This window comes from Heteronotia binoei, chromosome 12 (assembly GCF_032191835.1).
Source record: "Heteronotia binoei isolate CCM8104 ecotype False Entrance Well chromosome 12, APGP_CSIRO_Hbin_v1, whole genome shotgun sequence".
NCBI classification, from domain to species: domain Eukaryota; kingdom Metazoa; phylum Chordata; class Lepidosauria; order Squamata; family Gekkonidae; genus Heteronotia; species Heteronotia binoei.
In genome coordinates this window covers 49,525,418-49,669,596 of record NC_083234.1, presented here as the reverse complement: position 1 = coordinate 49,669,596, position 144,179 = coordinate 49,525,418, and the positions used below count along the sequence as shown (strand labels likewise).

General features: G+C 43.3%; 2 protein-coding genes and 1 long non-coding RNA gene across 7 annotated transcripts; 2 read left to right on the top strand and 1 right to left on the bottom strand.

The window, feature by feature from the left end:
- The first annotated feature begins 35,173 nt into the window (after positions 1–35,173).
- Positions 35,174–39,894, top strand: LOC132580606 (uncharacterized). Its single transcript, XR_009556069.1, has 3 exons — positions 35,174–35,327; positions 38,196–38,357; positions 39,429–39,894. It is a non-coding gene; the product is annotated as an uncharacterized LOC132580606 (long non-coding RNA).
- A 2,673-nt stretch (positions 39,895–42,567) lies between these two features.
- MTHFD2 (methylenetetrahydrofolate dehydrogenase (NADP+ dependent) 2, methenyltetrahydrofolate cyclohydrolase) lies at positions 42,568–51,856 on the top strand. The gene is made up of 8 exons (XM_060251544.1): positions 42,568–42,880; positions 45,660–45,844; positions 47,227–47,349; positions 47,755–47,907; positions 48,002–48,109; positions 49,270–49,362; positions 49,714–49,839; positions 51,085–51,856. Exons 1-8 carry the CDS (start codon positions 42,750–42,752, stop codon positions 51,222–51,224), a joined length of 1,059 nt encoding a protein of 352 aa, XP_060107527.1. The 5' UTR covers positions 42,568–42,749; the 3' UTR covers positions 51,225–51,856.
- Positions 51,857–57,849: 5,993 nt separating this feature from the next.
- Positions 57,850–132,410, bottom strand: SLC4A5 (solute carrier family 4 member 5). Of its 5 annotated transcripts, XM_060251040.1 has the most exons (26): positions 132,320–132,410; positions 128,849–129,043; positions 115,647–115,776; positions 105,499–105,659; positions 104,233–104,385; positions 103,695–103,790; positions 99,771–99,826; positions 96,145–96,302; positions 95,284–95,371; positions 94,063–94,217; positions 92,930–93,085; positions 92,314–92,488; positions 90,638–90,771; positions 87,741–88,012; positions 79,744–79,805; positions 78,106–78,306; positions 77,156–77,269; positions 75,415–75,576; positions 74,850–75,028; positions 72,948–73,020; positions 72,165–72,233; positions 68,410–68,583; positions 66,922–67,086; positions 65,638–65,722; positions 63,823–63,890; positions 58,490–58,628 (listed from the first exon to the last, which is right to left on the bottom strand). In XM_060251040.1, the coding sequence occupies exons 1-25, from the start codon at positions 132,396–132,398 to the stop codon at positions 63,856–63,858; spliced, it is 3,327 nt and encodes a 1,108-aa protein (XP_060107023.1). In that variant the 5' UTR covers positions 132,399–132,410; the 3' UTR covers positions 58,490–58,628; positions 63,823–63,855. The 5 variants fall into 5 exon arrangements, with proteins under 5 accessions (XP_060107020.1, XP_060107021.1, XP_060107022.1 ...); XM_060251037.1 differs by lacking the exon at positions 65,638–65,722 and having other exon boundaries at positions 57,850–58,628; XM_060251038.1 differs by lacking the exons at positions 65,638–65,722; positions 77,156–77,269 and adding an exon at positions 76,251–76,364 and having other exon boundaries at positions 57,850–58,628.
- Between the last annotated feature and the right edge of the window lie 11,769 nt (positions 132,411–144,179).

Below are 144,179 nucleotides of genomic sequence, written 5' to 3'. Positions count from 1 at the left end.
CTCAAGGTACATACATTTACTTCCATCTTTAATGGAGCAAGAAATCTGAAGCTGGTTCTGCCTCCAGGCCCCATCTTGGTGTAAATACTCTGCCAGGCAAAGGAGACCCAGAGCACTTGCACTTATTTTATTTTTATTTATGTTATTTATACTCTGCCTTTCTCACTGAGACTCACAGTGTAAGTCAAATACAATCCAAAGCATGGGCTATCCAATAAAACAGTGCAATAGTGGGTTTGTGGGTTTTTTGTGTTTTTTTTGCAGAAATCTGGAACCAAGCAGAAATCTGGAACAGGGCTGGAACAACATGAAATGAAGCACAGGCATTTAAATACAACACATTACAACAATGAAGAAATTACATAGTAGGAGCATACTTAACAATAACAGACAAAGCAGAGTAATATTGTCAGAGGAAATTGTAAATGTGTGTGCAGGGAAGAGGCTTTTTATAGGCTTTTAAAAAGTATTGAAGGATGAAGCAAGGTTTTATTTTAAGGCCTCAGAATATGAGATCCATGAAAGGAAGTAAGAGCCAAGGAGATTCTGCTGCTATCTTGCTTATTCTGCAGAGCTGACCCCTGTAAGTAAAGAAGTTAGTGCTTCTCTCTTTCAGCACTATGGCTTTAAGCTGAATTCCTGTGAAGAGATTTCCATTGGCGGGTCTCTCATGCCTTACCGCTTCTGCTGAGGTTACTCAGTGGAAGGTGGCCAGCTCTGGGTCATTAGGGGATCAAGCTATGTGGTCCAGATTGGCTGTAATATGTAAAGAAAAGCACTTTGTACTTGGTTAGAAGTCACCTCAATACAAGACTTTGACAATAATGGACCTTAAAAAAATTACTGTGAATAGGACTCAGTACCAGGGACTTCCAGTTGCTCACAACACATCAGGCAAACCTTTCTTGGACTTTTAAGGAGTCACAGTGTTCAACAAATCATCTAGCCCTCAGGTTATTATTCCTGTCTTTGTATCTGAATTAATGTATTTTTGTTACCTCTTATGTGTATAAGTGGGGAAATTGGTACAAGCACAAAAATGTCCCAAGCTGGAACTTGAGCCAGTCCTGTAAACATAACAGTTACTCCTAGATCTTAGTTCTTCTGATGCCAGGCTGCATCTAAATAAAATATCACTACAGGTGGGAATAAAACCTATGATTGTGCATCTGAAGGTGTGTCTAAAATGTGACAAACCAACCAGGATATTCATCCCAACCTGGATGCTTGGGGTAATACCTGTCTCTATGGTGGATCAGACCAATGGCTCATCCAGTCTAACACTCTATGTCACATAGTGGCCAAAACCCAGGTGCCATCAGGAAGACCACCAGTGGGACCAGAACTCCAGAAGCTCTCCCACTGTTGTTCCCTAAGTATCAAGAATAGGGAACATCACTGCCTCAAGACATAGTGTTCCACCTATATCTTGTGCCTAATAGCCACTGATAGACCTCTGCTCCATATGTTTATCCAATCCCCTCTTGAAGCTATTTATGCTTGTAGCCATCACCATTTCCTATGGCCAGTGAATTGTTAATTACTCTTTGGGTGAAGAAGTACATTTATCTGTTCGATGCCTACTGCTAATTAATTTAACTGAGTGCCTACAAGTTCTTGTATTGTAAGAAAGGGAGAAAAATGCTTCTTTCTCTGTCTTCTCTATACCATGCATAATTTTGTAAACTTCAATCATGTCATCCTTCAATCATTGTTTCTCCAAGCTAAAGAGCCTTAACCCCTTTAACCTTCCTTGATAGGGAAGGTGTTCCATACCCTTAATAATTTTAGTTGCCCTTTTCTGCACCTTTTCCAATGTTATAATATCCTTTTTGAGGTATGGTGACCAGAACTGTGCACAGTATTCCAAATGAGGCCACACCATAGATTTATACAGGGGCATTATGATACTGGCTGTATTGTTTTCAGTCCCCTTCCTAATAATCCCCAGCATAGCATTTGCCTTTTTTTATATTGCAGTTGTACACTGAGTTGACATCTTCAGTGAGTTACTCACCATGATTTCCTTGGTCAGTTACTGCCAGTTCAGATTCCATCAATATATATTTATAGTTAGGATTTTTGGATCCAATGTGCATTATTTTGCACTTGCCCATGTTGAACCTCATTTGCCACACTGATCTCCACTTGCCCAGCTTCAACAGATCCCTCTGGAGCTACATGCCCTTGAAGGCAGTGTAGTTGTGATTGGATTGGAACTATTCCTTGGAAGGTACACATGTTTTGGTGGTCTAGGTATGTAGGCAAGGGGCCTGGTTGATGAATTATGTTCTATGACTCAGCAACATCAGACTTTTGTTAACCATTACCTGCTATTTTATACTCCAGCACTGAAGTTGATTAAAGGTTACAAGCTTCTAAAGTCCAAAGTCTTCTGCAAGTTCAAGTACTCTTTCCTGATGGGGTGATGACTCTGGTACTGAAGGGGTGTGTATGCGGGTGTGAGTGATCGACTGCTGCTGCAGACACATGCTACAGTGAGACAGAAACACTTCACCAGCTGAACAAGTCATATATTCCCCACCAACAACCAGTGTTCCCTCTAAGCTGAGTTAGTGTGAGCTAGCTCACATTTTTTTAGCCTCCGGCTCACACATATTTGTCTCAGTTTAGGAAAAATGGCCCTAGAGCAAACTAATTTATGCGGTAGCTCACAACTTTCATGCCAGTAGCTCACCAAGTAGAATTTTTGCTCACAAGACTCCACAGCTTAGAGGGAACACTGCCAACAATTGACCTGCAAGAAGTGCAAACACCTATTCTTGCTAACTGTAGATATACTTTAGTTTCATGCATGCCAATATGTGGCAAGGGCAAACCCCACTTTAAAGTGTCTGACAAGCACTAGGAAATGAGGTGCTAGGAAATGTACCTTTATACAGAAGATGTCTACTTCATATAGATGGGAGTTAATTGTCTATGCATGATCAAGTGCCAGGTAAATGTTACATTTTCTCTGTCTTTTGATTTATATCCAATAAAACCCCTCCCTCCCTCCCTCCCTTTCTTCCTTCCTGTCCCAATTTCTCAATAAAATTTAATTGTGGCAACTTACAACCTCCAGTTTAAATGAAACATAAAAATATTATTAAAACAGCATCAAGTTTATAAATCTTATAATCTGAAAAATTAGAAACTATTAAAACAGAAAAAAAATGATTGGTGAATCAGCAGAGACACCAGGGATAAAATACTTCATGATAGACAGCATGACAGCATGTGATCAGATACACACATACATTGTGCATCATGCACGTATCCTTGTGAATGTTATATTTATGTATAAAATGTATATCCTTCCCTTTCTGCTTTAGAAGTACTCAGGGTGAATATACTGTTATCCATCAAACAGCCTGTGTTCACAAAGGAAGCCTCAGAAACCCAGCATAGAAGAACTGCCTCTCCTTTTACTTTCAGAGTTGCTAGCTCAGTTTTTAGGATGGAGCAAAATGCCCTAGGGAGCAATATCCTTATGTGCTTTCCCAGGCCTAACAACCTTTGAATGCCAATTAGAACAATGACCCCCATGCCAGCAATAAGGGACTTTTCACTTGGCAAAGATGCTCTGCAGCAAGCTTGGAAAGTTTAAAGCAATTGATGGAGGGTCTGAACAGGGTAAACATACAAAGCATCAAGATAGCAGAATTAACACATCTGGATGGAAGAATGAGATGGGGATGAAGAAGATCACACACTTAGCTGAGACAAGTAGTTATGACTCTATTAACCAGAGCCAGTGTGGTGTTATGATTAGATTATCAGATCAGGTCATGCAGGACTGGGGCTCAAATCTCTTTTGTGCCATGAAACTTTTTGGGGACTTTAACTGAGGCCCCACCCTCTTTGCATTATTAAACTATGCCTTGCCAGAGCCGAAGAGCACGAGCTAAAGAGCCCTTGGCCTGTGGCTCTTAGCCTGGGGGTTGTGTAAGGACCAGGAACCCAGATTCCTATTTTCCTTGTGTTCCCAATAAGGTAAGTAGACCCTCCAGAAGGAGAGCCACATAAAAAAACAGGATTTAAAAGGGGACTGTATATTTTAAAAAAGCTATCATGAAGGTAGAATGCCAGCAGGGGGGTGGGGGCTTTCCAGTGTTTTGCACTTAGTGTCACATGTATGACTATCTGTCCATAGGACAGAAATCTTGGGTGTGTGCTCGATGCAAGGAGCTCCTGGTCCTCAGGGAACGAGTTCGTACCCTTGAGGCTGAGGTGGCTGACCTGGAGAAGCAGAGACAGTCAGGCACTTGGAGAAGACTATCGGGGACGTATTAGATGAGCCTCATTCTGAACATGGCAGCCCCATTGCTTCCAGGGAGCATGAGGGTTGAGAGGGTACAGGGAACCATGCTGAGGATAAGGGGAATGCGCCCTCAGAAGGGACCTCTTCTTCAGTTGGTGAGCGGGTATCCTTTCACGCCAAGGAACCATCCCTGGGCGGGTGGGTGGGTCTTGGTAGTTGGTGATTCGGTCCTTAGGCAAGTAGACAGCTGGGTGGCAAAACCGTATACTGATCGTATGGTGACTTGCCTGCCTGGTGCGAAGGTAGCGGACATTATGTGTGTTGTAGATAGGCTGATAGTGCTGGGGAGGAGCTGGTGGTCATGGTGCATGTTGGCACCAACAATGTGGGAAAATGCAGTCATGAGGTCCTGGAGGAAAAATTTAGGCTGCTAGGCAGGAGACTTAAGGCCAGGACCTCCAAGGTAGCCTTCTCACATGCAGGGCTGGAGAGACAGGCACAAATTAGAAGTCTCAATGTGTGGATGAGACGATGGTGTAGGGAGGAAGGGTTTAAGTTTGTTAGACACTGGGATGCTTTCTGGAACAAGTGGGAGCTGTACAAAAGAGACGGTCTCCACTTGCCCCAGATGGAACCAGGCTGCTGGTGCTTAAAATCAAAAAGGTGCCAGAGCAGTTTTTAAACTATATCTTGGGGACAAGCCAACAGGAGATGAAATGCCTCTGGTTCAGCAGGACTCATCTCAAAGAGATGAAGGGTTAGCTGTTACTTTTCTACCCCATAATGGATCAGAGTTGTCCACTGAGATGGTGACAAAACAGCAGGAGGAAGGTTGTGGGCCTAACTTGCCTGGGAAATTATAGATGTTTGTATACAAATGCTAGAAGTGTTCAAAGTAAAATTGGTGAGTTGGAATGTTTAGTGTTGGGAGAAAACATAGACATTGTGGGAATTTCAGAAACTTGGTAGAATGAGGAGAATCAGTGGGTCACGGTGATTCCTGGATATAAGTTATATCGGAAGGATAGGGAGGGAAGGATTGGAGGTGGGGTGGCTCTGTATGTCAGAGAGGGTATACAGTCCAATAAGACTGAGGTCAGAGAATTAGATTCCCTTCTAGAAATGCTCGAAATAGAGGACCCAAAAGGAAATTTAACTATGGGAGTTTGTTATCGCCCACCAAATCAAAAGACAGAGGATGATTATAATATAATGGAAGGATTAAAGATAGTGGCTAAACGTAAAAACTGTGTCGTAATAGTTGATTTTAACTACCCGCAGATTGATTGGGTCAATATGTGTTCAAGTCGAGAGAAAGAGATTGAGTTTCTAGACACTCTCAATTACTGTGCTATGGAGCAGATGGTCACAGAACCTACCAGGGGTGGGGCGATCCTGGATTTGGTACTAAGTAATGCCCAAGACTTGGTGAGAGATGTAAAAGTGCACCGCTTGGGAGCAGTGGCCATAATATTATTGATTTCACCATTTGTATAAATAGGGAGTTGCCCAAAAAGGATATTATAGCATTAGAAAAAGTCCAGAAAAGGGCAACTAGAATGATTAAAGGGCTGGAACACTTTCCCTATGAAGAAAGGTTAAAACGCTTGGGGTTCTTTAGCTTGGACAAACATCGACTGCTGGTGACATGATAGAGGTTTATAAGATTATGGATGGGATGGAGAAAGTAAAGAAATACTTTTTCTCCCTTTCTCACAATACAAGAACTCGTGGGCATTCAATGAAATTGCTGAGAAGTCAGGTTAAAACAGATAAAAGGAAGTACATGTGGAATTCACTGCCACAGGAGGTGGTGGCAGCTACAAGCATAGTCAGCTTCAAGAGGGGATTGGATAAAAATATGGAGCAGAGGTCCATCAGTGGCTATTAGCCACAACATATTATTGGAACTGTCTGGGGCAGTGATGCTCTGTATTCTTGGTGCTTGGGTGGGGGGGGGAGTGGAAGGGCTTCTAGACCCACTTGTGAACCTCCTGATGGCACTTGATTTTTTTGTTTGTTTGTTTTGGCCACTGTGTGACACAAGGTGCAATCAGACGTACCATTAGTGGTGACACAGCTCCGTCTCGCTGACAGATTAAATGTGTTCATCCAGCCATCCACATCTGGCAATCGAGCGTCATCCAGGGTCATCCTGGCTTGCTGCGGATCAATGCTGCATTAATTTGACAGCGCAGAAAGTCCGGGCCTTTTTCAAAAAAGCGGCAGAAGATCGGCTTTTTCCTGTTTAGACAGCTCATGCGCGATATTGCCCCTTGGAATGTTTACCACCCCTCCCACCTTTAAAAAAAAAAAAAGCCCCAGCAGACATGCGCATTGCCAGATCATCCAGGAATCTGAGGTGACGCTTCTGCTTCTCCAACCAACACAGGATCAGAGGGGGGGGGGACGTTATCCCACTATTCAGAATCTTTTTTTCCCAATGTGGAGGATTTCCAGATATCATTGTCACTGCCAATTTCTAGGAAAGTAATTCCTGGCAGTTCCCTGGTTTGAATCGACAATGTTAATTCTGGAAACTTTTCCCCCTTCCCCCCTGGCTCTGAAGCAACATTTGATTTCCCACCTCCAAACAGTTGGGCGCATGTTCAATGGACCCCCCCCCCCCCCCGAAATCACCATCTGATCATGCATGCTCCAAGAAAAGAGCGTGATAGTATTGGATGTCTGATCGCTCAACAACAGAATGAGTCGCATTCTTGGATGCTCGTCTGAACAGCCCTGCATCGAATCAATACTCAGTGGTTCAAATTTGAGCGCTACACATCCGCTTTTAATGTGATGTGTGTCCGCACCCACAGAGTGTTGGACTGGATGGGCTATTGGCCTGATCCAACATGGCTTCTTTTATGTTCTTATGTTCTTATTACTGTCTCTCAGCCCAACCTACCTAGGGATGCCAGTCACTGTCCTGATGGGACCTGAGGACCCCCCAGAACTATGAGTCATCTCCAGACTAGAAAGATCAGTTCCGCTGGAGAAAATGGATGCTTTGGAGGGTGGATTACATGGTATTGTACCCCACTGAGGTCCCTGTCTCCCCAGGCTCCATTTCCAAATCTCCAGGAGTTTCCCAACCTGGATTTGGCAACTCTAGCCCTCATCCCCAACCAGTGGCAGCCCTAAACCTCATAGTGTTGTTGTGAAGAGATGGAAGAGAACCATGTGTGCTGCCCTCAGCTCTTTGGATGAAGGGGTGTGTGTGTGTGTGGCAAGCATGCATTATAGGAACATTTATTTTACCTAATTTATATTCTGCTCTACCTGCAGGCGGGCTCAGGGCGGTTTACAACATATAAAATAACATAGTTAAAACATATAAATTAAAACAGTTAAAATAAGAATTAAAACAGACAGCTGTTGGCCAGGAATACGTAGAGTCAGAGACTGGAGCCAATGAGAATTTTTTAAAGGGAAGGGAAAATGCACTATGTATAGGTAGATTTTTAAGTGGCTCACACAGAGACCTGTACATTCTATAGAACCATTTATTTTTTATTTTTGTAACAAGAGAAGTGATAATATTTATACTAAAGTGAAACAAATTTCAAATGTGATCTTAAAGAGATATTAACATGCAATTGAAAGAAAACATTTCAGTGAGGGAAATCCCACTGTAAAGAGGATATTTCTATATCCAAGCAAAGTAAATTCTTACTTTAAAAACTGTGGATAAATTTAATAAAACACCCCAAAATAGTAAATTTTTAAAAATTAAAAAAGTAATAAATAACTACTAATAATTCTTGTACTTGGAGATGAGAAATAAGGACCTTGTGATAGTGGAGAGAGAGAGAGAGAGAGAGGAATAGAGAGAGAGAATTCAAAAATGTAATCAGGAGTGATATGTATGATTAGACATACATTCTAGACATGGCAATTCAGTGTGAAATGGGAGGAGCTGTGGTTCAGTAACAGAACATCTGCTTTGCATGCAGAAGTTCTCAGGTCTGCCTAAGGTATCTCCATTAAACAATCAGGTAGTTAGTTCATATGAAAGAATTCAAGCCAAGACCCTGGAGAGCTGCTGCCCATCAGAGTAGAAGTACCAATCTTGGTAGGCTAACAGTCTGACTCAGTATGAGGAAATAAATATGTTCCTATAAACAGCTTTAAAAGAGGATTAGATAAATGGAGGATAAGTCTATCAATGGCTATTAGTCATGACAGTTGAGGGGAACTTCCACATTCAGAGGCACTAATCCTCTGAATCCCAGAGCCAGAGGCAACATCAGGGGAAGGCCTTGGCCTCCATGCCCCGTCCAGAGGAACTGGTTGGACACTGTGTGAGACAAGATGCTTAACTAGATGGACCATTGATCTCATCCAACAGGGCTCTTCTTATATGGCAGGTTCATGGTGTTCAGATATATATGTCAACTCCATATGGACCAACCCATTCACACTCCTTTCTCCAGAGGACAAATCATGTGAGTGAAACTTACATATCACCATACATGTTGTGTCCTAGGCTCAAATGGGAGAACTGTTACTTTTGGAGGGAACTGTTACTTTTGGAGGGAAGCTGAACAAGCCAAAGCTTGTACTCCACACCAGGGTTCCAGAGAAGGCCTAAGCGTGCCCAATCAGGGGAAGGATTGAAAAATAAGTAGCCAATCAACATCTAGGCTCATACTGTACCCTGATAGGCCCTTAGGGCCCTGTAAAATAGCCAATCCAGGTACATAGTTAAGGACCAATCAGAAGGGGGCAAGAATTGTATAAAGGAGCAGGAAGTTTGAATAGAGCTCAATCTGTGTGTGTGTTCCTGAAGTAAAGCTTGCTGAAATCACTCTCCGACTCTGGTCTCTTACTGCGTCAACCCCAGTACTTTACAATACATAAGTTCAAGAGAACATTCTAGGCAAAGGGAACAGACACAAGTCTGAGGCTCACTTCTGCAATCTGACATGCATAAAATGTATGTCCCAGGGCCATATAATAACCAGCCATTCATTTTATAGGACATGGAATATTTCTCATAAACAAGCATCTAGTAGATTCCAGTCCATTTTGGCATCTTAAGACAGACCCAATCCCCCCACCACAAAGGCTTCTGTCTTCTTGAATGGAGCAAGTCATTATAAACATATAGAACAGAGACCCATCAGTGGCTATTAGCCATAAGGTATAGATGGAACACTATGTTTGGGTCAGTGATATTCTTGGTTCTTGGGGGACAACAGTGGGAGGGCTTCTGAAGTTCTGGCCCTGCTGGTGGACTTCCAGTTAGCATCTGGGGTATGGCCACTGTGTGACACAGAGTGTTGAACTAGATGGGCCATTGACCTGATTCAACATGGTTTCTCTTGTGTTCTTAGTAGAGGAAGAAGAAACTCTGCTTTTGCTCAGTTGTGGGTGAGTGGAGAGGAAACAAGCCATACACACTCAGAGATGTGCTTGGGCAAGATCTTTGGCAATGGACATAAAAAACTTAGTTAATCCCGTGTCTTTTTCTAATAACTAAACAAAAGGAGAAATAAATAAGATCACACAAATAGGGGAGCATTGTGTGGAATGTTTTTTTTTTTTTTACTGAAGAGGATCCTTCAGGATTGATGTGCAATTGTCGTAGATGTGCTCACATTTGCCAGTGCCAACAATTTGCATCTGGGCTTTGAATGGAGACATGGGAGCTACAGAAGATGAAGGAAGAAGCTGCATAGCTGTTGGAGTGCGGGAGAGGGTTAATGGCTGAGGGATGGAATTCTAAGAAAGAAGAAATTATACCTGGGTGGGGAGGGGAACTGGCTGCAAAAAGAAATGATAAAATGTAGCAGAAGATATTCAGGAGTCACAGGGACAATTTCATGAGTAGTATGAATGTGTTGTGTCTTGCATTTCAGTCCCGAAATTACAACACAGCAGATGCTACGGAGGTGACCAGTGGAAGTCCACTGGTCCCCGGATGTAGCTCCGCAAATACGCTCTGCCAATCAAGATCTGTGGCGGGAAGTTTAACTGGCCAGGATTGGACCTGGCCAGACTGAGGGTTGTTCCGGGGTATGTATATAATCAGGACCCGGCCCATGTTGCCTCGCCTTGTGATGTACTCGCTAATAAAGCATGTTGCCTTCAACACGTCTCATCACTCAGTACATTACAGAATGCTAAACATCTCCTGGTTATTTCAGCAGTCTCTGTACTACCCCTCCCCACAGCAGAATTTATTTATTTTGCCCTGGGAAGGATTTTTTTTGTCAGGACCAATCAAAGTTTGGTGGGCCTCTCGCAAAGATGCTATCTAGTTGCTTTCCTGCTGCTCATTAGGTATACTGCTTAGCACAGTTGGTGGTTCTTCCCTCTCCCACTTTCTCCGTCCCTCCTTAGCCTTCTGCACAAAAGGTGCGGGTGTGTGTGTGTGTGTGCGGGGGGGGGGTGGAATCTTGGCAGCATGAATGGAGGAATGGATGCTGTTTGTTAGGACCTATGGATCTGCATTAGGTGCAAACCCATTACTATGACAAAGTTTATTTACGCCATACTTCTACTTCTACTTTCCAAAGCCAAGTCTCTGCCCTAGCAACTGCTTCAGGCATGAAACCAGGCGGGGGAGCATGTGGGAAAAGGTTACCACAGGCGTGGGCCTCCTCTCTTGTCACTTCTGCCTCTGATCTATCCAAACTGGCCTGCACAGGAATGGTTGGACTGTGAGGTAGTAACAAGACAAGAGGAGGTGCACACTTCTGTTCTTAGGACTGCAGATGCATCCATCCCAATCTGTACATGAAGCACTTCCCTCTGAGCCCGTCTTGGATTCTGGCGGGGAATCAGCATGGGAGGAAGGCACCTGGGGCAGCTCACTAACTCGAGTCAGCCTTGTCTATTGCTCCACTGCCTCTCAGCAAGCTCTTGTGAAGTTTTGAAGACAAACAAGTAAATAGAACAACTTAGGCTAGGGACAGATGCAGATTGTTGTCACCTCCGTTCATGTAGAGGGTTTGCAGATTTTTGAAACTTCAACTGCACTGAACAATGAGCTGTTTTTAGATTTGTTACTGACCAGTTCTGGATTATCAGCCTAAGCAATTGGGTTCTTATCAATAAGAATATTTACTGTACTTTGCTGACTAATCTAATTTGGATCCATGTTGTATGATTCCCCCCCCCCCCCATCTTAGTAATGTATATGAATATGTATACTCCATTTAAAAAAATTGTTTCATGGCTTAGCATGTCTGTATATAATGATGGCCAGTCTCATCTGCCAGTAGCTTCTCTCTTTGGTCTGCTGCACCTCTGTTCACTTGACCTTTTCTTCTCCCTTTTGCAAGGGCCTTAATAGGAACTCTCCTCCCAAATGTGTTTTAATAAAGAAGTTATCTGTAACATGATTGTTTGAAACTTAATTTAGAAATAATTTGTTAAAAATTGTGCTTCTTTTGGTTTGGAACAGCCCCACAGAATGCTGAGAGTGATGCCAAATTACACAGGAGCTGAGTAGGCAGAGTTATTCCAAAGCAATAGAGCATGAGGTAAATTAAATAGATCCATGCATTGAAAAAGGGCTTTGAAACAAATTACTAAAAAAGCACAATTAATGAATAGTGTGGGGTAACATATTTATTATACTGTTGAAAAGCTGTTCCTTTGCGACTTTTATTCTAAACCCGCTCTGAAGCACTGCAAGCACGAGGTGGGCAGCTGTGTTGGTCTGAAGCAATAGAACAAAGTGAGAGGCCAATGGCACCTTTAAGACCAACCGAGTTTTATTGAGAGTATAAGCTTCTGTGTGCAGGCACATTTCATCAGACAATGAAATGGAATACAGTGAATTGTGCTACCCAGGGCTTGAACTCAGCAGGAGCTCATAGGAGCACAGCTCCTGAACCCCCAGCCAGCGTCTGCATGCAGCGGGGAGTTCTCTCCCTGCTGCACACAGATCCCAGGGCATATGCAAATGAGATATGCTACTGAGCTCCTGCACCTTTTCCCCCTACAAAAAGACCCCTGGTGCTATATATAGGCAGCGGGTGGTGAGTTAACATGCAAAATAGTGAACATGTTTTTAACAGATTAAAAGAATGAGAAGTTTGGTCCAGTTATTATCTGCATGGGCTCAATGGCGGCAGGGGCAGTAGGGGGTGGGGGGACAGCAAAGGAAATAATATATCAGAATTGGAGAATTATGGTGAGGGTCTGTCATAAGGTTACTTAATTGTAAAGAGTAATAAATTTAGAATCTGTTATTGTGCTCCATCTCCTCTCAAGCATGGGTTAAGCTAACATCTTTCTCTTAGAAGTGTTTCTGTCCACCTGATTTCATTCTAACACGTAGCTAGTATTATCAGCATTATTCTGCACAATTCATTCAACAGCCCCTGGACAGAAAGCACCTCTGTCTTCCTCACACACTAACTGACTGACTTCAGTAAATAGCTAAACATTTCTCAGGACAAGGGCTGGTGGAGAGGAAGAACCAAGATGCGAGATCTGACAAAGCTCTGTCCCCTGTTGCTGGATCTGAGAGAAAGAGATAAGAGAGTCTAACTTTAGATGCTGGCTCAAACGCAGTGCCACCCAGTGGCCCTTCTGACAAGTGCCAAGTTACCACATGCCCCTAAATGCACCTCAGATATGATGTTAGGTCATATGAAACAGGTAGTCTTCTAGTGATACTCATGTATGACATAGAGTGGCATTCTGGGATGTCAACAAGTAAATAATATAATTGGCATGGGGGCATTGTACCTGAATGCTTTTGTTGTTGTTGTAAACATTTAGCTTTGATATGAATGAGACATTAGGCTTTCTTGCAGGGATTAGTCTCACGGTGACAGGCATATAGAGCATAGACTGACCCAAAGCTTATTTCAGAGTATAAAACCTGTTCATTCAAAAGTTGGAGCATGGGCATTGTGCATGAAAATGTGCAGTGCTAAAATGAGGCTTTGGGGCTGTGATTATTCTAGGTATTTTGTAAATAGATAATCTCCTGGAGTGATTTGGAATAGCACAAAATGGTGTGTGTGTGTGGGGAGGGGGAGAACGTACAAGTGGAATCTTCAGGTACCTCTAAAAAAACCCCAAAATGGGAGCCAGGGACTTTTGTCTCATTTTGTCTTACTGGCAAGTGCTTTCCTTTTATTGTAGTTTTATTGAAGTCTGTATGAACACTCGTAATGGTGCTGTGGGAGCAACAGGGCAGCCTTGATTTCTCTCTCTTTTTCCCATAGGACCAGGGCTGTCTGAAGAAAAAACCCCATCTCATTCTTGCCTAGGAATTTGTCAAGAGCAGCTTGGCAAGTAATAAATCACTACTTGGTGGGGAAGGGGAACGGGGGAGGGGTGGGCAAAGACATTGTGAGAAGGAGAGGTAGGGAGACAAGGGCATCTCTTGTTATTTGAGCCCCCCACCCCCAACAAAACATTAACTGGAGAGGTACTAACAAATATGTTGAGGAAGCCAATGAAGGAAATGGGGAGTAGGTCTTGGAAAGATTTCTCCCCCCCCAACCCCCACCACATTTTTGTTTGACAAACACTCACATCCTAAGGCCAGGAGAGCTGAGCTCTACATTGAAGGCTGCATGTGCTGCCTGAACAGTTAAGCTGTGCAGCAGCAGATGGGAAGGAGGAAAAGCATGGATGGAGGATCACATTAAGTTGGGAGGGCACCCTGCTGGGTGAAGATTTCCTCTGCCCCTCTTTGCATGCAGTCCAGAGGAATCCTGGTTGAGATCTCAAGGCAGCATTTCAGGGTCCATCTCTTTCAGCAACTTTCTGAAGCATCTCAGGAAAGTTTGAAAACTGAAGATAAGGAAATATGGCTGTAGCTGCCGCTAAGCAAAAGGAAGTAATAGAGTGATATTTAACAGAGTATAAAGACAAAAGAAGCCACTGATATGGAGGGTTCTAGATCCCCTTCTCTGGGTAGTGAGAGAGGCATGTCTAACACTCTCAGTAATTTGGTGGTGAGAAACTTGCTTTTCCAGTTGAAAGTTGAGCATCTCTTAGCTGAATTCCATGCAAGACCCCTGATGGTACTCACATAAAATGATACAGATACTGAAGATAGCTAGATGACAGAGGAGTTGCTTAAACAGCAGTCAAACCCTTGGTTCCTGGCCTCTGTAGAAGAAGAAGGCCAGCATCGATGCATAGTCTGTCCAAATGTGGAAGCATTCCAGATGCAATTTCAGTACTTGCTTCAGCAGAATTCTAAAAGTCTGAAATAATAACAGAGAGGAGTTGGCTGTAGCAGACTGACAGGGCAACTCTAAACAAAGATCGGCAATCTAAACAGAAGCAACCAAATTTGTTCAATTTCCTGTTGCAGTTTGAGCAGAAGTACATTTTTTTCTGTCATTTGTTTTTCTACTGTTGGGTGTCTTAACAAACACCTTCACTGTTTATCTTGCATATCAATTATGGTCCCTTGCTTGATGTGTTCTCTTCAGGGGCTCATTCCAAGTGTCCTTTTGTGATCTGTAACAGTATTACAGCAAATGTTGGTTGACCGAGTCTTTGTTAGGTTCAGAATGGTTGATTGATAGTAGACATTAATTTTTCAGAGATAGCTTCCCCCAATAGTTTTGCTAAATATCCATGGGAACTCTGAGGAGGTAATTCCTCCTAACAGAAGGGAAGGAGAAGGTGTATGTCTGTATGCCTGAAGGAACAGCAGCAGCTGTAACTTTTGATTTAAAATGATACTGATCCATGTAAATATGGCTCAAATAAAAACCTTGGTTGCCTAAAGAAATGGGCTGATTTCTAAAAGAAGCAAAACAAATAATTGCATGGGAACATTCATGTGGAGGATAGAGATAATTTGCAATAATTTCGATTGACACCTGGAGTGAGAGGAAGGATCCTTTTAAACCACAAGGATTTCCAACGGAGAGAGAGATTCTTTCCTCTGATTTACCATAGCAGGGGAAGCAAGCGCAAGCACTGAAGAATAATTGGATCTGGATTTTGAAGAATGAAGCAGGGTTCTTGGAATATTACAATTTTGTCCCTCCCATGTATTAAATATGTATCTGTTCTGAAAATGAATGCCCACTTAAGACATGCAAACATCCATTTGTCTCAGTGGAGGGAGCTTTTCTAGTTTTATTTTTAGCTGTTGCCATGCTCATATTTTACAACCAAATTTCACAGCTGGGATATATTAACTTCCTAGAACTGTTTCCATTGTCAGGTTTTTCTTTTCTTAATTTTTGAACTGTTACCCTACTTGGTGTCTAATCAGAAGAGCTACACATTCTGGTTTGTGTTATGGTGTGCTTTTCAGCTGGATGTACATTTTCCAAAGAATTGTACTTGACTTTACCATCTTTCACATTGTCACAATTGTCATACATTGTCACAATCACCATTGTTCCCAGATAACATTTTACCAGCTTGAGCTGAAATAGTAACTTTCTATAGCTGCTGTGGTTGAGGAGAAGGTAGCATCTGAACTCGGTTAGAATTGTCTATTTACATTCTGTTGATGATCTCCATTTTGGGGGATTTTCAGCATCAGTTTTAAATCATCATCAATAAACAGTATGGCCGTTTTCCCACTCACCTTTTAATGGCGCCACGACCATCCTGACGCCGGCGAATCTGCCTGGATTTCGCATCAGAAGCTCCGGCGCTCCCAGAAGCGCCGGCTACTTCCGTCGCTAAGCCAGCGCAAACGGAAATCGCAAAGATGCAGGAAAACGTTTGCGCTGGCTTAGCGACGGAAAGCGCCGGCGCTTCTGGGAGCGCCGGCGCTTCTGTTGCGAAATCCAGGCAGATTCGCCGGCGTCAGGATGGTCGTGGCGCCAGTAAAACGTGAGTGGGAAAACGGCCTATATTTAGTGACAGCAAATGACAGTAGGGTGGAGGGCTAATATCCTTTTTGGCGAGTAAACCCCACTGAGGGTGCATTCACACTACACTAAATAATGCATTTTGCAACTGGACTGTGAAGACACCCTGAGTATAACCAGACATACTTCTGAGTAAACCTGCTTAGAATGGCACCCAGAAAGAACAGGGTGCAACTGACTCATTGAGGTTTCTGGCTAACATGTGAGAAACCTTAAGGAAAAAAACTGAGCAGACTGGTTCAGTCTTTAAAGTAGGGATTATTCGATGGTTGTAAATAAGGTATTGGAAATTTAGAATTACTTTCCTCATAATAACAGTTTTCTGTCATGCTGAGCACCTTATATGTTCACTTTGATGATTGGCTTGCAACTCAAAACTAGCAAGCTGAATTTCAAGCGGTGTTATATCTGCACAGCAATGGCATTAAGTGTGAAGGATGGCTGGGGAGCACGTGTTGTTGCACACTCACAGTACTGGCCTGCTTGGATGATATATGCCTGGAATCATCATGGGCAGGTCATGCGTCATTTAAAATCAACTACTTTTGCGCCTGTGCAGTTGGTGGCATTAATCATACCCGTGCATGCCGGATCACAGCACAGTTCTCCAACAGCAGAGCACGAATCTGTTGCGTATTTAAAACCAGAAGAGTTAAGAGTACATGTGCAGCTTTTGCTCCTGCACAGTTGGTGGAATTCATCCAGCACATGGTCAGTGTTTGCTGGATCAAACTACAGGCACAGTGCAAGCACATGCTTGGCCAGGGGATCTGAGGCAGGGAGGGAGCAGAGAGCTGTTTGAAAATACAGACACAAACTACATAGCTTCATAGCAAGACCGAAACAACCCTTTTTTTTGTTGTATCGATTTTTTAAAATACAAAGATGACAGATGAAGAATGGGATACAGAGAAAGCAGCGTGATAATGTGTATGTGCAATTTTGAATGCTTGAAAAAACAACCTCTTTTTTAAAGGGGTGATTGAACTGCCATCTGAACCTAGCATCTGTGCTTTAGCAGTCTCACCACTCTAGAGGGACAGAGTCGGATTCATGAAAAAAGGACTGAAAGACATCAGTCTATCCAGATGTTACTGCCTAACTCCTAGTCTCCAATAGGACCTATGAATGCTCACAGGAAATTCACTTTGCACATACCCTGATGAAGTTTTTTCTTCACAATTACTATTGAGAACCGATGCAATGGCGCTCTGGGTAAGCAGTCTTCATCAGCTGCCTGGAAGTTGCAAACAAGCAGGAAGAAGTAGCCACATTCCAGTCAGGCAAACATTTACTGATGTGAAGCAACGTTTCTGGCAGAAACAGACTGAAGGTTTGGAAGGGCCAGGCAACAGACCAAGGTCAGAACTCCCAAATACAGGGAAGGTGTCTATTGACTCCATAGCTACTGAGATATGTGGGATAGAACTACTTGAATAGACAGCTATGGGAATGAGAAGGGCAATTAAGGTTGCCAACCTCCAGGTGGGGCCTGGAGAGCTCTCAAAATTGCAACTTATCTCCTGGTAAAAAATACCAGTTCCCCTGGAGAAAATGGCTGCTTTGGAGAATGGACAGTATGGCATTATGCCCCACTGAGATATCACCCCTTCACAAACTGCCCTTTCCAGGCACTGTGCCCAAATCTCCAGGAATTTCCTAACACAGAGTTGGCAAACCTAAAGGAGGCCCATAAGGGTTTTGAAGGAATATAGCCATTGACATGAACCTCTGGATGTTAAAAGAACTCAGGTACAAACATTTCATTGGTCTGTTGACATACAATGATGGTTTCTGTGGCACAGTCTAACCCAGCCATGAACTGCCTGGCAGTGACAGGGCTCACTTGGGTGGAACAGGGTGGGACCAGGGGCAAGGGTTGCCAAGTGAGGTCGATAAGCAGGCTGGAGACTTACCAGGAGGCTCCAGGAGAGGGGAGGGAGGTTCTGGGAGAGGAAACTCAGAAGTAAGTTCCAGGTGAGTTGCTGTCACATTTAAAGGGACTGTGTTCCTTTTAAATGCTTTTCATTCATTGGAAATAATGGGGGATGGGGACACCTTATTCCAGGGCTCATACAATTGGACCTCCTGGTCTAAACTTTTTGAAACTTGGGAGATTTGGGAGGATAGGCACTAGCAGCTATGCTGAAAATTTGGTGCCTCTACCACAAAAAACAGCCCCCACCAAGTCCCAGATATCCAAAAATCAATTATCCATTCTACCCAAGGGGACTGGTCTCCATTATCCATTCTACCCTAGGGAACTTCAAACTCTTACTGTTTCAAACTCTTAGTGTTGAACACTTCAAGCTCTTAGTGTTGGATCATTTGAAGTGCCTTGTTATGATTAAAAGCTTAGATAAAGCTCTGGTGAAAACGAGGTCAGAATATTCCAGGACCGCTCATTTAGCTATGATTTAGAATCTTGAAAATAATACTGCACACTGGAGAATCTGCCTTCCGTCTGAAGTCCATCTGCTTGCTGAATTCTTCAGTCTGTCTTGCTTGTTGTTCAGCCCATGGGAATTGTGGACATTCACCAAGAAGAAAGGAAGGATTTGCCTGTTAAAATGGTGAATTGTCCCTTTCTCATAGTTTTGGTTGTGTTTTGTATGAAGTAAATATTGTGATGTGATAGAAATAATTATTCTTTTTCAATTATTGTGAGTGTATATCTTTAAGAAACAGTCTATTGATGTTTTACACAGAAGTGCTGCTTTCTCTCCCTGTCCCAAACTGGGGATTGGCAACCCTACAAGGGTGCTCAGGACTGGCTCATCAACACAGCAGCTATGGCAATCTGCCCCGGGGAAGCTCAGAAGGTAGAGAGGCAGCAATGAGCAAACCTGGATGGGAGGACCATGGCTCTCTGGGCCCAGGTGGGTAAAAGCAGGGCATAGCTGGGGAGAGCAGGAACAGAGAAGAGGGTGAAGCTTAGCTCAAGGGCCAGGTATGGAGGGAGGAAGAGGAAATGGGAGGAGGCTAACTGGAGAAGAAGAAGCGACCTGCATAAGGAAATAGTGATTGGGCTTGAATGTGTGGAAAGTGTATATTAATGGCATAGGCATGCCCAGGACTTTGTAAATTGTGAACCTATTCTGTGCAAGTTGTATTTTGAAGAAATTGACTTTGTTCAATAGTAAATAGAATGTTATGTAAGACTGATACAAGCAACATTTTAACTGTAATACTGGAAGTGCATATACAGGGACTGTTACTTTGTAACACAGGAGTTGGTGTTTATTATACTGATTTCTTTACCCCTTGTTCCTTAAGTGATATTGCTGATCTCCAGGTGATGGCTGCAGATCTCCTGGGAGTTCAACTGATCTCCAGGCAACAGAAATCAGTTCCCCTGGAGAAAATGGCTGCTTTGGAAGCTGGACTCTGTGGCATTATACCCATTATACCCCATTGAAGTCCTTCCCTTTTCTAAACCCTGCTCTCCTCAGGTTCCACCCCCAAAATCTTCAGGTATTTCCCAACCTGGAGCAGGCAACCTTAGGCTCGTCACTTGCCCAAGGTCCTCAGGATGTATAGTGGAGGAGGGATGTTAACTTTGTGAATAAGAGTCACACTCTTTTTCAGGCAAAGGTGACACATTATAGGGATGCCAGCCTCCAGATGGGACCTTGGGACCCTCCAGAATTACAGTTGATCTCCAGACTACAGAGATCAGTTCCCCTGGAGAAAATGGATGCTTTGGAGGGCAGACACTATGGCATTATACCCCAGTGAGGCTCCTGTTCTCCCTACACCCCATCCCCAAATTTCCAGGAGTTTCCCAACCTGGACCTGCCAGCCCTAACCTCTGTCAGCAGCTAGGGGGGACCTGGCAACCCTAGCCCATCATGGCCTGGAGGGAGGACATAACCAGCCCAGGGGAGCTTTTCATTTAACTCAAACAGTTCTTGGGATGGGAGCATGAGCTTAACAGTGGATGGCAGCACTAGCTAGCAAACAGATGTTCCTTAAAAATGTTAAAGGGTGAAGGGCCATTAAGAGTGCCAAAGTGAGAGAGAGTGTGCCCTCTTTTCTCCTTTTTGAGGACTCTGAGTTTGATGTCGTCTCTTCCTGTTTCCAGTCCTGGCCAACACTGGAAACAGGAAGAGCCAACATCCCACCCTGAACCCTTAAAAGTTGGTGGAGTCCCTGATGTAGTCTTCAGGCTGTGGGGAAAAAAAATCCAGCTCTAGTTTAAATAGATGCCATTGGGACCTGATGCCACATAAGGGGGGACAGGGGAGCCTAGAATATAGTCAGAAAGTACTGCTTTTCGTAGTTTACACGCAGTGCCAAAACGCTTGGTGTCATCAGGGATACAATGACTTTGCACCACTCTCAGGAATTGCTGAAGTCTGGGGACAGATTGCACTGACAGATCAGAGAGTACCAAAGGGGCTGGAAGAGGAAAAGTGAAGGGGGCGCAGATGTTTGCTGCTCTCCCACACCACAAGCAAGCAACCCAAATCCCTGCCTTCACATCCCATGATGCCCTGGGAGGCACAAGACTCAGCTGAGGAGGGCAGGATTTAATTCTATGCATCATTAAGTAGTCCTCTCCCGGCAGTGTCCCCCTATACATCATCCATGCTGAGTACCCTGCACGCTGACATTACATTAGTGTCTGGAAATGAATTTCCTCTTTTATAGGGAAATTGAGAATCCACCAAGAAGAAAGAAGGGAAGGGGGAAAAAAACTTTAAAACCAATTATTGGAGCATTTATGAGTCTTGCTGCTCTCACTAGCCTCACGCTGCCCCCACATCTCTCCTTTGCCTTGATGCAAATGAGCGTTTTATAGTTAATAGATTAAGAAAAGAAGGAAACATTGATAGATTAGGAATTAGTGCAGTAGTTTTTAACTATTCCATCCCCTGCCATGCACACAGACCACACTGTACACTTCTCAAGCACTTTAAAGCTGCCAGAAATTTGAAGACATGTACAAGACCTGATAGAGGTTAGAGTTGGGAGGCATTCTTTGTCATGTTAAAATGGAGTAAACAAAGGAATTTTGTATATGTATGCTTCTTAGGGAAGTACAAACACATAGATGTGCTTGATTATGGCAAACAAAGTGCCTGCTTTCAGTCCTTGCTGGTTATGAACCATAAGAACATAAGAAGAGCCCTGCTGGATCAGAGCAGTGGCCAGTCTAGTCCAGTGTTATGTGTCATGCGGATACCAACCAATTGCCCCAGAAGGCCGGAAAACAGGGCATAGAGGCAAAGGTCTCCTCTGACTCTTACTACTAGTACTCAGAGATTTACTACCTCTGAATTTGGAGGTTCCTTTTGGTCATAGTGGCTAGTGACCATTGATGGAGCTGACTACCCCTCCCCCCAAGTAATTTATGTCCATGGCCATCACTACATCCATTGGCAAATGAATTTCACCATTTAATTTGATTTGAATTCAATAGCACCTTAGAAGCCGACAAGATTTCTGCGGTATGTGAGCTATTGAGAGTCCAAGTTCCTCTCGTCAAAAACTCATACCCCGGAAGTCTCATTGGTTTCTAAGGTGCTGCTGGATTCAAATCTAGCTGTTCTATTGCAGACCAATATGGTTGCCCTCTGAAACTGTTTAATTTGTCGTTTACAGCACTTCCTTTTTGTCTGTTCTGAATCAACTGCCTATCAGCTTCATTGGGTGCCCCAAGTTGTAGGACATCTACTCACCTTCTCATTATAAGTGCATTTTGATTCCTGATTACTGTGGATAGATTTCTCATTCCTTGTTGTACTCTACTTTTTTTTCTTCTGGGAAGGAAGAGGAGGAGATTGGATTTATACTTCTCCCTTCACTACCCAAAGAAGTCTCAGAGTGGTTTACAATCTCCTTTCCCTTTCCCTGACCACAACAGACACCCTGTGAGGTAGGTGGGGCTGAGAGAGCTCTAACAGAAACTACTCTTGAGATAACAGCTTCTGACAGAGTTTTGACTGACCCAAGGTCACTCAGCAGTTGCACATGGAGGAGTGGGGAATCAAACCTGATTCTCCCAGATAAGAGTCTATGCATGGCTCACATAACCACTACACCAAACTGGCTGTCTGTAATTCTGCTTCTGGGACCATCCTAGCTATGCAGGCTTTGACTGTTGTTGAGTTGTGGGATTCTGGAACAAAGGGTAAAGCCCGAGTCTAGTTTTCGCATATACACACACAAGACAATCCTCCATCAAGATATTTACATGCCAAGAAACCAAGGCACTAAAACCACAGAAGTGGAACTACAGAAACAAAAAAAACTCTGTTGCATTGTCAGGCTTGAGTCTGTGTTGTCCCAAATGCCTTGCCTTGTTAACAGAAAATGTTTGTTGCTATTTGACCAGAGGAAGAATTATAGCACAACCCCCTAAGGAGAGTTATGCCCTTCTAAACTCTCTGACTTCAATGGATTTAGGAGGAAATGCAACTCTTGCCAGGTCTCCCTTGGCCACTGGCAGGGGATGGGGGGTGGGTGGAATAGGGTTGCCAGCTCCAGGTTGGAAAACTCCTGGAGATTTGGGGATGGAGCCTGGGGAAGATAAGGACCTCAGTGAGATATAATGCCACAAAGTCCACCCTCCAAAGCAACCTTTTTCTGCAGGGGAAGTGATCTCTGTAGTCTGCAGATGAGCTGTAATTTCGGGTGAACCCCAGGTCCCACTGGCTGACATCCCAATGAGGCTGACATCCCAATGAGAATTTAAGATTGCACTGTTGTTCTATTAAGTTGTATTTGACCTCAGTCCTTGAAAAACTGGCTGGGTAAACTGTATAAGGAACTATATGGGACCTAAGGTCATGGGACCCCACCCAAGAGCTAAGGCCAATGATAATAAATTGGCAAGTTATCACTACAGGAAGATTAAATGGTGCAACTAATTTGAAATGGGGAGGGGGGAGGAAATTGGGACATTCACACCCCAAAGCTCCTCCCTTTGTACTGCCAGAGCTATAATTTACAGCTCAAGTCTGTTCCTTGGGCCTTACGTTAGAGTTTGTTTATTCAACAAGGCATGTAATGAAAAGCTGCCTTTTTGCCATCTCCCAGTCTCAGTCCTTCTGATCTTCCTGTCTAGGAGTGGCAGGAAGAAAAATACCCCAGAGAAATAATTCCTTCCTTTTCCCCACCCCAAAGTTCCAGGTGGGTTATTTTAGGTCAGACTTGGGTCATGTTGAGGAAACACCAACGGCCCATTTGTCTAAGAAGAAAGCTGATCCTTTTAGGCCTCATCCTCTCTCAGGTTTCTCTAGACAGAAAGCTTCTCACACAACCACCTCAGGCCATCAAACTCTGCTGTCTCCAGGATTTCAGAAATGAGGAGTTGGGCAGTTCTGTGCATTCCAGGATGACCACCAAAACACAGCTGGATCTGTGACAAAGTTAGAGTCCAATAGCACTTTTAAGACCAACAAAGTTTTATTCAGAATGTGAGACCTCAAGGGATCATGTCCAGTCAGAGGAAGAAGGAAAAGTTACAGGCATTCTGAAATTGAAGAAGAAAATACCTGGTGTGTTTTAATCATGGAAAGCTCTTCATTAGTAGAAGAATATATCAAACACACTGGGTTGGAGCTAATGGAAAAACCTGTAGAAGGAGCTGGTGGCGCAGATCCCCCCCCCCTTCTAATTTGTAAAAGAGTTTGTCCCAAAACTCCTTTCTGAAGGCAAGGAGAGTCTCACACACAGACAGAACACCACCCTGTGAGATACTTGAATGATAAAGGGAATGAGGAAAATTGTCTCCTCCATTTTCTGCTAATGCAAACCACCAGTGGAAGCAGAAGGCCATTGTTTTACTAAGTTCCTAAAATAACTGGAAAATCCCATAATGTGGTGTACTTTGCTTGTGAGTCTCTTCTAACCCTAGAGAGCTTTGTGGGTCAAACAACAGGCTGATTAAAGAACACAAAGGTGTGAAAGATCTGCTTCACTAATTTTCTCTGCAAACATTTATCCAGCCCATTTTGATTATGGGCTGGATAAATGTTTGCAGAGAATATGAGTTAGTTCAAAAGAACTCGCACAATGAGACCAAACCAATAGATCAATTCGCACTCTGTAGAGCTCTCTTCATAAAGAAGTTGTTTAGAGAAGAGACCATTGGAGACTTAGGGCTGAATGTTCACTTTATGTACAAAGTACAAAGCATGCAACAAACAGCAGATTCCCCTCCCATGATCCTGCCTCTCAGTTCTTCTAATGCGTCTTTATTCCAAACCACCAGCTGTTTTTTTTTTCCCTCTCCCACTCACCTATCCTGCAGAGAACTCTTATTTTATCAATATCTGAATTCTACCAGAAAATATTTCCCAGCAAAAGGTTCCTGGTAATTAGATGTCCAAGCTTACAACATTACCTCCTCCTCCCAGATTATCAGATGTTTGCACTGCATTAATTTATTTTTAAAACCACATTTGATATCCCCTGCAGGATAGAATTGTGATTTACAGAAGATATGTGATTGGTATAAATTTGTGAGTATTTGTCTGGTCTGAAAAGTCTGACCCAGAAGCCAGGGATGGCTTTGGCTGCCCCAGACACATTCCCCTCAACAGCACCCATTATTTAGGGGAAGCAAAGAGACAACTGCTTGCCTTTTATGACAATCTGATGAGCTGCACAAGGACACCCCCAGATCAAGCTCAGATTATCTTTTTCACTCAGCCCATCTGAGTTTTCACCCATTTGACTGGTATAGGGTTGCCAATCCCCAGGTGGGGGCAGGAGATCCCCTGGTTTGGAGGCCCTCCCCCTGCTTCAGAGTCATCAGAAAGCGGGGGTGGGAGGAGGGAAATGTCTGTTGGGCACTCCATTATCCCCTATGGAGACCAATTCCCATAGGATATAATGGAGAATTGATCCACGGGTATATGGGGCTCAGAGGGGGGCTGCTTTTTGAGATAGAGGCACCAAACATTCAGCATAGCATCCAGTGTCTCTCCCCAAAATACCCTCCAAGTTTCAAAAGGATTGGACCAGGGTGTCCAATTCTATGAGCCCCAAAAGAAGGTGCCCCTATCCTTCATTATTTCCAATTGAGGGAAAGCATTTAAAAGGTGTGCAGTCCCTTTAAATGTAATGGCTAGAACTCCCTTTGGAGTTCAATTATGCTTGTCACGACCTTGCTCCTGGCTCCACCCCCAGAGTCTCCAGATATTTATTGAATTGGACTTCGCAGCCCTAGACTGGTATCTTTGTACTTTCCCCTCTATGACTGAAAAATGTCAGCTTGACTTAGACATGATGGTTGGGAGGCAAAACCACTTTCCCATGAGAGTTTTCATTCTCACTGCATCTCATTTAAACTGGGCTGCTACCTGTGCAACACTTGGAAAACAATAGGATATTTACAATCTCAAACAATGTTAGTAACAAAAATAGTGGTTACTATTAATAACAATCTATTACTTAATTTGCTAAATGACAAAATTATCTTTAATTTTAACACTTCCCCATCAAAGCAGCTGTCCATCCTTAGGTATCACATTTGTGCCACAACTGTCTAGATTACCTGTCTCTCGCAAGCAAAGCACAAGTGACTTTTTGGTATGGGTAGCAGCCTACTTTAAACAAGGTGCTATGCAAATGCGAAGCCTGGTGAGGAAGTGCTGTTGTTGTACCACTGTAACATTTAAATCAAGCTTTAATAACAAGAAGTTAAAACTAATTTCCTCAATATACTAATTTTAATATGCTTCCACTTGTAATGTCTTCATTCTCCATTGAATTTAGATATAGTTTTCAGAGTCCATATCCCTCAAGAAAGGATCTTCTCTACCAAATTTCAAAACAGGGGTTTTACAGGCAATTAAATTCCTCACATGATCGAATGGTATGATGCAGATATCTGGCAACCCCAACTGGCAGGCAGCATTAAAAAGCAAACATCAGGAGATATTTAGCATTCCAAGGAAGGTAGGTAGAGTTCCAGAAACAGGGATGCCATGAATTTTGCATTGCGTATGTTTGGCAATCAAACTTAACATGAAAACCCAACAACAGTTTCTGGCAAAAGATTCATAGTAATCAGATGGCTCACATCTGATTGACACAAGAGCTACAAGCCAAGGCCTAATTCGGTGAAAAACAAATGATAATTTTAAAAACAACAACGGGTTTATAACTGGTTGATCCAAGAGGGCAGCCGTGTTGGTCTGAAGCAGTTGAACAAAGCAGGAGTCAAGTTTCACCTTTAAGATCAACCAAGTTTTATTGAGAACGTAAGCTTTTGTGTGCTCTCCAAGCATACTTCATCAGATGAGGGGATCAGTGACTGATTTATTTAAACTACTGCTTGCCCAACAGTGCAGCAGAGGGAACAGTGCGCAACCATGTTTGGTGCCACTGCTGCCAGTTTGAGCCAAATGGACCCTGAGTTGTTGCCAATGTCACTGGGGTTCTGCTCAGCTTGCTTCTGGCTACCAACAGCTATCAGGAGCAGCAGTCTACCTGGAACTTTCCCACTGAGTTGATGAGCCACACCCTGAATGCTTCTCCTCTATTTTGGGAAACAAATACCTCTTGATAGAGTTCACAAATATGTGCTCCCCCCCTGCCCCCGCAATATTAATGAGGCTAACAGCCCTTTAGTTTTGTTGAGGCTGTGAAATATCTATTTCTTTTTGTCTCAGTAGTGATGTTAATTGAGATTACTTGTCTTAAGCTAATAGAATAGTCATTTTGTGTTGTTGTGTTAATGAAATCAATGAAGCAGCACAATGTTGAACCTGTTTACAATTAGGAGAGATGATTTTTAGTTAAAGATGCTTCAATGAGAATGGATAGGTATAACATTACTAAAAGAAAAGGAGGGGAAAAAACCTTTTTTATATGCCTTGAACTCCTCTAATATTTAGAAGGAAGACTGGATGAGAAATAAAACTGAAGTGAAAGAAGAAATGATGCTAGGATGGATCCTACCTCTATCCTACCAGTTCACTGATCAAAGTTTATTTAGGAGAATATTTATACCCCACCTTTTCTTTTATCTGAAGTATGGAGCCTTCCTCTAGCCCAGTATGGTAATGGAACAATCCTAAGCAGATCAACTTAAAAGGCATTCCAATTTTATTCAACTGGACTTACTTCCAGGAAAATGTTATTGTCTTTAATCCTGGTTTAGCCCTGCCCCCAAGCTGACATTGTACACTAAAATCATAGAGTCATAGAGTTAGTCTCTCTGATTCTCTGATTCTAGTGTAGAATGTCAGTTTGGGGACAAAGCTAAATCAGGATTAAAGGTCTAGCGCGAAATTGGTCTTGGTCTTTCAGATGTCACAACAGGAAAAAATGGGGGTGGGGGTGTTTCTTGAGTAAAAGAATAAGTGGCAGTTACTTTCTTGTGAATACCAACAGATAATTCAGATAAGGGGGCATTATAGTTAATACATCTAGATGTGGGTTGGTGGGAAGTTTAATTTAATGGTTAAAAAGTATGTTGTAACCACTAGGGGGCAAGAGCATACTCTACTACTAACTTGCAGAGAACATGGGAAATTGTGGAAATACCCAAATTACCCGTAAACAAAATCTGTTGAAATGAGAGATGGAAGAAAAATTTCAGACACATTGCAAAAGTTGTGGCTACAATATCCTGGATAAAGTAAAACCAAACAAACATAGTTGTTTTTGTTGCTGTAATATATATGTGTATATATATATATATATATATATATATATATTTTCCCATGGTGATGTTTTATAAGTGTTATTCCAATAACATTTATTTAATAAAATATCCAGTCCTGATTTCCAGTTCTTTCCTTTTTCTCCCTCACAATACAAAATAAAGACAATAACATTTATTTAAAAACATATCTGCAAAACAAATATGTATTTCATTTTTAAAATGAACAATGTACCATCAGATTGGAGAAATAATTTCATTCTTTATAATATTTGTGTGGATGCTTTCTCAGTTCATTAAAGGGCAGCTCTTTTCTTCTTCAACCCCTTCTGCAGCCTTGCTTGCTTTTCCAATTTCAGTGAGCTGGGAGAAGGAACAAAACAGTTGTAGAAGTTTCGTGCGTGCGTGTGCGTGTAGAGAATCAGCAACTCAGTTTAAAATAATATATTTAAGACATACTTTTTTAGCTGCCCTCCATAAGAATTTATTTTGCTGTAAGATACACAGTCATAGTTCTTTGATGTCACTGCAGTCTATATATGGCATCAAGAGACATATAACTCAGGTAGATAATTTCTTATTTTATGCCTATTATAAATTTGGGCTTTAGCTGTCATAGGAATATATAGTGAATATACATAAGATCAGTGCCTGAATAACTCCTTACAGGATCAAGTCTTGGAGAAGACATGGAAAGGGAAGGTGATCTACTCAATCAGCCCTGCCTAGGTTTTTTGTCAACTGTCCCTTGAATCCTTGTCATTTGTAAGCCGCCTTGAGCCATAAACAAATGAAACTCTGGTTTTTGCCAATTATCTGGAGCTCTTCCTAGTAGTGATCTAGAATAAAGCATTCCTGACAAGTGTTTGTCCACCAGTGATGGGGAGCTTACTACCTCCCTAAGCAGATGATTCCATGGCTGACCTGCTCTTACTGTCATCATTTCCCCCCTAATATCCAGTTGGTTTCTTTACATCCATAATTTAAACCCATTATTCTGAATCCTATCTTTTCTGCCAACAGGAACAGCTCCCTGCTCTCCTCTAAGAGAGAACAATCATGTTCCTCCTCAACTTCCTCATCTCCTTCAGGCTTTCCTTGTAGGGCTTGGTCTCCAGAACCCTCATTATCCTCATCACTCTCTTCTGCACCTGCTCCATTTTGTCCACATCCTTTTTTAAGCAAAGCCCCGGCCCTTCCAGCTTGTTATACCCTCCTTAAGAGTCATCTTTTTGCAACAGTGTTAGACACCTTTTGCCTTGTATTGTGGTTGACCCTCAGGCCTACTCATTTATGCGCAACTGCAAGTTCCCTTGCAAAACTTAATGTTAAACAAAACTAAAATTGTCTGGTCAACACAACCTGGCATGGAAGCAAGCCACAAGCTCTTTCTGAAGACCACCTTTTTCTGGAAGCCAGACATGCTTCCTGGAAGGGAAAAACAACAACTGTTCATCAGTCCACACATGAAGTCCCTCTTGCTCCATCCGACTCACTACTCTCAATCTGACCTATGGTTGCCAGGCTGCCTACTTCTGCCACTGGCATTCACACTCCCCCCCCCCCCCACTGCTAAATGAATAAACAGTGGGAGCAAAAAAGGGAAGAGGGAATAGTGTCATGTGGGTAAGTAGCCAGAAGTGATGTCACTGTGTTGTGCGATGCTCTAGCAACCTCCCTGATCTCAAGATTGGGGAAATTTCTAGAGCATCCTGTCATGTGATAATGTCAGTTCTGAGTATTTGCCTGAAAATGACATTGCACCATCTGTTTCTGCTCCCTCCCCAGTGAAAGTCTGGCAACCCTAGTCTGATCTCTGGGATGCCATGGCCCCTCATGCCTCTTCTTTGTCTTTTCCTGACCCCTGCAAGCTAAGCGATGAGCTATTTATACACCCTCCCACACACACTTTGCATTTGATTTGATTTGATTAAATTAGTTGTACCTATAAGCTATGACTGTGTCACAACCAGTGCATCAAGCTGGGTCTTAATTACCCAGTGGCTTGAATAACCTTTGAAGTACACCACTTCTATCATCCAAGTGATCCATACTTTCTATCTCCTTTGGCAATGCGTTACATTCTGCAGAGGCAGCCAAAGTTTTGGCAAGGGTCTTGCAGCCTTCATGTTAATGGATATAAACAGCTGATCTATTTCTTGCTGATGCAGTATGCAAAGAGCCCATCAGTAGGGTCAGCAATATCAAAGAGCTCATGCTTTCTTCCTGACATCATCTCAGTAGCGACTGCAATGTATCCTTTCTGTGGCGTATTTCACATCTGCAATACACATTAAGCAAAATGATCAGCAATTGTCCTGTAACAATGATAGAAAATTATACCCCAGACTTTTACAGGGGGCACTCAGCTCCTCCCTCAGACCCTCCCACAACTCATTTGTTAGACAGAGACGTTCCTTGGTGCAAGCTGAATGTACAGTGAAAGTTTAAGGATATAATAGACATTTCCCTGGGTATATACTATACCTCTAATTGTGTGCCTGTAGAAGATATACATACATTTTTGCATCCTGGATTACACTCTTTCATTAATAAACAAAGTTTAAAGGTCATGTTTTTGGGTGGACAGCATGACCAAATTTGCATCTTTTATTTGCCACAATTGATTTATGACTTACTAGCTATCTTAGCCATGATCACTGTCTTTCAAGATACGCCCACCCAATTTTAGGCCCACCAAGTTTCAGGGCAGAAACCTTCCCTGGTGCATGCTGAATACATCCTGAAAGTCAGGTTACCAGCTGGTTAACAGATATTGATTTATAAGTCTACAAAATATATAAACATGTTATTTTATCTATATAGATTTTATGAAGCCTAGACAAGGTGAGAAAAAAAATGCATCCCAGGTTTTGTTGCTATAGTATTATCTGAAAACAAAAAGGCCATATCTTGTCTTTTGTCTCTTGTCTTTTGTTGTTTCTCTCCTGCCTGGCTGTTCATGGACTGTATTCCCTTTTGTTGCTGTTTCAGACATGAGCAGAATGAATGCTGCCACCTTGTGTATTAATGATATAAAAACAGATGGTACAGTTTGAAAATACAGCTGTTCTTGCATCCTTTATCAGAGAAAAATGGGAGTGCCCCCATGAAGTACAGTATAACTTGTCTTCCATGCTGAAATTTGGAACTACTGAACACTCAAGAGCGTTTTTAACAGACATAGGGAGCAATCCTAAGCAGAAGTAAGTACCACGTTATTTGGTGGGGCTTACCTCCAGGAAAGTGACTTCCCTCTATCTACCTAGTACCGCTTATACAGCTATTGCCTTAAGCAGAAGTTAGAATCAAAAATTATTTTTAAAGACCTTGGTATTAATTCTCTTATATTTGATTACTGCACCTATGAATTTTGGTCCTGAAGGGGTGACATGATCATTTGTATCCGATAGTGGCCATGACACCTGGGCTCACACATTTAGCAATTCCTTATTTTTAAGTAAAAGGGTGACTAAATTAGCCCTCAACTTGTTAAATATAGGGCACTCCATAATAATACGTTTGGTAGTTTCAATTTTATCATATGAGCACCTGCATGTTCTATTAGAGTACAATACTCTATTATATCTGCCCTCGAAAACTGCAGAGGGAAGAGAATTCATTCTTGCCAAAGTAAAAGCTCTTAGATTTGGGACTGAGGACAGTGACTTTAGTATTGCAGTCACAATCAGCTTGCCCAGCACTTCCACTGTGCTTTGCATTGAGAACATTAAAAAGAGGCAGTATGGTTAGTGGTCAGACCTGAGAGTCTCAGATTTGAATTTGGCCTGAAATTTTTCTGAGTGACCTTGGGCCAGTCATGCATACTGTCACATAATCTACCTTACGAAGTTGTTGTGAAGTCAAAATGGAGAAGAAAAGAATGATGTATACTGTGTTGCACCCCTATTGAAAAGATAGGTGGGGTATAAGTGAAGTGAATATATAAATAATATAAGCATCAGTGAGTGGCCCATGTCTGCAAGGAAGGGAATACAACCTCTGGACCTCTCTACTGCTCTCTTAATGGCATACGCCAATAGGAAACCAGATGCTAAAGCTGCTTTACCTTTACCTTTTTGTCTTCTTTCTGCTCTTCTCTTCTATACATCCTGGTAGGGTTGCTGGGTACCGCCTGATAACCAGCTGGAGATGGTGGAACTTCTGGCTGGGGGAGAGACTGGCACTCTTGGCACACTCACATCACTTCTGTCACAATCTGGAAATGAAATTATTGCATGATGCTGACTCTAGCATCCCCCTCAAATTCTATGGTTTAACCATGGAGTTTCGAGTGAATGCTAGAGCATCACTTGAAATGATGATGTCATTTCCAGGTCTGGCCAACACAGACTTCACTTAGCAATTTCCTCCTGCCTCCCAGCTGAGCAATGGTAGGCAAAGGCAGCAGGGTGGCGGGAGGTCTCCTGCTATATTGGGAGACCTAGTAACCCTCTTGTGCCTTCTCTTCCCAGGGCTGTGCAGGCAAATAGTGCTTGCCCAAAGTATTTTGAAGATCACAGGAACCTCTGAAGTGATTAAATTGGCTGGTTGCTACCAGCTGCAAAGAAGCACATTGTCAAAATGAGTTGCCCAGCAGTTGCATGAGCTTGATCTGGCACAGCCGTATTCTTTGTGAAACACTGGCATGATTCCCCTAATTGAATTACAAATGAGCAAACTAACCATGAAGCTGCACAACACTTGGTTCAAGGATGCTTTATTCAAGGATAGATTGGCTCTTTACCATACCAGGGAAGTTCCTGATGGACTGCTACCTTGGAGGGCCACTGTAGGCCAACAACAAGCTAACAGCTCCTACAACATTGCCGGCAGTGCAGGGCCACTTGACTCTGAGCAGACCAGCAGTGGTGACAAGCATATGCTCTCCCACAGCCACAGAAGACCACCTGGCTTTTTGTTAGGCCATTTAAATGTCCCAGTCTTCCCTTATGCTGGTTCATAATCTATAAGGGCTTTTGCAGCTCAAAAATTCAAAACAGCAAATCATAATTTCTTTGCAGAAATAGATGCCAAACAAAACTAAATGTGTGGATTCTCTTTTAAGGAAATAGGAAAACTTGGTTTCCAAATACTTTAAGACTTCTTGGTGTATTTCTAAACCCCCACAACCTCTCAGTGTACAGAGCATAATGGCACAGCAGCTCTAAGCACTGGACTTCATAACACCTCCAAATTCTGAATTAGGGATTTATTAAAGTAGCCTATTTGAAGAAAGCCATTAAGGCTGCAAGTGGAGCATGAGGCAGATTGTTGTGCAGAAGATGCCAGGCTCACCACTGCGGCTGGGTTAGTCTGCTGTAACAAAAGGCTCCCAGAGGTAGTGTCTCTGTTCTTGCTAACAGAACAGCTCCCCCTCCAAGGACTCCCACCCCCAATTTTTTTCTGGTAGTAAAACAAAAATTATGCAGCATATGCCCTTTGGACATGATGAATAAAACATTTCTAAAGGAGGTACTTTAAATAGTAAGTATTATTGCAACCAGTTACACTGCTGCAAAACTCCTATGTTCTTATTAGTGCTGACAGCATATTCTACTGCAACATTCTGGAGGATAATATTTGAAAAGTGCTTCCAAAAACTGCAGAATACAGAGCATTTGTCAGGCATTCAGTCTGTCTCTTCCAGCTTCTTTCTTTTCTCAGAGCCTTCCTGCATCAGCTGAAAATGAGCAAACAGGAGAAAGAGCTAAGAAGTTTATTTAATAAATGCATACCTTTGTCCATGAAGCTTCCAGTGAAAGTCTGGAATCAGCCACCCTGGATCTTTCAGATAGTGGCTAGAGAAATAACTTGGGTTATGTTAGTGTTTTCGAGGATATGTTATCTACCAAGAGGAAAATACAAATGAAATGAACATGATAGTTATTTTTTCTGCACTTACTATGATGTACACTTGTACAGCTTGCTTCTATTTATGTTTACTCAGAAGCAAACCCTGCTGGGTTGAATCTCAAATAATTGCATATGGCTGCGGTAATTGCTTTGTAGAAATGTGATTTACTAAAATCTAAATCTAGCAATATTCCTTCATTCTGTTCTTCTGAGCCTTTCCCTCTCCAAATAAATTTATTTTTCTCTGCGACAGTAAAGCATTCCTTGTTGACTACAGTGCTTATGATTTCAATATTTAACTTTTATTTTATTCTTCTTCCCAATGGACATAAAGTAAGCTATTCTTAGGATGCAGCAGCTCGCAGCTCCATCTAGGGGCTGTAACACAGCAATGAGACAGATGCTTTGCATAGGAAGGTCCCAAGCTCTATCTGCAGCAGTAAAATGAGGGTAAGGGCTATATTTGTAATTATTAGCTGAATAAAGTGAAGGCATTTATGAATGCCATAAACATATACAATAGTACAATTATAAGTCCTATGTTATGTTCTTAAGAAGAAGAAGAGATTGGATTTATACCATCCCCTTTACTACCCAAAGGAGTCTCAGAGTGGCTTTCCCTTCCCCTTCCCACAACAGACACCCTGTGAGGTAGGTGGAGCTGACAGAAACTGTTTTTGAGAGGATAAGCTCTGTGAGAACTTGTGACTGACTCAAGGTCGCATCAGCAGGTGCATGTGGGAGTGGGGAATCAAACCCAGTTCTCCCAGATAACAGTCCATGCAGTTAACCACTACACCAAACTGGCTCTATTAAATTACCAAAGTAACTTTGGAAGCCACACATATTAGACCATGGGAAAGTGTATTATTTCTCTGGCCTCAGAAGCAGTAGCTGGAAGAAAGGGGACTCAAATCAAAGGTGATCTCCTTCCAGAAGCTCTTAAAGCCAAACTGTCCTCCCTTTTGCTATCTACATTTTGGGAGTGTGGTTTCTCTCCCTCCCCCCCAACCTCCCTTGAGGTTGGAAAAGAGTACCTCACCAGAGAAGGGCTTTTTAAAAAATGGCAACCTGACCCTCAGGGGATTGACCAGGGTGTGAAAACTTCATGGGAGCATTGACAGGAAGAGTTCCCAACACTGGGTTGGGAAATTTCTGGAGATTTGGGAACAGAGCCTTGAAAGGGCACATTCTCAATGGTCTTAAAGGTGCTACTGGACTCCAACTTTATTCTGTTTCTTTAGACCAAGACGGCTGCCCACTTGGATCTATGATGCCAGAGTCCTCCCTCCAAAGCTGCCATTTCCTCCAGGGGAAATCTGCAATCTCTGTAGCTGAATGTTGTAGTTATGATGATATTGGATTTATATCCCACCCTATACTCTGAATCTCCTTTCAAGGACAACTCCTACAAAAGCTATGGCTGACCCAAGGCCATTCCAGCAGCTGCAAGTGGAGGAGTGGAGAATCAAACCCGGCTCTCCCAGAAAAGAGTCCATGCACTTAACCATTACACCAAACTGACTCCCTAAGTCCTATCTCTCATCCAGGACTCTGAATGAATCCTTGTGATTTTTAGCCTCAGCAAACCCAAATGATTGTCAGCCAATTAGAGTCCATGGAATGCCACTGGATGGGACTAAGTAAGCAAGCCTCAGTTTTAAAAAGAGAGAGAGAAAAGTGCCTTCCCTCAGATAGAGATCTGCAGCTCTGAATAAGATTGCTGGTTTAACCAGGATTTTAATTTGACTTTCAGGTAAGATCTGGGGAGAAAAGCTTATTTTTAGGTAATAAATAAGGAAAGGAAAGGTCCCCTGTGCAAGCATCAGTCATTTCCGATTCTGGGGTGATGTTGCTTTCGCAACATTTTCACAGCAGACTTTTTATGGGGTGGTTTGCCTTCCCCAGTCATCTACACTTTCCCCCCAGCAAGCTGGGTACTCATTTTACTGACCTTGGAAGGATGAAAGGCTGAGTCAACCTCGAGCCAGCTACCTGAAAACCCAGCTTCCGCTGGGGATTGAACTCAGGTCGCGAGCAGAGCTTAGGACTGCAGTACTGCAGCTTTAACACTCTGTGCCATGAGGCACCCTGGTAAAAACCAGGTGCATCAAATCTACCTGAGTGGTTCTTGAGAACCAGAGCCTGTGAGGTGAGAGGAAAACTACACTTTTGAGGGAACCTGCATTTGTGTAGGTCCAGTAAACCTCCTAACCTGAGGTAAACATACTGAGGAAAAACCTGAGGCAAAAATCTCACTTTAGTATTTATTTATTGTAGATTGGTTCAGTTAGATAGTTTTAAATGTCTTGGGGAAAGATTGCAGCTGCTAGGTCACAGTTGAGAGTCTTGTATTTTTTATTATTTAAACTGAAACTTTCCATACATAATACTCAACTGAAAACCTCACCTCCTATGAAGAAATGCATTTTTTGTCTCCAGAGGTTTGAAAATGAGCAAAACCTTCACTCTGAGTTTGCAAAGTCCCCCCCACCCCCCACCCCACCCTCTGGACAGAGAACAGGCTACAAACAGAGATACTAGAGAGACTTCAGGAAGGAAATTCTGGAGACTTCAGGAAAAGCTTCTCTGACCTGGCCAGTGGGTGGAGGAAAGAGGTGATAAAACTCAGGGGAGCAAAGAGGTAGCTCTTTTTTGTACTGGGTCCACCAGAGCAGACAGAACTTGTAACTGAGGTATGGAGGAGATGGCCATTAACCATGTATTGGCCTGAAAAGCTGGAAAAAAGCATCAAGGTAATTAAACTCTATAGAGATGTGTAACTTCCTCAGCTAAAGAGCCTGTCCTATATTTTAACACCTGATAGGGCATGTATAAAGAGAGGAACAGAGGAATTGCGTTTTACCCATTTCTTTTAAATCTCATGCTTGGTCTGGTGCTATGCTAAAAGTATGCTTGTGAACATTTTCTTTTTAATAAATATTTCATAACTTTTGGTGCTGTTAGTCTTCACACCATCTTGGACACACTTTTTTAAAAGGAGTGCCTGGGGGGAAGCAGTCAGTGGGCAAGTGCCTTTGGTGGCATGGTAGGATAAGGACAAACAAAGAACTTGATTGGTCAGGGATTGTGAATTTGGCATGTGCATGCACAGAGAGAGCAATGAAAGTTTTGGGTTTTTTTCCTAGGTCAACCAGAGTAAGGTCAGATCAGACTAGCCAGGATGGAGTTAGCAGAGAAAGTGAGAATACTTAAGATGACAAAGCAGGAGCTGCAAGAGGAATGCCAGAAGCAGCAGAGAACTGGACTGCTATAAGATAAAGGCTTTTCTGCTAAGCTGTGGCAAGTCAATGGGGCAGCTGTAATTGAGCACCCAAGCAAGCAGGACAAGGTCTGGCTCAAGGAGTTAGAGAAGTTGGCATTTGCAGGCAGAAAAGGAGATAAGAGATTCAGCAACTGAAGATGCAAAAGAAGCTGCAGAAGGAGGAGAGGGAGGCCTGCAGGTTTGAGAGGGAAGAAAAGCTGCAGGTGAGAAGGGAGAAGAAGCAGGAGAAGCTCTGGAAGGAGCAGGGGAAACATGACCTTGAGATGATGAATCTGCAGGCTGAGAAAAGCAGGAAAATAAAAGTTATCCCCAAAGATTTTGTTCCATTTGAGGGGGAAGACCCCTCAGTATATATTTCAACTTTTGAGAAAGCCGCTATGCAATGGGGGATTGCAGAGGCAGATTACATGTTCTCCCTTTATAGTGTCCTAACTGGGGAGCTAGCTGCTATCTACAATAACATGCCTAGGCTGGGTGGGAAGGCAATAACTTTTAAAGATTTCTGAGCCACAGCTTTTAAATGGGTGAAACTGGGGGCTGAGAGAGAAAAGTTCCAGTGGGTTTTGGGGACTGAGTCTTGAGCCTCTGTTTTTAGGAAGCATTTTGGAAAATTCCAGAGGTTGCAATTTCTGTGTGGGGGGGAGATTCTTCTAGACTCCAGCTGTAGTGACTCTCTTTCCCTAGTAAATCCAGGGTCTTACATTCTTCCTGACTTAAATTGTGGGATGATATGGGGTACAGCTTTCAGAAATCTTCCTAATGGAATTTATAATGAAATTTGAGATATATGCAAGACGAGAGGTGTTTTCCATAACATTTTCTCACTTCAGCGATCATCCTGCTGATCTAATAGGTGCTTAACCAAATTGCTGAAGGAAGAACCTTGGATATGAAAAAATGTCTGTGCCTGGGATGTCTGTTTTTTGGAATGTGTTCTCTTGGCAAGACATGGTTCTTCTCCTTCTCTACCACAAAGGCCTTTCTGTGCTAGGAAAATCAACAAAACATTTAAGCATTGTTCCATCTAGTCACCCACCAGGCAGATGGCTTTGCCTAGTTAATTCAGAAAAATAGTTAAATTCAAACATCATTCAAATCCCCAACATATCTACTTAATTCACTTATCCACCTAAATCAAAACAGGCTAACAGAATAAATAAACAAAATACAAAGAAAATCTTAATGACCTAACTCAGCACAATAGAATGAAATGTGGAGTGTGTACCAATTGTAAATATGATATACCAACCTAATCCTAAACTTGACTAATGAAAATATAGACTAATTCAACTAACAAGTAATTTTTTCAACACCATCAATCTCCAACATAACCCACAGGCTGAGTTAGAGAGAAGACTTTGCAAATATCCACTCTGATGGCTGACACCATGGTTGAGGAAGTGGTACGAAGACCTTGTTCTGGAAGGAAGGGGAAGAAAGGTGCCTTTCCTTGCTGGAAAACTCTGAAAAGTATCCTGGTAATCAGCCACAAGCAATCAGGTACACCTGAGAACACCTAGACTGACCCAATGAGAAGGCATCCTAGCACACTGCTACAGCAATAATGAAGTGACAGGGTAGAAACCCTACAAAATACCTTCTAACCAACATAGGGAAGAGATTCAGAGAAATATCCCAGAGAAATAGACTGTACTAAGCAAAGCCCAACAAAAGTCTTTATAAAAATGGTTTATTATATGAAAGGGGGGGGGGGGGAGAAAATTAAAGAGAGGGGGCTGTGCATTTTTAAAAGGCAGAGCAAAATACAGAGGAAAAAACTCACACAAGAACATGGCAACCTAATTCCAAAATAAAAACAATTCAGTTGAATTAGCTGAGCCCTGTATACTTTACCTAGGTTGTAGGTGGTTCTTCAGAGCACAGAATTCCTTGTAGTTACAAGATACTGGCGGGGGGGGGGGGGCTTAATGTCTATCCAGCCTTCTGTGGACCCCAGTTTCTACTGAAGACAAGGGGAAGTCCCAAAAGTCCAGACATTTAAGGTCAATGGAATTAAACCTAAGCCAGCCTCCTTTCTAAGATTTTCCAAATCCCAGGCAAAACCTCATCTCTGATGTCAGAAGCTACTGTTACCAATCAGAAGCCAATCAACCCCTTCAAAGAACTAGTAATGGCTTTGAAGTTATATGACAAATTGGTGGTCTGGCTCAGATTGGATTGTCCTTTGTCCAAAAGGATTTAAGTCTGGCAGGATAGTCCAATGTGGAATGGAAATGAATGGGTTATTCTAATGTAAATCTCAGGTGTCCAGGATCCCACATGCTCAAGATGGCACTCTTGCTTAGTAAGGTTTTAGGGTTGCAGTCATAGGAAGAGGTGAAATGTGGTTGGCTGAGCATGTCTCGGCCAGGAGAAGCTGAGCACATGCAGGTCCTGAACAGAGGCTACTGGCTCAATAGCAGGCTGCTGTGGAAGAAATTAGGTCTTTGTAGATACAATTGGTCTGGGGAATAACAGTACATTTTTCATTGGCTGCAAGGAAAATATTTATTCAAACATTAAGTGTGGCTTTCATTCCTTAAAATACTTTTGGTGTGTTCTTGCATTCAGATGCTGTGTAATAAAAGCTGCTGATACATCTGGTCCATGGAGTCAAATGCTGATTCCAGCATTAGACCTTGTGAAATCAACAAAGGAAACTTTGGCTTCTGCTGGTAATGGTCTGACGGTGATATCTGCAGCAGGAACTATTTTGTTCTGGATACTCTGTCTGCAGTTATTTCCAGCCTCTTCCTTGACAGAGTAACACTGAATGTCACCTCCTCCATAGTCTCTTCTTCTGTTGGATGCCTTCAATAGAATTTGGGCCCTTGTGCAACTGGTAGGAAAGAACCGGTTTTATAACTTAGATGGAGGGAAAATAGAAAGCCAACAAAAATGGAGGCTTGATAGTAACATTGGATTGCACTGGCTTAAGTAGGCAGAGGATTGCTGGATTGCACAGCACCATGGAATGATTTTAATTGTAACTGTATTTTATTGGTTTTAAATTGTAAATATAAACCTCTGAACTGACTGTTAGCCGTCCTGAGTCCATTTGCAGAGAGGCTGGGATAGAAATTTAAGGTAATAATAAATAAATTTTAATTGCCTCCTTTTAGCAATATTCAAGGATTTCTCAATTTGATGTATAGGAGACCTTTAATGGCACAGATGAGGGGAGTGATAGTTTGGCAACCATACTGACCTCTTATGAACTTGCTGGATATTTTTAACATCCTCCGAGCAAGAATGGGAGTGACCCAGAGGACTTGGCAAAGAACCCATTAACACGTAAGCATGGTCACATCCAACAATATATAAAATGCTGGTTGGTTCCCATAGGGTAACTGGTGTTAAAGAAGGTCAGTACTTGAGAATAAGATGGACTGCTTTGTACTGGATGCTTACATTTATCTTCAGCAAAACTTACATGAAATATCCGCTCAAAGATACATTTTTGTCATGACAAGGCACACAACTGTTATAGCTACAAAGAAAGGCCAGCTCTTTCAAGGTTGCTATCATATAATCAGATACATTTTGTGTGTGAAATTATCCCCCCAGTGAATGATACAAATACAGCTACAAATACAAGTTGATGGGGTGTGAACTGGCAGAGACTGACCAAGAGAGAGATCTTGGGGTCATGATAGATAACTCACTGAAAATGTCAAGACAGTGTGTGTTTGCAATAAAAAAGGCCAACACCATGCTGGTAATTATTAGGAAGGGAACTGAAAACAAATCAGCCAGTATCATAATGCCCCTGTATAAATCGATGGTGCGGTTTCATTTGGAGTACTGTGTGCAGTTCTGGTCGCTGCACCTCAAAAAGGATATTATAGCATTGGAGAAAGTCCAGAAAAGGGCAACTAGAATGATTAAAAGGCTGGAACACTTTCCCTATGAAGAAAGGTTGAAACGCTTGAGACTCTTTAGCTTGGAGAAATGTCGACTGCGGGGTGACATGATAGAGGTTTACAAGATAATGCATGGGATGGAGAAAGCAGAGAAAGAAGTAGTTTTCTCCCTTTCTCACAATACAAGAACTCATGGGCATTCGATGAAATTGCTGAGCAAACAGGTTAAAACGGATAAAAGGAAGTACTTCTTCACCCAAAGGGTGATTAACATGTGGAATTCACTGCCACAGGAGGTGGTGGCGGCCACAAGCATAGCCACCTTCATGAGGGGTTTAGATAAAAATATGGAGCAGAGGTCCATCAGTGGCTATTAGCCACAGTGTGGCTAATTATAAAATTAGCCAGTGTGGCTAATTATAAAATTTTTTTGCCACTGTGTGACACAGAGTGTTGGACTGGATGGGCCATTGGCCTGATCTAACATGGCTTCCCTTATGTTATGATACAACTTATTTCATTTAACACAAATCATGGTGTGCAGATTCTAAACTTTTTTTTTAGAAGCAAGCAATACTAAGGTCAGAGGCTCTGCCACAAAGAGTCTAGAATCACTTTGCAAGGAGTGTGTGTATTCTCTCAGAGAGCATTCCGCTAAGGCACACTTCTTTCTCTAATGGGTGTGCAGAAATCTCCTTGCTTAGGACTGTGTCTTTTGTCTCCATTGTTGACCTCTGCTATCTCAGGATAAGGCAGCATTTCTTCCCTTGTGTAAAATAAGAGATAGCCATGGACCACAGCTGAACATGCTGTCCTTGAATGAGTGAAAGTTGGATTCAAATCCTCACTAAGTAATGACGTTCATTGTGTGATCTTGCCCCCCTCCCTCTCAGCCTAGCCTGCCTCCAAGGGCTATTGCAAGGAAAACATGGGGCAAAGCACATAGGATGGCAAAATTAAAATGGGTTAAAATGCCCCAACATCAGCCTAGCTTCAACATTTTCTTCACTGTTTGAGGGAAGGGGTACTTCTGTCACACCCTAAAATACCATGGATGTTGGAAACACCTGTATTCTCATCCTCTGGGGCATGGTCCCCTGCAAAAGCTGTGACTCACCAGCTCAGGTTCAGACCTGATTGACACATAATGGTAAATGAGCTGATAGAAAAGACAACACCATAAGAACACCAGACGAGCCCTGCTGGATCAGACCAGCGGTCCATCTAGCCCAGCATCCTGCCTCCCAGTGGCCAATCATTTCCTCTGGAGGGCCAACAGGAAAGCAGAGAGGCTGAGGCCTTCCCCTGATGTTGCTTCCTGGCTTTGGGATTCAGAGGTTGGCGCATCTGAATGTGGAGGTTCCCCTCAGTCACCACAGCTAGTAGTCACTGACAGACCTTCATACAGTGGGTGATGATGGATTCCAGCACTGGTTGTTCCTCCTCATTAAACACACAGTGTAAACTAGCACCCTTTGTTGCTTGAGGAACTGCCTTTCTACTTGCAAGGGGATGTGAAGAAAAAACACACAGAAGACAACATTCCGTTGTAGAAACTGCAGCTCTCCTCTCCCTCCTCCTTGTTCCTCTCTACACGTGCGGATGAAACCTCAGTTGCAGGCACAATACAGAGAACGAAACTTCTAATTCCTTTTTCTACTGCAAGACCCAGCAGCAGCAGCAGCAGCACCACAAGCGCACAACCCCGCTGATGCTGCTACCAGCCTTACCCCCTTCCTCCCGCGCCTTCCTGACCCTTCTTTACCAATCAAAATGTAGGATGAGCATTCAGCCCCGCCCTCTCACGTCAATCTTTACCCACCACCCTCGCCTCGCCTTCCGGAAGGTGTTTGCGTCACTTGCTGCCGTTGGCCAATCCGAGCGGTACCGGTGCGTCACTCTCTCTTCTAGCCAATGGTGTCGCACCCGGCTTGAGAGACGGGCGGGGTGGCGGAGGTTTTTTAAGGCAGCGCGGAGCTTCACCTTGGCCAGAGACTTCCTTCCACCCAACACTCCGGTAATTGATGCTATGGCAACCACGGTTGCTCCCCGTTTGCTCCTTCGTCTTCTAGGTCAAGCCACCCCAGGAACTTCGTCGGGCCGAGGCTGTAGCTGTCATCTCCGGCAGGGGGCCCGCCGGCTTCACCTCACCGCGTCTAGGTATGGCAGGGAGGGGGAACGGGGAGTCTTCTGCACTTGTGACGAGTCCCAGTGGAGCCTCCTCCTTCGGGAGCAGTCTGGCCGATGAACTGCGCAGGAGGGCGTGGTGTAGGTGGGCGGCTCTATCCTCCCGGTGTTCGTTCTCTCTCTCTCTCTCTTCTCTCCGTGTGTCTGTGGGGAGTCTGGAGGGGCCAGCTGGGGGCTTTCGTATCTGTGGGGAGTCTGAGTTGTGTGGGGCTGGAGGGGCCAGCTGGGGGCTTTCGGGAGTCTTTTGGTGGCCGCGGCTTCGCCAATGTGGCGGGAGGACGGCATCTGTCCCCCGTGCTTCGCTCTGATGGGAATGAATGGGACAGACTCCCCCCAGCGGTTGTTTGCTTACCTGCAGGCTGATGAAATCGCCTCGCTCGCTTGCGTGGAGTAGCGTCTCTTGCCGCCTCCAGCCAACCCCAGGACGAGCCCTGGCTGCTTTTCAGCAGCGGTGCAGGGATGTTTCGGGGTGGTACGTGGGAAAACGGGCAGGGCTGGGCGTTTGCCCTGAGCTCTCTCTGACCGTGGTCTGCAAGACAAGCATCAACTAGGGGAGTGGAAGCCATGGGGTTCAAGCGCCTTCTTGGTTCGCTTTTGTTTGGGGGTTTAGTGGAAGTGAAGTGCATCGAAACCTAGTTCCTTGCATAACACTGGATTATCTAGATAGCCATTTCGGTCAAGCTTTGGAGTCTGAAGCCAGAATGGCTGTCCAGGTTGACCTTTGCTAGAATCGCATTGTGGGCTCTCTGGTTCTTCTTGCCTCCTTTGTATATCATTATTCATCCTGTTCTAATGGAATGTCTAAAATATTTGGGAGTAGGAGGCACTATATATTTTCCTACCTGGCAGGTGGTTCCTAGGAGGTGGCGATAGGGGATCACTGCTGTGACCTGCGGTTGTGCACTTATGCTGGGAGAATTCTGCAGGGGTGCCCTTTCCCTTGGTTTCCTTCATGCAGCCCTGGGAGAGGTCATCCAGGGGCTTGGCATCGCATCAGTATAGAGATGGCACCCAACTCCTATTTCCTTTTGCTCTAATCCTGGCAGTGATAGTTCTGGAGTCTGTAATAGGCTCGGGGAGGCTGCTGATTTGAAGGCCAGCCCAAATGATTTGGAGCTTACCGTGGGTGGGTGATTTCAGCTACTTTTTCTCTCAAAACTATTGGTTACTGCAAGCTACCTTGGGTGAGAAGAAGAAGAAAAATCTCGGAAGCTGTAAATTTGCTGCTGCTAAAATACCACCCCTCTGTCTAAATACAGTTATGGAATGGTATGCTTCTTACCAAGTAGTACATGCACTGTAGCCTTCTGCAGAAAGCTACTCAGACCTCCTTTAATTATCAAGAGCTTCTCTATCTTTTCTGTGCAAGTTTAGACTTTTGTGCAGCTTATGAGAAATATCTGCATATTTCATTAGCATACCACCAAAAGGCCTACAGATCCCTAGCATGTGCCATGTGGCACTGCTTTGCATGGGCTGTATCACATCTCCTTTTGAAAACAGTTTAGTGTATTGTTTTACAATGTCGCAAGTCAGTTGAACTTGTTTGTGAAAGGCTTTCATGGCCTTGAATTAGAAGCAAAGAGGCAGGGCTGAATGCAAGCAGCTAGTGTGGGAGGCATAGCAAGAGAACAGCCTGAGAAATGTTTCTTCCTTTATCTGTTCTTGCCTTCGTAACTTTATCGTTTGCGGACCTGCAGCATGCTAGAGTGTGTGATGACAGTGTGGTTCTGAAAACTAGTTGCAGTTCTCCTGTGCCAGGAACGGGTTTTAAGCTGCTGCTGCTGCATCTGCTTTCTGTGAAACAAAGTTTTGTTACATTTGGCTAAAGAAATACCTGAAAAAGCTTAAAGTATGGTGGTAGTTTTGATTTCATAGTATGAAGAACATGCAACTATTTAATGCAAGGCTGCATCTCCCTCCTCCCCCCTTTTTATTGCTTGATCCTGGTATGGTGTTGAACTGCATCTAATCTGTGAGTGTTTATTTTTTGCCAACTGAGTGCACTCTTTCAAAAGTAAACTAAACAAAAATCAACAAAGCTGAAATTTAATTGTTCAAGCAATAATGAACCTGGTAGATTTTAAGCAGTGGCAGTTGTGGCGAATAGTGTGAACCATTGCACTTGTGTGCTTTGCTGAGTGATGCTTTCTGTTATTTAAAGGCTGTTATGGGCAGTGAGAGAAGCAAGGTCTAATTGCTCTGGGGGCTTCTTCACACAATACAGAAGAGAGGTCCTTTGTGGTTTATCTGCAGATGGGCTGCGTCTTCACTGCAAAATTTAAAGGGTGTGTGTCTGAAAAAGCACAGCAGCAAGCCTGATCCTGAGAAACATGGTTGGCTAAGCTCTCAGGTGTGCATTTCTAGACATAAATATCCATCAAACAAAACAAACATGTGGTCTCTTTTCTGATTTATTTTGACTGTTAGCATGCTCTGCATCAATTCCAGAATTTGCATTAAGAATGGCCTCCTTGAACCAGTCCTGGTGCCTGAAGGTTCTTTGGCCCCTTGGGATACTTATTTAAGTATGCTAGCAATTGTTGAACAGAGTGTGCTCTGACTTCATATGTCCTTCACTTCTATGAGATGCTGCCTCTCATGAGACCTGATGCTTCTGTATTTGGTTTAATTCTGGGCAAGCTGGCCTGGAGATGTTCTTGAAGAGGTGCTAGTATGCCACTAAGGCAGCCAGACCAAGCTGTAACTTGGATTTGGGGACAGAAAGCTGTAAAAACTCTCTTTTGTGCAGGAATGAAGCTGTTGTCATTTCCGGGAGGAAGCTGGCACGGCAGATTAGACAAGAAGCCCGCCACGAAGTGGAGCAGTGGGTCGCAGCGGGCAATAGAAGGCCTCACCTCAGTGTAGTTCTTGTTGGTGAAAATCCTGCAAGCCACTCGTATGTTCTGAACAAGACCAAAGCAGCAGCTGATGTTGGTATGTCCTTTTGCTCTCCTGGGGGCATAAGCAGCATCTCAGCAGAATTATATTTTGGGGGAAAGGGCTCTTGGAAGTCACCACACCTCTCTTTGCCTTCTTTGTCTGCCAGCCTGAAGCAATTATAGCTTCCCCACCTGCCCCTTGCTAGACTTCTGCAGTCTAGGATGGGATATTGTACCCTGGAGCATCTGCTCTGTAGACACTTGGCCTTCAGTTGCCTGATGTGCTTCCTGAGGACTTGGAACAACATAGACCCTTCAGTCCAACTTGACCTTCCTCTAAAGCTTTGGCTGCCTCATCCCCAGCCTTCTTGCACGCATAATATCCTTGGTGCTTTCTGACTGCTTAGTATTTGTATGACTTGGATGTCAGTGATTCTTTTGCAGCCTGAAATAGGATGGGGAGGCTAAAAGCTTGAAAAGGAGGAAGCTTGGAAAGTACAGCAGATTTGGCCTTGAGTACTTTCTGCTGCTCTCCATAGCAGTAACAAGATCTAAATACTTGAAAAATCTTGGATTGCTGATCTTCTGTCAAAGCTGTTGACTGCTCAGGGGTGCCATCCTGGCTGCTACTGCACCATGCAGCAGTTGCCCTGCTGGTCAATGTTCAAATCCATTCAGAGATGTAACTTTTTCAAGATGAAAATGTAAAAGGATACGGTGACCGCTTAAGTCCAGAAAGACCCCAGGGCTTGGTATGCTTGGCAGGCACTGGAGGCTTCAGTTTCTGGAGTCATATTGCAGTTACTGGATCTTCACTGCCTTCAGTTCCTACAGCTTGATTTGGGAACTGTGGACCTTGCATATTCTAAGGAACGTGCAAAACATTTTTGTGCACAGCTGAGTGACTCCCAAATCTGTGGCTTCCCTTTGGTTAGTGCTAGTGATTTCATTGCACAGCTTTCAGGTTTACAAAATGCTCTTACTAATTAGAAGTGGAAAATGGAGGCCCCATGTCTGCTTAATTGCAATGTACATGAAAAACTAAATGAAATAGCTATTTGGTCCTAACAATCTGGTTTCTGTGTCCAACAAACTTTTAAGCATACATCTTTAAAAGATAGGAAACTCAAAGTTGGTTCACTTGGGCTTGGATCTGAAGCCTTGCTTCTGCTTGCACTGCACTCTTCTCCATGGTAGAGGTGGTCATCCATTGCAGAATGTGTTCCTTTGGTGCCAGGAGCTTCCGTTCATGCAAGGCTAGTATCCTTCAATGAGCCCAAAAGCACCTAATGGCCGAGAAAAGGACTTTACAGTCTGTCTTCAACAGCACCCAGCCCTCTCTCATTTTGCTAGTTAGTATTCCTTATGGCGTGCTCTTTGAAACTTGGTCATCAAATTTAAAATTTCCTTTTGACATTCTTGTCTTGCTTGTTGTAGGAATCAGTAGCGAAACAATCCTGAAACCAGCGTCCATCACAGAAGATGAATTGCTTGATTTAATTGTGAAGCTAAATGATGACACCAATGTAGATGGTCTACTAGTGCAGCTCCCTTTACCTGGTGAGTAAACTTTGGGAGGAGCTTTTCACATGGCTCCATTAGAACAGTTGGGTCTTTGAAATGTGTGCATTGAATCAGAAGGCTGTAATAAACCTAGCCTTGTGTGCAGCTAGCTGAGTGGCCCATCTGCTGCCTAGATCATGCTCTTGCATCCTGTGATGCACAGTAACTCTTCTATACAGTAGCCTGTATCACCCGTTTGCCAGTGCACAGTGTCAGTCTTGCTTTATGTTATCTGTGTTATCTGTGGGGGTTGTGTCTGAACGGCTGTCTATTTGATGAAGCATTTAGACATGTGGGTCAATATCTGCTTTCACTTCCAATCACCCATACTCTGCAAGTGTAGCTCTTGCTAGGACTACACATATGGAATCCTAACCACTAATTGTCTCTTCTCTCCCTTAGAACATATTGATGAACGAAAGGTCTGCAACGCTGTAAACCCTGAAAAAGACGTGGATGGTTTCCATGTAGTTAACGTGGGCCGGATGTGTCTGGACCAATACTCCATGCTGCCTGCAACACCTTGGGGCGTGTGGGAGATCATCAAGAGAACGGGTAGGAGTCTTGCACCAATCCTTTGTGTATCTAGGGGCAGGCACTTAAAAGCACAACAAAACCTCATTGTTTGTGTGTGTTTTCTGCATGGCAGGAATCCCGACCCTGGGCAAGAACGTTGTTGTTGCTGGCCGATCGAAGAATGTTGGCATGCCTATTGCGATGCTTCTGCATACCGATGGCAGGCACGAGCGTCCTGGAGGTAAGCTCCATCTCCAGACCTGGCTGGTTTACCAGACAGAAGGAAACTCAGATCACTTTGCTGCTCAAGAGTCAGATTTTCCTTGTTCAGTATCTGTATTGTGCCCAGGGGTGTGTATGCTGAGCCCCTCCATCTTCAGTAAAGATAGACAGTGGTCTGTGTGCTCTTTCCAGTACATCCGCTTACTCCCACCCCCCACTATATTTGGTCCCTTGCTTGTAATTCAAGGCAGCTTTGGCAACCCTTCATATTGTTTGGATGTGTATTAAAACTTTTTTTGTATTTTTGTATTATGTGCATGTGTGTGAGTGGGCGTGCACCTAGAAGTCATGGCAACCTCTGGTGACTGACCTCTACTGGGGGCATGAAGGATATTCAGAATGGTGGCTGAATAAAGCCTGCCCCTGCCTTCCCAGCTTCTGGTATTCCAAGGAGGTCTTCCATCCAAGCACTTGCCAGAGTCAACCCTGTTTAGCTTCTGAGATCTGATGAGATCTGCCTGGTCTATCCAGATCTGGACCTCCTGTTAGGTTTTTGTCATCCACAATATTATTGTCAATTTCCCTGATGGCTGGTACTGGAAAAGCCTGAAGTCAGTGCTCCTTCTTAGGACACTGGCTTGTTGTGTGGAAAGTTCAGAGGTGTGTGTGTACCAGTGCCGCTTTTATTCCTGAGTTTTCTCCTGAGGAAATCTCAGCATTAACATCTTTCATTCCTCAAAGTATATGTCCTTTGCGGTTAATTTTGTTGTGTATAGAGTGTAGCATTTCTCAAGGCAACATGACCAGACTTCTGCCCTTGAGTAACCAGCCCAGTCCTTGCAGTGGTGGAACTGTTCGTTGTCCTTTTTTTCAAAATTGACATGAGGGGAATGTTGACATATTGTCCTGGATCACCTTAGTGGCAAAAGCTAGAAATCATTAAAATACAATCTAAGAGGGGCGCATTCAGCAATAGGCCCGGCAGTAAACTGCTGGTGGAGAATGCTGCCTTAGGTGAAGTTTTTTGGGGGTTGGTGGGGGCTTCCCTCCCCTCCCTGTTGTCGCTCAGCTGCCAACTGCCTGAGCATCAGTTACTTGAGTCTTCAGATGCTCTTCCTTAACATGAGCTAAATTGTAAGGAAATTGAATGGTGTTCTCACTGGGAACTTCATTTTTCAGGGGATGCAACAGTAACCATCTCTCACCGCTACACCCCAAAGGAACAGCTCAAGCAGCATACAATTCTTGCTGACATTGTGGTTGCAGCTGCAGGTAAGAAGCTTGTACTTCAGGAAGAGGCCAGAAGTTGGGGACTCTTGTGGAATCCACCTTTCATTGAGGATGGAGAGTAATCCTGGAAGGGTTCCGATGCCCAGAGTTTTTGCCCATGGGACTTCACAGGCTTTTTCTAAACAGCAATTTGAAGCTCCTTCTGACATTGGGAAGGACCACTGGGATCTTTGGCCTTGTCAGGACCGATAGGACTTTGGGATGTCTTCAGTCAGAGATCTTCTGGGAACTAGCCTGGAGCTTTGTCCTTTGAAGCCATTAGAGTTGGTGGGTACCAGTAGTTTTCTTTTGTTTTATTAAATTAACTTTTGTTTTATTAAATCATTATTACAGGTATTCCTAACCTGATTACAGCAGACATGATCAAAGAAGGAGCTGCAGTGATTGATGTTGGCATAAACAGAGTTCAGGATCCTGTTACTGCCAAACCCAGGCTGGTTGGAGATGTGGATTTTGAAGGTATGGGATTAGGATTTACAGTATCCCAAGAATATCAGACTGACAATTTAGATTATAGGTAATTGTCATTTCAGGTATACTTTGAAGTAGTTGTGGCTGTGAAGGCAGCAAAGGATGCAAAATATATTGAGTCACTTAATATCTTGTAAAAAATGATCACAATCTTCCTTGTAACTTCATCCTTCAGTTTCTCTGTTGTATGAAGGCATCTGGTAGGCTGAGGATTTTGAATCCAAAGTTCTGTAGTCAGCATGGAGGCAGAGTGCTGCTTGTGACCTTGTTTCAGAATAGATGGCAGGATATCAAATTACTAGAAAGTCTTACCAGAAATACCTCCTGCAGTCAGCTGTTGATATTGGCTTACCATACTGTAAACACAAGTTTAGCTTGGCTACATTAGTGAGTCACACCTTAGCTTGGTTTTGGTAGCACAGTTCAGGATGCCTGCTTGGGATTCCTATTGTAGGTGACCATGTTGCTTGCACCTGCAGCAATCAAAACTGAAACCACAATCAGTAATTTGGTATTAGGTCCTTTCCTTTTGCTGATGTTGCCCCACAGAAAGAACTGCCCTGCTCAGACTGTAGTTGGTGGTAATACAAAGGTCTTAAGCATTTGGAGCAGAGTAGAAAGGGTTGCATTCATGTAAGGGCTGTGAAAGTATACCCATGTTTGGAGCTCGTGGGGTTAGTTAGGATTTTCCTGCATCTTTAGTGTGGTGGTGCAAGTGAGAGGCGTAGCATCTCAGACCTACTCGCTTTTGAAAAAAATTCTAGCACTTACAGTTTTAGCAAACAACTTGGAAACACATTTTTATTGTTATTGCATCTTGCTTCTGAACCAAAAATACTCCAAGTGGGTTAGACTCATAATCTGGGGGAAGTCTGGGCAAGATTTTCGGTGGTCAGACCAGGAAAGAGGCTTTATGCCCTACCTCTCTCATGCAGTTATTCTCTGCTACTGGACACTGAGCCTTAATCACTTGTCATATGAATTGTTCGGTCACCACTGTCTTTCACAGAAAATTCCACAAACACCAGAAACCTGCGAATCTGAACAAATTCTGCAAAACAATTAAAAGAATTTATTAATTAGAGCCACATCTCTGTAGCTGCTTTGGGGCATATTGTTGTCATTCTTTTTAGTCTGGACTCCTCCAATTTAGCTGACTGTGAATGGCCTACCTAGATAATTTGATGTTGATGTTTTCTTTAGCCTTGCTTTCTGTCCCTTTCCTTTTTCCAGGTGTAAAGCAAAAAGCCAGCTACATCACTCCAGTCCCTGGTGGGGTTGGCCCCATGACAGTAGCCATGCTGATGAAGAACACTATCATTGCTGCAAAGAAATTGCTGAGGCCCCAAGAGCTCGAAGCTCTGACCTCTTAATGGTGGACTTTTCACATTAAAACAGCAACATTCCAAATCTCCCAGACCACAGGCTGACAGCGGTGCAATATTTATTTGCTGGAATATTTATTTAAAGCAATTGTGTTTGATGGCAGAGAGCTTCCACCCTAAACCAATGCGTGGCAATTCCTACCATTAAGCTACTGTATTAAAATGCAGGAACCTGGTTGAGAATTATAAAATATAGAAGATGGGTGCTGCTCTCTCTGGAATCCAAGAGGGGGCCATAATTTATGGGCCAAGATGTGAATGTTCACATGACAGAAGAACATCTTAGTATTTACTCAGTACAGCTTTGATCAGCTACCCTGAGAGTGTCCCTTATTTGCTATGACTGCATAGCAGCTGTTCTGGAGTCAGATGTTACTGTTGTTTTCTACAAGGCCTTGATTTGTATTGCATTTTAATAGCTCTTGTAACAAAGGCATTTATAACTTGTTTGAATACTTTAATCTTACACATCTGTTAGGGCTGAAATATGCTTGAAAGCTAGCTAGCATGGCATTAATCAGGAGATTGGATGAGGTTCTCTAGGCCTGCTCAGGATTGCTTAGTGTTAATATGGATGGATATTACAGATTGTATTTGAATAAACAGAAGATTGTCTTTGAGAGTTTTATTGAGTATCAATGTGTGTTCCATTAAGGGAGAGTTTAACTTTGTTGGGAACCCTCTTCTTTGGGGGCTTTCATACTTCTCCCCACCCTTGCAAAAGGTGGTAAAGCAAATCTCACCAGGGACATTAGCTGAGTAAAGAGAGATTACAGGCATGGAATGCCAAGCTTTCACACTAGAAAGTGCTGTCCAGCTCTTCAGATACAATTCAAGGGCTTGAGTCAGACATGATAAGAAATGTGGCTTAGTGGAACCTAAGGTTCACCTTGCAGATCACCTGGCTTTGCTTGACAAATGTTGCTTTCATGATCACTAGCTTGTAGCTTGATGCCTACTTTTGTGTCTCATGTGGAGCCAAAGCTTTCAGTTGATAACCTGATTTCAAACCACAATTAAAGATCCTGGTTTGACAGAACTTTTTAGACAGTGGAGTGATCTGTTTTCAAAAAGTCACAGTAACCATAGTTTGCTCAAATAAGCCATGATGCCATATTCTGCCTGAACGGAGCCCCTATCTCGTTGCCAGTGTTACGTTGCACTTTGAAAAGCTGTCTGTATTAGTTAAGGTAGGTTGGAACCATCTGTATTAGCAGCAGCTGGCTGTGTTCATTCTGGAAGCTTAATGTTACTGAATAAGCATGACACAAGTAGAAGTCCAACAATTTATTATATTGTATAAATGTGTTACAGTAACATGGTAGGCTGTACTTCTGCAATGGAAATCAGTGTTGAATATATGAAAGTGGGTGTGTGGGCGTAGGACTGCAGTGGTGATTCAGTGGGACTCCAGTTACATGAAATGTGTCTGCAAACATTTTTTTGATTCACATCACCTAGAAACTATTGTAAAAGCAGACTTAAAAGCTCTAAAGGCTGCAACTGTACTGGTATAAAATAAGGTAAATATACAAGGCCGTATTCAAGTTGAAATAGTTATTACAATACAAAAATGAAGTGGTAGTTGACCAGGCATAACTGTCTCATTAATATGGTTGCTTCCAACAGTTACAATGTACACTCCAGATAAAACATGATAAACAGGAGAATAGATTCAAGTTTTTCTTGTTTAACTTCAATATTTACAAAGTTACAAGGAACCATCTGTTTTATATGAAAGTTCACACAGGTTTAATATGTAGAGGGTAGAAATCCTGCTTGAAGAAAGCAATGGCAAACCACCTCTACTTCTCACCTCTACTTCTCACTTACCTTGGAAACCCCTTGCTGGGGTTTGCCATGAATCAGCTGCAACTTTGATGGCGCTTGACGTACACACACACACACACAAGTTCTGCTTAGGAAAAATGTATGTTTTTAAAAAGTTTTATAGAATAATGAAGATGGCAGATTTATACCCTGCCCTTCCCTCTGAATCAGAGTCTCAGAGTGGCTTACAATCTCCTTTATCTTCCCCCACAACAGATACCCTGTGAGGTGGGTGGGGCTGAGAGAGCTCTCACAGCAGCTGCCCTTTTAAGGACAACTCCTAAGAGAGCTATGGCTAACCCAAAGCCATTCCAGCAGCTGCAAGTGGAGGCGTAGGGAATCAAACCCAGTTCTTCCAGATTAAGAGTCCGAGCACTTTACTACACCAAACTGGCTCTCCATATTCTAGGTATAGGGTTGGCTCTTGGCTCAGTTTTCCAAGGACAGAATGGAACCTTCCTGCTTTTCACTGATGTCCATGAAATATACTGCTTCTGGAGGAAACGGGACTTTGAGGAAGGACTTAAAGGTGTTTGCACTGGGAAGGAGGAATTGGTGAAAACTGCCAATTTATGGTCTGTAATCAAACTGTCTTATGGTAAAAAAAGCCCATGGAAGTTTTGTTCAAGTGGGACAGGGACAGAAGAAGTTATCTGATGGATCATAACAAAGTCCTAACTCAACATGTAATTTGCAACAGCACACAGTAATAGACCCCAACCAAGCTCACTGGCAAAACCAAGGTGAAGCTATCATCTGCTTTGTTTCCAGTGTTGATACTTGGAGACAAACTACTTTTTAACTACTACTAAACTCTGTTTTTAGTTATCCATTCTTCTGTGTTGTCTCAGAGCCATCTAAGGTAGTAAACCATCACTAGGTCCAAACATTTCCTATAAGTTCTACCTCTTAAATCCCTCTGAACTAGAGGCTGCATCAATACATTTTGAGAGGTAAGCAGCTGGTTCCTAATTACAACAGTATTAATCAAACAGTAACAAAAATCAGAAGACAAGGGCCAAAGGAAATTGGGAGCAGATGGCCCCAAAGCAGCATGGCCACTCCAACTGAAGTAAAAGGACTGAGTCTGTATCTGAGCATAGACCCTCTGAATTGGCTGCTGTGTGTGACAGCTAGAAAGAGACCAGTTGCTAGGAAATAGCAGTGCAGGGCTGCCTCATTATTCTGCACTTTATTTACTCTGCAGCTGTTCCTGTCATCTGTCATAGAAGGCTCCTCCAGAATGGAGGCAAGCCACCCAGATTAGTTTGCCTGTTCCTGTTAACTGCTGGCCACCTTCGGCTGGCAGACTCCTCTCCAACTGGCTGTGCTTGCTGAGGCAATCAGCAAATTGAGTGTTTTGTTTTTCATGTTTGAAGTAATAAGGCAGGTTTGTGAGTAGGAAGCAGTTCCAGAATGAGGATTTGCCATCTCACACTCTGCATCTGCCTCTCTAAGCGTATGGTGAGCTTGGAGAATACAAATTCTTCTGTAGAAGACAAAATGACAGGCAGGTAAAGCTGTCCTAACAGAAGATTTTAAACGAATCCTATAGGGAAAGGAATATCAGGGGGTTCTTGGTCCCTTCACCAGTGGGTTTAAAGAGATCTGAGTCTAGTAGCTCCTCAGAGGCTAACTAGATTTCCAGAATATAAGCTTTCAAGAGTCAGAGCTTGGTTTATCAGACATGAGTAGGATAAAAGGATCTTTGGCTCCCAAAAGCTCATACCTTGTTGGTTCTAATTGTTCTACCACAGACCAACATGGCAATCCTCTGAAACAATAGGTTTTTAAGTCATCTTGGTTGGCTTTCCAGATACAGTGCCAGTTTCTAAACTAAATTATGCAGTTGAAAAATATGGATGAAGCAAATTCAATTTAACTGTAAAAGTCCAGCTATCAACTGAGCCTCCTGCAGCATTTCCCAAGAGTGTACTGGTGTTTCTTTGCCTCCCCAATTCTTGGTCCTGACAGAGTCAAATGAAGCTCAATAATGGTCAGGCAGCACCAGCTCTTGAGAGGCTGGGAGGAGGAGGGATGGGAGAACAAAAAGGTAATTTGGCAGGTGCCCCTTGCTGGGAGCCTGGTTTCCTCTGCACTATTCCACACACTATCTGGGGTTTTTCTTCTCAGCCCACCAGCTTGCCTGCTTGGGGATCCTTGCATATCAAATTCAGTCATTTGTTCTCATTTTGCCCTCTTGTCTTGGTGGGGACCCCCACATACACTGCTACTCCCTTCTTGCTTCATGAAAAATAAAGAGGGGGGTTTAGCTCCAGAGCTTGCTTGCTTCATGTGATCCATACATTTTCTCCCAAGGCCCACTGTATCTTGAGATGGTCCTTTCTCCACCTTCACTTGGAGAGAGTGAAAGGCACAGTGTTGTTGGCTTCCCTCTTATTGCTCATGTCTAGGATTGCCAAAGTGGAGGTGGGGGGTGAGATAGGGTTACCAGGTCCAGGTTGGGAAACTCCTGGAGATTTGGGAATGGAGTCTGGGGAGAATTGGGACCTCTGCGGAGTACAATGTCATAGAATCCACCCTCAAAAACATTCATTTACTCTAAGGGGATCTCTGTATTCTGGAGATGAGCTGTAATTCTGGAAGATCCCCAGGTCCCACTTTGAGACTGGCATCCTATTTATATCCCATATCTGTTGTGTGTTCTTTTGAGTTTGTGTGTGCGTGCATGAGGGAATCTGACTGCTTGTAATTTAGAACTACACATTTGCCTGAAATATAGTCAATTGCAATGGGCTTCATTTTATGGAGTACAAACGTGTATGTAGCCCTGATCTGGGAGCAGGCAAATGCACTGTCAAGAAAAAACAGCTTTTTTCTTCAGGGAAACAAATCTCTGTAGTCTGGAAATCAGTTGCAATGCTGGGAGATCTCCAGGCCCTGCCTGGAGTTTGACAACTCTATGGTGGCTATTTTGTAGTGGCACCTATTACCTTTTCTCAAAAGTATAGAAAGTCCCACAGGCTCAATAAAAGAACCATTTACAGAACTTTTCACAGGTCTTAAACTATCAAGGTTAGAACCAACCTTAGTGTAAATGTCCCTTTTCTTCCCTTAAACCTCATTCTTGTATTTGTGTGCATGAGTGTGCGCGTGCACCTGGAAGTCATGGTGACTTCTGGTGACTGACCCCCACTGGGTAACTGGAGCATATTCAGAGAAGTGACTGAATAGAGCCTGCCCCTGCCTTCAGCTTGGGTATTCCAAGGAGGTCTCCCATCCAAGTTCTTGCCAAAGTCAAGCCTGCTTAGTTGCTGAGATCTGATGAGATTGGGCTTGCCTGGGCTATCCAGATCAGGACAACGTAGAGCTCATTGTTAGTACAAGGCAGAAACCTTGTGTCTGATCTTTTCTGTTGAAGGAAGAATTCTGTACTTTAATGAATGAAACAGCTTGGAAAAGGCATTTTTTAAAATCAGGATTTTTACAAATGCAGATATTAATTCAGAGGCACCTAGTGTTTGAACTAAGTATCTCTTCCTAGAATGACCCATGGGTCTCGGGTGCAAGGTGCCTGTTTTTCTGAGGTTTCTCCAATGCTCTTATAGAGAAGCTGCAGTTAAAGTTAAATGTAGGGTAGCACCACAAAATTCAGAATGACATGCCTATAGTTTACCATGACAAGAGGAGAATGATTAAATTCACTGTCTCAAATGAGATATTGAATAAGTAGGGTTGCCAAGTCTTACCTGGCTTTGGGTGGGGGATGATGACATCACCCAGAAGCTCTTCGGGGACAGGGCTCCCCAACCAGGGTGTTATGGGGTGGCTGGTTGGAGGTCCCAAAATCAGGGGGGGAACCCCCTTCCCCGGTGGCAACTTGGGAAGCCTACAAATAAACAAGGGGTCCCCACTATGGTGCCTGCCAAGTGTTTTAGAAAGTGGGCAGGGCCAGATGGGACTTTTGCCCAGGAAGGCTTCTGATTGGCTGTGCATGGATTTTTTTTAAATGTTGCTTTGGCAGCATTTGCCAGCACAGCACAAGGATCTTCACTGTGTGACTGAAGGTAAGCTATGGCATCCATTTTGCGTCTGGCTCTGCCTTCTGCTGCAGCCATTTTGTGGCAACCATTTTGTGTCAATTCCAATGGTGCTATCAGGCCTAGAAAGGTTGGGGACCCATGGAATAAACCACTTCAATAGAGAGTAAAAAGAGACAACATATTGGCATAACTTAAAATCATTTAGCTCTGAGAAAAGACCGAAGAACAATATTTTGATATATCAAAATGAAAAAAGAGACTTTGGCCTTTAAGTTAGGGTTCTTAGGGAAACATCTCACTTTTTCCTCCTACAGAACTGCTAGGATTTCTCACAAAATATTTCAGAGAAGAAGATTCCATGGGCAAAATATGCTCAGCCATGTTTATAGGCAGAAACTCTTCTTGCTTTGCTGCAACTGAATCCTATAATTTCTTGGCCTCTATCCAATGAGCATTTTCAGATACCTAAGACAGGGAAGCCTGCCATTAGGACATTTGAGATTCGTGGAGCTATGACACTATTTCTGACAGAGAGGTTCTCTTCTTACAGGACTGGAGGAGTTATAAATGGCCTATATACCAACTGAAGGAAAACTGCCAAATGGATCCATTGAGAGAAGTCTAATTTAAATCTACGAGACATCAGCTGAAGTCCTCCGGGGGACTGAGTCATGTAGATACTGCTCACTTCTCTGGCTTTCCATACAAAGTATACCATGATCTGTGACAAACTATTCCTCCAGATGTTTGGATTCAAGGAAGGAACAGTCCTCTGTATCACTTTCTCCTGCATTGGTCCTTAAGGGATCACTTTTAATACTGGATGACTGAAGAGTCAAGCTTTGTGCTTCTCATCCATCCATTGTACCCCACTTCTCAATGTCCAATCCTCCTGGGAAAACATAAGTTGAAATGTCCCCTTAAAAACTCAAGTTGCAGAACAGAGCAATGGCCAAAGTTATCATTGGAAAATGACTCTGCCAAGTCTAAAGTTAATGGGTATGCAGGTTAGGAGACAGGGCAGCAAGGTCCAGCTTCAAAAGAGCTGGTGTACAACCTGGTAGCTTCTCATCAGTTGTAACCCAACATGTTGGAGTCCAAAGCTTATGTGGTTTCTCTACCCAAAGAACCAGAGCTGCCTGCAGGCTAATGATTTCTTTTGTTCCTGCAGGCTGTGATGTCCTGAAGTACCAATTCCATATTGCTTGGGAGGATCTGAAGCTAGAGATGCAGGGTTCCATCATTGTTCCCAGCCCAACAGAATGGAATCCTACAAATTTTCAGTCATCAGTTCTTTAGTGGAGAACAAGGTCCTTGTGCCTAGATATCCCCCTTGGTTTTTCAGGTAGAAGAAAATAAACCCAATTTTGTATTTATAAAGGACCACTGGGACTATAGTGTGGTCTCATTGCCCATGTCCCGAGGATGCTTTTCTGTGTCAGTATCTTCATAATCTGACTCCATCTCTATCTTCACTTGGGGGACAGCACAGATGGGGTTTCTGGAGTAGTTAAATGCAGGAGATGACGGGCAGGAAATCTTCAGGTGAAGTGTAATACTGGAAGAAGAGCAGGTCATAGGAGGTTAGAAATACATATTGGAACTGGAATCCTACAGCTTAAGAACTGTTCAAAGTATATGAAATTCAGCCTCCCTATTCTCTCCCCATAGCTAGCACACAATGCTGCAGTGACAACAACAAACACCACATGTGCCAAAAAAGGACAGCATCTGCACCAGAGTCTAGATGCTAGACGTTCCTGCTAGTTTGCACATCCTCTCATCTGTTCCCATATCTACTCTTTCCTCTTGTACTAGATTTTTAGTCCCTTTAGTCAGCCTTCATAGAACTCTTCTTTTTCCCACCTCTAGCACAAAGTCCCTTCTGACCATAAGCACTGCTGGGGGTTCTCAGAGTCCTGTACCCTTTGCCCTTTCCTGCATTCTTTCTGTTACATTTTCTTGGGTACCAGAGCCTCAGTTAATAGCTTACTCTGTATTCTAATTGAACTATCTCATCTCTGAGCTTTCTGTCCAATAATTTTACTTTAGTCTCAGATATCTGCCTGGTGCTTAGGTGGCATAACAAAACAGCATGCTTCAGTGAGGATGAACAAGGTTGTAATGCCATCCAAACAGACAATTTCCCTTTCCTCACAATATCTGCCTTGAAAACATTCTTTGTTGCCTGAGTAGCTGGCAGATTCATGAACGATATTTTGTGTGAACACAACAACTCTGCTCAACTGTGGCAGAGGCCTCAACATGGCACATTCAAGGAAATAGGCACCTGGTAAGCTAAAGCATTAAGAAGCCCTGTGGCACAGAGTGGTAAACTGCAGTCCAAGCTCTGCTCACGATCTGAGTTTGATCCTGGCAGAAGCTGGCTTCAGGCCATAGGATTGCCAAGTCCCCTTCCTCCCAGAGCGGGGGATTTTCGCTCGTGTGTGATGCAATGATGTCACTTGCGAGTGATGTCATCGCACAGGTGACGGGACGCACAGCTGCTCTGGACGCTACGGTTTTCTCGGATACTTTAGCCATTTGGGAGGTAAAAACTATATGGTATCTTTTGTACCATAGAGTTTTCCCTCCTAAATGGCTAGAGAGTCCAGGAAAACCATAGAGTTTCCTCAGAAATGCTTAGAGTGGCCACTGCACACTATCACCTTCGCAATGATGCTGCTTCCTGGTGATGTCATCACGCTGGCACCATAGGGGGAGATTGCCCCCCACCAGCCCAATGTGGGTTGACGGATTGGGAACCTCCCTGGCGGAGGAACCCCCACCCGGGCCAGGAGCTTGGCGGCTGGCTCAAGGTTGGCTCAGCCTTCCATCCTTTCAAGGTTCGTAAAATGAGTACCCAGCTTACTGGGGTTAAAGTGTAGATGACTGGGAAAGGCAATGGCAAACCACCCCATAAAAAGTCTGCAGTGAAAATGTTGCAATGCAACGTCACTCCAGAGTTGGAAATGACTGGTGCTTGCACAGGGGACTACTTTTACCTTTAGCTAAAGCATTAAACATCCTAACTAAACATCCTAGCACAAAATAATTCAACATCAAAATCAGCATTGTACAAAGTGAATACAAAATAAGCATTGTATGAAGTGAATCTAGGCGTTTCTGGGAAAAGTCTATGGTTTTCCCAGACTCTCTAGCCATTTGGGAGGAAAAACCTTGTAGAAAAAGCCCAGCAGGAACTCATTTGCATATTATGCCACGCCCCTTCATGCCAAGCCAGTCGAAACTGTATTCCTGTGAGTTCCTGCTCAAAAAAAGCACTGCATTCAAACATATCTTTAAACAGGATTCATGGTGTCTGTGGTTTTCTCCCATGAGATATTTTCTGCTTTCTTCTCTCCCCACAATTAAGGCTGACAGCTACTTGGGCAAAAAAAATGTCCTGTCTCTTTAAAGAGGCTTAATGGGATGTTGTTTATCTCCATAACATAAAAAGCTTCAGCTGCTCTCTTCTACATATTAAGCCTTCATTATGGGACAAGACTTTCCGCCCTCCAGGCGTGTTATTTATCTGCTTATTTCATTGTAAAACATTTTTGTGCTGCCTTTTCTCCCAATTAGGATCCCCAAGTTGGCAAACATGAAAACACTTCAACACAAAAGACAGGATTTAAAATGATAAAATACTTCAATAAAAACACAACATACAACAGCAAAATCAAGGACAAGGGCCAATAATAGTTATTGGAGGGTATGGCAAAACAGAACAAAAAATTCACCCACTGGCAAGAGCCACTGATAGGGGAAGACAGATGGATCTCTCTGGAGAGGGAGTTTCAAAGTTTTTGGTGCCACAACCAAGAAAGCCCTTTCTCAGTTTGCCACACACCTAGCCTCGGATGGTAACAGCACTCAAAGCAGGTCCTCTGAAGATGACTGGACTGAATGAAAAGCTCATATTGGAGAAGATGGTCCATAAGATATGTTGGGTCCAAGCTGTATAGGGCTTTAAAGGTCAGTATCAGCAGAGCTTTTTTGTAGCAGGAACTCCTTTGCATATTAGGGCACACCCCTGATGTAGCCAATCCTCCAAGAACTTACAGTAGGCCCTGTAAGAAGAGCCATGTAAGCTATTGGAGGATTGGCTACATAAAGGGGTGTGGCCTAATATGCAAAGGAGTTCCTGCTACAAAAAAGCCCTGGGAATCAGTGTAACAAGCTGCAACGACTGGAGTGATATGGTCCTTACGACCCACTCCAGTCAAGACTCTGGCTGCAGCATTCTGTACCAACTATAGCTTCCAAACAATCTTCAAGGGCAGCCCCACAAAGAACATCCCTATCTGCAATAGATATACTTACTGGCAATTTGAACATTGCTTCTGTTCTCTGTCTTGCCCCAAGCATCAGGTGGATAATTTTTTTTTTAAAAAAGTGGTGCACACTGATTTATTTAAATGTAGTATACTTATTGCTTTATTATTAATTTTAAATAATTTTTAGAACAATCACAAAATCCTTTGTGGAAAGTAAGTGGTCACAATGGGTTAGGTGGAAGTTAGAGTCCATCACACCTTCCTGGAAAAAAAAATTCATCTGGAGAGAACACACTTTCCACAGAGGCATGACTGCTCAAATAATGATTGTTTGTATGCACCATAAATGGAAAAACAAACTAAACTCTGTTTTTAATCAATAAAAATAAGTTTAGAAAAAGTTTGCACATTTTAAAAATAATTTGAGAAAACAGCAAATCGCACAGCATGTTTTTGAATACGCAGCCCAGAAGAAATATTCCCTTTCTTTCTTGAATTTGACATCTAACATAAAAGATACACAAAGCCTCCTCAGATGGAGAAGAGCCATTCTGGCTCACATTGTACTGAATCTCAGGCACTATTGGCAAGAGCTGGGTGACTACACTGTGGGGTAGTGGTTACAGTGTTGGACGAGGGAGACCCCGTTCTACCATGAAAGCTTGCTGGGTGATCTTGGACCACTCACATACTCTCAGCCTAACTGACTTCACAGGGTTGTTGTGAAGATAAAACGGAGGAGATAGGAGAATATGTAAGATACTTTTTTGGGTGGGGGGAAAGAGAAGGCAGAATATAAATGAAGAACATTTTTTTTTACAAAAACCCTTATCTTCATACTGAAGCCTGTACAAACTTTTAGAAACTAGCTATAATATAACCTTATGCCTTATATCCCCTTTAGCATTTCTAATATTGTGTGTGCAATATGGTAAAGCCATTTCTTTTGTTACATACAATAAATCCCAGCATTTTTTTTTATTAATCTAAACAACAGGAAGGAGTGAAGCGACTTATAGTCATCTTGTTGGGATATTTAGTGGATAACCAGGCCTCAGAGGAAAACGGGCATGTCAGGTGAACTTTTGAAACATCACATAAACTGCTGGGTTCCCATGTTAGTTAAATTATTTTACTGCATCGATCAAACAGATATATTTGCTGCTAGACAGATTATATATAAAAAGATGACAGGTGGCTTCCTGCCTCTAAAGCTTACTCAGTATGCTAAGCAAAATCTATGCAGTTTTTTTTACTGAACTATTTTGATGGTAAATCAAACTGGGTTTAGACAAAGGCTACCCTATAGTATACAACATAATTGTGCCAGCTCATTGAATAACAAAATATACCATTTAAAAAAAGAAAGAAAGAAAGAAAAGAGGAACATTTGAATGCTGCCTTTATTGATCTGAAGGCCAACTTGATATAATAGACAGGGAAATTCCCCGGGACTAGCTAGCCCACACTGACATCAATGCTTGGTGGCTTTTTCTAATGGCAAGTTTGTACACCAACATATTTATTTGGATGGATTCCTTTTTAAAAAGAGAAGCAGTAATGCAAAGTAATGCTTTTCTCCAGGAAAGTTACTGGGGAGAGGTCAGGAATGCTTCCTGTTAGTGCCACCAGTTGTTGCTATCTTGTTGCTATCCTAAGCTCTACATCCCTTTCCCTTGCAAATAGCTGCTACTTGGGGGCCTTCTTCCCACCCTACCCCCTAGATCCAAAACCCTTGCCTGAGAGAGGCCTTGGACTTTCCGGAAGGCTCTCCTCTTCCAAGTAAGCTGTAAATGTGTCTGGGTGATATAACTGGAGCAGCCATGCTTCCTTCCCTGTGTCTCTGCCTGTCAAAAGGGTAAATGTAATAATAATAATAAATCTATTACTATTTTCAATGTTGTGTTTACACTTACAAGCTCATCTTCCTGCTGTTAGCTTATTTATTTGAAAGATTTCTAAAACACCTCTGAGCTTCTGCTCCCAAAGAAGTATACAAAATCTTCAGATAAGCCAAAATTACACTGAAAATTAAGATCACTGCTTAAAAAAAAAACCCCTCCTCAAATCAATCATAAAACATCTAAGGGGCTAATTTTCAAAAGCAGAATGTAGCATGAATTTTTTTCCCTTGTTTCCTGACTGCTGCAAGAGCCAAACAAGGGAAATATGAATCTATTTCAGAGAATGAATGGGTGGATGAATAAATAAACTCTTTAAAACACAGGAAACCTGGCCAAGAGCCCTTTGTTCATTTCCATGGGGCTCAGAGATCTCAAAAACAGGCAGACTCCAGAACACCTTCTTTCTTGTGGAGACCAGCAGACCACAAGGAACTGAAGCAGGGCTTCCTTCATAGATTTTATTGCTTGTAGAGATTCATAAGTCTTAAACACCTCTCCTATACCTGCACAAATCTGAGTTTGGATTTCCTTTTTAAAAAATATCAAGATTGTCAGATGCATCACTCACCTGCGATCCAGGTCTAAACTATTAGGAGAAGAATCAGAACGTAAAACTCCAACTGGAAGATCTCTTTCCTGGAGGGAGACACAGATGTCTGTCAATGTATTTCAGAGGACAAATGATGAATGAACAAACTCTTTAAAATGGAAGAGAGCTTGCCAAGAACACTATGTATATTTCATTGGGGTTTGAACAGATGGACCAAGGGTCAGGTCTGTCTGTCACCTACTCTACTGCCAGGAACCTATAATGGTACTGTGCCCCCAGGGCCGGCTCCACCACTAGGCAAACTAGGCAACTGTCTAGGGCGCTGGCCTTCTGTGGGCGCCAAACTGGGTGGCTCCCACGTGACTCAGTGAAGGAGGTCTCCCATCCAAATACTTGCCAGAGTTGGTCCTGCTCAGCTTCCAAGATGTGACAAGATCAGGCTTGCCTGGGTTATCCAGGTCAGGGAGAAACTTCAAGTTTTGTGCTTTTCATTTTTCTCACAATTCATCTCTTTTTGAAAATTGGTTATCATTGCGGGGGGGGGGGGAGGCGCCAGAAGTTAACCTTGCCTAGGGTGCCAGATAGTCTAGGGATAGCCCTATGTGCCCCCCCCCAAACTCTCACCTTTTTCTTGGTAAGGAGATTCTGATGACTCCACTGAATCAGAGCCTTCTTGCAGGTTAAAAAGCGAAGTGTACATGCTTAGTACAAAAGATGGGCATTACACATGAGTTGCCCCTATGCTGTTCTTCCTTGCTCATGAGAATACAGCTTCAATTCATCCCAAAGTAGCAAGTAACTTTCAAAAATGCCATTCCCAGAAGTTTCAAGGAAGCAGGGGGCAAGATTATGTACAGTAGTAGCCTATAGAGTTAGAATTCTCCCTAAAATCCTCCTAAGGATTTAAAGACCTAACTACATGTTGCATGTAAGCACATGGGAAAAGCAGCTCCAGATGAAGGGTTTAGAGTAGCTGTGAGAAGGGATACTTAATCCTTTCTGTGTCCATGGCTTCTCTGCTCCAAATCTCCTAGTTGCTTTTCCTCTATGAATGTATGCTTTGCCTACATGCATGTTTGCCAATGGCACTGGAGTTCTGCCCAGACAATGGAGATACCTCTGAGACAGTGTTCCTCTTTAAAGTTATTCTACAGCCAGAAGCAGAGCACTCAACACTGTCACCATCCAGGATGCAGTGCAAACTCCTATGAGCTAAGAGAATATATCTTTAGGCATCAAGTGTGAGATCCTGGATTACAATTATGATAAACTGAGGGTCAGTATATTGTCCACAGGCAGCAAAACCAGAGACACTTCAGAATATTGTGTGCCCATGCAACCCCCTAGGATGGTTTTGTATCTGCTGGATACCAGTACATCACCCATCTACAGGATCCATATGGCAAACTAGAGCAACCTCTTAAAGTGCTGTCACTTGTAACAGTGCAACCTGGTTCTTTGCCTGTTGGGAAACTGATGTGCAAATCTGACCTAGAAGAACAGGAAGTTGGTAGTATAAACAGGGAACATCCCAAAAGCTACTAAAGTGGTGTGTTTGTGTAAAGTGCTGCACTATATAAATCTGCTTGCTGCTGTCCACTGAAGCTGCAGCTTCTACTCAAAATATGCATCAGCCATGGGTTAGTTTGGTTAATCCCCCCAAAAAGGCATAACCCCCTAGGAACTGTGCCTAGGCATGCCCTACAGAGATAAAAGGGAGATGTGCAAGAAGCAAGTTTTGTCCTTGTGCAGTCCCCATTCAGTGCAGATTTTAGCGTGGTTTAGAGTTAGCTGTTAATTTAATATCTGATAGAACCTGAGCATATTACTTACTGGCAATGCAATGGATACTGTTTTGGGGTTCTGATGGGACAGGTTCCATTGGGATCGTTATAACAGAGGGAGTTGGGAACTTGGGCTAGGGAAAAAGTGGAAAGAGACAATGAACACCTCAGTTTGTACAGACATATCCAGGTTTCTCACAGACTGGCAGATGAAACACTTATGTTCAGGGGAAATACATAAAACCTGTTCTTTCATTTATTTAAAAAAAACATTATCCTCTCTTTCCCTGGAAACCGCAGACGTACACTGCACTTTTCATCCTTTCTGACCATCATCTCAAGTACTATTTCTTGGCAAAATAGCACATACAGTGGTTTTTGTGAGAACCTTAACAGGACATTAGTAGAAGGTCCCTTCCTTCTATACAAAAAGGATCACTAGAATGCATTGAAAGAGCATGTGGCAGTTGTGATAACTTTTTAGTGCAAGCTTCAAATTGTTTACTACATGGCCAACAAGAAATTGTGGCATTTATCCTGCTGTAACTTTGCAGTAATTTTACACACCAATTACAGATATGCTTTCATTTTCTTTGTCAGAAAGGCCCTTATTGCTAATGAGATGTGTTAACTTTTCAGATAAACACATTTCTAAAAATACGGTGTACTTAAAAATATGTATACCCTGGGAAACAGCACTGAGTTTGTGTGATCAGCTTTGTCTTTGTCTTTCATTGTTGTTTATCCTTAAAGTCAGGACATTCTTTGTTTTGGATTTCTTTTACCCACCTCCTTGCCCATCTCTTCAAGGTTTCTGTCTTAAGAAGAATAATGTGCTCAGAGAACTTCTGCATAAGTTGCATCAGTATTACAAGCATGCTGCACTGTGTGAAGTAGGAACATGAGAACCCCCTTTCCAAGGAGAAAAGGAGGATGTGTGCATGGAAATTCAGCCTACTCTGCAAACGGCATAATGGCTCCATCTCCAGGGTGTGTGGGGAATGAGCCCATGATGTTCTGCAGACTATGAGGCCACATACACACTGAACCAGCTGCGCAATGAGCTCTTGAATTTTGTATTGTTTAAACAGAACTATAAGAAAGAAAAACTGCTTGTTTGGAAAAAATGCCAAACTGACTATAGAAAGAGACTTCACAATCCTGCTATTCAGAAAAGAACAGCTCCATGAGTGAAATTGCCCTGTGTGTCCATGTGTGATTGCTGAACATATTGAACATATCGAAGGCCCAACTCTTGAAGAGCATAGCTGAATGTCCATGCAAGAGACAAATGGCAGCCACTTGGCACTGATCCTAAGTGTCATGAACAAACCTCATCACTGCTGTCCTCCTTGCCTTTGTTGCTTCTCTTTTTCTTCTTCTTCTTGTCCTCCTCCTTCTTCTTCTCCTTTTCAGGGATGATGTTATCAATCCAGGCCAGGTCATGTTGGGAAAAAACAAAGTCCAGCATCTTCCGGACTAAGATCAAGGCTAAAATCTAAATGGAGTAAAGATTAAAACCAATCAATTCTATCATCATTAGAACTGGGCCAGATCTGTTGGTGCTCAATCAAGGGCCTAAATGGTTTTGAATTAGATCAGGGCTACTCAACCTTTTTAAGGGTTTAAATGGTTTTGAATTAGATCAGGACTACTCAATCTTTTTGAGCCTGTGGGCACCTTTGGAATTCTGACACAGGGTGTTGGGCTCAAACACAAAATGGCTGCCACAGGAGGCATAGCCAATCATAATATGTATCAGGGAGATAAATTATGTGTAACTCCAATATAACAATAATCTTCAATGTTTCAGGCAGAAGTTCTTTTTAATAGGATATCTTTTGAAATCCTTGTGCTGTGATGGCAGTTGCTGCCACAGCAAGATTATTAAAAATTTGCACAGCCAATCAGAAACCCTGCTGGGCAGAAGCCCCATCTGGCCTCACCCACTTTCTAAAAATACTTGGTGAGTGACAGGTAAGATGCTGGCGGGTGCTGTGGCATCCATGGACACCATGTTAGGGATCCCTGAATTAGAACAACCTATATGTTGGTCAGTGATCAGTTTTAAGATACATTCATGAAGTGTGCAATAGTCACAGTTTCAAAAAATGATTATATGGTAGACCTAGGGTGGTGAGAAACAACACTAAGAAGAGACATTACGTCTCTTCAGAATAGGGAGTCTGAAATTTGATAGAGCTACAAACCCAAATCCAATGCCCTAACACCAAAAGGGGAAGATAATCCAAAATTGGAAGTAGAGGGTTATGCCTACTTGACATAGAAGCAGGGAAGGATATAGTCTGTTTAGTATCTCCTTGCTCAAAACTTTGCATACAGAAAACCTGAAGGGTTGGCAATTTCTGACTTAGGTGGGAACATTTTTTCTGATGAACTCTAGGGCAGGGAGATATTCTGCAGACCTGCCGCCTCCCGTCCTAGGGCAACTATAGAAATAGGCATTCTCTCCCAAAGTAAGACTGTGCTTTACTAGTGCTTTTGTTGTTGTTGTTTTAAAATAAACCAAATATGATGAAAGCCAATAAGCCACTGGGCTTATAAATGGAACCAGAGATTTTTTGTAGAAAAAGCCCAGCAGGAACTCATTTGCATATCAAGCCACACCCTCTGACACCACCATTTTTCACATAGGACTTTTTGTAGGAAAAGCCCAGCATGAACTGATTTGCATACTAGGCCACACCCCCTGACTCCAAGCCAGCCAGAACTGCATTCCTGTGAGTTCCCGCTCAAAAAAAGGCCATGGGTGGAATTATACATGCCATAGCCTTCTCCCAATGAGTGCATAACTGCGTACCATCACAGGAAAGATGATGGCTGCTACAGTGGATTTCAGGATCCAGAGAACAGCCAAGCAAGCAATCTGAACCATGGTGAACAGGTGGATCCGCCGTAAGGGCACATGCCGGAGGTAGACATAATCAGGTTGATGTTTGGCTGGCATCAGGAAAAGCTTGCATCGATCCCAAAACTGTTGAAGAAAAGCGCAGAATTAGAGCTGGATCCAGAGGAAAGTATGATGAGGACTAACACTATTTACTGCCAGCAGCACAGGAAATGCTGTACTGAGCATATGGTCATCACAGTCTTTGCTCTGTACGCTTACATTTGGGCAGCCTGCAGAAATCTGCTTCATCTGCTGAATCCTTTGCTTGGCTTCTGTATGATGTCAGAAACCCATGAACACACTCTTTAGAAACTTCAAAGCCAATCTTGCTCTGGGGACTTAAAGCAACAGCTGCATGCCTCCCATAGCTGCATTAGAGACACACAGCTATGTATCATTTAAGAAACATTTTATCTCCTCCTATTAAAAAAGGTCCATTAAACCATATATTCTAAGAAATCAGTCAGTTTTTTCTTCTTAAGAATAAATAAAAGCTTTCAGGGACAAGCCATCCATGAAGAGCTGAGACCAACCCAATTACCTAAGCAACCTAACCTGTTAACTAGGTCAGCAGTACTTTGGTGGAGCTATCAATGTAGCAGTGCTGTAAATCCCAAGAGCTTTAGCATGCAAGGTTCTGAAATTCTGTAGGACAAGGATTGCAAAGTGTTATGAGAAAGAGTTTGTATGGAGGAATCAAGACCCAAGCAACACAGGGCCTCCTCGATTGGGAAAATAGGGACCGTCTCTCCCCATATACCCAACAGAGAGCCTTGCACTGTACTAGGCTTCCCAACCCTCCCGCCCTGGCGGGGGACCCCAGGATTTCCAGCCTCTTCCCCCGCTCCCCAAAAAAACAGAAGTGGGGAGAGGGTGGGAAATGGCACCAAGGAGCGTGGTGAGCCGCCCCATCTCGGAGTGGGCGACGCCACTGAGCGGCTGCCGCCTCTTCTCCGCTTCACCGTGGCTGCTCCTCCGAGATGGACTCAGGCTGGGCCCATCTCAGAAAAGCAGCTGGGATGGGGCGGGGAGGGGGCAGCGGCGGCATCGCTCGCTCCACCTCTGAAGTGGAGTCGGGGGGGTGGGTGGGAGCGGGCCAGGAGCGTGGCAGGCCGCGAGTCTGGGTCCTTCTAGGACCCGGACTCGCGGCTCGCCGTGCTCCTGGCCTGCCTCCACCTTCCCCTCCCCTCCTCTGGTTTTGCCTTGGCTGCTCCGTGGCTGCTCCTCCGAGATGGGCTCAGGCTGGGCCCATCTCAGAGGAGCGGCTGTGGTGGGGCGGGAAAGAGGCGGCAGCAGCGGGCGGCGTCGCCCGCTCCGCCTCTGGGGTGGAATCGGAGAAGGGGAGGGTGGAGGGAAGGAGTTCAATTGTGCTTGTCACACCCTTGCTCCTAGCTCCACCCCAGTGTCTCCTGGCTCCACCCCCAAAGTCTCCTGGCTCCACCCCCAAAGTCCCCAGATATTTCTGGAATTGGACTTGGCAACCCTACGCTGTACTGACCAATATCTACTGGCTATCCCTGGACCAAAAGACATCCACATAGCCTCAACCAGGGCCAAGGCCTTCTCCGTCCTGGTCCCAGCCTGGTGGAACATGCTCCTGTCTGAGATCAGGGCCCTGTGGGACTTATTACAGTTTCACAGGGCCTGTAAAATGGAGCTGTTCTGCCAGGCTTTGGCTGAGGTGGTGGACACCCAAACATTGGCCTCCCTGCTGAAAGCTGCCCTATTATATCTGCCCATTCAGAGTGACTTTATTATTATTTTGCTGCGACTCTTGTTTTACCATCTATCCAGCTATTAAGCTTACAATGTAATGTATATCTCACTATCTTTTAACTGTTTTTAAAGCAGGGCTTTTTTTGAGCAGGAACGCACAGGAACACAAGTTCCAGCTGGCTTGGTGTCAGGGGGTGTGGCCTAATATGCAATTGAGTTCCTGCTGGGCTTTTCCTACAAAAAAGCCCTGCACGATACAATGGTGATGGCAGGGGTATGGCCTAATATGCAAATGAGTTCCTGCTGGGCCTTTTCTACAAAAAAAGCCCTGTTTTAAAGCATTTATTCTGTCATGCCCCTGCTGCCCCCTGGGGCGGTCTCTTGGCGGCAAGCCCTCCCCGCAGGCCTCAGCGCCAGCTAGGTCTCAGAATGGGAGCAAGTCAAGTTGCTTCACCCTTCTGACAGTCCTTTCCCCAGCTCAACAGTGGAGGCTCCCGTAATCTCTCTCTGTGTGCTGGCAGCCTCCCTGTCTCATTCGCCTCTCTTTCTCCCCGACCTCTCAGCCTGGCTTCCTTTTATTCTCCTTTGAGCCACTCCCCTTTCACCCCGCTCCCTCCCCGGGCTGGCCCTGCCCCTCTTCAAAAGCTCTGATGCCGGACCCTGGCGTCCTGGGGAGGTTCCCTTGTCTGGCCTTTGTGCTGGCCCTTGGGTGGGCAGGGCTGCAAGGTGCGGCGGCACCAGCTGCCACGGTTTAAGGCAAGTCTCGAGGGCTCATCGTGGGCTGGCCCCAGCTCTTCTCTGGTGGCCGGCCGGCTTCTTCCACGTTGGGTGGCCGCGGAGTCTGGCACGGCCGCTGCCCGGCCCTCCGAGCTCTTTGGATCATGTTGGGGTGAGTGGGGGTGCTGCGCTGGCTTGTGGCGGGGTCGACACGGGGCTCGCCCGTGGGGTGGCTGTGGGGGGAGCGACCCCGGTCGGGGGGGGCGGTCGGGGGGGATGACCCCCCCTCTGCCGAGTCCCGAGGCGGGACATATTTTTAATTGTTTTTGTAATTTTTGATGTTACCCACCCTGAGCCTGCTCATGGGAACGGTGAAATATAAATCAAATAAATAAATATGCAAATTGCAGGCCTGTATGACCTCAGTTTGCCTTAGGATTGTCAACTGCCTGGGTAAAAAGTATTGTCTGCCTTTAACAGAGGCTTAACAGAATGCTATTTACCAGATTATGCTACTTACCTCCACCTCATGAGAAGCTTTACTTGTGCATTTCCACACATTATGTCTCTATTAAAGAGACAGGACAACCCCCCCCCCAGTTGTTGGTAACCCTAGAGGGCTGTAACTCTTCAATCCTCATTTGTTTTCAGTTTTCAAAGCAACCTCTCTCTGTTATTACAATTTTAAAGGAGAAAAGATATATCCCTTAAAAACACAATTTTTTCTTTGTGAATACTAATGAGAAAGCAGGGAGTCTAGTATTGAATAGTGAAACTTAACGAAGTTTGAAAGGTTTCTGCGGATAGCTCTAAGTCAAACTGAGGCTGCACAAACCTGCAATTTGTGCTTTATAAACAGACACAGGTTTACATCTTTGTTAAGTCTGTTTGAGCCTACTGTGAGCCAATATTCTCATTTTTTATAATTAATCAGGAAAAAACAATAGGAAAAAATGACCTTTTGTTAACCTCTTTACAAATAGCAATCACCTCCTACAATAGGTGCTAAAGCTAAAAACTATTCCCTGCTTAGCTCTTGGGCAACCCATTCTATCAGGCTATATGGCCTGATTAAAGCAACAAAAGACAACATAATTCTAACTTCCCAGTTCTGAATCTGAAATTTCATTGTGAAGTGGAAACACTGACCACTGCCCAAGAATGGGAATGGGAAAATAAAATTGTGACCAAAAAATCAATGAAAAAATTGCTGACACAGTTAGTGTTCTTACCTGAATGCCATTGAGTGAGGCCACTCCCATGTAAAGAAAGACTCCATAAAGCACAGGCATTGGAATATACTATGGAGAGAGAAAAAGGGCAAGTGGCTCTACTTTGTTTGACTGTTTTGGCCAGGGGTGGGTTTAGGGAATTAGATAACCCAGCAGCAAGCTGAGCCAAGCAGTGGTGACAAAGGCAGCTTTACCCTTTGAAATAACTTTGATTGGCAATACAGAAGGAGGCAACAATCAAGTTTAACCAACCATCCTCAGTGAGGTAGTCCCTGAGGAATGTCCTGCATTCTTTGAATTTGTCTCACCTTGGCTACCTGTGGCTTTCTAGGGCAGCAGCCCATTGAGAAGTTTCCCAGCAAGTTAAATGGCCAATCTATCCCTGACTAGAGCTGTTGGCCAATTAAAAAACTGATTAACCATATGCCTTTTAAATAAATTAATTAAACAAACATCAACTCCGTTGTTTAAAATGTGGATTTTGAAATATCAACAACATTTTGAAAGCTGAAGACACTTGGTGGGATACGAAGGACTAAGTTTGGCAGGTTAAAGGCTTTCTGTTTCAAAAGTGGCTTGCCAAGGGGTGCACCAGGAAGAGTATAGGCAGCATTCTAGGAACACAGGCTCAAAGCCTCCTTGGGGTCATGGAACTAGGATTCTAGCTCTTTCATTCTAGTTTATAAGAGAAATTCAGGGGCTGACTCTGAATTAAAACTAGAACTCTTTGCTAAGCCTATATCTGTGATGATGGTAATGGTCCCTACAAAAAAGATACTTTACCTTTAGAATAGGAGCTAGGAAGACAGATATGCCAGTCAAAACAAAGACAATGATTCCTGTGACTCTCTGCTCCCTGTCAAATATAGTGAAATAAACATTAGGCATGAAGAATGTTCAGGGCTTTTTGCATGTTCCCATGACTACAATGGTCCAAGGCAACCACCATCTTGTATAGGATTCCTCGCTTACTCCGTACACAAAGAGATTTTTGTTTATGGGTTGGATTCATTGATCCATCAGCATAAGGTGATAATGGCTGTGGATCTTTCCCACCTTCTCCCCAATAGCCTGGGAAAGTTCCTTTCTGGGGTCATGGGACTCATGTGGAATAACAGCCACCCTTGAGTAGAGTAATATCAATCACTATTACCTGTCTCCAGCCAGAGATGACATAAAACTCACTCTGGGCATAATCAAATAATAATCAAATAATAATTGTGTCTTAATAAGTCATAATCAACTCTTGTGTCCCATTAAGTCACAACCAACTCATGGTAACAGTAGGATCATGGGATTTTCATGGCAAGAGTTGAGCAGAGATGGTTTGCCATTTCCATCCTCTGCATAGCAACCCCAGTCTTCCCTAGTAGTCTCCCATCCAAGTACTAACCGTAGTCTACTCTGCTTAGCTTGCCACCCTCTGATGAGATTAGGATGGTCTGGGCTACTCAGAGTGCTGGCATAACAAATAAAAATCAAAGCAGATGGACTGGCATATATCTGCCTCTGGTAATAATTAGGATGGGAGTGGGGATGGGGTTATCTTTTGCCTTGTGACATGTAATGCAGGCATGCATGACTTGAGGCCCACAAAGCAATATAAAAAGTATGATTTATCAAGCCGCCTGTGGTTCATCTTACATGGTTGGGTGGGTTGCAAGCAATATTCCCTCTAAGCTGTGGAGTCTTGTGAGCAAAAATTCACTGGCATTAAAATTGTGAACTACTGCATAAATTAGTTTGTTCTGGGGCCATTTTTCCTGAGCTAAGACAAAATTGTGTGAGCCAGAAGCTAAAAAAACTGAGCTAGCTCATGCTAACTCAGCTTAGAGCTTAGAACATTGGTTGCAGCGTATTAACACCTGCTGTGATAAAATCCATGTAATATAGTGGGAGGGTTCATGGGAAAGCTAGTGCTTCCTTTGGCAACTGCTTGTACCTCTATAAGCAGGGGTGGCCAAATTTGCTTAACATAAGAGCCACATAGAATGAATGTCATATGTTTGTGAGCCGCAAGATGCGAATGTCAGATGTGGAAGGAAGGAAATAGTTGGGGAGAAAGAGATGGAAAGAAAGCAATTTTAAATGCATTCTTCAAGCTGCCAGCTGGCTTGGCTTGGTGAAGTGATGTAAAGAGACAAATGCCTTCTCCAAACTGGCCAACAGGGCAGTGGGGGCTTTGAGAGCCACACAATGTGTGTGAAAGAGTCACATGTGGCTTCTGAGCACAGTTTGGCCACCCCTGCTCTATAGGAAGATCTTGCATTCTGGTATATTGGCCTTAGTGCAAGATCTGCCTTAGGAGCCCCATGGTGCAGAGTGGTAAAGCTGCAGTACTGCAGTTGGAGCCCTCTGCTCACGACCTGAATTCGATTCCAGTGGAAGCTGGGTTCAGGTAGCTGGCTCCAGGTTGACTCAGTCTTCCATCCTTCCAAGGTCGGTAAAATGAGTACCCAACTTGCTTGGGGGAAAGTGTAGATGACTGCAAAAGGCAATGGCAAACCACCCCGTAAAAAGTCTGCCGTGAAAATGTTCTGAAAGCAACGTTACCCCAGAGTCAAAAATGACTGGTGCTTGCACAGGGGACTACCTTTTACCTTTTTATATTGGCCTTACCATCTAAGCATTACTATATTCTTCATTTGGACAAGCCTTCAAAATTGGCTCCAAAAGAACTCTCACCTCACTCCCAGAAACTGAGGCTGTTCTCCCGGAGCACTGGTCTCTGTCTCCATCTTTAAGCTGTCGATGTGTGCAATCGAAATAACTGTGGCTGCTACGTACCATGGCAGTCCCATGAATGAGCACACTGCCATGAGGATGCCTACCCAAAACAGGTCCAGGTGATAACCAGCTGCTTTCTGAAACCAAAGAATGTATCAGTTGGCTAGAAGAAATGGCCAAAGGTGAAACACAGCAGAACTATTAAAGCTTGAGTTCTAAAAGGAACCTGTAACTCTGATGCAAAATTGTGCTGATGCATCCAGTTGCAATGTCAAATTATTATATGGAGAGTACATGTAGGTATGGTCATGTATGGATATGTACGTGGGCATAAGTGCTATGATAACATTAGGCTTCAAATATGGATCCCGTACTCTGCTCTCTCTAAGGCCACTCCATGAGTCCACGGCATAAGTGATCTTTGCACTCAACTTTCCTTTTTCAGTTTAAAGTTACATACCAGACAAACCTGGACAGATGCAATATTGGGGAATATCAAATTGCAAGGAAGAAAATGGCATACCCTCAGCTTGTGCTCTTTTCTGTTCACTATGACTGCTGTAATTTGCTGGTCCATGAAGATTAGGATGGTGACCAAAAGAGCAGGAAGTGCACTGGCCAAGTAGATCCACCAGGGGTTCTTACCAAACGGGAACACAAACCATCCTCGGTCTAAGCGAGTGGGCTGAAAACACATGTCGAGGACAGAATGTTATCCACAGCTCCATTGCGAACATAGGTCATGGAACTTAGAAAATAAAATCTGAGCGACAAATTTGCTGCTTATATGGATAAAAGTGTATGCCTGCCTTGTTTAGGAAGGTTAAGTTCATTTCTTTCTCATTTCAGATTCTGACTTCCAATGGAAGAAGGAAAAAATCCTGTAAAAGGACTGAAGCTGTGTTATAGGGCCCCAGCATCAACTGGGTTTCTCCTGATTCATGGACCATATTTGAAACCAGAACCAGCCTTGCTTTGCAGAGCAAATGGGCAGGGAACCTGTGCAGTCAAAGGGTCTTAGCAGTAAAGAGGGTGGGGGTGGAAGGTGTATTACAATAGGAAGAAATAATCAACAAAACTGAAATTATCTGATTATTTCAAATTATTAAATTCTGCTTCAGTTTTGGATGCTTCAGACTGTACATGCTGATTTGAGCTAGGGCAGGTGGCAGTGAATGACATTGCCTTTGGGTAGCAGTGTGCATGTGGCAGGCATTGGGCAGGCCAACTACTTACAGTGCAATGCTATGCAGAATTACTCCAACCTAAGCCGACTGAAGTCAGTGTTTAAAATGGAGTGCCTAACTCTGCACCACCAGTGAACTGGGTCCTGTTCGATGATTCTGTGATTAATTTTACCTTAAAATCTGTAGGCACTTGCAGTTTTGGAGTATTCAGTCCAACCAAAATATCGAGACCAACAAACATTAGGATGGACATGAAGATAGAGAAGTCACTAATAAGTTTACGGAGCTAGGAAGAATGAGAAAGAAAGAGCATACACCAGCGTGTGAGAGACAGAAAAAAAGAGGTAGTGTTAGAATATTACATGTGAAAAATAGCTAATCTGTCCAGAAGAAAGAACAGAGCAGGCATTTGCCAAAATTAGATTTTCAACACTCTTAGGGATGCAAATGAATCACGGTTGGGTTTGAGAGGTGCTCCACAGGATCATTGCAATATAGCAGCCATGGTAGTCTGTCATAGCCAAGATCATATTGAAATAAATGTTTTTGTCTCTAAGAGGTCTTATGTTTTATCTTGCTCCCCAGGACCCTCCAGATCACTCAGAGGCTGCTGCGACACAACTCTCAAATCAGCTACAGCCAAACATATTCCTTGGGATATTGCTGAGGAATTTAGATTGCACCTGTCAGATTGTGGAGTTCAGCCAACAGAGCACTGAGCCAAATCCAGATACATACTGGCCTGTATCCTTCCACTCCATACAGCAAAGTCTGAAGCCTTCCTTTAGCCTAAGGAGACTTCCTACAACTTCACTAGTTCTTCTTAAGTGGAAGAGGTCCGGAAATTGAGGGAAGGCTTTTTAGGTTGGAGGAAGGCTTCAAAATTGGCTTATAGTGGTAGGATAAAAGCCATTGGAGGCCTCTGGTTATTATCAGTGTAGTTGAGCCAGCCCTGGTTAATCCATAGGAAGGGAGTCACAAAATCTTGAGACAGAGAAAGTGTTGGAATAAGGCAAAGGAAAGGAACAGAGGGGCCATAGGAGGCAGCAGATTCAAAATCCACAAGGGCATCCGAACCTTAATTATACTGGGTACATGCAACTTGGGAGTATCCAATCCAAAGCAGGCATCTATTCCACAGAAGAACAAAATGGAGAAGACAATGGAAAAATCTGCAATCAAGGCCCTGACCTAAAAGTAGAGGGGATGGAAGGAAAAGACAGATTAAGTGGGGGTGCTGAGAGCATTTCTGTCACACAGGAATGTATGGCCACTGGGAAGGAAGCCCTTCCATGATGACTATCTTCTAACTTTTGAGAGTAGTTTTAGAGACATCAAGGTTTTTCCGGCAATCAGTCTATTCCATTATATTGTACCAGGGGTCATTTTGTAGCAGGAGCTCCTTCGCATATAAGGCCACACACCTCTGATGTAGCAAATCCTCCAAGAGCTTACAGGGCTCTTTTTTGTAAGCTCTTGGAGGATTGGCTGCATCAGGGATATGTGGCCTCATATGCAAAGGAGCTCCTGCTATGAAATGACCCTTGTGTAGTACTATGTTTTTGTCCCTCACTGGCTCAGACAAAATCTTTACCTGTTTCCTATGCACATGTACTTTCCCTCCAGAACTGGAAGCCTTTTATTATTATTATATTTAACTGGACTAGGTATTTACTCAATCTACCTACATATCACTGCAATCACCCAATACATTTTATCCAGATTCCTCGGGGGGGGGGGGGAGAGATGACATCACATAGATTTGTGAAGTAACTGGCTGAATGTATTTAATGAACATATATGGCTGAACCAACTGCTGGACTCTCTCTGAACACAGAGATTTCTTCTTCCACAGCATGTTCTTTGATCTGACTTGATCCCTGTCCTACAGATTTGACTGTAGGACTGGTGCTTAGCAGTGGTTGCCAAGTTCCTCAATGTACCTTTTGTGGAGGACTGACTTGCATTTTCTGACTAAAAACCACCACCTGTCATTTAGAGGTTCTGTTTTGGGTTTTTCCCCTTACCTTTGTAGGAAAGTAGCGACTGAACTTGAATTTTTTCAGGGTCAAAGTCATGGTATAGGTTCCAAAGAAAAGAATGAATGACATGAGGGCCAAGTCAGGGATGAATTTACAGGATTTCCCCACCAGACTTCCACCATACTTCAGACATTCCTTCTTGCTCAGCTGGGTCCAGTCCAGAGCTGTGACATTAATAGTGTTGTACTTGGAGTTAAAGAGTAGAAGGAAATAAAACGTATTATTAGTCTACTGAGCAATTATTCATCTTTATTGTCAAGGCAAATGCTGAGTCATAAAAAACTGAAGGGCCACTGAACTCTCACCTAAAAATGTGACAGATGGCTGACATAAACTTTTCAGTGACATTAACAGAACTTAATATTAACAAGTAGTTTTGCAGTTTGGGCATGGAGGGTGTTTTAAAAAGATTATCAAAATGTATATTCCCATTTTTCAACAAGTTTGACCATTATTTTTGAAGACTGTAGTTAATCTGAATGATTTAGCAATGATTTCATGCATGCTTTGCTTAGGTTTTGTTCATGATTCTTGAAATCACACTGCAAAGCTCCCATTTATAAGAGTAGCTTCAGGCTTCTAAACCAAACAATAACTATAGCTTCCATTCAGTCAATGGAGAAACATCCTCTAGGTTGAACTAATACTCAAATATGCTGAAGCAACAGTGGTCAAATAAATAAAATAAATATGCATGCATTTAGAGCATTGCTTCCCAACAGAGGTGTCACTAGGGTGGGTTGCACCCTGGGGTGTAACTGATTCAAGTCACCCCCCCCATTGGGCATCACCCCTTTTGGAGGGCTGCATCACCCCCTCCGCACACAACCCCGCCCACTTCACATGGCCCCTCCCTCATCCACCCTCTGGTCACATGACCAGCCCCCGTAATCCAAGATACCAGTTTTGCAGCATTTAAGTTTCCCCCACTCACCCACACGCTTTTAGCTGAGCCGGCGGCAGCGCGGCCCCGGTTTCAGAATCCCAGCCAGCCCACACACAGCAGCAGCATTCTAGTCCCAGGGCCAGCCCCTTCCTGTTGGGGGGGGGGGTCATGGGTCAGTGCCTGGGGCCAATGAGAATGCTCTGGGGGAGGGCCGATGGCCCCCTTGGCCCCGCCCTAGTGACGCCGCTGCTTCCCAACCTGTGGTTTGGGACCCAAAAGCGGGTTGTGACATCTCTGAAAGTGGGTCATGGGCCAGCCCTCCCTAATGGCTGCTCCTTCCCTTTGCATCATTCTTTCTCTCCTTTCCCTCGTCAATTTCTCACATTCTCGCTTTCCAGTTACTTTTGCAACAATGCAGGGTGGTGGAATCTCTCCAGCAGCTAGTAACTTTATAGTAGTAGCTGGAAGGAGAGGAAAATGGAATGCCACTTGCTTGGAGGCAGTTGTGCCATTTGTGTGATGTTTGTGGGTTTTTTCAACAACTGTTTGGCCACTGTACAAAATACAATGCTGGATTAGATGGCCAATAAGGTCATAGTGAACCTCAGGTGCTGAAAATCCTTGGGCTGGCCCTTGATGGGTCATCATAACAAGTAAATTTATACTTGTGGTTCACAGTACCAGAGAGAATGGGAACCACTGATTTAAAGAAGAGGGGGGGAAACCCAGCTACTTACCATAGAAAGGTTAGTGTTGTTTGGTGCCAGTGGGACTGAAGCATTGAACAATGTTGTATTCACTGCAGAAAAGGAGTTGGTTAAGATTTTAAAAAATATATATTAAAAAGGAAACATTTCATTCTAAATTGTACTGAAAACTCACTCCTTCCACCATTTTAAATGTTGCCATTTTATTGTCAGCAGAAAACCAGAATCTCTGTTCAGTTACTGCATTGTCTCTTCACAATGCATACGCATATTGCAGCATTTATAGAATTTTACCTAAACATTCACTGTATTGGAAGAAGCATGTTTGTACATGAAAACTTATATTGTGAATAAATCTTTGTAGGTCTTAAAAGTGACACTGGATTCCAACTTTGTTCTGCCATTTCAGACCAACATGGCTACCCACCTAACTATGGAATGTAATGTAAGGAAGTTGAGGATCATAGAATTAGAGAATCACTGATGGGTTAAAAATGAAAGGCCTGCCTGCATGAAAGAGGTTTAGATACTGGAATATAAGCCCTGGTTCTAACATTAGCAGAACCTTCTCCTTGATTCTTCATGTATGTGGCTTATTGACTGGACCATCCAGGATGTGATTTCAGAAGGCATTATCAGACAAACGCCCGAATAATGTGTCTGAATATAACAAAGTGTGTCTTCACTAATAGCGAAGGAATGCCAAGAGGTCCTATAGTCTCTTCGTCTGAAAGGCAATATTTCAGTTCAGATCAAGATGAGGGCCTGTAGCCTTTCCATCTGTGAAGAGGAAATAATGGCAGTGATCTTCATAGGTTTCTTATTTCTGTCCAGAATGCAACCAACACTATCTATGAAAATATTTGCCATTGGAGCTGAAGCCACCCACAAAATGTGGAATTCTAAATGAAACATTCTCCTGTGATGGAGACAGATGTTTCTGAACGAGGTGCTCTCTTGAAGCACTTCCTGCTCCAATGAGGTAGAATAAAACAAAGAATGGGGTCGGGGGGTTGCCTTGAGAAAGTGACGTTTTGTGAAAGTGGTAGTAGGAATCACCTACACAATGGTAAATGCTATATTGGGGATCACCATATGGAACAACAGGCAATCTTTTGTTGGGCAGACACATAACCACAAGATCAAGCCACCACGATTGGACACATTCCCCTCCCCCAGTTCTCATAACTGTTCACTGGACTTCATTCTTGAGCATATCACTGTGTCAAAACAATCACATTGCAGGTCATAAAAATCACAACATATACAAAATGTTGAATTAGAACAGGTCTGCTTTTATGACATGGTAGAAGGTGGCAACACCAAGTCTGGTATTGCATTTGCTTTATTGAAAATGAAGAACTCACAGGATTGTGTCTTGTACAAGCTTGATAAACTTTTTTTAAATTACAAAATTGTGTTAAACTTGGTTGCCTTCTTTAGTAATAATCTCTTGGGGTTTGGGAATGAAGACCATCATTTTTTGAACAAGCATCCCTGCAGCTCAGAAAACCTATGTTCAGTCATGTCATCTCTAGGAATCATTCTTCATCAATATTGGATTCACAGTACAAACAAAGAGTTCTCTCCTTTCCTGGCCATCTTTTCCAAGAAAAAAAATACAAAAATACTGTCTTTCAGTGGAAAAATATAAGCAGAATTTTTAAATAGCTGCATTGGTTATGATAAAATACTTAAAGCCCCTCTCTAGAATTCTATCACAGATGATCTTAAAATATGTACTTTTGCAAAGACAAGTTAAATCAAAGATCCCTGTTAAGTTGTGCTTTCCTCAAAATCTGCTTTCCCTTATTCATGTAAATATTTGAGGTCATAGAAATGCTTGCAGTCATGGGAAGAAGTCATGGGTTGTGACAAATGGAAATGGAACTAATGCTGTGTTTGCCTTAGCCTTCACTTTCCTACCACCTCTTCCACTATTGATCAAAGATAAGCTCAGTACAAACTTCTACTTCTTGCAGGCAACCTCATGCCAGTTGCCTTTGCTGCCTCAGCCAGTACTCTCTGCAGCCATCACCTCCAAGTCACCCAAGACAGTCACAGAACCTTTGAACCTGCCTGCTTGTTTCCTGCACTCCTTGACTAGTCAGACAGCCATATTACAGTCCACCTGCATTTCCTTCATTGGACTCTCCCACCTTGGACACCAGACCTGAAGGAATCAGGCATCTCGACTTGGCATACCTGCTTTCTCCTGGCTTTGTGAATTGCAAGTACTTAAAGCCATTCTTGATCAATTCTACAGAATGGCAAGGGCTGCAAAAGGAAAAATTGCGTTTTGGCAAACACAGGCCAAGGTCAGATGTACATAAACTGACGAGATGGGCATGGATGAAAGCCAGATGCATGTCGGATTTTATGTGGTTGTCCAAACATCAGCATCTGGCAATGGTCGTTGGCTCGTTCATGTCCCGAACTGCCATAACTGAGACACGGGCTTTTTTGATAGTACATTAAATCTGGAATGAGAATGTTTCCGATGACTCCCACGCGTACTTTCTATGTTTGAATGCTCCATTGTAGCCAACTCGTCGCAAGCGCACATCCGCTTCCCTGTGAGAGCCCACTCCAAATGATATCATTGCGCCAGCAATTGTTGACTCAGCCTTCCAACCTTCCGAGGTCAGTAAAATATGTACCCAGCTTGCTGGGGGGGAAAGTGTAATGACCGGGGAAGGCAATGGCAAACCACCCCGTAAAAGGTCTGCCATGAAAACTTTGTGAAAGCAGCGTCACCCCAGAGTTGCAAATGACTGGTGCTTGCACAGGGGACCTTTCCTAAATGGGGGGAGGCAGATCGGCCACTTTTGCCTTCTCCCTGCCAGGTGGAGAGATAGCAAAGAGAGTTGCCATGCTCCCCCCCCCCATTTAAACACCATGGCGGGGGGTTTAAATGGAGGGGGAGGAAGATCACCCACCTTTGCTGTCTCCCCGCCAGGCAGAGAGACAGCAAAGAGAGTTGCCGTGCTCCCCCCCATTTAAACATCACGGCGGGGTGTTTAAATGGGGGGGGGGGAGGAAGATGACCTACCTTTGCTGTCTCCTCGCCAGGCGGAGAGTCAGCAAAGAGAACTCCTAGGCTTCCCCCCGTTGGCCGGGTGTTTAAATGGGGGGGGGGGCAGATCGCCCACCTTTTATGGCACCTTTAATTAAAAAAAAGCAAGCACGATATCCCATGGTACTGCGCTTGCGCGAGTGTGGAATGCCATCTCAAAAAATGAGGTCCAGTTGAGACCTCTGATCAACCAACGATGGGACCAACACTGCTTAGAACTGAAGGATGGAGGGAAGTCTGATCAGGAAATTAGTTGTAAAAAAGCTGCGGGGTATAATAGTGACAGGTTAGGGATGGATTTAATGGTGAGTGTGACCACGGCCACACACAATCTCCCTTATTGGACTGACATGAATACTAACATGAGGAATTTTCTGCAGAAGGGTAAATCCTTCTATGACTTATATTAAGAAGAAACTGCTGCAGCATTTCATTAAGTTAGTGATTTCTGAAGTGGACAAATGTCTTCAATATCTTACCACGGCAGTGGTAAATGGATAGTTAACAAAGGAGAAGTGAATGCTAGTTACACTACAGTCAGAGTTTGGGGGCTATAAATTAAACATTCCACTACTGGAAAAAGGTAAAACAAAACTGAACAGATGTAACATTTGCTTCCGTTTGTTCCCAACATATTTATATAGAGTTATCTGAGAATGTTTCTCTCCACAACCTTCAGCTTTTCCAGAACCACAGATAGTTTTTGACTTCTTCTGTTTCAGCACCCAGCTTAAAGAACATTGTAGCATTGGCTGTATTTTGGATAGTTGAGTTTGAGATTTTTGTTTGATTGTTTGTTTTAAATGAGACAGCCCATTAAGATCTTTATGTGGGCTGTGTACACTGAAGTAGAGATCAAGGTAATAATTCTAAAAACAAAAAAGGTAAGAGTATCAAATATTAAATTATTTTTAATATTTATAAAATGATACTCACTTGAGATTGAAAGCAGCCAAATAGATGTGTGCAGCAGAGACAAATATGGTACAAATCAGTTACAGTAATCAAAAATCATAACTAGCAAAAAAAAAAATTAAGAGGACCAAAAGGATATTATAACATAGACTCTCAACAGAAAAAGGAGAGAGAGAAGTTTAAACTAGATACCATATTTGGCCACTGGAGCAGAAACATAAAATAGCATAATTAAAGTGTTTTTGTCCAGGCATCCAGTTTAGTTCAGGACAAGCAGAGGAAGGAAGCATCACAGGAACATACAGACGGTTGGGGAGTTACTGTATATCAAATGATCCCTACCTGCTAGTGAGCCACTCTCAGTGACCAGCAAATTGATATCAGGGTGGATCAAACTCCATTCTAGGATGCCCAGAATATAACACAGAACTGTGTTGTGTAGGCCAAATGTCCCACTTCCCTTTGATAATATAAGAACCAAATTCCACCCCATGCTTTCTAGGTGTTTGGAAACAGATCTGGGTTTGCCACAGCCATTGAGAGAGGAATGTGAGAATTACTAAGAAACCCCCAGTGTTTGCTATGTTGGATTGCAGTCCTTGTCAGCTTGTTTTGGACTGGGCACAACAGCTGTAAAAACTGATCTCTAGCACTGCAAGTACTCCAGAGCACACACAGAACTCTTGTGGAATGGGCTGTTCCATTTTTTTTTCAATGGAAGAAGCAAACAGAGGAATTTACTTGAAACTGTTTCCTCTGTTACTATGTAGTGGGAAGCCCTCTAGGTCAGGGATCATTAAGCACCACATACAAAAGATATCATTGGACTGGAGTACCTGGCTGATGTTGGGAAGACAGATGGCAAATCCCATGGGTAAACTAAGCACCTTCTTTGCATGAAAAAATGTGAACAGGCGGTACGGTGCACTGAACAACGTGTTGCATTTGGTGGTGAGAGGTGATGCCACGTCTAAATCTCAGTTATTCTAGGCCATGAAATTCACTAGGTGACCTTGGGCTTATCACTGTCTCTCAGCCTAACCTGCCTTTTGGGGTTGCAGTGAGAAAATAATTATAAGATTTGTAAAGAGCTTCATACATTGCTTGGTGCAACAAACTGGTGCTATAAACTGGTGGACAGAATGTCACTTGACTCTTGCGAGCTATAAACTACTGGCATGCTCTAGAAACATTTCATAGCCAGTGAAAGAATAAAGAACTTTTTTTAAGTTCTCAAGCGAGTAGTTTACCACTATCCAGTTGGGGTCCATAATACCAACCACATTCCACATAATACAGCAAATAACCTCAAACATATTAAAGTAAGGAAAGAATCAGATTTTGCCAGTGGGGGGAAATATTCTGATATATTCTGTAGCATGAGATATTCCTGTGACAGAAAAACTTTCATGTCAGAAGCTCCCACAGCAAGTGAAAAATGATCAGGTGGAAAAGCCCTGGTGGCCCCTTGTGGACTTTGTGTATGCCAAAGGTAGGTCCATTGGTGTAGCTGGCTTTTAAAAAGGGATCAGACAAATGCATGGCTGACCAGTGGTTATTACCCACAGCTCATGTTTACCCGTGCTCACAACACGGGTAAACATGCTGGGCAGAAGAAGCAATAGAGGAATACATTGGCCTCCATATGCAGGCGCATCTGGTTGGCTATTGTGTAGTGTCTCTGGCCTCCCACTGCAGCTTGATATGCATTCACATGTACACATGAATCAAATCCTTCCTCCATTAGGGTCAGTCAGTCCATTAGGGAGATGTCATCACATTGTGCAATACTGATTTCCACAGCCCCTGCCCCCCATGCTCCTGGGGGTGGTCAGAAACCCTACTGTTATGTGAAATAGAATGCTGGTCACAGTTCTCATCTAGATGTATCACTGGTCTGATTCAGTACAGTTGCTCTTATGCTTGTATGTTTTCCCCTATAGAACAAACAGCATATCAGTTGTCAGAGGGAAATGAAGTTGAGAAAACGGTGTGGGGAGACTGAGCTACCTGCCTTCATCCTGTACTGTAGTCTAATCTGAACTGTTCCCCACATGATAGTTTCACAAGAAATAAACTGGGGATCCATCCACAGCTCTTCCAGCATATTCTTTGGTTTGACCTTCCATCTCCTAAGCATTAGCATTCCCTGCTTAACTATTAGCATGAAGATCATCCTATTCCCTTTTCAATATCATGTACACAGTCTTTGGCTAATTTCAAGCAAGCATATACATTAAAAAGCAGTCAGTGTAACTGCTTTTGGTGGGTACAACAAGCTTGGATAATAGTCTTCTACAATACAGCCATTGAAAGGGAAGAGTACATCTTGGCTCTGGAAAAAGTAATTTGGTTTCATCTTCCACAACAGGGTATTAGCTTAGAATTAAACATTCTCTGTTTGCCATGGCAGAGTCAAATACTGTGTGAACAAAACTGTGTGAAGGAAATGACTTCCAGATTCCAGTAGGTAAATGGAGACATTTTTAGATTTTTGAAAATCCAGTATCAGTTAAAATAAAGATGGGAATCAGAAGAACTGAAGAAAGTCCTTTTAACCTTGCCAGTATTTGCAGGAGGATGGATGAGCCCATTCACAAGAAGGGTGAGATAAAAAATCCAATGAAATAAAATAAATAAATAAAATTAAAATTCTACTACACCTGTATTTCAGTCCTTAAGCAAATAAAGGGTACAGATTTTAGTGTGGGAGAGAGTGCATCTTAGCAGTAAGCCCTGCCTCAGACTCTGTATGCTGAATACACTTTGTGAATATATCCAAAGCATGTAGAAAATACAGGCTGGATCTCTCACTATAATGGCTGCCCAAGGAGAATGTGATGCTAAATGATTTTGTCTCTAAACTAGGGTTGCCAGCCAGGGTCTTTACTCCAGTGGGGAAAAAATGAGGGGTAGAGAGACATCATAACATTCTAGGAATTTCTTTCTGTCATAGTGTAAAACACCAAGATTTAGGAAATTCCTAGAGCATTTTGACATCATTTTTGGATACAACTGAAAGTCACATCTCTTCCCATCCCCCACCCCCCTTTTGCTCCTTTGTGAGTGAAGAGCAGAGGCCAGGAGCTAGGACTGGGAGACCAGCAATCTTTTATGTTTATCCATTGGGGTTCCTGGTTTTTTGGTTGGGGTGCCGTGAACCCAGCACCCAACCATCACATAGCAACTGTGGGAAGGGCATTTTTAAAGTTCCCAGGAGTTTGGGACTGCTTGGAACTACATTCATCTCTGTACCTGTATGCCCTCACAGTGACTCCAGTCTAAGCCCACGGATTGCAGTGGGTTTGAAGTAACACTGCATAGGATTGTGTGGGTTGCCAGGCCCAGGCCTCCATGGGAGTTCCCCTGCTTTTGGAGGCTTTAGCCCATCACTAGCCAGCTGGCCAGTGGGGGAAAATCCCACTCCCAAACAGTAATGATGTGATGGCATGCCTTCGAGGTGATGTCATCATGCTGGGGGACATCGTGTGGCGACACTCTGATTTTGAAGCAAAACCCCCCCCAACAAACCACACCACATAGATTTTTGCCCCAAAACCAGAAAGTCACATCCTGTCAACATGATGACATCACTTCTGGTGACATCATCACATCAGTCTCGCCCATCCCTAGAAAGTTTCCCCAAATCCCCCTGCCATGAGGAAAAGGGGACCTGGCAACCCTCAGATACTTGTAATTATCTTATTATATTACTTGATTATTTAATACTGGAAACCTTTACATTAAGCATGTATTAAAACTTATATTTGGATTCTGCTATATTATGTGCCTCCCTCATAGCCCTTCTCTACAGCAACATTGCCGCCATAGTCAGGAGCTCATTGCAACATCATGTGGCTGCTCCTTGCACTGGGATGTAAACCAAGCAACAATTTGGCTTTCATCTCAACCCAGACCCCTATTTGCAAAGATCCATCTGAAATCCAGTTGTTTAAACACACATGACATAAAACAGCTACACAAGAATGTGGCATGAGAAGTAGGTGGCAATGCAAAAAGCAGGATTTGTACTCACCTGGGTCTGGGGCAATGCATTCACACTTATACATGGTCACATAATCCGGTTTGAAATCTGAATTGATGGGATAGTAGCTAAAGGCTCCAATCATCTTCTTGATGGCATCATAGATGAAGATGAAGCTAATGAGAGTGGAAAACCCCTCCTCTGTGAAGCGTGTGATGTACTTTATAACAAAGCTGGCATCTGTAGCCACCAGAATAAGGCACTGGAGAGCAGAGTGCAAGCCGATCCAGAGGCGGAACTCCATGTAGTCTATGTCATTACCCCTGTAATTGGGAACCACCAAAAGTTCTAATAAGAATAATGCACTCCATGCACCTCAGAGACCAGCACTTGGCTGCCACTGGATGTCAGCTGGTTAGTGATATTTTAATTATACAAATGTTAAAATTTCCTACAAGAATCTTTCCCTTTCAGACCAAACCATTTCTAGATCTGATCTCTATCACATTTATGACAATGGCCGTTCATAGTAGCTTGATTCAAATGAAGCTCTTTTTCATTACTCCTTGATATTGCCTGTTTTAAATCTTTCCCTCATTGGCAAAAAGCACATGCTTTCCATTCAGCCATCACTGAAATTTTTCAGTTCATTCACAAGGAGTTATTTAGTCACTGCTGCTAGAGCAACGATTCTTGGAACTGAACTTCAAGCCCTCTTCAGCAGGGTCCACTCAACACAGCTGAACTTCCTCCTTCTCTTTTGTTTGGAAGTTGCACAACCAGATCCCATTTTGAACCAGACCTTGAATAAAGAAAGGAACTGGGAAAGCATGTTAGCTTTACAACACTACAACTAATCACTGTAGAGATGTTTTTTATTTTTTTTCTCTCTGCTTTGTTACCTTTTTGCCATTTTTAGAAGTTTTCTACTTTCTACCATATACAGTACATTTTTCACCTTTTTATAATAAATAGCTTACAATAAAATAGTGTAAAAGTCTGAGCAGAGGATACTGGTACTTCCTCCCCATCTTTTAGGCTACTACAGTTCATTAAAAGACTCTCTTTCTGTACCTATGGACTTCCCTTTATGATGGTACATATTGTGAATTGGTTATGTTTGTTTGAACTGTGGTGATGCACTTAAGAAACTGAATGGTGCTACTATTTGTTAGGCTGTTCCATGACATGAAAAAAAAATCTCTTTTATGCTGCTATATCTTATTAATTGGGACTTTTTGCCCACCCAGTCGGAATGAAGAGGCTGACACAGTATGTTGGATAAACAGGGCTGCTTTATTTAAACAACTTGAACAAACCAAACTGTAAGGCCTAACAAGACAAGCCTTGGGGTCAGCCCGTGGCCCCGCCTTGTCCTGAAAGGGCGAGCCACCCTGCCTCCAGCATGAGCCCAATATATTCCGGCTGGTGCTGAGCAGCCAGGCCCAAACTCCACCTCTACCTAGGCTGGCATCGATCCCACTGGAAAGATCCTCCCCGGTGAGGCTTTGTCGTGATCTGCACTCCCAGCATTGAGCCATAAAGCCCATTTTCAGTTCATACAGACCACCTGCACCGACAGGTGCCGAGCCATAGGTGCTCCCCAAAAACACTGTGGCCCATACCACATCCTGCCCAGCGACCAACTAACAACTCCTTCCAAACTTCCTAATGCCATAAAGCAGTACAAGGTAGGCAAAAAACAAATTCACATAGGCCAATTCAGTGAAAATGAAAAAATTCCTACCTGGCCCCTAATAAGGCGACAGGTTAATAAATAACCTGTATTGCCAAGGGATGGGCGGGCGGGCCGAGAGCCGAAAAAAGATCTGGGATGCACTGGGTGGGGGCGGGGCTTTTATAGCCCGACTCCACGCCCAGCAGCAGATTCCCAGATGGCCGGGACGTCACTCAGCCTTCCCTCCATCCGGGTAGGCAACAGCGTCCCCCCAGCCTATCGCTGGCGAAGCCAGCCGGCTGGGAGGGGCCAGTCTATGATGCTATATTTTATGAATTGATTGGTTCTGATTGGGGTATTTGAACTGTGTTGCTTATAGCCAGGCCTCATTTTGGGCAGGAGCTCACAGGAGCAGAACTCCAGAACCTCTACATTTATTGTGCCCTTTCTTTCTCCTCTTCCTCCAAAATACTTGCTTCTGGGCTCCATTGTTCAACCCCCTGAAGGATTTTGCTGTACTCTAAGATTTGACAAACTTTCTAATATTTCCCCCCACAAAAAATGTAAAAATAACCAAAACATATAAAGCAGACAGATGGAATCATCACCATGCCACTATGACCACAAAGGAGAAAGAAATTTAAAAAGTATGATGGGAGTAAGGTTTTCTTATTATGACAATCATAATTCAAGAAGCATTTTAAGGTAGATGCTGAGCTGATATGATTTAGTACACCTTTTGGTGATGTCAGGTACATAGCATATGCAAATGAGTCATGCACATGAGTTCCAGCACTTCTTTTTCTACAAAATGACCCCTGCTTATAGCCAATGCACTGAATAATTTTGAACAGACTGCACTGTGATATTTCATGCGCCATATTACCAGACAGAAACTCAGGATGGCCGCAGGGTTTTTCAATGTTGGCTTGTTCTAATCCATGCACTGTTTTCAAGATACTTATATACTTTATATATAACTTTATAGTCTTTTCTAATATATCCCCTTTGACTGTCAGAAGTTCTGAGAGCCCATCAGTTAGTTTCTTGAGTATTTTAGGATGTGATTCATCCAGCCCCACAGACTTAAAGGGATTGCAGGTAGCTAGTTAGCTATCTCCTCCTTCTCAATCTAGTGTAGGGGCCATTATTGGGGTGGATAATAGAAAAGAAACTATGCAATGATGTTTGGCATAAAAAATAAACAGCTAAAGCTTGGATCTGTTCATGTGATTTCTGTTCTTAAGTATGTAAAAAACCTTTCACTCACTTGCTGAAATCGTAGAGCAGCTTTTCAAAGATAAGGATGGGTCCAGTGCTGCTCAGGATAATGAGAGGCTGTCCAGCAAAGACACAGAACACCGAACCTGCCATTGCTGTACCGAGGAAGCTCTCCATGACTCCCTGGTGGGGGGAAATCACACTGATAAATGTCCTTAGATGTCATTTTTATTTATAAGGCACCACCCCAAAAATAATGAGAGTAATGTTACAAGGAAAGCTGGGAAGTCACATAGGTTGCTTAGGCAGTAAGCTCTGTCCTGTGAATCCCTAACCATATGAACACAGACCGAACACATTCACACCCACATATACCCTCTCTCACTCCCACAAGTTTTATTCTGTCTTAATCTGAAGTCCCAAAGAAAATGTGTTTGTCCTGCTATGTTGACTGCGTAATATTTCAGTTATCTCTACATCTTTTAAAAAAGTCACGTCTTTTGATAAGGTGCAGTTGCCATGTTACAGACTGTGGGGTTTGGGGGTGAAGACATTTTTAGAGCAGCACACTACTTTGTTGTCTTTGCATTCATTCCAAACACATTTTTCCTCCTCAGGTTGAACTCTGAAAAAAGTATGATGCTGCAAGTGTACAATGTTGATTGGTCCCTCCCACTCTACAATGTCACCAACTCCCCCATCCCCTGTCTAGTTTATCACTTTCAAAAGTATATCTTTTTAAAATGAAGGTTAATATGAGGAATTTAAGTACAAACATATAGATATCATATATTAAAGAGTCAGAGGGATGAAGCAAAACTATCTATAGACACAGTGGCTACAGTCCACTCCTTAGAACACTTTCCTGGAAGTAATCCAATTTCATACTGAGTAAAATGGGACTCATGTCTGAGTAGATCTGCTCGCATATTTAACATAAGAAGAGCATGACTTGATCAGACCAGTGGTCCTCTTACTTAGTTCAGTTGCCCTGTAGGGTCAACAAACATGGCACAGAGGCAAAGCCCCCCCCCAGATGTTGCCTCCTAGCACTGGGGCTCAGAGGTTTACTGCCTCTGGGTATGGGGGTTCTCATTACTCATCATGGCTGGTAACCTTTGATGAAACAGACGAATAACCTCTTAAAGCCAGCTATCCTTGTGTCCATCACTATGCCCATTGATGGTGAATACCACCATTTAATTGCTCATTGAACAAAATAGTGCTTCCTTTTGTCCATCCTGCATGTACTGCCCATCAAATACATAGGGTGCCCCTTAGATCTAGGCTTACGGAAGAGGAAGAAAAAAATCTCTCTATCCACTTCTCTCACCATGCATAATTTTATAAACCTCTACCATGTGTCCCTCCCTCTTAGTGGTCTTTTTTCTAAACTCAAAAGCCTCACGTCCTTAGTGTGTATATTGGTCATTCCAACTGCAAAGCCTGTCTCATACTAAGGTGATAAACCTGGAGGATGTTCCATTTGTTATTACATCTGTTTTCACCTCTACTGAAGGTCAAGCAGGAAGCATGCTATCTGGACTGGGAAACTCCAATTAAGTCTTAGTAGAACTCCCAAGCTACTAACTTAGCATAGCTGTTGATCCAGTGTAGACTGGAGCTCTACAATAACTTCCCTCTCAGATTCTGAGTCACAAACTCATCTCTAGTGATTAGGTATTACCATCTCTGTTTCAGCCCTCCGTTTTGACCCAAACTTACCTGGTAGTTTTCGGTAGCATCTCCTAGCAAACCACCAAATGTTATGGCATTTGTGATGCAGCCAAGGTAGATGAAGAGGATGGCAGAGATAGATTGGATATGAAAGGCCTCATAGAAATCACTGGGGAACCAAGGAAGCTTTCTCTTGATATCCAAATACAGGCCACCACAAAACCTGATAAAAATAACAGATGAGACTGTGCACACGACACACTAACGTAATACAAATGATGTGTCAACAAAATCCAATGTCTGTGGCTTGAATATATTATGCATCTCACACCACTTTAATTTATTCTGATAGCAATGGTGAGTTGCAAGGAGTTATACTGAGCACAGTAGTCTCAGGCCTCTTTAAGTTTTGCTTCTCTCTCTTTTTGGCATCATAGATTTTCCCCAAGCATTGCATACACATTTATTTGTACGCCTGGTGCATAGTTTTTCAGGGAGAGCATCTAACAATGTGGATAAGTTATTGGTAGGGAAATGCTTGGCTTGACACCCATCATGTCTGTGTCCCTGTTACTCTTTCTGCTGGACCTCCTCTCCTGCTTTCTGTGTTATTTCAGATCATCTGCCTTCCATACTGCTTGTTGTATAAAGAGAAATTGCTCACCTTCCAGTCCAAATAAGCTCCTCCCCGATTTCATGCACAGTTGGCATCTCTTCATCTTCACTGCCGCTGCCACCTCCCCCTCCACCACCTCCTCCTCCTGCTCCACCGGCCGTGCCGTTCATCTGCCCTGCTTCACTCAGTGAAAATACAGATTTTCTATACAAATAGCAGAGAGTGTTAATAAACCTAGATTGCTTCCACACAAGGGCCCTTTCATGCTGCTCTGGTATCACTCTTCTATAATAAGCCAGAAGTGGCATTAGAACTGTGGTTCTGCACCAGGCTTAATATAGTTCTCTATCCTGTTTACAATTCTTTAATGTCCTGTCTCCACACAGCAAGACCCTGAACTGAATTGTTGCCTTCTGGCTACTCACAATATGATAACTTTTTGAAATTGTGAGTCCATGTTCCCTTCCATATCATTATTGTAACCAGTTGTTTCATGAAACATTTCCCCTTTGTGAGCACATAAACACATGAAGCCGGCATCTACCGAATCATACCTTTTGGTCCATCAGGGTCAGTACTGTCTACTCAGACTAGCAGCAGCTCTTTGGTTTTTCACAGCACCTGCAACCTGATCCCTTTAAACTGCAGATGCTGGGGATTGAACCTGGGGCCTTCTGCATACTGAGCAGATGGTTTATCACTGAGCCACAATCTCTTCCCAGTCACGGGCTGTTTAGAAATTTAGGAAGGTATAGCTTATATTGCAGGGCATTTTAAATTGGAAGTGTTCTTTGGAGAAAGCAATGAGAGTTACAATGGATGAAACAAAAAATGTTTAACTGACTGCAGATCAGAATCTAAGAAGAGCTCTGCTGGATCAGATTAGTGGTTCATCTAGTTCCACATCCTGTTTCACACAGCAGCCAACCAGTTCTCTTGGAAGGACCAACAAACATGGTATAGTGGCCAAGGCCTTCCCCTCCCATTGCTTCTGAGCCACTGGTATTACAAGCCTTCTGCTTCTGAATATGGAAATTTTCCTTGGTCACTCTGGCTAAGAGTAGTTGATGGATATGTCCTCCATTAATTTTTCTAATCCCCTTGTAAAGCCATCTGTACTTTCTGGCTATGACTACCTTATATCAGGTAACCACAGGCATTATGAAATTGAGCTCCCTTACCTCTTATCCGCAGAGGGTAATTTCTTGGGTGGTTCTATCCTGATGTTTGGATCCCATTCTCCAGGTGGAAGAACAATGACCTCATCCAAAAACTCATCAATTCCTGCTATCAAGTCATCTCTGTCTCGAGCTTTGTAGGCAACATCACTGAACAGCTGTAAGTTTTTTTAAAAATGAAATTGTTTGGGCAGCTCAGGACAAAGAAGAAAAAGAAAAGTAAGGGACCAGCAAGTCTTCTACCCATTATCCCTGTTCATTGCCCTTCCATTCTGAATATGTATCAATAAAGGTAAATAATTCTAGAGGGATAGCTGTGTTAGTCTCGTGTAGCTCTGTGTTAGTCTCATGTGAAAATTATACACCTTAAAGGGAACACCTTAAAGACTAACACAGTTTGTTTCTGCACGAGCTTTTGAGAGTCAGAGCTCACTCCCATGGGTGGAGATAAATATACATCCAGCAGAAGAGGAGAAAATATTATACAGAGAGGGTGGTGTAAAACTAAATCTGATCAGAAGAGAATGTTCACCCAGAACAGGTATGAGATCTTTCCCACCACCAACAGCAGGGTAGAATAAACACTACATATGAAGCAGGATGAAATGAGATAGTGGAACAAATTAAGAAGCATAAGGGGAGGAGTATGTGAGTTAACACCTACAGTGAGTTGGTTTCAGAGGGCAGCCATGTTAGTCTGCAGAACAGCTAGATTTGAGTCCAGGAGCCCCTCAGAGACCAACAAGAGTTTCAGATATTGGGCAAAAGGAGCTTTGACTTGAAAGTTCATCCCACAAAAATTTTGTTGGTCTCTAAGGTGCTCCTGGACTCAAATCTAGCTGTTCTACAGTGAGTTAGGAATTCAAGGTCCTTGTTAAAGCCTGGTTGGGGGGTTATTGTCTTGATGAATGCTCATGCTAAAATAAATGTTAGCCTTTAAGGTGCTGCTGGACTCATCTGTAATTAAATGCAGAGGCTGAGATGTCCTGTGTGGGCAAATACAAATATTTAAGGAGAGGGGTGATGCAATCATAACCATGGGAAAGGACATGGATTAAAAGCAATCTAATAACATTTGCTTCACACCTTGTGCAAAGTCTGCCATCCTTCTGCACAGTATACAGAACAAACCTGCCCTTTACAACAATTAAGTCAATGCATGGTTAGCTTTTGACACCGAGGAAACATGTCAAGGAGGTATCAATGCATGTGAAATCTACTTACATCATCTACCATGAGTGTAGCAATGGCTCTACCAATTTCATTGTAAGATTTTGATTTTCCTGAAGGACCCAAAAGGATAAACAGGAATCTGGTGAAAGAAACAAGCTCATGAACTGAAGATCATTTGCAAGCATTTTACTTTGCAAGATTTTCACTGTATAAGCCCCAGATCAAAGGACCATGTTACTACAAACATTCCTCTACTTGTTCCTCACAGGGTGTCTGTTGTGGGGGGGGGGAGAAGATATAGGAGATTGTAAGCCACTCTGACTCTCAGAGAGAAGGGTGGGGTATAAATCTGTAGTCTTCTTCTTCTTCCTCTTATTCCAGGCCAATTCCAGGAACCTCAGATAATTCTTTTCCTTTCACTAGCTAACAACAAGAAAACTATATTATTAAGGCCCTGATCAGGATGGTGCAGATCTTGGAAGCTAAGAAGGGTGGGTCCTAGTTAGTACTTGAATAGGAGACCATCCAGGAATTTCAGTGTCACTACGCAAAGCCAGCCAATAGCAAACTACCCCTGTCATAGGACGAAACATCTTTGCTTAACCCCCATTTGGTTTTTTGTGGGGGGAAGTGAAAAAAACTCCAGAGCCCATGATAACAAGGCAAATTAAGAATGATACAAGTTTAACAAAACATTTTGTATGCCTCCCATGAGAATTTGTTGTAGATAATGTAGGAATGTACTATAAATAATATTTCTGAGAGAATCCTTGTGTGGGATGAGATTCAAATTGTGATGTTATGGGATAAAAATACAAGAAGTCAGTATTGAAGATGCTGTTCTTAGCCACCCACTCCCTTGTTCTTCCTTGGGGGGAAATGCACATCTGTGTTTTTAAACAATTCACTTACCTAGTTGGGACAGGCACTTCTGTCACCCCACCCAGCATGGTGGACTGAATGAGTCGCACAAATGCCACAAATGGCTTGTCCAGGAAGTCCACTTCTCCCACCAATACATTAGAGGCTTCAGCATCTTTGGGGATCTTCTTTATGAATTTATTTTTAAGCTGCAAATAAATAAAAAACGTTCCTTAGATGCTCAGAAATGCCTCACTTCTTTTGCTTCATCTCAGCAATGCCCTTTGAATAGCATTCACAAGGGGAGAAATGAATGTTCAGCAATCAGTAGCTCCTTCGATAGAAAGGAGACAACTGCTCTTCAGCAGCAGAATGTCTGGACCTCTTGAGGAATTTGGCAGTAGTCAGTTGCATGATATTGGTTTGGCTCCAGTGCCAAAATTTCCACTTGTGCTAGAGCTCATGTGAAAGCGGATATGCAAGGAAAAGATGTAGCACTGCTTGCACAAAGTCAGACATACTGCAACCTCACTTGCAATTCTGTTTGCACAAGACCCTGTCCAACCAATTAGTCCAAAGTCTAATAGGACTCTGGGGAGGAACATAGAAATGCTCTATACAAATAAATTTCAGGCACTATAATATATGGGGATAAAAGTGCTAGGTGTTGCACAAAATCCTGCACAAACAGAACTATACTCATTCAGCTTAATGTTTCCACTTGCACATCACTGGGTCCAAGCCAATTTTTCAGATGAAAATCTCAGGGAAATTCACAAGATAGTTCAGTTTCCTGTACACTTCTCCAAATTTAATTTTCATAGGTTTTACACTCCCAATATCACTTTTTCTCCAAACATCTCTCTAAACTTTCCAGCTCTTTGCATCTTTCATGCCCCCACAATATTTTCATATCCCAAACTATGCAGTCAATATGACCTCCCCTATTATGCCAATAAAGGTTATTGAACTTGATATGACCTCTCCTAGAATCTGTTATTCATTACTTCCATCTACTTTATTTTATGCACTTAGCCTTACGACATGTAAGCTAGGCATATTTAGACTCTTTTAATATTGCTGAAGGTTGTGAGTTTTTTTCATTTTTTCATCAAGCCCAGGAGAGTAGATTGTATGGAATTGCCAATGGTAACAAAACAACACTAAAATGATCTGGTGTTTGAAATGATGCCTCTACGTCCACTTTATTGATAGAGGACTCAATCCATGGGAAGTTCTCCTGTGTTCCTATCCAGTTCTCTTTCATTTCAGTGGAGAACTTCCAAGAAGGTTGTACTGCCCCAAGACTACATCAGGAACACTAGAATCTGACTGATCCACTCATTGCTTGCTTCCCAGAAGCCTACACAGATGTACAGCATATGTGGTGGAAAGTGTCGTCAAGTTGCAGCCAGTTTTTGGCAATCTAATAGGGCTTTTAAGGCAAGAGATGTTGAGAGGTGGTTTGCTGTTGCCTGCCTGTGTAGTGATGACCCCGGCCTTCCTTGGTGGCCTCCCAGTCAAATATTAACCAGGGCCAACCCTGCTTATCTTCTGACAGGATCAAGCTAACCTGGGCTACCCACATTAGGGCAATATTTCTATAGCATTCTCCCTCAGTGCTTCGCATCACATACATAATTTCAGTTATCCTTACAAGGATAACTTGTATGATTATTGTCACATCCATACTATAGAGAGGGGGACGTGAATTTGCAATGTGGTACTATGTGGTATCTTGCACAGGGACATCCAGTGAATTTATGGCTGAGGAAAGATTTGAATCAGGAACTTCTCACTCCTGGTTTTCACCACTGTGCTTCAACTGTTCTTAATAACTTTGAGGCCTTGATCCCATGGGAAGTTGTGTAATAAATCACATAGATCATAAACAAAAGTTAGGGTTCTGTGGCACCTTTAAGAACAACAAAGTTTTATTCAAGGTATGAGCTTTTGTGTGCAGGCACACTTCCTCAGATACATTGAAATTGAAGTTAACAATTCATATACATATAGGCAGATGCCACTAAACTGAGATTCTAAGCAATTAAGAAGGTACCTTTACATATCTGTCTCCTATTTTAACATATTTATTGCTACACTATTTCTCCCCCCGCCATTAAATCCAAACAAATGGTGACCTTAACCATATAAATGTATTATATTACTGTTTGGCCTTTGCATATGCCAAAACATTTTCATTAAGTTGTATGCTAATTTGCTGTTCACCTACGTAGAGGCATCTGTCTCTATATATGAACTGTTAACTTCCATTTCAATGTATCTGAGGAAGTGTGCATACACACAAAAGCTCATAACTTGAATAAAACACCGAACTCTGACTTTCTTCTGTTGCTTCAGACGAACGCAGTTGCCCACCTGGATAGATCACAAATGACATGTAACCAGATGAGAGGGAAGACAGAGCTTTTTGTTTTATTGGCTGTGTAGAAAAAGCCAATCTGTCACCTGGGGGGCGGGGTCAAGCACTCACTCTACTGCACAACTGTCCTCCTTGCATCTAGCCACTCAACTCTCATTTTGCCATCACTCCTCCTCCTGATCTTCCTAATCTTTTCTGCAGAGCAGAAACACCAGATGATGGAGGCTGGAAGACTTATTCGATAAATCTGTGCCTCTTTCTCTTGGCCCCATGGCCATTTCATTATTACAAGTCTAAAAAAGGTTCCATAAACCCCAGGCTGGGGTTTATCATAATCATATACTGGCAGGAGGAGAGGCATGTGAGTTAGGGGGATAGCTCCCCTCCTTTTAGCCACCCCCTTTCTTCTAATCTTTTAAATCCATACTGGAGGAAAAAAAGCCAATAAAGCTTTAGGAATAAGCAGAGACCAGGAGTTAACAGCAACCTCTAAGCTTCAAGGAAAACGCCGTGTTAAAGTCCCTTTGTAGTGACCCTACTAGGCTGATTAAGCCCTGGGTTCTTTGGGAACTAAATACTTTGCATACCTCAGTGTTAACCCTCCCCATGTCCACTTTTCCAAGCATTACACTTGGATTCAAATATGAGGTGAATGCTGCTTCCACATGGCGAGGATTCCCCCTGTTGCTTTCATCACTGCCACAAATGCACTGCAGACTGCTTTAGCAATGGAGCTCCCATACAGGACTTTCCTTCTTCTGTCCCTTGCATCTGCCAGTTCCCTGCATTTCCCCCCAACACAGTTATTTTTTGAGGGTTTTGAAGGAAAAAAACCCACTAGTTGCTATAGCATTAGGACACTATAGCAACTTGGTGTGTTTTTAAAGCCCTCACGAAGTCCTGCATTGACGTGGTGGGGAAAACAATGATCAGGAGGATTCAGTAGCAGGCAAATGGCACCAATGTGGATGGGGTCTTTGAAAAGGCACCCTCCCTCTCCACATGGCAGTACAACATCCTTGGAATGTGTGTGTCCTCAAAAAGATTGGAGCAAAGCAGCTTGGAAAGAGCAGACTAGGGGGATGGGGAAAGGACTACCAAAGCATGACATTGTATAGCTGCTCCATCCCAAAAAAGTTGCTCCAGTTTGGAAGACAAGTGGAGGAAAACTAGCAAACAGAAAACATGGATAAATATGACAGTTGGTTCAAATTCTTAACAACTTGAGAAGCCAGTTATGACACTTCAAAAGCAGAACTTGGGTCTCATAAAGGGACTGTCTGGGACTTCCTACCTGATCTGTGCTTGGAGTATCCGTGATGTCATTCATGCTTCTGCTTTGGGCATGGCCTAAAGGGGTAAAATATGTATATACATCCAATGTGAGAAGCTTTTTGTTTACTACAAGGATGGGGAAACTCAGGATCATGGGTGAAAAAAAGTCTCCATTCATCATTTCCATGTAACCCACACTACTTCTACTCCCTGAATGTCCCAATTAGTTTGAGAACACATTGCCATTGTATAGTGACTGTCCCACTAAGTGGGTCATGCCAACTACGTATGGGAAGTTTGTTCCCAGGAAACTTCTCTGCATAGAAGAGTACACCTGCTTTCCATTCCAGGTTGAGATGCTCAACCTAGAAAGCGGAACTTTAGAAATTTCAGGGCCCATCAGTTCAACCTTCATATCATACTCAAGTTTTTATTATTTAGGTATTAGTCACAGGGCTTTTTTTGTGGAAAATGCCCAGCAGGAACTCATTTGCATATTAGACAACACCCCTGATGCCAAGCAAGCCAAAACTGCATTCCTGTGGGTCCCTGCTAAAAAAAAGCTCTGATTAGTCACATTTCTATACTAAACTACTCAATCCGATTTACAATTTAAAACAGGGGTCTCAAACATGTAGCCCAGGGGCTGAATCAGGCCCCCAGAGGGCTCCTATCAGGCCCCCAAAGCAACTGGCTGCTTCCTTCTCCCTCTCTCTTGCTTCCTTCTGCATCACAACTTGCTTTGCCAGACTTGCTCAATCACACAGGAACTACAGAACAAAACCTCTGTTTTCTCCATTGGCTGAGGCTCCACCCTTGGGGAGGAGGCAAAGCTTGCTTTGCCAGGCTCTCTCAATCGCACAGCAGAGCTACTGAGCCAGGTCTCTCTTCCTTCTATTGGCTGAGGCCCCTTCCACTCCTGTTTCCCTGGGGAAGGAAGGAAAGAGCCAGAGCTTCCTTTGCCCAGTTCCCTGGATCACACAGGAGAGATACAAAGAAAGCACCATTAAGACCAACAGGTGCTAATGTATTCATCATGTTTTATTTTTAAATCTTTGTCTTTGTGTCCTTTATACAGTTTATATCTCTGCTACCTGGCATTACATGTTATATGACACACATGGCCTGGGCCAACAAGGTCTCATTTATGTCAGATTTGGCCCTGACAAATGAATGAGTTTTACACCCCTGATTTTAAAAAATCACATTAAAACCAACATTCACAGTTAAACCCAGCAGAATAATACAATGGGAAATTAATGTAACGCCCCCACCCTTGCTGAATAAGTTAGCCTCAAATGCCATCCTAAATAAGTAGGTTTTACATCATACAGAATTGGGTATGGAAAGCAGCTGAGCAGACCTCGATTGTGAAAGTCTTCCTTTAAGTGGATGCCACTAATAAAACACTTTTCATAAGCAGACAAAGAGAAGACAGGGAGCAAGGATTCCTTGGATAGTCTCAGGGAATGGGAAGGCATGTCCAGAGACTGTGGCATGGATTCTATCAATTAATTCCATGCATGCTAGATGATCTCTGTCACATTTCCTCTTCCATTAAAGCTTCTGTTTGTGCAAAGCCCCATTGAAAACCACTGATCTTGCACAAACAGAAATTTTAGCAGAAGAGGAAGTGGTTTCTTACTGGCACCTGCAAATTCATTCTTTAGTTTGCCATGTTTATGTGTGTGTGTCATTCAGCATGCTTTAAAGCAGGATATCCAGCAGTACACAGGTGCCCTTATCCAGAGTTCTCATTTTGCCCTGGAAACTAGAGAAGTCAGGGAACACCAGGAGTCTCTTCTGAAGAATGGGAGAAATGTCAGTGTTTTTCACCTCCAGGGCAAATGATCCATCCCTTCTTCCAGCTCCTCCATCACGTCAGAGAACTCAGGGGTGACTATGAATGATGACTGACTGATATGCCAAGCCAAACGTATGAACCTTCTAGTTTCTTGATAGCCTTTATTTCAGCTGAATTTGCCTCTATAATGTAATACCACTACCACCAGACATAGTCTGCAATTCTTTGTTAGCATTTTTATAAGATTGGTGCTCTTTCCTTCCATACAAGTGCATTTGTGAAAGAGCCCATTACAGTTATTTCCATTGACATGGAAACACCCATAATTTGCCTTGCTATGTTAATTAGGTTAGGTGCCATACTAGTTTAATTCCGCGTGCAACTAATTATCAAAAAGGCAACAGTGCAAAAGCAGCACCAGAGTGAATGGATTGTATGGATTTGATCAGCCCTTAAATCACCCTATATTTATTTACAGCCTGACTGTATTCAGTCTTGGTTGTTCCCACACTAGGACAGTTTTGTTCTGCTCAATCATTCCTTTCCAACTGCCAACCATGTGACATTTTATATAATGCTACAGTCTTCATAACAATCTGGCAATGTCCATTTGCACAGAAAAACTATAGTGGATGTTTACTCAGAAGTAAGTCCCATGCAGTAATGGGTTTTTCTGTTCTCTTTGCAATTTGCCTAGTTAGCTACTTTTGTGTGCTTTTGAACCTTTCCTTTATTAGCAGTTCTTGTTACCTTGGGAGAGGTGGTGATGTTTACATTTACATCTGTTGAAAAAGTCTCTGTAATTGTCCATTTACTTTCCCCTCTTCCCTTTCACAACTTACTGCCTCTTGTTTTTGAATTTAATTAACTGCTTCCTAGTTACCTGCAGCAACCTGAATCCTTTAAGATTATACATATACACACTGGTGGTTGTGAGGGTGAGGATGATTACTTTATCTTGAAGGCCCAAATGACTGCTCATTAATTTGCTTTATTATTATTGTTGTACTTCAGCTGGAATGAAAATGGTGACTAAGAAAATACATGAAAAAGAAATGAAGGAGCTATCACTGTGCCAGCCTCCAGGTAGTAGCTGGAGATCTTCTCAAATTACAGAATCCAGGCTACAGAGATCAGTTGGAAATGGCTGCTTTGGAAGATGGGCTCTATAGCATTATATACCATGAAGGTCCCTTTCCTCTCTCTCCAGGCTCTGTCCACTAAATCTCCAGGAATTTCCCAACCCAGAACTGGCAACCCTAAGAGAAACTAGTATTTAACATCCCGCTCCACACCAAACTCTAATTAAGGGAATAATAGATTAATTTAACAGGAAGAGGAACATTTAAGGGGACAATAACCATCAAAAGATTTGACAGTGGAGGCTGGAGAGGAAAGGGGAGGGACCTCAACAGGAATGTAATGCCGCCCATTCCACCCACTGAAGTTGCTGTTTTATTCTAGGGAAATGAATCTCTGGGCACACCATGAATAGGGTTTAGGGGACAGCATTAGGGTTGCCAGCTCTGAGTTGGGAAATACCTGAAGATTTTGGAGTGGAGGGCAGGGTTTGGGGAGGGGCTTCAGGGGGGTATAATGCTATAGAATCCATCTTCCAAAGTGGCTATTTTCTTCAGGGTAACTGATCACTGTTGCCTGGAGATCAGCAGAAGATCTCCAGCCAACACCTGGCTGGCAACTTACTGGCACCACAATTGTGTTTCAAGTTAAAAAAACCAGCAACATCAACACAGAATACAATGGTATGCAGTGAGTTGGTAATAATGTTGTCTAGATTTTCTATACACATGGATTGAATGAACAATATCTATTCTAAACTAAATAGCTTGTGTAGGAAGGCACACAACCCATATTTACCCCAACCTATTCTCATCGCATGAATTCAGTTCTGTGGACTGCCCTTGAGGCCCAGAGAGATCAAGGTGGGCCATGCAAACTCCTGTTGCAGTTCAGCATCAGACAGCATCACTTTCCCCATGAAATACAAGTCTGCATTAATGTTTAATAATGGGATGTGTGCCTTCGTCCAGTCATTGGGTTGCCATAATAAATTATTCCTTGCCTATTGATTTTTTTCTTCTAATTCTCTATGACAGGAAGAACTGGTATCAAACTCACGCAATCGTCCATAACTTGCACTCTGCCTCATCCTGAGGTCTTCAGTAGAGCGGTGAAAGGCGGCCCCAGCAGCAGGACTCCGGATAGGGCTGCGATCTGTGAACACATGAAGCTGCCTTTAGGGATGGGAATAAACTGGGGAAATGCCATGAGCTGTCACAAACTACAAGCCAGTTCAGTTAGTGAGGCTTGTGATGTGGTAGAACACCTCCCCTGGTGGCAAACTCACAGGGGATCTCCAGCTGACTCTCCTCTACCTGCGTCCAAGTTTGGTAAGGACTCAATTTACAAGGTCTGAGTTACAACCCCCATCCACCATTATTTCCTTTGGTGCAGTGTGTGCTTGTGTAACCATATTAACATGGTTCGGAGACTGTGGCTGCCAGCTGACTCTAACCTGAGAGTGTATTTATAAATTGCTTTTATCCATTGTGGGTGCTTTTCTTCTAAGGAAAGAAGACTGAAAACATTTCCAGCCATTATATAACAATATTGGTAACCTGGGAAGTCCCCATGACTCAGAGTGGTAGCAACTTACTCGTGCTTGACACAGATTTGCCAATATCTGCCAATGATCGGTGAATAGGTTTCTTGGTCTGGTGACGGTGCTTTCTCAAGAGCACGTAACTTATTTTTTCCCGTAGCTCTGGTTTCAACAAGCCATCTTCTATTTGTTTTTCAATGACATCATCTGAGAAAATTAAATTAGAATTCTTTTTTTAAAAATTAGAAATGCAACTGATATGTAAAACCAGTCTTACCCAATCATTTCTTAATACCCTCTCTAAAAAAAATATGTTCAGAATGCCACATTTCCTCCAGAGCACTGCACAAATGATGACTGTACAAGCAAAGAAGGCATGCTGCACTGTTCACTGAGTCAGATGTCTGTAGAGATGTCTTTAATGGTGGGAGGCAACTTTATGTAGGCCTAGAACTGAAAGCTGATTCATTCATGCATGTTCCTCACCTGGTGATTCTACAACACATGATGGAGCATTTTTACAATGTCAAACACAATGTTTAGAAGTGGTGTTAGTTCACACATCAGCTGTCAGTCATCAAACACAGAAAAATCCAGAGAAATGCATGTATATACTCAGCTCACCAGGCCATATTTGACACCAGCAGGAGGTGGGGGTGGGGCAAGGATATCAGGGGGCACTGGTGTGCAGTGAAGTTATTTCCAGGGAAAACTGGAACTGAACATCATCATTGTTCTAGGATTTACCATAGAGTTTCCAATGTTTCATAGAGTGACATGATATCATTTCCATTTCCCCCCCAGGAAGTGACATCATGGTGCACATAACTCCACTAATTTACTGAATTGGAGCTGGTAATGACTGTTGTAACTTAAGATATACATCCTTATAGGAACATAGAGGATTGGCATTTCCAGAGGATCCATGCTGGCTGGGATGGAGGAGCTGCAGGAAATAGGACCATCAAGGAAGCTAGGAGAATACTTTTACTTTAATGTGCCCCTCATATGATTGAACCCTAGCTTATATCAGAGCTTAAACTAATTATGCTTCAATCATTATGCAGAATATGTTTTCTGTCTGCCTTTTGGATAGCTAATATTTTGAAATTGCTATCCAGTGCTTTGTTTCCCACACATTATCACTGGATTATAAATTTGTATCTTTCATGCTGCAGCTTACATTCCAAACACTGTGACTATTGATTAAAATCCATTGTGTGCTCTCTAGCCCAGGGAGGCTGTTAGAATTCCTTTTATGCACCATATTTATTTCAGATCTGCTACTGTGGGGAAGATTCTGGTTGGATTCTGAAATACCTATGATTTGGGGCAAAGAGTAACCATCTAGGTCAAGCATCACTGTCCCTGTCTGCAGGCAAGTGCGTAGCTCAAACAGGCTATGTAAGGATAATGTTGACACGTGAGGCTTGCTCCATCTCTCCCCTCCTTCTTCCACCTTCTCTTCAAACTTAATCCACCTGGAAAAAAGAAAGAGAAAGCCATGAGTGGTGCCGAGCATAAATCTACAGATGGTAAAGGCACATATCAAACCTGTATTGGGGCGTAGGATGTTGAAATTCTGCCCAGGTGGTACTTCAGAAGCAGGTTGGCCTCTGTGTTTGCAGGAGGGAGATAACATTGCAAAACACACATACAACACCATATTTTTTTTACAGCAGCTGCTGCAGTAAGTTTTTTGTTTAATGTAAGGTTGTCAACATAGATCAATCACCTTGTTTTGAGCAAAGAGAGTTGTATCACTGTCATGCATAGCTAGTTCATGTTCCATTTTACTGTTTATAGAGAAGGCAAGAGGGAAAAATCCGAGGCTAGGGAGTTCATACCAGTGTCTTGTATATCCTACTATTTTGCTTAGTAAAGTTTTGAGCCTTTCCCCAAGTGAAGGAGCCTTCCTTCAACTTAAAGGGCTCTTCTGCTGAGAGGAGTAGTAAGATATCAGCTCTTGACTTTCTCAGGACTGAGAAAATGATTGAAAGGACTGAGAAAAATTTGCTGAGGCTAAGATTGCCAGCATTTGGTTGGCAACTGGTAGGAGGCTTATACAGGCAGTGGAAGGGCTCCAGGAGGGCAGAGAAGTGAAAATGACATCGTGCAATGCTGCAGCATGATTTTGTGCTGAAAACCAGAAGTGATAAAACTACTTTATGGTAGAGTAGCCAACTCTTGAACTGGGAAATTCCTGGAGATTTGGGGGTGGAGCCTGGGGAGTTGGGGAGGGACCTCAGTAGGGTATAATGCCATACAGCCAATCTTCCAAGCAGTCATTTTCTCCAGGGGCTGGATATCTATTGTAATTCCAGAAGATCTCCAGGCCCCACCTGGAATCTGGCAACCCTACATCACGGAGACATCACTTCCAATTTTTGGCCAGAAATAAAGTTGTTCCTTCACTTTCACCTTCAATTGCTGAATTCACCAGAGGTGGGCAGTGGGTTGCAGCTATGGGCAGGTAAGTGGTGGTAACCCTAGCTGAGGCAGTCCTTACTCTACCTTCCCTGGGTGTGCTTCAAGTCTTGTACTCTGAGAGGAGCAAGAGAGAGACTCAGGCCAGGGACTATGTACCATCAACTCCTATGAAGACAACCAAAGGACCAAGACTGTATTTTTTTGACCTTTTCAAATTTTAAAGTATAAACCTCCTTGAACACCCTGCTGGAAAGATGGCATGTAAGTGAATAGAGCTGAGTCCACTGTCCTGTGCTCCTTCAAGGAAAAGTTGGATTAAAATTTATTGATTAATTAGTTTTCCCAGTGTTACCCACCTGTACCATCTTTCCCTTTCCCAACTCATAGAATTCCTGATATTTTTACTTTCCCACCAGTATTAGAGCTTGCTTCCTGCTATGCTTTCTAGTTTGTGCTTTTAGGGTTTTATCAAACAGGCTTTACTGAATATTTTAGTACTTTATAAAGGATTTCTGTCCTTCAAGAAAACAAACAAATATATAAATGCAAACACACACAAGTTTCCCTCTCCTTCCACAGAATATGTGAGGATCAGGGTTCTACTAACCGGCATGCTGCTACTAAAATAAGATTCTGTAGCCTGTAAGATAGATAGCCTGATCAAAAAGTATCAGGATATTTTTTTGTTAATCATTTCCCACTTCAGATCTCTCAGGACTCAACAGCAAATTGGCCCAAGAAAATGACAGTTCCTTTTAGAGTTCTCACTACAACAGCACTGTCAACAGGTTATCATTTTGGAGTCGCCATCCCAGAGCTTAAAAATTCTGAGCAGCCTTTGCTCAGTCTGATAACAGAAAGAAACTCCTTCACTTTTCTCTCATAGTAACCCAATAACCCACTTCGCCTCAAGAAAGCGCCTTAACAGAGCACAAGCTGCCTCTTCCTCAGCCACGTCCTCACCTCACAGTTAACCCAGTTTCAAGAAACCAGAACACCACCTTTCTTTGCTCTTTTGCAGCCCCCCCCCCCAACTGTCCCCTTCTACTTATTTCACCAGAACTGCCACAGAATCCACTAACACCATTAGCAAAGGAAGGAAGACTTCCTTTCCTACCTTCTGCTCTGGCCCCAGAGGAATGTCTCTGGAACCCAAATGGGAAAAGAAGTGCAGAGCAGATCTACCCTTTTCCAGCCATGCAGCTGGAAACTCTCCCCCCTCACACCTGAGAGGCACCAACCACTCAGAGCATCTGTTGTGGTTTCTTCCCAACAATACCCGGCCCTCAACAACACCAGGGCTGCTCCAAGACAGCCCCAATTCCTGTACACACTTGGTACTTGTGCACAACTTCCCATATTCTTATCATACTGCAAATACTCAGTTCAGAACATGGAAGCCAGGGGTCCATGTCTGTTTCTGGACTACTCTCAGGCATATCTGCCTCAGGAAGCCTGGCAGATATAACTTACTAGCAGTTACCACTAACACAAGGCAGTCTCCCCAGAGTCTCTTGAAGCAATTTTGTTTGTGGCCAAGTAACTTCTGCTAACAACCCGAGTTCGATCCCAGAGGAAGCTGGTTCAGGTAGCCGACTCCAGGTTGACACAGCCTTCCATTCTTTTGAGGTCAGTAAAATGAGTACCCAGCTTGTTGCAAATCACCCCATAAAAAGTCTCCCATGAAAACGCTGTGAAAGCAACGTCACCCCAGAGTTGAAAAACGACTTGTGCTAGCACAGGGGACTACCTTTACCTTTAACTTCTCTGCTCCAGAGGTGGGACTTTTTTTTTGTCTGAGGGCTGTATCTGTGGTGTTTGGTTTCTCTATAAATGTACTTACTTATGGAAGTGGGTAAATGGTCTGCCCTAAGGCCAGAGACATGCAACAGGCAGGATGTCCTCAAAACCATCTTTAATGTGCAGAACAGTAAGGCAAAGAACAACTTTAGACTTAATAAGGGCTGGAGCGCTAACTACTGACAACCCGCTTCAAGTTTATTCCAGAAGATACACCCATTTATGAGTAGAGAGGGAGTTCCATTTAGGACCTACACCTGTTTCTTAAAGAGACAGGTTCCATATATTACAATATCTGAGCTTCCTTCTTCTGACAGCTCAGACTTGGACTCCAGCCAGTGGTAGATGGCTGGAGAGAGCCCTTAAAAGCCAGCAGAGACCCAGATGTGGCCTTCCCTTACATCAGCTGCTCTCAATAGCTCTTGGCCCCTTAACAAATTTACAGGGCTGTTGACCCACTAGCCAACAAAACAGCTTGAGGGCAGGCTTGTAAGCCCTCACAGGCTGCTTGTTGCCCCAGGCTACAATTTGCCCACATGTTCTTTGTAGGATCAATGACTATTGTTATAAACCATTAAACAAACCTAAGTCCTTGGGCATGCATGCCCAAAGGTGAAAATCCCTTTGTTTCAAAAGAGGTTTCTGTTTGACCTAGTCTGGCAGTATTGTAAGCATAATATGCTTGCTAATAATGGCAGAAGAACTGTGGTATTCACTGCCAGCAGCTGTAGTGATGGTTTGAAGAAAGTGGATAGAGAGTTTTCCTCCCAAATTGGCAGTCCAACCACACCATTTTGGTGCATGATTGTAGATTAAGAGATTGACTGATTGTTGAGAACAATCAGCTAGGGACAGTGTTCCCTCTAAGCTGAGTTAATGTGAGCTAGCTCACAGTTTTTTAGCCTCTGGCTCACGCATTTTTGTTTTAACTCAGAAAGAATGGCCCCAGAGCAAACTAATTTATGCAGTAGCCAAATCACTCCCTCACAAGTTTAATGCCAGTAGCTCACAAAGTAGGATTTTTGCTCACAAGACTCCACAGCTTAGAGGGAGCATTGCTAGATAGTGGTAGAGATTCCTCCGCTGTCCATTCCTACTCCTCCTAGTAGCAAGAGCACATTAGACAAGATCATTATGCGGCACAAGCTGGATGCTGCTGGCGCACATGGACAAGAGAGATACCAGAATTACTAAAAATCTATCTCATTAACTGCTTGACCTCATGGCACTGATCCCCTTTAGAAAATGGCATAAACACCCACAAATCCTTTAGTTCTTTAACTGAGCTTTTAAATAAATGCAATTTAAGTTGCTAGTTTGTCCTACTCCATAATAATAATTATAATAATAACCAAAATAATTAGTCAACATTTATAAAGCAAAATAATAAGCAAAATAATTAGCCAACATTTATAAGGAGAAAATTCTATGTGGATTTTATTTTTCAAAAACTTTACTAAGCTTATAATTCATTAGAGTTTATAATTCATAATTCTTACACTTCTTCTAATACTTTGATTAGAGGTTTAGGGATTTTTTTTTAAACGTTTTGTTTATAATAAAAGGGCAGGTCAACTCTTTCTCTGCTGATTGAAAATGAAGACTGAATTTCCATATAGCTTGTGGCAGAATCATGGGAGCTTCATGGAACTCCTTGTAGAACCTTCATTGTGTAATTGGAATACACCTGTGGGAACAGTCCAAGAGGACAAGGTCACCTGATTCTTTCTTGATACCATTTTATCTGGACCCGAGAGTTGAGGATGGGCTGGAAGAGTTGGAATGCCAGTTGGGGAGAATTTGGTAAAGAGCTGGGATCTCTGAAGCTACCCCCCCATCTTCAAAAGAAGGCAGAGAGAAGGAAGGAAGGTAGCAGAAACAGAGAAAAAAAGTGCATGTTCCAGCAGCTGCTGCCCAGGAGGCCGCCCAAAGAAAGGCTTTGAGTGACACGAGGTGGAGTGTAACAGGCAGACTGGGAAGTTAAAATGGCCCAGGAACAAGCCAAAATCTACCAGCTAGCACTTTGAGAACCATTCAGCTCAGGCATGGACAGTGACATCAGTCAGCATTGGGTGTTGGCTTACCCATTGTCACTTTTGCATCACTATATAACTATCGCTGGCTAGATCTGAGCTGAATGGCACCTTCAGGCTTTCAGAGCTTCTGGAGTTCGGTTCTTCTTGTTCCTGGCTGCCAGTCCCCTCCAGGAAATCACACTGAGAACTTGTCCCATAAGTCAAATGGTTTGTCTGTTCTGGGGAGCAGATGCTGTCAGTTCTAATGCCTCACCTATCCTGTATATAGGGTTGCTTTCCAGCCAGCAGCAGGTGGAAGACAGGGGGGTGGGGACATTGGCGTCATTACGGCAATGGCATGATACCATTTCTGGAGTGAACCTGGAAGTGATGTCATGCTGCTGTAGGATTCAGCTGAAATGGCAAATTTTTGCCTTATTTTCTTCCTGCTAGCCTGCCAAGCTGCAGCAAAGGTTGGGGCTTAAAGAAGGGGATCTCCTGCTAAGAGTGGGAAAATATATCTCTTTGCCTACTCATCTCTAATACATCTCTAATACTTTAATACAAACCAGCAACTTTCTCAGGTTCAAATTAGACTTTTAGCAAGTCACGTTTGGGGTTCCCAACTTGCATTTGTCACAGTCAAACAGGAAATGAGGAAAGTTTCCTTTTAAGGAACCACAGCCAATTCTGCTTAGGGGTGTGGCATAAGGGAGGAAGGGCTCCAAAATGGACTGGAGTCATTTGTGCTTGGGGAAATGGGGGGGGGGGGGGAGGTAGGCCCAAGTCCGGCCATTGCCTTACTTTAGTGGGATTGCAGAGAATGCAAGTCAGACCTGACTCATTAAAAATTGTAATGTTTAGTTTTAGCCTTAGTCTTGTTACAAGCTAAAACATCTGGAATTCATCCAGCCAGTATCTTCCTAGAGGTGCAAACATTTTTCGGAACAGCAGTTGATCCCTTCCCACTTCCAGGAGAGCCAGTTTGGTGTAGTGCTTAAGTGTGCGAGAACCATGCTTTGGTGGAGAGCCAGTTTGGTGTAGTGCTTAAGTGGGAGAACCATGTTTGATTCCCCACTCCTCCACTTGCTCCTGCTGGAATGGCCTTGGGTCAGCCATAGCTCTGGCAGAGGTTGTCCTTGAAAGGGCAGCTGCTGTGAGAGTCCTCTCAGCCCCACCCACCTCACAGGGTGTGTGTTGTGGGGGAGGAAGATAAAGGAGATTGTGAGCCACTCTGAGACTCTTTGGAGTGGAGGGCAGGATATAAATCCAATATCTACTTCTTCTTCTTCCTTGCCAGCCATCACACGTTGTTCTGACCCACTTGTGGGGCTGGGGTTTATGTGGGTGCACCCTGCCAATCCCCAGGTGGGGGCAGGGAATCCCCCGGTTTGGAGGCCCTCCCCCCGCTTCAGGGTCATCAGAAAGTGGGGGGAGGGGAGGGAAATGTCTGCTGGGAACTCTATTATTCCCTATGGAGATTTATTCCCATAGAAAATCATGGAGAATTGATCCGTGGGTATCTGGGGCTCTGGGGAGGCTGTTTTTTGGGGTAGAGGCACTGAATTTTCAGTATTGCATCTAGTGCCTCTCCCCAAAATACCCCCCAAGTTTCAAAAAGATTGGACCAGGGGGACCAATTCTATGAGCCCCAAAAGAAGGTGCCCCTATCCATTATTTCCTATGGAAGGAAGGAATTGAAAAGGTGTGCTGTCCCTTTAAATGTGATGTCCAGAACTCCCTTTGGAGTTCAATTATGCTTGTCACAGCCTTGATCTTGGCTCCACCCCTAATGTCTCCTGGCTCCACCCCCAAAGTCCCCAGATATTTCTTGAATTGGACTTGGCAACCCTAAGTAGCCTGCTGTCCATTTGGTCATCACATTCCTACACGGTCTTGCTTGCCAGAGTCCAGGTGCCTTGGTGGAGTCCAGTAGCTAGGCAGGCTGCTTCCTGATCAATACTGCCCAAATGCCACTGACAGTTTATGAAGGAGGAAAACATCTCAATATTTGCATAGCAATGAGGCCCATCCACAAGTGTCCTTATTGTGTTATATCTAAACCGGGTTGGGTTCAGGAAAACCAGCTCTACAAGTAAAGCTGCAGAAGCCTAGCATGGATTTATCTGTCACATTAAATCCCACCTTTCCAGTAAGGAGTTCAGGCACCATACGTGACTCTCCTCTCCTCCACTTTATCCTCATAAGAGTCCTGTGATGTAGGATGAGAGAGAGAGCGCAACATGCTGGAAATCATACAGGGAGGGCTCAACAGGGACCAGAACATTGATCTCTATACAGAAGCATTTTTCATAGGTTTTCATCTGTTCAAGTGAACACGCATGTATGGTACTTCAGATTTGCACTTGCTGTTCCTAACTTCAGCTTGTTCATCTGGTTTATGCGTATGCACACAGGTGATCCAGCAAATACACAAATGTTGGGACAAGGAACAACAGGTTGGGACAACAAGGGACAAACACTTTTCACACATTCAGTGACTATGTATAAAGTGTTTGTATCTAAGCTAGGGAGAGACACAAAGCAGGAAAATGCTGGTTTGTGGTTCTTGGCCAAATCACAAACCAAACCACAAATTGAGCCAAACCAGGAGGTTCATTTGCAAACTGAACCAGTTTGTGGTTTGTGGCTTTGCAAACCCCACTAAGAGGGGCCACAGTCTATTTAAAAAGGGTGTGCAGAAAGCTTAAAGGTAGTCCCCTGTGCAAGCACCAGTTGTTTTCGACTCTGGGGTGACATTGCTTTCACAATGTTTTCACAGCAGACTTTTTACAGAGTGGTTTGCCATTGCCTTCCCCAGTCATCTACACAGAATGGTAAAGCTGCAGTACAGCAGTCGGAGCCCTTTGCTCATGACCGGAGTTCGATCCCAGCAGAAGCTGGTTCAGGTAGCCGACTCCAGGTTGACTTAGCCTTCCATCCTTCCGAGGTCGGTAAAATGAGAACCCAGCTTGCTGGGGGGAAAGTGTAGATGACTGGGGAAGGCAATGGCAAACCACCCCGTAAAAAGTCTGCCATGAAAACGTTGTGAAAGCAATGTCACCCCAGAGTCGAAAACGACTGGTGTTTGCACAGGGGATTTTTTGCAGGGGACCTTTAACTTTTTGCAGAAAGCTTGGAAAACAGCTGAGCCACGGGGAGCAGCCTGTTCCCCACTGCTCAGCTGTTTTGGGCTGTCTTCTGCAGTCCCGGATCTCTTTAAACCCTTGCTTTCTGCTCTGTCCAGGAACTGCCACAAACTGCTATGAAATACTTTAAAAGTTTGTGGTAGACCTGTCATGAGCTTTGGTTCTCAAACCATGAACACAACAAAATTCATGATGAATTTTCTTTTGTGATTCAGTCTGTGCCCATCCCTAATCTGAACCTCATTTCTGGAAGAGACAGCAGAGTTTCCACTGTAAGGAATTCATGGCTGTCTTACCTTACACTGGCCATTATTTTCATACTTATATTCAGAGCCAGCGTTACCCGGTAGGCCAAGTAGGTAGCCACCTAGGGCGCCGCATGACCACAGGGATGGGTGGTGGGTGCCCTGCTGTCCCTTCCGTGCCACACTTGCCTGTTCTGCCACCTCTATGCTTGGAGAAGTTTGGAACCTCTAAGGCTTGCACAGGGCATCTTGTGGGTAGGCGGGAGTGCGGGCAGTGGGAGCATCACCTAGGGTGCAAAAACCCTGGTGCCAGCCCTGCTTACATTTTATTTCATTCTTGCAGACAATATAAATAAAAATCTTGAAGTCTCCTTGCAGAAGGAGGGCATCACTAACCAGTCTGAAAATAGCCACCACAACCCTAAACATTAAGAATCCTCAGGAGACTACAAACATGTCATATAGACTTGGTTCTTTACTTAAGTCTTAAAAAGCTTTATTTCAGCAAAGAAGTACTAAGTTAATGGCATGAAGAAGATGCCCTCTACTTCCCCTGAAAATTTCCCAGGATCTCCTAATGCCAGCTGAGTCACAAGGTCTCTGTGCAGTTCCTCCTTCCCAAACTGGCAACTTGGTTTGTTTTGACCCATTTAATGACCTTCTCACTGGTTTAATGTGTCACTTTCTGCTTTAGTAGCAAACACCAGGCTTATGAAATGAGGGCTGGATAGGGGGTGGTGGTGCCCCCTTACAAGAAAGGTGAAGGTGATTTGAAGAAGAGATTATTGCTCAAGGGGACACTCTCATCCCATATTTGAGTCTAGTAAAAATTTGCAAAACCTGTTTGACGAACAGCAAGAGTGAGGCGAAATGAATGTGTGCTGGTGAGCAACTTTTTCAGCATGATAGCTACATCAGGGTGTTTGCCTGCATTTGAGAGTTCTGAGTTGGATGCTGGTTCTTTCTGCACTGGAAACCAGAAAAGCTGACATCTAATATAGACAGGATTGCCAGGCAGGGGTTGAGAAATTCTTTGAGACTGTGTGGGGAGGGGGACTAGGGAGGGTGAAGTTTTGAGAGGTAAGGGAGGCTCAGCAGAGGTATGATGCCATTGAGTCCACGTTCCAGAGCTGCCATTTCTTCCAAGAGAACCGGTTTCTATAGCTTGGTGATCCATTGTAATACTGGGAGAACTCCAGGCCCCACCTGGATGCTGGCAAGCCCAAACATACAGCCCTCCAAGCAAGCAGGGGCCCTGATGTGGCCCTCTTGCCTATTCTGCTGCTTTTTAGTGAAACTCAGCCCCTGAGTTTTTAGTAGTTTTACAGTACTATTGGTTCATGGGCTGATGCTCTTAATAACTTTTTAAACAACTTCAGGGCCAAATTAAATGCTCCTGTAGGCCAGATGTGGGCCATAACTTGCACACATCTGGTGTAAACTCTGAGAAGTCAAGGCTCTTTCAAGTTAGTTTGTATCATGTGAAGAAGAAGTAGAAGAGCTGGTTTTTACCTTACTTTTCACTACCCGAAGGAGTCTCAGAGTGGCTTACAATCCCCTTCTCTCTTCCCACAACAGGCACCTTGTGAGGAAGGTGGGCTGAGAGAGTTCTGAGAGAACTGTGACTGGCCCAAGGTCACCCAGCTGGCTGCATGTGGAGGAGTGGGGAATCAAACCCAGTTCTCCAGATTGAAGTCTGCCTCTCTTAACCACTACAACATGCTGGATACAACAGGGCCTTTTCCCATCTTCTGTTTAAGAGTTGTGCTCTTTCAGAGAGGAAATGTGCTCATTATTGAAGAGAACCAGCTATTTAGACTCATCCTTACCTGGAGGACTCTTTCCACTCCATTTCTTCTCCATCATGCTGTAGTGTGTCCATCTCAGTGAACAGCGTGGGAGTGGGAAGGTCATCATCTTCACCCAAGATATAACGGAGTCGCTCAGCAGCAGGAGACACTGGGCCAAAGAGGGAAGGAATGTTAAGAAAAGGCAGCTACTTCTCAGAGCTCCCAATTTTCAATGCAACCCAGTCCAAAAAATATTGTCAATAATGGAACGAAGCTTCAAGCTGATGAAAAGCGAAGGATGTAGAAATGGGGAATAAGATATCTGCTCAAGTTTGATCTTTAGAGATCCTCCACTGACCCAAAGGGCAACTTTCAGTGGTTTTACTTTTAGGGGCACCACTGAAGCCGCATGTTCAGATGTCACAGGGGGTGCTTAGTTTTCATCAGGCAGAACTTGGGAGTGGCAAAAATGTCTTGGACAGCCCATGACCACAGTAAACAGTGCCTTGAAACTCTAAGCAGCTGCACGCTTCCCTTCCTTGTACACCCCTAAGTGCATGTCTGCATTACAAATATAAAAGTAGATTATTGGTCATAGCTCTCCCGCCCTCCTTGTTACTATGGGAGTTGCATTTTGATGAGGAAACATAGGATTTCTAATTAATTGAGATTTCAGCCTCCTCACTAAATTATAGTTCTCGGAGTTCTTCTGTGAAAGTTAAAGTGAATTCCCACTTGTTCGTATTTTTAGTGTACATAGTGCTCTTCGTATTATACCATTCCTTTCTTTTCCTTCTATTCGCCTCACTGACTCTCTCTCTGTAGCCTCCTCTATGCCCTTTAATATTTGTCACTGGGTAGCATACAGGTTTATAGCAAGCTGACAAGCAAGTGAAGTGAACACAAAGAATCAATCATAGATCTGGAGGTGATCAACAGACCATCTACTCCAGACTTCTGCTCTGACAGCAGATTGGACATTCATCCATTTACTACCACTCCATAGATCAGCTTCTGCAATTCAGATAAGAATGTGCCTCAAACAGAGAGTGGATGTCTTGCAGGTCAAATAGCTTGCTGTGATTCACCAAACTGCATAATGTCATACTTACAAATCACATGGGAGAAGCCTCCAAAGCACAATTGCATGGTCAATGGCCAATTTGAGCTATGCAAAAACTCCGTCCAGATCTCAGCCACTAACATGAGAATTAGTCAAATGCTGCGCATGGGTACAGATAATCTACCCAGCCATTCTTCTTCAACAAAGTTTCAAATAACCAAATAATCTGTGACTTCAAAATATAAATTACCCTTGAAACCCGGAAGACACATTGTGATCTCTTAAAATATGTACATTTTTCACTGTTGCACATCTTAGTATCAAAATGTCTGTGATATTTACAATTTCACGATTTTCAGCGAGTAGCAAAGTTTTCCCAGCACCTCAAATGAAAACACTGTTTGCGGGATAAGAAGCTCTGGAGGTAACAACTCATTAAAAAACAATATGCCCATTCAGAGCCCATCAGAGTGAAGTTTACTAGCAATTCATGCCAAACTTCCTCACACAATGAGGGCTTGAAATATAGAACAACTGGCAACAAGGAAGCTGTGTTACCAGTTCAAGAGGTCACTGCCTTAATGTTATTGTTCTGTGGAAATACCTCGGGGGGGATCAGCCTGATGAAATCAGGATGGGCCTCAATTTTATATGCAGTTAGGCTGGCCTTCTCTAAAGTCAGGACATCCTGTCACATAAGGGCCACCATTGGTGCCCTGCATAGCTAATGCCAGTTTCTCTGTTTGCCAGGTGGATCAGCTGGGGGAGGGGCAGTGGAAACTCAAGGACTCTGTGGGTCTGGAAGGCAGAGACTGGAATCAAGGGCTGTACCTACGTATCGAATATTACTGCTGTTTGTGTTATTGCAATCACTGGTTGCTGGATTTTCCTTCTTGGACAGCTACAAATGATCACTAATGATCTAGGCATTATGTTGCCCCTGGGCAAAGCTCCCAGCTCAGATCTGTGCACTAGTAGCACAGATCTGTGAGATAATGCTCCAAGCCCCCTGCACCATCAACCACTGGAAGTGAGCTGGACTCCTGTGGTGTACTCTGCTGCCCCAAATAGTTCCTTGGGTGGCCAAGACCTGTCCTTGCGTTCAGCTCAGCAGCATCTGACTGAGTTTGTTCATTCCCTTAGCCCAAGTGGCTCAAATGCATTCCTTGGAGCCATGTGAAGGAATTGGAAAGAGATGAAGAGGCTGTCTGGCTGCCCATTCACTTGCTAAGAACAAGCTTGCAGGATTTTCTTGTAAATCTCCATGTTCACATGGCTTTTAGATCTTTTGGCTGCCTGGCAGGGCAATGTTATTGCACTGTTTGGGATGTACATTCTTTGAGGTGCTACTGAACTCCTGCTTAAAGTTTGATTGGAATCCTAAACAAATAGTGGGCTCCAAATGCTGTTGTTGGAGGACAGCTGTTTTGGGTGGAAGACAAGTGCACCTCTAACCCACTAGCCTGCTGATTCATATCCCAGGATGAAATGTCTGCCAGTGACTGCAGTTATTTGCAAGGATGCTTGTTGTGGCTCATGTTCTGTTCGTTGTGCCTCCGGTTCTTCACTGTTCATTGGCTTGTGCATAAGCAAAAGCAGTGATCTCAAAATGAATGGAGGGGTTGTCTACTCTGACTTCTGGCCCCTTAGTGGAGCTTTCTGATTCATGGGAAGCTTCAAGGCGATCTTGCAATGGAGCAAGGGGGCAGTTTTTTGTTGGTCCAGAGGTAGAGCCCTGCACAAAACACATTAACTAAAACATACAGCCCTTCCCAACAGTAAAGTGGGGGTTGCCTCTTGCTTTTCTGACAACTGGCTTTCAAAAACACCTGCAAACAAATGGCTGTTATTTCTAGACAAATGGCAAACCTAAGAAGAGGAGTTTTGTCTTTATTCTCTCTCTGAAACAACGCTGCTGCTGAGGGTGGATCACAAGAGCAGAACCATCTCTTCTAGGATAGTTTGTTCATTGGATTTGGGGGGAGGGGGACCCGATTAAATGCTGGGCATGGGCTAGTTTCCAACACAGCCCTTTTAAGTGAAAAAAGAGATTAAGTAATCCAAGATTGGTCTCAATGCCTACAGACTATTTTAATGAAAGTTGGCTTTGGCTCCATTTTAGCATGTTAGCAACTAATCTATTTATAGAAATGTCTTTGTTTGGAACCCTGTTAGAACTGGAGGCCAAAAGGGAGGGCCACCTGAAACTCGAATGTGCTGGTTTCCTGCCACATACAACATAGCAGCCCCAGAAAGAATAGGATGTTCGCTGCATTATAGTTTATCCTGATTTCCTGACTAAGAGCATTAAAGTCACACCATCAGGCCTGTGGTGATGTCGTCAAGTATTTACTGGACTTCAAAGGCTTGGCAAATGTATTTCTGACTTAAAGATTCTATCACAGGAGTACCCAATTTGGGACAAATGGGATTTAGAGCTGAAATGATTTTTAACACCCCCTCCTCTTCGAAGAAAAACAAAGCGGGAGGCTTATAGCATCTAATGAAGTAGTAACAGCATTTCTGACTTTTGTTCCATTGGCAGCATACCAGTGTGCTGGCAGGATCACGGAACTAGTTTGGTACCCATGTTACAGGATTATTAAAAGGCTCACACTGGGTTGTTGTTCAAAGTGCAAGGGGCTCCGACCAGTGCAAAAGAAGCAGATCAAGATCTCTTACAACATTGTGGAGGGTTTGGAGGTAAAACATTTGGACCATGAGTGAGCCAAGGGACACACTTCAGCATTCTCTGTGACATGGCAAGGGATTCCAGGACAAACCTCTTGGCTTGGGTTCTGCTTTACTGGCAGCATAGCTCAAATTCTATCAGTCTGATGGTACTTATGGAAACCTTAGTCAACATGGGTTTTCTTCCACAGAATATGCATCTAGTAGCATACAGGGTAGGGTGCCCCATGCCCTAGGCAAAGTTGCTCCGCACACCCCCTCCATTGTGCTGAGCCCTGCCAGCCCTCCCCTCTGCCTGCCTACCTACACCACGTCCCCTTCCACTACCTCCCTCCTTTCTTGTATTATTTGCAGCACTGCAATGCGGTGCCACGCTCCAATCCCCATCCCCCCCGGTGCACTGAGAGGAGAATGCCAGCCTCCCCTGACTCGGGCATATGATCCAAGTTGGGTACCATGAAATGACATTACATATGGTTCTTATTGACGACATAGAATGGAGTCCCGAGACCCAACCTGGGTACTTTGTAATGTGTGAAATCAAAATAACAAAGTCTTGTAGCACCTTAAAGACTAATAGATTAATTTGGGCATATCTCCCAGTAAACCTAACAGTCTTCAAGGTGCCACAAGAATCTTTCTCAGTTCTTCAAATACAGTGCTTGCTGCTCATGGTTTTTGCAATTTCCTAGTGTTAAAAGTAATTGCATCATTCTTTTTTTTTTTTTAAACTGCTGATGGTTTAAAATAAAAATTTATCAGAAGGTTCATAACTGATTAATCCAATCAACTAATCAATATTATAATATCTTGTCCCTTTAATAGACACTTAATAGGATGTCATTTACTAAGTAATGTTAGAATCATAGAGTTGGAAGGGACCTCCAGGGTCATCTAGTCCAACCTCCTACACAATGCAGGAAACTCCCCCTAAATTCACAGGATCTTCATTGCTGTCAGATGGCCATCTAGCCTCCAAGGAAGGAGAGCCACCACCTCCCGAGGAAGCCTGTTCCACTGAGGAATTGCTTACCTCCCTGTTTCTACTAAACAGAGAGGATATATTTCTCCAGGCCTGTTAGCAATGCTGTTAATGAAACCTGGATAAATAAATAGGTTTCCACTGAACATCAAAGCTAGAAATAGATGCTGCCAAGCAGGCCTGTTTTAGAGAGAGTATTTCAGAAACAAACAGAAATATACAAAACTGCCTTGTTATGGATTCAGACCACTACTTGCCAAAGACCTTCACTGCTGGTCAGTAGTCCGAACTTAGGTCGACAGATCAGTGGTCTGACTCTATACACGTTTGTTTTATATATCTATACACTATTGGCCACCTTTGGCCATGATCTGTGGATAACTAAAGCTGTGTATTGGGGCCACGTTGAGGCTCAATGGATGTGTCTGCACACTTGGGGCACTCCCCAGGTATGCAGAAAAACCTTAAAAACCTGGATTAGGGTTGCCAGGTCTGTGTTGGAAAATATCTGGAGACTTTGGGGGTGGATCCAGGAGAGGTGGGGTTTGGGGAGGGGCCTTCGCATAGAGTCAGTGCTTCAAAGCAGTCATTTTCTCCAGAGGAACTGATCTCTGCCAGCTGGAGATCAGTTGTAAAAGTGGGAGCTCTCCAGGCCCCACCTGGAGGCTGGCAACTGTAAGTCCTGGATTTGGCACAATGTCCTGTGGATGGTCCCAAAGATTAAGGAGATTCCTGGGGCAGGGATTCTTTGTACATTCTCAGGGGATTCACACAGGCAGCTCCTTTCCTCTGTCATCCCTGCTTTAGCAGTTTGGTTGCACTAGATGGTGGCTGAGGTGGCTTCTGGGCCAAACTCAAACTGTCCATCACCAGCTGGGGGAGGAACGGTGGCTCAGTGGAAGAGTATCTGCTTAGGAAGCAGAAGGTCCCAGGTTCAATCCCTGGCATCTCCAAAAAAGGCTCCAGGCAAATAGGTGTGAAAAACCTCTGCTTGAGACCCTGGAGAGCCGCTGCCAGTCTGAGAAGACAATACTGACTTTGATGGACCAGGGGTCTGATTCAGTATAAGGCAGCTTCATATGTTCATATGTTCAACATGTTGCAAGTGACTAGCTGAGTCCCCATCCAAGTGGAAGGCACGTCATTTTATCAGCCGCAAATAAAACATACACAATATTGTTGTTTGGGACCCAGTAATGCTATGTGCATCACTTAGTTTGGACTGATTGTAACCACTACGGAGAAACCCATAGATAATTTGTTTTCCATGCATGATGAAGTAAAAATCAGCCTAAATCTTACAGATTCAGGTCACTGCACAGTTTTGGTTTCGGTAATTCTGCAAGCTAAATTTAAAAGTCCTCCTGGCCAGAATAATCATTCAGCTGCTATTTCACACTAAATAACATTTTTCATATTGTACAAATACCACTAAGGATGCATAACAATATGGTTATGTCACCTCTTTGACAATAACCTTTGGACAACTGATTTTTTTGGTCAAATTATCTTTTCTTCCCATAAACTAAATAGATTCTCCTATATAAAATGAGTTGGTTGGAACCAAATGTCTCCAGCAGGTTTGCAATGAAATGTCTGGTTTGAAGTAAAGGTAAGATGAGGGATCACAATGATTAAGTTTTTAATTATCTTTCAGTTAAATACCAAAGCCAGCCCCCCTCTTTCCTATCAGCTCCAGAAGTTTACCTTGTTAACCAGCATGTTCCTTGACTGGCTGTTAATATTTCAGCTGCTGCATGTTTGCAAAAAGAAAGAAAATAGCCGGCCATCGAAGAAAACAAAAAACAAAGGGGGACATTTAAATAGAAAAGAAGGGTTTTTCTTTCCCTTTCTTTCCCCCAGCTTAAAGCCTAAGCCGATCTGTCTACGCGCAGCCCATAATCTTGGCCCACGCAGCTTTGCTGGGATCCTTGAGGCACGGTCCTTTCTCTAGCCCCAGGAAGCTTCATCATTCAATACTGTGCGAATGGATGATCTTAGGGTCATTTTACAGGTCTTTCCTCTCAGTCAGGCCTGTTTGTATTGTGTCTCTGACTGGGATCACCCAGGCAAAACAAAGAGTCATTTGCTAAAGCAACACTGATAGGGCTTCATTGAACAGTGGAGGTCAAGAAACAACCCTAGGGAATTCTTAGTATGTGTTCACCTAAGGGACATTTCACTCTCTGTGGTCAAACAAGCACGGCTGCTAAAGCCTGGCTGTGTTTTCCAGATATAAAATGCACTGGGGGGTGGGGGGTGGGAGGGGAGATTGCTTACATTCCGTTACTAAGGCTGTTTCAATATGGTAATGATGCCCTGCTAAGCATTAATTGCTTCAAAATGTTCTTATTAAACTTTTGTCCTGCACTTCATCTAAGGAGCTCATGGCAGTATGCATTAGTGTCTCTTCCTGCATTTCACCCTCCCAACAACAACCCTGTGAAGTAGGTTAGGTGGAGAGAAAGTGACTGGCTCAAGGTCAACCAGCTAACTTTGTGGCAGAGTGGGGATCTAACCCTGGGTTTCCTAGTCCAGTAGTGGAATCATTACATCCTCATGCCTATCTTTTCCCATCTTTGTGCCACTAAAGAGCTTCCTTTACAAGTCAATAGTAATTATATTACTATAGTGCTATGATGATATGGCAATATAGCAACTGTCAATATTTTTTAAATCTTGTAAAAAGCTTTCTGGTATCAGTCACAAGGGGATACCAAGGAAAACGGAAAATATTCTGTTGCCTCTGCAAAATGCCTCTGCTGGTAGTGGTGGAAAGAGAGAAATGGTGGGCCTATGGTGATATTGAAGGAGAAAGGCACTGATGTGGGTGGGGAGGTCTAAAAATCCACATCCTTCCACCACATGGTGGACAAACCCATTTTAACTATGAGATCATATCAGAGAGTTTGAGAAAGATCATAGTAAGGCAGGAAAAAATCCAGAGGAGAGAGGAAAAGTTGAGTGAAATGTCCTTGAGGCAGCCAGTGTTCAAGGACCTGGAAGTTCTGATGAACTGTTCAGTTTTTTGATTTCCCTGGCTGCACTATTGGAGTCTCTCCCAGGCTATAAGGTATATTCGGAAAGAAAAGGAAAGGTCCCCTGTGCAAGCACCAGTCGTTTTCAACTCTGGGGTGATGCTGCTTTCAGAACGTTTTCACGGCAGACCTTTTTAAGGGGTGGTTTGCCATTCCCTTCCCCAGTCATTACACTTTCCCCCAGCAAGCTGGGTACTCATTTTACTGACCTTGGAAGAATGGAAGGCTGAGTCAATCTTGAGCCGGCTACCTGAACCAGCTTCCGCTGGAATCGAACTCAGGTCGTGAGCAGAGGGCTCCGACTGCAGTACTGCAGCTTTACCACTGCGCCACGGAGCTCTTTTATTTTTTATTATTACAAGTATATTAAGAAAGCAACAAATCAAGCCTTTTGATGCTTAGAAAGAAAGAAAAAAGCCATACTGCTAGTGTATCACCACACTGACTATTAAAGGCACGGATGACTTCTAAAATCCTCTGAGAAGCAACCAGGGCTGACCAGGCTTTGCTTCCAAGATCTAATGAGACTGGGCTAGTCTGATATACAATCAGAGCATTTTAGGAACTAATTACAATTACCTTGGGATAGTTTTTCTACTGGCAGGAATGATCCATTCACCAAGGCAATGTAAGTGTTCATGGGCAGAACTTAGATGAGTGATCTTTGACATCTTGGCAATGAGGGAAATTGCTGGGGCTAAGATCCAAGAGCTACAAGGCCTGATGTTATTATTGTGTAAATGGAGAAGTCTGGCAATTAAAACAGTAACTCCAGGGGAACTTGAAAGAGCAAAGTATTCCTAGGGGACAATTCAGCCAAAAATGTTGCCATCCTCTGACAAAAACATTCTCCCCGATTATCACAGCAAGATTTTTTTAAAATATTCCCAGAAAGATTTTATGTATCTTTCTCTAGCAGCTTTGTTTGCTGAAAGGAAATACCAGCCTCCAGGTGGGATCCAGGGATCCCCTAGAATTACAGCTCATCTCCAGACAAAAAGATCAGTTCCCTTCCCTCTTGGAAAAAATGGATGCTTTGGAGGATGGACTCTATGCCACTGTACCCCTGTATGCCACTGCGGTTCCTGTCCTCCCCAGGCTCCATCATGGTGACTCATCTTGATCTATCTTGCAAACAAAAATTATCCCCTTCCCCTCAAAAGACTGATTCCATATAATACCTTTTATGAGGATCAATCAGTTTTGTTTGATTTGGACCAATGCAACCACCTTTGCCATCTTTCCACATGGCTCCTGTCTGACTTCCATGTTTCACACCTCAGCTATCAGGATATACTCTTTCAGTCCCTTGTCTTAACTTGCTTCCCCCCTAAATTCATGTATTTATACATTCACTGCCTTTTCTGTCTGTTTTATTTGATGAATGAAGAAGGTTTCAATTTCCACCTCTCCCAAAAAAGCAACAGTGCATCAGTTAGCCCTTTGAGGTGTCACTGAAACCTCTCTCTTTTAATATTTACATGCACATATTTATAGGTAAAAGAAGAAGGGGATGGCAAAGGATGATGCAACAAACATAAATTTGAGCAAATTTAGGAGGATGGTGGAAGATAGAAGGGCCTGGCATGATGTGGTCCATGGGGTCGCAAAGACTCAACTGTGCAACTGAACAACAAATTTACATACCATACAATCTTTGCATTATTTTGTATTGGGAACAGGAGATACAAAGCTCCTTTAAAAAGGTTGTGTTTGGTAGACTGATTAGTACTTTTCAGTACGTCCCAGAGAACAACATCTCTAGGTGATGAAATTTCACACGATTTTGCTTTCTACCTCCTGCTTTAGCTCAGCGATTGGAACTTCTCAGCTGAAATCAACAAGACATCCTATGGGAAAAGAAATCTGCCCATCTTTTTCTACCACTTGCCTTTAAATATCAACACTCAAAGTGTTCTAGAAGTACATCCTTTCATTCATAAATAAGATTTTTTTTAACCTTCTGTCCTTAACTTCCAGTCCAATGAATGCTATAATGCTCTTTTAATTGATTAATATCTGGAGCTTCCAAAATGTCATTTCCCTACAAATTTTAAGTCTATCATCCCATCTCATTTTTCTGAGCACCCAGAAACTGAGATGGAGGAAGTGAGCAATGGTGTCCTAGTTTGAGCTGGACTGTCCCCATCCCCTCTCTATGAGAAGAACCTTGTAGCACTTTAGAGGCTAACCCCAATTTATTCCAGCATAAATTTTCAAGGACAAGCATCTATTTCTTGAGGCAACAAATGGATCTTCCCTATGCATTCATTTTACAATGTGGCATAACAAATGAATAGAAAGCAGGGTCATGAACTGCAGAAAGTACAGTTGAAACGATAGCCCTTCAGTACTCTCTGACAGTCATTTTCAGAGGCAAATCAGATTCCGCAGCATGCTGTTAAGTAGCTCCTTTTGCAAAAACTTTGCCCAGAGCACAGAAATCTTCAAATCCCAACAGCCTTGAAATATGTGGAATGGTTTCTTACCTGGAAATGTTTGGAGTCTCTCCCCCATTTTCTTTTGGAAGGTTCACAGCAACACACAACCAAAGCCAAAACCAACCAAAGCAATGGCAGCAACAAACCTAAGACCCACTGACTTATTTTGTCCACTCTGCCTTGTTAAAACTCTACAGCTTAATGAGCAGATTATAGGGCATATGAATCGCTTGGCTTTGCCGTCCACTCTCATGACGTGAAGTTACCAAATCAACAAGAGTGAGAGGTGGGCCCATTGGTGACTCTCCCTGTGTGTGAAGGAGAGATTGTGCGTGCAAGAGAAATAGAGGTAGGGAGACAGAGAAAGAGAAGGAGGGGGAGAATAGAGAGCGGCAGTGACGATGGAAACCAGAGAAGTTTTAAAAAAGTATATGTAACCTCTTTCTTAGTCAGAATGCCAAAAGAAATCCCATAGAGCAGAAAATGCTGTTGAAGGGCCTTTGACAACACCATGCAGATCAGACAAATTAACATTAAAAAAAATTCCTTCAGATGCACCTCTGGATTTAGGGAATTTTAAAAAGTGTTGAGTTCAAATTTTCTCAGAGTCCCCGGCCAGCTTTGAAAAATAGTTATTCATGTCTATGGTCCATTTAGGAAGGAATAGGGTCTTTAGTGAATTTTCCAGGTTGGTTTTTAAGCAGGCTAGGAATGACTTGCTGTGGCATGGAGTCTGTCTTTTAACTTGTTGAAGAATGTCATCTTCAGTATTTGTCAGATAGCAATATTTGCTTCACACATGTGAGAAATGAGATCCTTGGAACATGGCTTGGACATTATCAAATGTGGCAGTGGGTGAGTAAGGGAGAGTGATTCACACTTCCTACTTGCTTTGATAACATCCAGTGTGGGACTTTCACATTCGTTTTTGGATGTTACAAATTTAAAAAGAGCAAATGCTTGCTGCATTATATCCAATACAGGGTGATGGGATTTAAGGCTATGCCAAAAGTGGAGAGCTGACCTTCAAAGGATTTTGGCAACATTTGCAGGGCTTGAAAATGGCAAAAGAAACAAAAGTGTTCACCCTGAAGCAGTGCCCTAAATAGGCTTCTTTGTTGTTACATTCCTGATTGGCTAGCAGTACCCCTTGTGACCAGCCTGCACTGCCCTCACTCTCAATTGGCTTTGTTTCCTTTCAATGATTTTAGCAGGGAGCTGAAACTGTTTGGCTGTGTTACTGTGTCACATGCTTGATTCTCCTATGAAAGGAGATGTGACACCAAAGTTGCAGTGTATCAGACAGACAGCATAGTCTAGTATTAGACTATGACCTGGCACAGACTGGTTCAAATCCCCAATTAGCAAGGAAGCTCACTGTCTCTTAACCTAACCCATAGGGTTGCTGTTGTGAGAAGAGAATGGAGGAGTGGAAAACAATGGTATAAGCCACTGTGGATCTGCACTGGGGAGAAAAGTAGGGTATAAATATCTAACTAAAATAGATATAAATAAACAAATAAATATCAGGGGAAAATGGCAACCCAGTTGATGTGGAAAAGGTAAATATTCTCAGCCATTAATGGCAGGTTTGGGAAAATTTTTCATGGGCTTGAAAGCTGTACTTTTACAGAGAAAATGGCAATGGATGAAAATTTAGCACTGCCCTAATAAGATTTACTCCTGTACTTTCGCCTGTGAATGCTACCATTATGTCCTATGGAAAAGATAGAAATGTTACATTTTAATACCCATTTGCAGTCGAGCAAAACTGAACTTCCATCCTCCCTCAGCTGGGCCCTAGAAGAACTGTCACAGGACAGAGAGTGTAGGTGCAATGTATCTCTTTGCAGAGAACAAACACACTGCCCACCCCCCTTCTGAAGGTACCTGTAATATAGATCCTCTGTTGGGCCCCATCCATCAAAAAACAGGCATTGTGCTAACATGATTTGTTAGAACGCAAGCTAAGGTTTGTACTGAGAGCAACAGGAAAAGCAGACAAGTATATTTGGTATGCAAAATGCTAAGCTTTGCTAAGGAGCTTAATGTCCAGGCTGCAGGAAATAGATTGCAGTGAACCATTCTCCATTGGCCAAGAACAGGGTTGGCCCAGTCACTTCTTCAATGCCAACCTTTGAACTCTATTAAAATGGCACACCAGATGCTGTTTTTCCCATCTTGCTCTCCCCCTACACCCCAAAGTATTTTCCCTCCCAAAATCTGTCTTTGTCTTCAAGATTTCAAGAAGGGTTCTGTCTGTCTTAAAGAGCCCCGTGGCGCAGAGTGTTAAAGCTGCAGTACTGCAGTCCTAAGCTCTGCTCACAACCTGAGTTCGATCCCCGGTGGAAGCTGGGTTTTCAGGTAGCCAGTTCAAGGTTGACTCAGCCTTCCATCCTTCCGAGGTTGGTAAAATGCTGGAGGGAAAGTGTAGCTGACTGGGGAAGGCAATGGCAAACCACCCCGTAAAAAGTCTTCCATGAAAATGTTGTGAAAGCAATGTCACCCCAGAGTCGGAAACGACTGGTGCATGCACAGGGGACCTTTCCTTTCCTTTTCCTCTGTCTGTCTTGGCAGGAAGAAAATGCTGTCTGGATATGGGGTGTGTTTAACCACAGGGTTATCTGGATTGCAAAGGGTGATCTATGAAAAACTGGTCTGTGGGTGGTCTTGCCTTATAGTGGGCAGCTGGGTTTGACGATTTTTTGGGTCCATTTCAATGTATCTGGAGAAGTGTATGTGCACACAGAAGTTTATTGCTTGTTGGGTCTTAAAGGTGCCACTGACTGGACTCAAATTTTGTTCTGCTGCTTCAGACCAACATAGCTACCCGCTTGAATCTAATATTTTCTGCATTGAAGTAGCAAGCCTCACCTTTCCAAGAGAAGTGCATGAGTCCCATCTATATTGAGACTGTAAGACTCATAGAGGCAGGAACACCTTTTGTTTTCATTGCTTTGTAAAACATTGGGTATACACTTGGTGTTACAACAAGAACCCTACCCTTTCTTTCCTTTCTTACTCACTGGTCCTGCTGGCGCTGCCATTTCCATTCTCATAGCTCATCCTCCCTCCTCCTTCATCGGTATCTGATCGGTCCTGCCTCTCATAGTGGCTTTCAGTGTCACCATTTCTTTCTCGACTGGATGAGGACCTCCTCCGGCGTCTTTTTCTCCTGTAGCTGCGTGGTGCTGGCACCCCAATGTAGATGGAATGGTAGTCTGCTAGGAGAAGAAAATGTACAACACAAAGAAGGCAAGGGGAGACATTGCAAGCATTAAAAAATCATAGTTTGGGGTCCTTCTGCTCCCAGGGTTCCCACCAGATGTGGTATGCAACCTTGATTGTAAGTCATACTTATTTCAGTGGAATGTACCATGAAGTGTTTCATGATCGTTATGGAATTCACCACAGTCATGTAGGAAGCCACTACACAAAAATGAAGATCCAAGCATGGGACAGGTTGTGGATTGACTTCCTTATCCCATTCCTTGGCTCTGCTTTGGGCTGGGCATGCCAATACTTTGATGAAAGACAACAATGCTAGACAAGAAAGTCTCCAGGAGACAAGGGAGAATGCCTTGTGAGCTTACTGATGTACTGAGTGGTCTCAGAATCTTTTTATGAAAGATATTGGGGGATGCCACTCCAATGGTGCAATGGTAGAGCACATGCTTTGCCTGCAGACGGTCTGAGGTTCAATCCTATGAATGCCCCACTACAAGAATCTAAAATAGCAGGAAGGACTTCCCTCTGCCTGAGATCTTATAAAGCAGCTACCAGTCACAGCAGACAATAGCACTATGTAGCCGAACACCTGCAGATTTTGCACAGCAAAAGTTTCCTACTTCTCCCTCCTGCTGCAGTCCACTAAGCCCCCTGAAATGTTATTCCTGGGGAGGAGGGTCAGCAGCAAAGTAGGAGGAAGGAATCAGTGGAAATCACTATCCCCTTTTCCACAAATAAAAACACTGTTCAATCACAGAAGTTGCATGGATGGATATATGCCACCAAACTAGAGGAATCAACAGGCTCAGTTAAATTAAATAATTAAAACAAATAAAATGTGGTCATTCCAGAACCATTCTCTGTCGTATTTCCATGGCCTGTTGGAGAAATCTAGCCACCATTAAAGTTACCTCAGTGCAAGTGTCATTTAAAAGTTTGTGGACTTTGCCTGAATCAGCACAGCCCAACATATCTGCTAAGATATCTTTCAAGTATATACAATGAATATCATCGTAAAGAGGACAGTTCAGTAATACATGGGAAATAATTTCAATACACTTGGAATTACAAAGACAGTGTCTATTAGAGTACTCAATCCTGTTAAATCTACCAAATAGGATAGCAGATGGTAATGCATTACATCTCGTTAACGAGAACGCACGCTGTTGCTGTGGAGCTTGCAGAGAGGAGAAATACGATGCTAATTTCCCTACTGAGAGAGGAAGTTCGAAATTCAGCGGAGAGCAGGACTTGTTGGCCTGGCTATATAACGTTTGCATTTCAATACCTAGAATTCTGAGCTTAAGTTTCAAAAAAAGCTTCTTTTAAGGATAGCATAACAAGTGAATCTAAATCAATGCCCATAGATTTTATTTTCCTCTCAATAAATACTAGCCAACTTGACAAATTAGATTCTGAGAGCAGTTGATATAAAAGGCTCTCTGAGTCGGAGTGGAAATGTAGCCGTAGCCAGTATTTAAGTGACATTAGCCATGCTTGTGTTTCCACAAGATTTGTCCCTGTTTCTAAACACAAAACTGCATATGGTACGCACTTTGGGAATCCCAGAATTTTCCATAGGAATTTTGATTGGACACCTTCAATGTTATTATCCAAGGCTGTGATCCACACTGGGACCCCATATAGAAGCTGTGGTATCACTTTAGCCTTAAAGATTTTTAGCACGCCTGGGATAAACTGATTGTCTCTGCTGTAAAAGAAGCGCTGGATAGCGGCAACGCTAACATCGACTGACTTAATTATACAGTTACGATGATTAGTCCAAAGTGTGTTATATTGAAAATGAATTCCTAGGTATTTGTAGTATTTTACTTGTTCTATCTCTTTGCCGCCTATTGACCATTTAGTTGGTTTCCAAGATTTGGAAAAAACAACAATTTTAGATTTATCATAGTTCAATAGGAGCTTATTGTTGTTAAGGAAGGTGATACAGCGAACAATCAAACGCTTTAATCCAATTCTGGAACAAGATAGTAAGACTGTATCGTCCGCATATAACAGTAAGGGAACATGTCTGGCACCAAGTTTTGGACTATGATGGTCAGTATCTGACAAAAAGGGAGCAAGATAATTAAGAAAGAGGTTAAACAAAAAGGGGGCCAACACACAACCTTGTTTAACCCCCTTTCTTAACGGGATTTTTGACATAAGATTGCCTGATAAAGAGCATTTGACTTGACAAAAGTTGAAAGTATATAATTTTTTAATGAGCATAAGGAGTCTTTTATCAATACTTGTTTGTTCCAGTTTATCCCACAACAGGTCTCTGTCAATTGAATCAAATGCTCCCTTTAAGTCTAAAAACGCTACATACAAAGTATGTAGGCAAAGTATTACAATGATCGAGAGTAGTTTTGCCTTTACAAAAACCCAGCTGTTCCGGACCAAGAATTTTTTCTCATGTCAGCCATTGTTCAAGTTTCCTCAGCAGATATTTAGAATATAATTTACCAATGGTGGATAGGAGACTAATCAGCCTGTAATTATTTGGAATAGCGGGATCTCCTTTTTTATAAATTGGAACCTCTATTGAATTAAGCCAGGCTTTAGGAATTATGCCAGTTCTGTCAATACTAGTAAAGAGAGATGCGAGCGGAGTAGCCCACCAATCTGGATCTAACTTTAGGATTTCAGAGGGAATAACATCTGGTCCTGCTGCTTTACTGATTTCAATTGCAAAATTAGATCTTTAACTTCATCAGAAGTCACAGAGGGCCACTCCGGAAGGTCTACCTGAGAAAGTTCAAAAGGTCTAGAAGTGTATAGTTTACTTTGGGAGAACATAGAGAAGAAATATTGGTACCAGACATTGGGGGAAATGACATAGAAGGGGCATCAACTCTATGGGCACCTGATACAATAGACCAGAACTTTTTAGAGTTCTTTAAGATTATGGCCTGGTATAGCTCCTCCCATTGAAGTTTAGCATAATCATTCTTTTTGCTTAGACAGGCTCAGTTGATAAAAGGAAGCTTCTTGGGAGAACAAAAGCCTTTGAGCCACCCAGCTGACACCATGATCTAAAATATCATGGATTTCCTCACAAGGGAGTGAAGACTAGCATCAAACCTTTCTCTCTAGCAGATTATGTCCTGAGATTTTCACACAGGGAACAATTTTCTTGTACAAATGTATTTTGCCCATGAAACTAAGGGCTGTATTACATCCAAAGGCACATACACTTTGACTCTTTTTGTGTGTGTAATAGCCTTTGCTACTGGCCCTGCCAATGGAAGCAGCATCCTTACCTTCTTCATCATCGTATCTCATTCTGGAGGTGCTGAGGCCTCTCTCGCTCATGCCGTCATCCTCATCCATCATTGCCATGTCGGGAGTGCTAAGAGATGGCAAAGAAGCGACCCTGTTGAAGCGCTCTGTCAGGTTTTCAAAGGTCTTTTTCAGCCATGAAAATAGAGGCAATGTAGCCCAATGATTACAGTGATTAATCTTGAGCTGGTGGATTTTTTGTTTTGATTCCACGTGCCCAACAGGATATGGAAGTGGCTCCCTCTGCATAAAACTCCCACATTCCTCTGCATTTGCCTCCTCCCAGCATATACAGATGTCTGTGCCGCTTTCCTCACCCTGAGGATGGGATCCCTTGGTCAGGAATTGACTGCCCTGTTTGTCTTTTAAGAACCCTTCACTTAAGATAGAAACAGAGTTTGGGGGAGAACTGGTTAAACTCTTTCTGGTCCTCCCCATGTACCCAAGCCTATTCCCTACCCCTTAGCCCTGTGGAGCAAAGGGAGTTGTGGTCTAATCTAGAGGAAACTTTAATGGAAGAGGAGAGCTTACATTGATCTATTATGGGGATTCTTACTATCCTATACCAAGCTTTCTTCTGGATTTCATTATGGATTTCAGAGAGCTCCAGTACATATGTCACTGCTCCTCCAGGTTCGCAAACCACCAGGTGGGGCCTGGAGATCTCCCAGAATTACAACTGATCTCCAGTCTACAGACATACGTTCTCCTGGAGAAAATAGCTGCTTTGGAGAGTGGACTCAGTGGCATTATTCTCTGTTGAGGTCCTTTCCCTCCACAAACTCTGCCCTCCCTAGGCCTAACTCTGAAATCTCAAGGATTTTCCCAACTCCAGGTTGGCAACCCAGCAATAAAACTTATCTTAGCTTATCTCTCTTCAACCAAGGAAGAGACTGCAACAAGCAGTTGTAAGCTTGTTTTTTGGGAGATTCAGATGTATGCACAGCAATGTCAAATGCTAAAAGAACTGCATAAGGAAAGCACATAGGGACTGTAGGTCTTCTCAAAATTGGGATGCACTCCAGAGAAAATGTCTTTAGGATTGCAATCTATATCTGCAATCTATGTCTTGCAAGAGTGCTGCAAAGCCTCAAATATATTTGCCCAGCAGTTGTCAGCTACTGGAGGAGGAAATTATTTCAAAAGAATGGTGATTGTCTTAAATCATAGATTGTATAGGGATAAAGGCAGTTATTTTCTGTTGTTTAATATAAGCGCTAAGTTTCTTTAAACCACAGTTAATAGTAACATACAATTATCACAGTATTCATTATTTATGTAATTTATATTTTCAACTGCATGCTAAAAGCAAATCCTCATATGCTTTAAAATGACCCTTCTGAGTTAATTCCCTCTCCCAAGGGCTGGGGGAGGAGCTGTGGCTTGTGATAGAGCTTCTGCATGGCATGCAGAAGGTCTCTGGTTCAATCCCCAGCTTCTCCAGTAAAAATGATCAGGTAGTAGATAATGTGAAAGACCTCTGTCAGAGCTGCTGCCAGTCTGAATACACAATACTAAGCTATACAAAGGTCTGGTTCAATATAAGGCAGCTTCACATACACTCACATGTGTGGTTACTGGCAGACAGGTTTTAGCCAAGCTCTGGCGGCACCATCTGGAATCTAAATCTATTGATTTACAGTTGCTAGGAGTTCGTAGTTTATCCTATTGATAACTCAAGCTGGAATCAGACACACTTAGCAGTAAATATGCCTCTTTATCTTCCCCTTCCTGTAGTATCTGGCTTAAAGCCCTTTCTGAGCAACCAAGGCAGTCTCATTCATAAAGCATGAGCAGAAATACTACTCGGGTAGAGCAGGGCTGAAGCCAGGATATGGAAGGTTGGGGGGCCTCTAAATTTTTCAGGGGGCACTCAGCAGCCCCACCCCATAGCCTTTCCTCCCACACCCTTCAAATCAAAGTACCGACCGGCACCCACCCCACACACAATTTGGGCAATGGGGAAAGGAGGGGAGCAGCAAAAAAGAGCACCACTCAAATAGAGCATGGGGCTGGCAGCAGAAGCAGCCCCCAGCCTCTCCCTGTGAGTTAAAGTGCCCTGCCAGCTATTTGAGTGGCGGGGAAGGGAGGGCAGCGGGGATGAGAGCTCTTCTCTTTCCTCCCTGCCACTCTCGTCGCTGCTGCCCTCCCTTCCCCATCACCCAAATCCTGCGCTGGGTGGGTGGCAGAAGCAGCCCGCAGCCTCTGGCCAGCCAGTTAAAGGGCCTGTCAGCTGATCATCAGGGCCTTTAACTGGCATAAGAACATAAGAGAAGCCATGCTGGATCAGGCGGGTCTGGACCAGCCTGCGAGGCAGAGGTGGGGGGAGGGATGCTCCCAGGAGGCAGGAAAGGAAGCTCCGCAGTGCCAGCCACCTGGCCAGGAGGACTAGGAGGAGTCGCCAGGGGACTGGAGAGTCGCCCAAGCAGGGAGCGGGAGGTGGGCTCGACCCCTCCAAGGTTTGCAAAGCCCCCTCTGCCTGTGTTCCACCCAGTCCAGGGAGTGAAGGAGAGCCAGTGACTGGCTGTGTGGTCGCCCAAGAGGGAAAAGGGAGCAAAAAAGTCCAGCTGGCATTCTGGTGGCGATGCAAAAGCAGGAACCTTCCTTGTGCCGGCAGGGCGAAGGAAGAGGGGCCCGGGGGTGCACAGGGGGAAGGGGGTCGACCCCCTCTGCTCCCTGGTCTGGGGTGGCTCAAGCACCTCTTTGCCCACCCTCTGCCCAGAGTCATTCCTTTCCCACCTCTCCGCTTCTAAGCAGCAGAGGGGCTGGCCACTTACTCCGGACTCTGGCCAGCAAAAGCCACGCCCAGTGTCCTCCCCGTCCTTCGGGTAGCGCCTGGTGGAATCCGCAGGCCCGGCGGCCACTGTGCGCTCAAGAGGCAACTGCTGCCGCAGGTGGGGGCGGCCCCGATTGAGGCTAGCAGCAGCGCAGACCCATGGCACGAGGGGGCCTGTGCAATTTGGAGCACTCTGGCCCAAGGCCAAGCCCAGCCGGGCTGATCGGCGTCTTGCAGCAAGCGGCAGGGCTCCGACTTTTAAAGCCATGCATGCAGCAGCCCCGTGCAGCTGGGCACTTGGCACTTCCCCACCAGCAAGGACCAGCTGGCAGAAGCAGTCCCAGCCTTCCACCCATTTAAAGGGCCCGATGATCAGCTGATCGGCAGGCCCTTTAACTGGCAGCGGAGGCTGAGGGCTGCTTCTGTCACCCATCTCGCACAGGTTTTGGGTGACGGGGAAGGGAGGGTGGCAGGAAGGAGACCAGAGGCCCCGGGGGCTGGTGGGGGGCCAAATTCAGGGGGCCTTGCCCAGAAATCAGGGGGGGGGCTGTGCCCCCACAGACCCCTCATAGCTACGGGCCTGGGGTAGAGAAACTTGGTATTTCAGAATCTCTCATATGAAGTATAAATATCTATGTGGGGATTCTGGATTTGGCTTTATGTTATAAGGTGCAAAGACAATTATATCAAAGAACCAAAGAAACATAGAAAGAATGGTCCTAGTAATCTAATCAAGCTCAGTTTGCATGCTAATACAATTCTCACACGGAAAGAAAATTTGCTTGATTGGATGCAGTTTTAATAAGTACAGTACCTGTTTTCCTATATTGAGGAAATCTGTGGCAGGTCCATCATGACGTTTCTTTAAAGACTCCTTAAGAAGGGAGATTCTATTGGCTAACATGGTGCCATTATACCTTCTGACATTCTATTCCACACTCAACTTTTAATTCTGGTTCAGCTCTGTCCCCAAACTGATTTTCTACACTTGAATCATAGAATCATAAACTCATAGAGTTGGTTTATATGATTCCATGATTCACGTGTAGAATGTCAGTTTGGGGACAGGGCTGAACCAGGATTAAAGGTCTAGTGTGGAATTCAATATCTGAATACTGAGAGAGTGGCAAATTCTTAGTTACGGTTGTGGTATATTAGGGGCAGCCTATTTTTAGCTCACCATGATGCAATTTTACTGACTTGCTCTGTAGCAATACATTTTTTTTGCAAAGCCAAAAGTGAGCATCCCGCGTTCTGACAAAAATCAATTGTGTGAATAACAAATTGAATTATAGATTCATAACACATCTCCAGGTAAATCTAAGGCATTTCAAGGCACCTAGCTTTTTGCCACTGTGTGATAATGTGTTGGACTGGATGGGCCATTGGCTTGATGCAACATGGCTTCTCTTATGTTCTTTTTCTTATGTTAAGATAGTGCCTCCCCATCAGAGAAAGCAACAAAATATGGATATAAATATAATAACATTTGTGTACAGCTCAAGATGACATTTACATGTCAAGTTCAGATGACATTTACAAGTCAAGGCAAGCCAAAACATTTCCATCATCAGTTAAAACAACAGTATCTTTTAACTAATAGCCAAGGGCTGCCCACAGTGTAGATAAATCACTGGAACATCAACCAGTGGTTGAGTTTTTCACTGAGAGCCAGTTTGGTGTAGTGGTTAAGTGTGCAGACTCTTATCTGGGAGAACTGGGTTTGATTCCTCTCTCCTCCATTTGCAGCTGCTGGAATGGCCTTGGGTTAGCCATAGCTTATCACAGGAGTTGTCCTTGAAAGGGCAGCTGCTGTGAGAGCCCTCTCAGTCCCACCCACCACACAGGGTGTCTGTTGTGGGGGAAGAAGATATAGGAGATTGTAAGCTGCTCTGAGTCTTTGATTCAGAGAGAAGGGTGGGGTATAAATCTGCAGTCTTCTTCTTTTTCTTCTAAAAAAATCTACAAAATGGGGTCAGCCCTGAGTATGATTTAAGGTTCTGAAAATGTGGGGAATATTCTAAGAGTTCTGGATACCAGCAATAAAATGTTAAGAGCAATGTCTGTATATATGCAGCCATCACTAGAAGAAGGAGATGATGATGATGATGTTGGGTCATCTCATCTCACATTGGGACATCCTCTCTTCTTGCTGCCCTCAACTTTTCCTAGAATTATTGCCTTTTAATTAAAGGGCTAGAGACCTACTTGTTTTTTAAAAATGAAAGCTGGAATTTTGTGAGGAGGCATGGTATATTTCTATGGGGACATTAGCTGTAGCTATGGGTCCTTATATCATGATGCCATTCTGTTCTATTGTTATTCTAGGTCCCTCTTTTGGCATTGTTATTTGCTCTGCTGCTCCTGGATTAGAGTCAATGTTTCTTCAGAAAGCTTTGCTCTTTGCCCCACAGGCATCATTACCAAGACAACCAGAATTGCTGCTGACATCAATGGGGGAGGAAGGCATTTCTATAAAACCCCTTCATGTTAAAGATTCTAGCTATCATTAAGTCAGCAGCTTTGGTTTCCTCCCCTCAATGTTGCTATATTTGAGAGTGAATGCTTCTGAGGAGTATGGGCTTTTGCCCTGCTGAGGCAAGGCTAAAGGGTAGTAGCTGTCCAGAATGGCTATCTTGGTTGGGGGTAAAGGAGACTTTTGGGTTGTTCTGGGGAAGCCTACCTTGCTGGGCTGAAAACCAATATTGTTTGGAAGTGACTATATTGTTCAAAAGTGCTTTGAAGACTGAAATGATAAAAAGGCAGGGCAGAAATCTTTAACATTCATAAAATAATGCTTTCTTATGCAGCGCCTGAAGACTATTTTCAGCCATGTTATTTTATTTTTTTTTTTTATCATTAATGAACTTCCTAATTACTTCTTGTACATTGATTGCCCTTCATGGAAAATTGACAAGGAAACAGTTACAGCTCATGGCAGGAAAATCAATCCCTTCCAAAGTCACTTTGAGATTGCACGGGCTGCCAATACCATGGCTGGGTTCTGTAAAGCTGGAAACTAATGGCTTGCGCAAAGCCATTTCTTTTATTATTATGCCATCCGGAGCAAAAGCTGAGAGAAAACAGCATTGTTTTTTTGCTGGCTACAGAATGGGGAACATCAACCAGTAATTAATTTTTTCACTGATGCACCATTTCAATATATACACATTCATTTTAACCAATATTGATATTTGTGATATAGAAAAGATGTAAGAGAATACAGAAGGGAGGAACGGTGGCTCAGTGGTAGAGCATCTGCTTGGTAAGCAGAAGGTCCCAGGTTTAATCACCGGCATCTCCAACTAAAAAGGGTCCAGGCAAGTAGGTGTGAAAAACCTCAGCTTGAGACCCTGGAGAGCCACAGCCACTCTGAGTAGGCAATACTGACTTTGATGGACTGAGGGTCTTATTCAGTATAAGGCAGCTTCATATGTTCAGAAGTTCATAATCAAAATACAGCACTATTTGTCTTTTTGTTCACATCAGAATCAAAATTAATTTAACTTGTCCTTTCAGCTCTACTGATTGCTCCCAGTGACTAAAAGCACTGATTGATCTATCAATGAAAGCTAAGTTCATCTTTCTTTTAAAGAAAACCTTTAACCAGGTAATACCCCAACAGTAATAAAGTACAACCAAGTTTAAATTGTCCTCTCATAATACAAGCACAGGGCTGGATTTTCTTCTCTCTCTTGTTCATTACTGCCCCAAACATGCCTTCTGCATTTACTTAGCAACTTCTGGGTAAGATAATAAAAATGGTTGACTTTTTGTAGGCTTGTAGAAGTCAAAAAAACATTCTTCAAGTCAGCAACTTATGTTGCAGCATTATCAAAATTTTGGGCTGCCTTGATCAAGTGTCATACTGTAAACTGACTGCTATGATGAAAACTGATTTAGTTGATCTATTTCTTGGTCACTGGGACAATTGCGAGATGTGCCCTCCATTGTTTTTATTGCATTTGTGCTGTGACCTATGACTGATATGGAAATAAAGTTGAACTGAATTGAATCTGGTTCTCTGCTTAATTAGGGCCTACAGGATGGAGACGTTCCAGTTATGCTTTAGTACCTGAAGAATCCATCTTTTAAAACAACAGGAGAATAATGCACAGAAATCATGGAACTTTCAACCATCATCTTGTTAATGTTACTAAGGAACAAAACTCTAATTGCATTCTATTTTATGGATGCTGGAAAAGCATTTGATAGAAGTGAGTGGAGCTTTTTAAAGGAAGCTTTAAATTCTTTGGAGTTTGGAGAAGGAGTTATCTGAATTATCCCTCTCCACATTCTTGAATATTAATTAATGAGAAATGGATCCAAAATTCATTTTGTAACAGGGAGTTAGGGTGATACTTTCTTCAGTCTGTTATTCTATCTTCATATTCATGTATTGCCTCTAAAAATCTAGACAGGAGAGGGAAATCCAAAGCATTCAAGCCTAAAATGTTATGAGCTGGAGCTATATGCATATGACATTGTCTCTACCATTCATTATTCCAGGCTTTTGTTTTTAGTAATATTGGGGTTTGTGAGGAATTTCAGTTCAGTTTCTGAATGTAAAGTTAATTTCTCTAAACCTGCACTTTTGATATTACTATTGAATAGTAGCAAACATTGAGGTTCACAGTGGTAGTCTACAAGTGGACAATAGCTTGATTTTTGTTATACTTAGATTAGAAATATCGTTTCGGGTAGCCTGAAATTGCTAATGAATAAGGCTGAAGCAATTTTTTTTTAAATGGGGAGAACTGCCATGATTAAAATACCCCCCCCCCAAATGACTGTTTCTTTTTCTTTCCCTCTTTTCAGCTGTTTTTAGAATCACAGAATCAGAGTTGGAAGGGGGCATACAGGCCATCTAGTCCAACCCCCTGCTCAGTGTAGGATCAGCCTGCAGCATCCCTGACAAGTGTTTGTCCAGCTGCTGCTTGAAGACTTCCAGTAAGGGGGAGCTCACCACCTTCTAGGTAGATGATTCCACGGCTGAAAATTTTTTCCTGTAAAATTTCCCCCGTAATATCCAGTCAATACATTCCTGCCCTTAATTTAAATTCATTACCATGAGTCCTATCCTCTGCTTCCAACAGGAACATCTCCCTGTTCTCATCTAAATGACAGCTCTTTAAATACTTAAAGAGAGTAATCATGTCCCCCTCAGCCTTTTCTTCTCCAGACTGAACATTTCCAAGACCCTTAGCCTTTCCTCATCGGTCTCTAGGCCCTGATTATCCTTGTCTCTTTCCTCTGCACCCGTTCTGTCCACATCCTTTTTGAAGCAAGGCCTCTCGAACTACCCACAATACTCCAGGTGTGACCTGACCAATGCAGTGTTGGGAGGAACTGCAACATCAATACTGAATAATATTACAAGCATACTCAGATTAAGACTAAAATAATATAGCTTGATGTTAGGGTATCTGCTTGGCATGCAGAAGGTCCTAGGTTCAATCCCCAGCATCTTCAAACTCCAGCCCATTCTTACTGGTTTCCAAGTATTATCATGCCAAAATCTTATCTTCTTTATTGGTTTAGAAACAATGAGGAAAGTTCTTCTTGTGTGAGTGAATAATTTATATCCTTCTCTGCAGAGCTATGGTCAAAAAGGAAGGATCACATTACAACTGGAAACAATCCAAGGCAAATTGCATTAGTAAGCATTTGGGACAAATATATTAATAACTGACTCCCTGTGTTTTGGGAAGGAAATGTGTTTTGACGTTTATAAAGAATAGAGAGAAAATATTAACTGACTGTATGTATCTTACAGCCAGAAAAATTGTTTAATTTTAGGAATGCATATGCTGCCTCTCCAGAGACTTCTTCAAGAAGGTGAACAAAGAGATTCCATAAACAAAGCAATAAATTATCAATTATCAATATTAGAAAGCAAACAAATATAAACAAGCCATGAGCAAAACAAACAAAACATAGCATGAAAGCAGTCTATCCCCCCAACCCCACCCCCCCTTATCAGCAGAACTGCTAACATGCCTGGAGAAAAATGTTCCGTATCTTTAACAAAGGCTTAGAGTGTAGAAATGGGCTGATGAAGGTTTTCATGGCATGGAGATAAATCACCGCACTGAACCTCCATTAAAAGGAAAGGATATTTTTTTTCTCCAAGCAGGTGACAACCATAGGCTGGCTGCCATTAGAAACTTGGTGTTCCTTTGGACTGATCATGCCAGACAACTGTGTTCTAAAGTGTGAAACTGGCAAGCCTTCTGCACCAATTCAGACTTCCATCTGGAACCTGGGTTTGGAAACCAAGAGCAGGTTTTGGAGACACTTGTGCACCTTCTCTCCACCTCTCCCCCTTTGCCAAGTTATCCCCCATATTCCCAGAATTGTGGCTTTTGCATGGCTGCTGTCAATCCAGGTTGTGTAGTGGAGGGAAAAGCTTGAAAAATTTGATCAGGTTGTTTTCTAAGGCACAGTAGCCCCAGGGAAGGAATAGAAAGCTGTGCAAGACTCTGGCATGCTCTGGCCACCGGTGAGGCTGCCCACTAGGGCTATGATGCACTCTGACCACTGGAAGCAGTGAGGCATTGCCTGGCTACTTCAGAGCATCTCTTTTCAGCCACAGGGACTAGAAGCCTTAAAGAAATGGAAGCAGGTTGTCAAGACAACTCAATTTTTTAGGATCACAGGACAGTTGTTATTTTTGGGGCATTTATGTAATTGCTTGTTTTTCCTCCTCCAAGGTTCTGAGGCCAGCAGGTATAAAGGTCTCTCATCCAGAACCAACATGCTGAATTTTGCAAAGGTTGCTGCTTCACAGGATTCCAGGTGACCCTAGGCACCTGTCACTCAGCTTGAGCCAAGACAACTGTGTATAGCAAGGGGTTGGGAAGTAAGCATGCACACACATGAAGCTGCCTTATAGTGAATCAGATCTTTTGGTTCAGCAGGATCAGTACTGTCTACTCAGACTGGGAACTGGTCTCCAGGGTCTTTCATTTCACCTGACCTCTTTATAAGTGGAGACACTGGGGATTGAACCTGGGACCTCCTGCATGCCAAGCAGAAGCTTTACGACTGAACCATAGTCCCTAACAATGCACACTATGAGCAATCAAAAACTGCCATCAAAAACTGTCTATGATTGTATTGCCTTTTATTTTATTTTATTCACATGTTTTAATTGTTATTCATATTTTTATAATGTTGTTATCCGCCCTGAGCCCTCATTGGGACAGGGTGGACTATAAATGACCTAAAATAAATAAAATTATGCCTTTGCCATGCCACTTCCACTGTTAGCAACCTGTGCCTTTCTCAGATCTGTTATTTCTGCCCCACAGTTGTCTCTGGACAAACAGACGTGGCAGGATTTTAGTGCCTCAAAAATATACAGAGCCTGTTTGACCAAGGACAAGATAAATTTAGGTACCACCCCCCCGATGATTCTGTCCTACCACCTTCACCTCCTAGAAATTACTGTCTGTATCTAACTTTAGAAGCCTCTCACAAGAATGTACTCATACCCACATGCAAACCTTCAAGAAGCATAGACTGATGATCCTATACAAATGGCACAATTTCTCATTCTGTATTTACCACTTAGACCTTTATAAGATCTGCAAATCAATCTAAAAGTTTTCACAAAAACAGATCCAGTTCACAAAAGTATTTCCTCATTTGGAAGATACACAAATGTAGAGAAAAAAAAATCTGGTACCCATCTACTAATTTGGGATTTTGTTCATGCATCTAGTGGGTTCTAAACTGTAAAAGCTTCTGCCACTATGATCTTTTAAAAAATGGTTTAAATGTTTATAAGGAGTCTTGAGTCCCTGACTGGAGAAACATGGAACAGATATGTCATAAATCTAGTTGGGTTTAATGTGCCATATAACTCCATTTTTTGATTCAGCGTTACAGACTGCCATAGCTTCCTTTCTTGGGGAAGCATTAAAGGACTGAAAATACTCCCACAGCCCCAAGTTTGAGAAATGCTGAAAAGATCTATAACGAATGATCCGATTCTTACCTTTGAGACTTCCCAGGGAACACTCTACATTCAGAAGTTCGGCAACATCTGATCAGCAGTAGATTTAGGAGTCTGTCAAATCCTGGGTGAGTGTAGAGAGAGGAAATAGGCACTGCAAACTATTGACACAAGCTCCAAATTGATTCCCAGCTCCAAAGGCTTGGCAGCCTCCAGAACGAAACACGTTTGGGGGCCCATGAATTGATTTGAACAGAGGGCACTGACATCACATCACAGGACACAAAGAGATGCCAAGAGAAAGATGGGGTGTGCAGAAGGGAAAAATAAGTCAGTTCTGGAGTGGAGCATTTTTTTAAAAAACAACCCTCAAGTTTAGAGGTGGGGAAAATGCAATTCATGGTTCGAGGTGTTCCCTGTTCGTGTGAGCCACAAACCGTCATGAACTTTTAAGCATCAAATGAACTAATTCAATTCATGAGGTTTGTGATGCAGCAGAATGCCCTCCCCCATGTGCTAGAGACACCAAACTCACAAGGAACCTCTGGCTGACTCTCCTCTATCTGCCCTCCAAGTTTGGTGAGGATTGGAATTATGGAGTCTGAATTACGGCCCCCCCAAATAAGGTGCTTCCTGGGGAAATGACAGGTGCAGATTTAGGGGTGTGCTGAATGGATTCTGTGCAAGTTAGAGACATCACACTCACAGGGTACCTCCCCATGATGCTCCTTTACATGTCCTTTAAGTTGGACTTAGGGGGTCCACATTATTGCCCCCCCCCCAAAGAAGATGCCCCCAGGAAAGTGCTTTTGGGGAAAAGTCAGGCACAGATGCAAAGTGTATAGAATGGACTCCCTGCAAGATACACACACTGAATGCACAGGGAACCTCACTCTGTCACCTGCTCCTCTACAATTCCAAGTTAGGGTCAGGTTACATTTCTGGGGTCCCAGTTACAGATCCCCAGAAAAGGTCTCCTCAGTGGTCTCTCTGGAAAAGATAGCTGCAGTTACATGAGTCTATGGAATGGCTGAGGGACAAACCAGTGACACTAAACTGACAGGTAAACTTCACCTGTGCAGACAACCCCAGCCAAACACTGGAA

Excerpts from the sequence above, each read along its gene's own strand:
- MTHFD2 (XM_060251544.1), top strand. The coding sequence starts at position 42,750 with ATGGCAACCACGGTTGCTCCCCGTTTGCTCCTTCGTCTTCTAGGTCAA. Across the intron at positions 47,350-47,754 it reads AGTGCAGCTCCCTTTACCTG|AACATATTGATGAACGAAAG; the intron begins GTGAGTAAACTT and ends TCTCTCCCTTAG. Across the intron at positions 49,363-49,713 it reads CATTGTGGTTGCAGCTGCAG|GTATTCCTAACCTGATTACA; the intron begins GTAAGAAGCTTG and ends TCATTATTACAG.
- SLC4A5 (XM_060251037.1), bottom strand. The coding sequence starts at position 132,398 with ATGGCAATGATGGATGAGGATGACGGCATGAGCGAGAGAGGCCTCAGC. Across the intron at positions 129,044-132,319 it reads GAGATACGATGATGAAGAAG|ACTACCATTCCATCTACATT; the intron begins GTAAGGATGCTG and ends TTCTCCTAGCAG. Across the intron at positions 103,791-104,232 it reads CAAATCTGTGTCAAGCACGA|ATCGCAGCCCTATCCGGAGT; the intron begins GTAAGTTGCTAC and ends ATGTGTTCACAG.